Source organism: Squalius cephalus (genome assembly GCF_949319135.1).
Source record: "Squalius cephalus genome assembly, chromosome: 19".
Classification (NCBI taxonomy): Eukaryota; Metazoa; Chordata; class Actinopteri; order Cypriniformes; family Leuciscidae; genus Squalius; species Squalius cephalus.
Window position 1 is genome coordinate 30,506,972 of NC_137140.1, and position 144,179 is coordinate 30,651,150.

Sequence of the window (144,179 nt, forward strand, 5' to 3'; positions counted from 1 at the left end):
AAATTATTTTTTTCATTTTTTTTGGATCGCTTTCATAGGCTATCGAGTGAATACAAGATATAAATCCCTTTCATTTCCTATTTCCTTTTATTATAAAAATCATACTAATTTTAACTGGAACGCCACCCCTCTGAAATTCACTCGCCGGACTCTGTACCCCTGCACAGGGGGCGTAGTGAGGGGGTCCCCCTTGGTTGAAATCATTGGTGCTGTTTGGCCCCCCTCGGGGCTGAGGACAGCTCAATAGAAAGATGTGTTGTCTATTTATTGTCTCTGTATTATTCTGAGGCTCCCAGTGATTCTCTTTCATTACATCCAATTCAGACAGCAAGCACAACTCAGCTAAAACAATTTATTTTGCCGTGGCGTTGTAGATTCAGTAGTGGCACGGCTGAGCAATGCAGGAACCACAGTCCGAGTATTTTAGTGCAGCATTTCATCCTAATGTAGACGTTTGTGAATAATTATATGATATTTCCTTTAAAGGTATACACCATGTAACTTTTGGCTTTCTAGTAGTTAAAAAAAAAAAACTGTGTGCATTTTGCGGAAGAACATTGTTTTGGTTTTGCTTCGGCTCTGCGTGACTGTGTTTATGAATATGATTACACATATGGCAACTTATCTGTTCTATAAAATACCTTACTCGCCTGTTGAGTAATAAAAACAACATCTTTACAACATTTCAAATCCCTCAGTTCTCGCCATCTCCGAAGAGCCATTGATTCTCATTTTATTACGAGGTCTGTCACATTTGTTTTTTTGCCAGCAGACTCTCCCGTGTTCTGACTGAAAATTAGTTTAAAGGAGAACTCCGGTCAATTTTAACATTGAGCTCATTTTTTTGTAAATTTGGAGTGCTGTCAGTACAGAGAACAACGACAAAAATCGGTGTTGCCTACACCGTGTTATCCTCTTTTTAAAATTTGCACCCTGTTGACTTCAATGGGGCAAGTTTTAAACCTGCTTTTAGCCTCTTAACATCCTTGATGTGTCATTACAAGTGCCCAGCCATGTGAGTGATTCCTTTAGAGTGAACACTGTGAATCTGACTGCAGTAGATGTGCAAGATATGAATAAAAGTGATGTTAATTCAGCCAGCGCACATACCTGTATTTTCTTCCTGTTTTCGGTCGAAGTCCAAAGTAGTCGATTGTCGAGTTCACGTTACCTATGATCACACGCGTGAACTCGACACTCGACAATCAAGGATGTTAAGAGGCTAAAAGCAGGTTTAAAACTTGCCCCTTTGAAGTCAACAGGGTGCAATTTTTAAAAAGAGGATAACACGGTGTAGGCAACACCGGTTTTTGTCGTTGTTCTCTGTACTGACAGCACTCCAAATTTACAAAAAAATGAGCTCAATGTTAATATTGAGTTCTCCTTTAAAGTGAACAAGAACCGGCTTGTAATTTATGTACAAATTAGTACACTACTAAACTACTTGTAATAATTTTTTACTTGATTCTGATAAGCCTGTGACATACACAAAAGATCACAAAATTTATATGACTTTATATGCACTCGCTTTATTCATCAGAGAGCGGTGAAATCCAAAGAAAGCTACTGTCAATGCCCTTTTGCTCTTTTTGATGGTACTGCAGTGTCTTTGACATAACTATGTATCAGTTTCACTCAATTCACATCACTGTCTTGTGAGAGTCATCAATATGCTCATCAGTGGTTGGCCACTTCAGAGAAAATAAATAAATAAATAAATAAAATATAAATAAGAGAGTATAAAACAGTTGAAAGCACTGCGGTATCCAGCCTGCAGTGTTTACCAGCCTGATGACTCAAACCAACTCTGAGTCTCTGACATTTCTGTTTGTTCATGAAAATAAATGTGTGTTTATGTTAGGGGAAGTTAATGGTGCCCCTGCAGTGTCCAGTAATAAGCATAAAGGTAGAGTAAATGTAATTGGACAAATGTAGTAATAAGTGTAAGTATCTCTGCGTGTGTGTGAAAGTGTTTATATTTTCATATGAACTCTGCATTAGCGCTCCCCTACTTCATCAGTCATGGTCATGTATTTCCTGTGGTCTCAATTTCTCATGCACATCTGCATAGCTGTGCTGGCCACATGGTAGCTCTGTTTTTAATGGTTTATTTGTTATTGTATTTATTGTTGATAAGGCCCAATAATGTGTCATTAGTCAGAGAGAGTGAATTTATGACATTTGAAAAAACTTTGGCCCACTACTGCCCCCAACTGGAGACATTACATACAATTACTGTACCCAACCACAGACTAAACTTCTTACTCTTGAACATCAGCAGTGATGAGATGAACTGGAACAAGAAACTGAGAGTCTGTTAAAGCTCTGAGATCTACTGTTGGCTATTTAGAAAAATCTAGATCACTACATGATGCTGAATGACAGTGAATCCGTGTCAAACAGCAGCCGTGCCCCATGTGGGGATTTATTTCACTGCATACAAAGAGATATTCATTAGTTAAAAAATGTCTGATTTCAAATATATAACAGTTTTGAGCCTAATCAAGCAAATTCGTTCCTCATAAAAATTACTTGAAGCCAAGACACAAGTAATCTCCAGAGCTGTGCAGGTCTCCCAGCATTCCTCGCAGGATGAAAATAAACATTATGTTTACAGTATCTCTGTAAAATACTTCTAAAAGGGTTTGTCTTTCCCTTTTATCGCAGCTATATGTTCATAAACAACAGAAGTGCATACACACATTCTGTTTAAATTACATTAATGAGGACTTGGCACTACAACAAAGCAGTGTTACGGCACACAGAGACTGTGTTAATTGAGCCCATCACTGCTCTCAGACCAACCTCCATTACATTTCTTTCTTTTTAGACGCATTTAAAGAACACAATCCTCACTGACGTCTTCCTGTCTTTGTGCCTTTTGTAAATGTACCCTATTATCACTGAGTCCTAACCTGGCTTCCAGCAATGAGTAATTTGTCAGTCCTAACTAAGTGTGATACTGCCGCACAACATGACAATCTCAGACAGTTGGGGGGGGGGGATTTGCTTTAAACGTTATTTATATATATATCATCATTTACTGTCATCAACCCTGTCATTCCAAACCCAAAAGAATTTCATTCATCTTCGAAACACAAATGAAGATCTTTTTGATGAAATCTGAGAGCTGTCTGTTCCTCCATCGACAGCTACGCAACTACCCCTTTGACACCACAAAAAGTTAATAAAGAGATCGTAAAACTAATCCATATGAATTGAGCAGTTTAGTCTAAATTGTCCGAAGAGACACAATCGCTTAATATGATGAACATATTTCATTTTGGCTTTTATTCACATATAAACATTCATCAACTCACACATTAGTTGTGGTAAACAGAAGCTCAAGCATGCTCGCTTGACATACGAGAACCTATGAGGTTCATTCTCGTGTTACGCAGGAAGTTTGAGCTTCCTCAAGAACCAATGAGGTTCATTCTCATGTTACACAGTAGGTTTGAGCTTCCTCAAGAACCAATGAGGTTATTTCTCGTGTTATGCAGCACTTTTTAGCTTCCGCAAGAACCAATGAGGTTCTTCTCGTGTTATGAATCACATTTGAGCTCGTCGTAAATTTTTCCTAAACCTAACTAAGTCCTATCTCATCTGACCCAAGTCTACCGGGGACGTCTCCAATCGACACTCTCCCTGGGCCGTCTCCAATCGACGATCCCTAACGTCTCCAATCGACGCTTAATAAATACCTGGGCCGTCTCCAATCGATGATCCCTAATGTCTCCAATCGACGCTTCAATATATAATCTATTTCTCTAAACTAACTCACCTGCTGCGCAGCAGAAATTGACAGACAGACTTCAGCAAATGTCCTTTGAGTTCTTTATTTACGGCCGGGAGAGTACTCAAGCAATTCTCAGAGAATCTCACCCAAGCAGAAGAATACATCAGGTTTTATAGGACAAAGACTGACACATCAAAATAAAATCAGCGTGACTAACATGTCACCTTCTATCAATATGATTGGATTGGTTTAATTGGTAAAGCAAGCCCCTCCCTTCTTTACCCTCTGCTATTGGCATAAGCAAAATCATCAAAAAAAAAAACATTGTAAAGGGTTAACAATCAGTTGATTACTCAATATATATCATGCCATAATACAGGCAAAGTCCAGAACGGTTTGGTGACATTGTGTTCAACCTTTATCAAAAGGTTAGTAAGACCTACAAGAAGAAGTAAAATTATGTTTGTTGTTAGACCTAGAAGAGGAAGTCAGGTAAAAGTTTGTCATAATGTTAGACCCAAAGGAGAAGTTAGGTTAAAAGTTTAACAGGGGTTGAAGTCAGGTTAGAAGTTTAACACAGGTTAGCTCTAAAAAAATCTTATTTATTAAAAATCCACCACAAGCTTCAGCAAGAACCAATGAGGTTAATTCTCGTGTTACGCAGCATGTTTGAGCTTCCTCAAGAACCAATGAGGTTCATTCTCGTGTTACGAATCACATTTGAGCTTCTGCAAGAACCAATGAGGTTATTTCTCGTGTTATGCAGCACTTTTTAGCTTCTGCAAGAACCAATGAGTTCATTCTCGTGTTACGAATCACATTTGAGCTTCTGCAAGAACCAATGAGTTAATTTTCGTGTTACGAATCACATTTGAGCTTCTGCAAGAACCAATGAGTTCATTTTCGTGTTACGAATCACATTTGAGCTTCTGCAAGAACCAATGAGTTCATTCTTGTGTTACGAATCACATTTGAGCTTCTGCAAGAACCAATGAGTTCATTCTCATGTTATGCATTAAGATTGTGCTTCCGCAAGACTCAATGAGGTTTGTTGAGGTTCTGTTTATATGTGAATAAAAGCCTGAATTCAGTCTGTTCAAGACGGATCTACCACTTTGGCTCGGGTCAATATATGTCAGTCTGTCACAACTTTCAACTCTCTCTGTCAAATGCACTGGTAAAATGATCTCTTAAGTTTGTCTTTGCAGCATTGAAACAAATCCAGCTTTTCTCCATCGATTCGTTTTATGTGGGGTGATGGACTAATATGAACCGGAGGAGAGAGCAGGTAATGACACTCCCGCTGAGTGCCTGGACATGGTCCACCCCGCCCCCATCTCCTACCTCACTTTTGCCTCTCTCCTGGTGTTGATTTACTTATTATGGGCTCTTTCTCCTTCATTCCACTGTCATTGAACCCTGATTAGATCAAGCTCGGATCGCTTTGGACAGTTAGCATCGATGAGTCCATCTATCACGCGACTTCCATTAGCTGTGGATCGCTACCGCCACCTATTGCCAGCGGTTCTAACGCCCGTGGCCCTCATATCCTTGACCTCTTCCCTCTCGCTTTATATCTCTGTCGGTCGTTTGGCAGCGTATCTTCCTAACCCCCCCCCCCCCCCCACACACACACACACACACAATCTGTGGCAAGCGAAGTCAAAACCGCAGCTCCAGGGGAGTAAAGCCTCTTCTTCTCTCTCTACCTTTCTTTTTTCTGCTGTCTTTCATCGGCGATGACTGAGTGGCAGCCAATCATGGGCTCAATCCTGCTGCCACAATCTCCCTGACACTCAGAGAGAGAGAGAGAGAGAGAGAGAGAGAGAGAGAGAGAGAGAGAGAGAGAGGGAGAGAAAAGCAGATGAAAGGAAAAATAATACACCGACAGACAAAAAAGGATGTAAAAAGACAAGTAGAAATCAAAAAGCATTGGGAAAATTTAAGACAAAGGGACTAGAATAAGAAAAGAGAGAACAGTCAGACAGCTCTCTCTCTCTCACACAGTAAGCTTCAGGACAATGTTCAGTCTTACAGCAAAAACTAAGAGGGAAGGTGACAAGCATGGAGCTTATGCTAAGGAGATATAGAAGTTGCCTGAAAACACAGCAGAAAACAATGGAGTATAGACAACGAAGGTAAAACTCTCTCTCTCTCTCTCTCTCTCTCTCTCTCTCTCTCTCTCTCTCTCGCTCTCTCTCTCTCTCTCTCTCTCTCTCTCTCTCTCTCTCTCTCTCTCTCTCTCTCTCTCTCTCTCTCTGTGTGTGTGTGTGTCTCTCTCATCCGTCCCTCCCTCCTTCTCCCTCTCCGGCTCTGTTGCTCTTGTGCTCTCTCAGTCCCCCACTCTAGCTCAGACGGATGAGGAGAGTCCGGAAAGAGAGCAGTCATGTACGTAATTTTCTCTCTCGCTCGCTGAATCTAAAGGTTATCATTAAGACAGATGTGCCCTGCAGAGTGGTTGCTGTGGAGATCATTTTACACTGGAGGAACTATTTGATTAAAGAGAGACGGATTTAAAGCAACTGAGAAAGACGTGGCAAACGCAAAAAGAGAGTGTGAGTAGACGGTTGATTAGTTTCTTTTGCAGGTGGTTTCAAATAATGTGCGTAGGATCTAAAGAGATAGTTTGGTTGCTTTTGAAATGTCTCAATGCCATATTTACAGTCAAGGACTTTACGGTGTTTATTGAGGCTTATTGAGTTCATATTGAAGAAAAATTCCTGGCTAGAAACTGTTAAAACTGTTTTTGTGCGGTGTTGTTGAATTGCATCTCTAGACACTGCTTTGCTTCTACTTTCAAAAGATGTTTAATATTCTTGTTTGCCAATACGGAGGCAAAATTATGTCATTTTAGATCAAAAGGCTTTTTTCATTATTGCTTATACGATCATTTTTGTTCTTTTTAAATAAAACTGTATTTTTACACACAGGTAAGATTGTTATAGGTGCATCAAAAGATAAAACATACAGCAAAAGATGTGTCTAAAAAAACTTCATACGGGCTGGCTGCACTGCTCTGCTCTGCTCTGCAGTCATTTTATTTGACAATTGCTCTGTTATGAATCCTGCAATTACACAAATGCTTTTGCTTGATTCTGATAAGCAGATTATTGCTTTGACCCGTGTGTCATCTGGCAGCTATTTTACAGGCAGCCTCATTTTGAAGATAAACGATGTGCGTGAATGTGAATGTGTGTGTGTGTGTGTGCGTGTGTGTGTGTGTGTGTGTGTGTGTGTGTGTGTGTGTGTGTGCAAGAGAGAGAGTGAGAGATGTGCTAAAATATTTCATAAATATGTATTGCATTGGACACAGCAAGAGTCTACCCCACTGCTCATGCCTAATCACTCACTGACTGTTTCTTTCACACACACACACACACACACACACACACACACACACACACACACACACACACATTAGCGTATGCTGCTGTTAAATACAGCCGATCAACTGGATCTCAGTATTGGAGGTCATTAGTGAGTGGTCATTATTGTCCAACACAAATTTACGTCTAAAGTGCTTGTTGCATTTCTGCATTCTAAATTAGCCACACTAATAGCATCTCTTTCAATGCAAAACGATTCACTTGGAAAAGCACACAAAAGCCCGTGAATAGAAGATCTGTCACTGACAGCACACACATTTAGGAGACAAATGTCTAGGGAGAAATTTACAGGCTTAAGATTACTCCTTTTATCTGTTTATAAAGATTCTTCTTTCTGGAAAGATAAACTTTATTATAAGATCCATCTAATATCTCGGTATTTTCTCCATGAGATTAAACTGAATACAAATCCAGACCTCCTGCTTCTCAGATTTTTTTCCCCTCTGAGAAAAACTTCCTAATAGTCTCTCATGGAAGAGATTTCAACAATGTCTCAAACTTTGCTCAGATTTGCGAGATTTCAAAGTCAGGAATTTAGAAATGAACTTGTGAAATTCTGAGCTATTAACAATAATTGTATAGCTTCACTCTATCACATCAAGAACTTTAGAGGTGATTCATATATAAAACATTTTAAGGGATCATTTTATGGATTTAGTTAAATAAATGTGTTTTAATGCTTTTTTATTGAAATTTATGAATTAAGCAGCTCGTAAGACACATTATCGCTAGAATTACCTGTTAAACATTAAAGTATTATGAAATTATTTAAGACATTTCTCCTTACATAGAACCTTGTTGGCATAAAGTGTTCTTTAAAATTGAGTCAAGAACCCATGGATCCACATAAGAACCTTTTTCTCTAAGAGTGTATATTTTGACTGGATGCCAAAGGTGATACATAAAGTATTTTCACTTTCTAAATAAAATCTGCCCTGAAATTAACATAAAATTGATATTTTGCTAAAAAAGCCAATCAGAATCCACTTCCTGGATTATGCCTTAAGTACAAAATCATTAGCATTTATTTTTACCCCTTTAGACTGAAGACATATGATATACACAAGGAAACAGAACGAGACACAGATACAGAACTTTCAGTGTTATCTGAGAGAGAGTTAGCTCCACCAAGTGGCTCAAAATTCTGTGCTAAGCAGCAATGAAGATCAGTCTTCATCATGTTGATCTTGAATCTTTTTAAGCCGTCATGACTTTACTTTCACAAACAAACATTTAAAACCCTAAAAACCCTGCTGCCACAAGCCCCAGCCCTACATTTAAAGTGATGGAAGGGCTCAACCATATAAAATGTTTAAACAAAACAAACTTAGCCTCCATCTTTATCTGACCATGGCAGAGAGATTGATGCCCTGCATGTGTTCTGGACAGACCAGGGGCCTCATTTATAAACGTTGCGTACGCACAAAACAGGCTCTGAAAGAGGCGTACTTACGCCGCTTACGCATACGTTGTGATTTATAAAAATAAACTTGACGGGAAAATTGCACCGGTTCGCAAACTCTGACCCATGCGTACGAACATTTTGGAGACGGAGCAGTTTGGCGACACCGATGGTGAGCTGGAGTTAAATGTATTTTTGGTCACTATTAGACAGAACATTTTAAGAAAATTATACATATAGGCCTACAGAAAGATAATACAAATATACTTTCACTTACCAAGCCTATCACATGAAGCAAACATCCATCCATTTTTGAAATGTCCGCGCCAGCGAGCGCGTTGGGCCGTTTAGTGAAACTGACGCATATTTATCTAACGGCAGATGCAGGAAAACCGTAAATCTTCATTATGAGTCCTAATCATAAATACACAGTGCATGTCCAAAATAACAGTTTAATTAAATAAAATAATGATTTAAACTATGTTTTACTTATGACATAAACATTTAGATTAAATATGCCATTCTTATTAATGGAGTTAAACACTTAAATTACATCGTTACTGAGAAGTTACCAAAAAAAATTATATTCAATAAATATAAATATTTGTAGTGGATGCGATGCTTTTGAACACTTTTCCTGTGGAATGTTGTGTTTTAATGTTTGAACTACAGAGATAATTGCTTATCATGATAGCAGATTGTCTGAGAAAATATTTCCGTGCAAATAATGCACAACAAGGCTGTTGTGTTTGCATTAAAAATATAAATCAATTAAAAATACAATTTGGCTATAGTAGAAAAGATTGAGAAAAACTTTCTCTGAAATGTATTTTACACTATTTGTTTTATAAAAACAGTTTTATAAATGAGACCCTAGGAGGCTGATTCGATTGTGAGATATCAGACAGGCCTCGGGCAATATTTCAATCTTTAAGCGATTAGTTCATCCTGCACACAGAAGTTCTCCCGTCAAACTTATGAGCTGCATGAAGTCTCTATCATTTAAAGCTTGAGATGTCAAAATCTCAAGGTCAAGAAATAAAAAGAAGCACCAAAAAACTTTCCCCAAGCAATAATAAGCACGACAAATGCACAGACACAAGCTGCCGTATCCCACATATGGCTCCAGACATCCATCAGAACACAGTCAGGTGTGGACAGAAATAACCCAGTTTCCCTAAATGATCCGTGTCTGATATGGTCTTAGGGGGAATATTCTAGGGAGAGAAAGAGGAGAGAGGGGAGGGGTGTTTGGAGGCAGATAGCATGAGTGAACGAAGCCGTGTTGAACTCTGACAGATGTATTCCCCAAGGACAACGCTGCCCCAGACTGCTTTTATAAACCTCGGGAGAAATATAGCAGTACCTTGCAGACAGGACAACGGCAATTACATAGACTATGGGTCTGTGTTTGTGGTAGAGGTCTGATCCTGCAGATTTAGTGGTGTATCACTGTCAGTCAGACCTGCAAATTACAAAACGTGAACTTTGTTGTACGCCTGCATTATACCGCGCTGCACGGGCACAAAATGTTTTGCATGTCACACAGATCAACTGGGTCATCCGTGTGCAGTTTTCAGAAGGACAACGCGCCATCCTCTCTGCCAATTAATTCATAATTATATAGCATTACCTCATTATGCCTCGACTAGCATATCCACACACGCCTAAATTCACATATACACACTAATTAGACACTCTTAATAGGACAAGTGAGAAGATTCTTCCTCCTCGCTCGACTCCCTCGCGCATCCTTCGTTCCTCCCCTTATATAGTATCACGGATCCTCCCATACAGCCGCATATAAACAAGTTTTCACTGCACTAATCAAAGTGAGATAATTAAGTGACAGTCCTAAACATCTGGCAAGAGATTTTTTTTTCTTTGTTGTATGCTAACAGGCAAAAATAATAATATAAAAAGATTCTCTGGCCTAATGCTTAATAGGCATGCTGTATCAAAGATTAATATCCAGAATGCTATTAAACCTCAAGGACAGCCTTGAATGATAATTAGAAAATGCAATCATGAGAATCACCACGCATAAATTGGTGCACAGAATTGCGGGCATTTTTTTTTTCCCCAGAACGTTCTTGACATTGCAGAGGAAGGGCTAAACTAACATGATTTTTTTTTTTTTTTTTTTTTTTTTTTTTTTTACATTTTCTGGCACCCTGTCCTGCAGTCATCATAGAAACACACAATTTCCTGTCTGGGCCTTTTTACAAGTGTTAACATCTCCCCGGCAGAGCTGGATATAAACAGCACTTCTCACTCCATTATTATGTTGTGTAAACTTCCAAAAACCTTGTACAGCGTGTGATTTGATAACTCAGCTCGCCATGCCTAATGAAAACAAAACCAGCCCGAGGAGGTTAACGTCAATTATTAAACAACACTCGTGAGCAATGAGAACCACAAGTCATTTGTGCAGTAAACACGTGTGGATAAGAATTTGTTATGGCTTAATTCTCATTTCTCAGATTTTTTAGTAATCACATGTTGTAATCTCAACATCTTAAACTGCTTAATCTTGCCAGCATACCAAAGTCTCCAATAAAAAGTCCCATCAAATTCTTCCAACACATAAGTATCTGTTACTAACTCTATACTCTTACTGTATGCGAAATTTTTTTTTTTTCTATTTATTTATTTTAATGTATTTTTAGGACAATCATCTGATAGAAAAAACAAAGATACTTGAATGAGACATGAGTGAGAACTCTGTTCAATCTCCTGAGCTATAAAAGGGCTACCTCTGACAGGGTGAATGTCAATTCTTAAACAGCGCTCATGAATTTGGACCCGCAATACATTTCAGCAGACTTCAGGAAAATACATGCAATAAAGTACATAAAATAAATGTATAAATAGTAGAGGTGGGCATAGATTAATTTTTTTAATCTAGATTAATCTAGATTAATTTTGAAATTAATCTAGATTAATCTAGATTAAAATGGCTCATTTGAATTCTGCCGAAGGCATTCAGAATATGTGTGCTACCCAAATAATGACTATAAAAGTAAGTCTTTGAGAACGGGTTTCTCAAGCCAGGTGGCGCATTAGACCAGGGGCTCATCTCCTGTTTCCAAAATGCATCACAAACTGCTTGAGAAAGCTGTTCTACTCACTGTAAAGGTTACTACTGTACTGTTACCGTCCGTAGGCAACATTAGGTAGGCCTATGTTATTATCAACTACTATAGGCTATCAATTAGGGATGGGCGATATGGCCTAAAATCCATATTGTGATATACATTGCAGCCTCTTGCGATAACGATATATATTATAATAAAACCATTTCAGAACAGGTTACACAGACCCTGCTAAATTACTGCTAAATGTTTTTGTTTTTTTGAAAGGGTGTATGTAGTTTTGAGAACATATATTGTGCAAAACTGTAAGTATACAACATAATTTTGCAGATAAATAAAATTTAAGTACACTAGCTGCAGAGACTTAAGTAGGTCTAATGTTTATTATGGCTTGGAGCTTATGAAACCCCAAATTTAAAATTAGAATATTGTCTAACCGATGTCTTTTCAGTTAAAAAGAAACAACAACGATTCTTAAATAAAAAGAGATTATGTGCTACACCACTCACTAAGATATATTGGGAATAATACGCGCGCGCTGGTATTCAGTGATATGTTTCGTTTTGAATTTGAGGTGGTAGAACGGATTAGTCGTGTGTTAACTTACCGAACTGTTACACCACACAGTCTACGTCGGACGGCTTAAATCCGAACCAAGTCCAAATAATGGATGTTGCACGGATCTTTTACACCAGCTTTCACTTTCAGCCGTGTTTACTTAAGATGACGACGAATATGATGCGTTCCAGCCGGGTGTTCCTCGCGGCCGCGGGTAGATTGCGTCATCATAGCTTGTGTAGCTTGAGCCAGCTCCCAACCCAATTTGGAGAATAGATTAACGGCGATATTTTTTTTATCGCGCGATAAGAGTCTCGCGTTAACGCAGCGCGTTAACGCCGATAACGGCCCACCACTAATAAATAGTAATAAATGCCTTCTGGTTCTCAGAAGTCTGCAATAGACTAAACTGATTGTGCTGCTATCCACATTCATTTTGTAGCTATACTCTCTTACTGAATGCAAACAATTTGTGCTATTTTTATTTTCTCTAAGCAATTTTAGGAAAAAAGAGAGAAATTGAGAAAATAGAGATGAAATTGATAGATAAATGACACATCACTGAGAACTGAATTAAATCTATCAGTGCTATGAGGAGGGGAGCGCCAATAAGCAGACGTCATTAGGTCTTGAAAGAGCGTTGCAATAAACATGCATGAATCAGAACTCATTTTTATTTCTCTTTTGTCCACGCTCACCCTTGAGCTAAGACCGCGGATGGAAAGCATGTCATAGAAACCGTTAAATCAATCAAGTCGGTTGTGGACCATGACACTGACAGATGGATATTTATCTGTCCGTCAAGGTCACGCCAGAGACTTGAGCAGGTTTTTCTATGCCAGCTGCTGATTACAAGCTTCTCTACGACCCTTACTCCAAAATCAAATGTGGGCGGCACTTTCCCTACATAGACACAAGACCGTCTCAGTTTGTGCCAAAGTGTGATTCACATACCGGATGTGAAAGGCTCCGAAAAATCATGTTTAATTCATAAAGACCTCTGCAGACCTTCCTAATGTCAAAAGTTCTGCCCTACTAGCTAACCTTGAGCTGCATTGAAACATATGTCTGAATGGAAGATTGTGCCACAAAAGGCCTCCTCTGCTGGGGCTGACAAAATTCATTACTCGCATTAGCGAAGCCAGTGATTCCACAAATTACAAGTAGTCTGCACACTTTCAAACGCTGCCTAGTGAATAATTCCTAACTTCATCCATATCTCATTAAGTAAATTATTGGATTCGTATTCACAAGACAATGTTCATTTACATGCATAACTTCAGTCACATCAAATAGAACCAGAGCCCTAATTTGCTCTTAGACAAAGAAAGGAATGGCTTTGTTCGCTGAGATGGCCCCGTTGACACCGTGTGTGTTTTATTTCTCTTTCTTTTTCTCCCCCCTTTGCCTAGCCTCCCCTTCTTTTCTTTTCTTTGATTCAGATCGTTAAACAAAAACGCCACAACATTATGAATCTGCTCCTCGTTTGCTTGCGATACCCCTGGAGACGTTTGCCGTAATGAATGCCTGTCAGGCTAACCTGGCTCCTTGGCCTTTTCCTGCAGACTCCTGGAAAATGGGCTTTCGTCAAATGAGGGAAGAAAGATTTATTAGGATTAACTTCCAAAAGCCAATAAATTATGCATACATCCTCCAAATTACCTATCAGAACTAGTCCTAGAGGAGAGAGCGCTTCTGTGAGCCGCTGCCTTTGCTTCTTTTACGCTAGTTTGTGATATAGAAGTGGAAGTCCTCAGCATTCTTCAGCAGTTCGAGTTTGCTATTGACTTGCTGCGTTTTGGTGGTAACCGCAAATCTATACCGAGTGAGGAAAGTAAATGTTTAGAGATGTTCAAGCTCAAGAAGTTCATCAATTAGAGACCACCAAGTGACTGCTGTGTGCTAAAATCACTTAATCTTTTGTGACCAATCAATATTAATGATTCGTTTTCTAGTTAGCCAACATGATTTTTAGTCAGCTAACATACATTTACAGAGTGTTGTTGTAATATGTGGCACTCGACCCAGAGGTAATTTTGCAAATGAAATGCTTTTTTAAAGATCTTTTCTCTCCATCGCAGGCCCCAAGAAGACATAATTGAAGAGAATTAAGGATAAGATGCCCCATTTCGTCGGTCCCACTATTCAGCAGTATCTTCAACACAGAGCTCTGTTTCTTAATTGATTCCTTGTCAAGGACTCTCCAGGAGTGATCGGATACAATGATAATCAATCAAGTTACTTTCCTCCTGTTGTCCTGCTTGCTGGGCTGGAGCAGTGCACTGATCCGGCCGGTGCCTGGAATTAGCACGTTGGATCGGGATGGACGGACTCTACACCGCACTAAACGAGGATGGATGTGGAATAGTTTCTTTCTCTTAGAGGAGTGGACAGGAACTGGAAAACAGTATGTCGGAAAGGTAAGAGCTGTTACTCTTAGGGTTGAAAGAGCTGCAAATGTTGGGTACAGGTATTTTTACCCCTTATGAAAAAGTACTTTGGTATTACCATGATGATAATACATGGGTTGTCTTTCAAATGCCTTACAATGCAATTTAAATGGAATATAATCAAACCGTACCACTAATTTAGCATGTTTTTTACCATCTTTATCATGGTACTTTTTTGAAGCGCCATTTTAGGCTGTTAGCACAACAAAACCGTATAAAGTGTATTTTATGAGTGTACTTATAAAGTGACTACATTTCAAGCCGTGTGTGTGTTTCCTTTAGTAGTTTGAACAGTAGAGCATTGTGCTAACAACACCAAGGTCCTGGAATCGATTCTTAGGGAATGCATTAACTTATAAAATGTGTACATTTGATGCAGTGGATTACCAGATGCAAAAATGGGAATCGAACCTGTGACTGTGGGGTTGCTAGCATCATGGGAATTACAGTATAAAACATGAGCAGTTTCAGTCAGTCTGACCATTAACACACAACACAAACAAGCACAAAGTGTCAGTTATGAACATGACTCACGAACATCAAATTAACTCATACCTAGCGGATGATGCTTTCAGCATGATAGCTAATGATGTATTAGAAGAAAATCAATGTAGGCTATTACGATGAATCGATGTGTGGGATACAAAGAGCCATAATAACCCTCTTTATATCATTGACCACATCCTGACGTTCCAAAACAGAAATTATTGTGTGGGATTAACTCAATGGCTTACAATATAACCGTGAACTGATAATAACAGCTGATGTCCTGGCTTTCAGCATGCACGAAAGATGCATTTTAGCGAAGATCAACTCGGGACATGAAACAGTTGAGAGTCAAACCTAGACGTGCCAGTTGTTGAAAGGTGGGCCTACCAGTGCAGCATGATTCGGTTAAAATCAAATGCAACTCGTATGGCGTCAGATCAGAGTGCAACGCTTGTCAAGCCACCGGCATCAGACAGCAGAGACAGCAGCAGTTACAACCCCGGTTCATGCGATGAGGGGGTCGGCGCAGCCTGTTGACGGACAATTTTACGTCAAAGACTTCAGCTTTCATCATCGCATTCACTGTCTACAAGTAAATGGGGTGCTTTGGTTGGAGAGATGAGCGGTAACACAGACAGATCAACATCTCTTCCTCTTATGGTGCAGGGTTGTTTTTGTTGAGAATACTGCAAGAAAAGAAACACGCGAGCGCACGGAAAAAGAAAGGCGAGCAAGCAAGAGTGGGTGAGGAGAAAACAATAAATCAATCAAAAACGAGAATGAGATTCCGCCCTCATAGAGTTTCATTTTACGTGACAAGGCAACAAAACAGCGCTGACTGGGAAGAGTCCATCGGATGAGGAAGTGTCAGACTCAGCAGTGTCCTGGCCTCTTTCCCGGAGCTTTGATGCTTCTCTCTTTTCTCTAGCTCTTTCTCCTTCTATCTCTCCCTCTTTTCCTGGCTGCTGCGTTTCTCTGGCTTGACAGCAATCACATGCTTTTGGCCCGCATCTCATCTACCGTCCACTCTCGTTCCCAATTAAAGTGCCAGAAAGACACAGGGCTCCCATAAATACTGTAGGAGGGCGAGGGAGAACGAAACACCCACATGCTGGTTCGGGGAGACCACTGTGGAGCGACTTGATCATCCATTCCATCCATTTCCCCCCATTTCTTACTAGTGTGTGTGTGGGTGACGTATTAGATCTTGTGTAGTCCAATAGATGGGTACTTTGAGCCCCAGCGAGAAGCCATCAAAGCCATTGATGGTTCTCCTCATAAAGATAATTCAGCAACCTTTTACGGAGCCTTGTGGGATACCATATTTATGTCTATCCAACCAAGGCCTCCACTGGCCCCCCGACACGACAACAACCTATAAGAGGATTTATTTTCCAGTGTGGACCAAGAAATAATCCATAAAATGGGAAGAATATTTCCAATAAAACATCAGTCCTCTCATCGCTTGCTTCAGAGGTCTTGTAGTCTATAGCCATTTGATGCGTTCCACAAGAAACATCTACATATGGTACCACTAAACAGAACAAGCTACAGTTAGTTCAAAAGTAGTTCTAAAAGAAGTTAGCTACATGACAAGATACAAACAAAAACTATAGTTAACTAAATTAAAACACTATGTTTTTAGCAGTTATATACAGTAAGCTGTGGAGTTTTCAAGTTTAATTGGGGGTGTTTCACTTGAGCAGTATTTATATTCAATTCACATTTATTTGTATAGCGCTTTTCACAATACGCATCATTTCAAAGCAGCTTTACAGATTATTTACATTAGTCCACATTACAATTTAGAGTGATCTGTTATCAGAGGTAACTGTTTAAGTTATGTATTTCAGAAATGTACATATACAAAATCACAGTTAGCGAAAAAGGTATTAATTTAAACCATGTAATAATTTAATGCAGAAACAATAAACTCATTGAAGTAATGAATACTGTTTTGTTCACAAATGATTATTTTATGATTATTATGAAAAATTTAGCATTGGTGCATGTTGATTCAGAGTTTGCGTCATCTGAAGTCTTCGCAGGAGTTGGCACCGTCTCTTCATAGGTGTTGGGGATCTGCAATCTTCATAATAGGCTGGATCCAAACTGGAGCTGACACACTCTCTAGTTACCTCAGGATGGGCATCCTGAGATAAAACAGAGAAGCAAACAGAAAATAATTAGTCTAGCTGCTGTTCATAACATTAAGCAAGACAAATGTGCATTTGATCTGATATAACTGTATAAGGCAAGGAGATGCATTATATGAATGCTAGGCTAAAGAGATGCGTCTTTAATCTAGATTTAAACTGGGAGAGTGAGCCTGATCCCCGAAATCATTGCTGTATGCCATATACTGTAAATAAACATTTACAAATAAAAAACACATATAAAACCCAAAAAAATATACAAACAGAAATAATGAGCCATATATTATTTTACCTATACACACACACACACAACCTTAAAAGTCACTGAATAATTCGCACACAACCAACACTGCAACTAGGATGAATATTAAAGTGAGAGATTCAATATTAGCACTAATGCTCCACAGAGCAAGTATACTATAATTTATAATTCAGTTAGTCCATGATATGTGAAAACAGCTACTGCCTTGAATTAATACGAAGCCGCATCAGGCAGAAATGCAAAATAAACAGGATTAAAGAGGCAGTTTTCTAAATGTAATTTTGTGATGACTTGAGCTTAAAACTACAGAGAAATCTTTCACATTTTAACAGCACATACCAATATGTGTATAAAAGAGAAAACTCACAAACCAGAAACATCCTTCTGGCCATCCACTGGTCATTATGACCGCCCAGGCTCCGTGGCCCTGTTGTGCAGAAAAGAAGCTCAGAAGTGCTGAAGCCCGCCATGCATTTTGCTGCTTTTGTGTCATGAGTTTGATGTGGGGGCAGCGGCTCACATGGCGTGCCATCAGCGCTATTGATGTGAACAAAATCCTATTAACCTTCTCCAAGCCCCATAATGCATTGTGCAAATAAACCGTTTTCCCGGTGAGCTCTCTTCTTCTGTCTACCTAACCCTTTTGATCCTCTTCACGTAAATACTCGGCGCTTTAATAAAACAAAGAAAGAAAAAAAATAGAACGCCACGATTTTGATCATTTTTGCAAGCATTAATATCAAGAAGGCAGTGATGGCGCACATTTGAATGTTTAAATATTTAGCACAGGTTCATTAGGACTTGTCAGGATTATAAACTCATCTGAGCGTGGAAAACCACATCATGAAGCGATAGAGGGGAAACTCAACCGCGTGTTAATCTGACAGATGTAGCACTATTGCAAGTAATTATGTGATGTATTACAGCAATTCTAAATATTACATGTTGTAACATAATTACATGATAACATAATTCTGACATATATATATATATATATATATATATATATATATATATATATATATATATATAAATCTCTTCTAACCTTAATCGACATTCCTTCCGAAAATGCATAACATATAAACACAACACTTTTATGTTAGATGCGATTAATCACGATTAACCGATTTGACAGCACAATTTTTAATATATTCATTTACTCTACTTCTACTGCATTTTTACATGTGTTGTTTTTATAGAAGTTTTTCTTATTTTCAGATATGCACTTGTGACCTGTCACTCCTTAACTAAAATGTTACAACTGTATCATTATCCAGCACCATATTTTTTATTTTATTTTTTTATAATAATAATAATAATAATAATAATTAGAAATCCACTCACTGTACTTCTACTGCAATTGTAGTTTTTGCTCAATTCCTTATTTTTATTTTATTGTTCTTGTTGTTATTTTTTATTTAACTTGACTTGTTACTCTAACTAAAATATTACAAATGTACCAATATATGTGTAACACCATATAGTATTAGTTTAAATACTATTAGTAGTAGTAGTAGTAGTAAAAATAATGAATTAATTATTCATATAAATACATAAATTGTTTTCAGTTATTTACATGTTGATGGCTTTTGCACTAGAGTAATCCCGGTCTCATTATACGTCCACCAAGGACCGTTTTGTTGATTTTGCGTACTTCAAATGAAAACTCTGAACACTCAAGGGTCGTCTAAAAAATGTGAACAATGAAAAAAATACAAAAATCTGCTATGAAGCACACTGAACGGACTGGACAAAACCTGATACAGATCTTGCGGACCCCCCCCCCCCCCACACACACACACACACACTTTCTGTCACAGCAAAGTCAGGCCTCACAGGAACCTCCAGCTATCTAAGTAGTTGCAGTGCGTGTCCTTATCCACTCAAATGAACCAGCAGAGTCCACAGCCAGCAGAGGAGATTAGAAGAGAGAGATAGAGAGAGAGAGAGAGAGAGAGAGAGAGAGAGAGAGAGAGAGAGAGAGAGAGAGAGAGAGAGAGAGACTGCTTCGCTGAGTTTGGGTTCATGCGCTTTTCAACTCCTCAGAGAGTCTGCATGCGATGAAATCTGTTGTAAACCTCCGCGAGTGACAGAAAAAAAAGTGTAAAATCTACAGAGCAAACCGCATGGCCTTATGATTAACGCCTAACATTGAAACCACAAAAGGGGCGAGACGAGGCAGCGAGAAGGAGATTGCATTGCAGTGTTTGTGTTGAGTTAGTCAACTTGAATGTGACTCGGTCCTACTCTGAGTGAGCTCAAGATATACACAAAGAAAGAAAAGGGGGGGGGGGGGGGGTACATAATTATTCTATATCCGTTCTGGGCCCAGGCTCTCATTTTCACAATCTCCTCTCTGCAGTACTAAGCAAGTGTTCACCACCGACCTGACAAGAATTGTCAATGATTTCTCCCGTGCTCGACTGACAATCCCTCTGTGTGTGTGCAGGGGATTTAATTCCTAAAGCTGCTCCGAGTCAAAGGCTAATTTTGTGCTACGCGAATTAGCACAGGCAAATGAAAGCAAGGCCGGGATAAATCCACGCTGCCTTTACTTCATATTCAACTGTCAGCTCATTATAATCAAGAACATCCTTCAAAAAATAATGGAAAAAGCACACGTTCGCTTGGAATGCTGGCACGCTCCATGTGTTTCTCCATGTTGTCTCTTTGGGGACACGGTCGGATTTTTGACTGGCAGAGATTATTTAGGCAAACTCACGCCGGAGACATATTCCTGCCAATAAACAAAGGGTATCTGTTCAGGATTGCCGGTGCCATAGAGAGCTCAGTGTTGTGCCAAAAAGTGCCCCCAGAGCAAATGAGCAAGTGATCAGTATTCAGTGCCATGTGGCACTCTCCCTGTAGTGCATTTGAAATGAACAGAGGGATTGTGGTTAGGGTTGAATCAGGATCTATGAGGCCGAATCAAATCGCTCATATTTTTCACGAGTCACTGTGAAAGGCCGCCACATGGCCGACAGACACCTTATTCTGAAATGTATTTTAATTTGTTCCCAGCAGCCCAGAGGTGCTTTGCCTCTTTCTCTTTTTTTTAGCTGTTTTTTCTTTTTTTTCTTTTTTTTGAGCTGGCAGTAATTAGGACACCCCTAGTCTTCCAGTGTGCAGCCAAATGGAAAACATTGGCTACACTGTGGAAACGAAACATCTGGTGAATTGCGATATAGACCTGTTGGAAAATAAATAAATAAATTGGGTTTACAATCAATTAGGCAAGTTACTAAGGTGCCTGCAGCAATTCTAATCGTACATGTGCCAAGTGTTCATGATATGCAATGATTTTTGTCCAAAGCAGCTAAATAACACACAGAGCAAACATAAACTTGTACTTTTAGGCTAAACGAAATGTTTGTGTGAATCACCATGCAAATTTAACTCTAAACTCCAAAAATATTATATTCCAGTGCAAATATCTAAATATTCTTAAAGCAGGATACATTAACCTACTTGAGAAGCAAAATACATGAGATATTTTTGACTTGTTTTCTGAAAATAAATAAATAAATAAATAAGGTGTATTAGCATAAAACAAAAATGTATGGCAGTGGGGTACGAAAATGAATCTTGTTTTGTCCTGAAATTAAAAATTGTAAAGCATAAACTCACTTAATTCTGATACTCAACCCAACACCTCATTTCATAAGTCGGTTTGCTTCTCAAGTAAGAAATCTTTTTTTGTGTGTAATTTACTGTTTGTTGATCTCAACCCACTGCCCTCATGGGTCCATTTAGCATTTTACAGGTCTGCCTGAATTTGTTTGCACTGAGCAAGAAGAAACACGCATAGCCCTAGTGGCAACTTTTCCGAGTTTTCAAATGCGTTATATTTAGAATGAAGCGTTTTGTGTTAACAACTTAAAAAGCACTGAGACTTGTAAATTACTGCAAACATCGTCAATGTTTATTCAGGCTCTTCATTCTCTGCGTAGAATATTTCCTGTTCTCTGACTGCTGAAATAATATGCAAAGGCTAAAGACTCACCAGCAGCACTGTATAGAACAAGACAGGTAGTTATGAGACGCATTACGCCTTTGCTAAAGCGGGGCCAATAACATCTTTCACACATCGCCTTTATTCCTGCAGGGATTTTCAGGCTCGACCACAGTCCACCTCAAATTAATGACCTAATGAAGCCTGTTGTTGTCGTTGAAGCGTGTGTTTACCTCAGAGATTAATGCAATGTTTTATGTGCACCCTTTAAAGCGCGAGTAGACGCTCGCCTGACAAATACCAATTAGCCCTGAGAAGCTGGGGTTTGTATTGGCTTTATGCGGTTGTCTGCTTTCATTGCATGTCTTTGTCTCAGATGTCTTTTTATGGATTTCAAACTCACGTCTGTGTGGGCCATGGCAGCGCTGGAGGATTTCTTCACAATAAAGGACATAGAGAGACTAATTATGGTGCTGTCAAGGGATTTTATACATAGCGGAGATGAAAATGGAATCTACATCTTCATATCGGCTTCCTCTGGTTACAACTAGCATGAAAGTCCTTTTCCAGAAAATATTCTTTGGAGGTACAACGTGCTTTGTTCTGAAATTAATGAAAGAGAATTAAAAGATGATTCACAAATACAATGTATGATACATGTCAGAGGTGTAGCATACATTGACATAAAGGCTTTCAGACGTTCATTTAAAACCATCAAGGTTGCACAAGGGTATATTTCAGACTGTAGCTGATGTGATCTGTCATGCCTTTCTGTCTGGTTTAAATTTTAACTCTGCCCTAAACCGTGGCAAATGTTTGAGCATTGAGAGGACGCGCTCATGTCTGAAACCTTGTAGTTCAGTATCAACATTTACGAACAATGATTAGAAGTTCAATATCTCATTTAAGACTTGTGAGTTCTTGGAAACTGTTATGTAATTCATCACTTTATACCTAAAATAAAATGATTTTGAATCCCATGGTGAAAAAAGTTAATCATTTTGATCATTTGTAGATCATCATAGCTGGTACATTAAAGGTACAGTGTAACTTTCTAGCCATTAAAAAACAAATTGCCTGCATTTTGCGGAAGAACATTGTTTTGGTTGTGCTTCGGATCTGCGTGACTGCGGATGAATATGGTTATCCTACTGCTCATAAAAAAAATCACTACTAGGTTCAAGATATATAACCAGTTTAGATGGAAAGGAAAGCTGACCCGCTGAAGACGTTACTGTAACTATATCTTTACTGTAGCTCTACCCTTCACAATATATAATGCTTTACAATGAACATGTTAGAGAGCTACATATAGCAATTTATCTGTTCAATAATAATACATTAAAGGGGTCCTTGATTATGATTTCACTTTTTTAACTTTAGTTAGTGTGTAATGTTGCTGTTTGAGCATAAACAACATCTGCAAAGTAATGATGTTCAAAGTTCAAAGCAAAGGGAGATATTTTCTTTTACAGAAATCGCTTTTTAAGGACTACAACAAACGGCTGGTAGGGACTACAACGAGCTTCTTCCCGGATTGGTGACATCACAAACCCTAACATTTACATAAACCCTGCCCCCGGGAACACACAACAAAGGGGGTGAGGCCATGTTAGGCTGCTTTAGAGAAGAGGAAGAGGAGTTGTCGCTGTTTTTTACTCTGAAAAAGTTGGTCCTAAGGCTGACGAACGTAGAGATGTTAAAATGTTAACACTGTTCTTGAACATTATAATCTCTGTGTTTGCCTGTGCGCTGCACATTTTACGGAGAACAGCTTCCAGAAGAGAGTGCAATGCAGGCTATATGCACAAAAGCTTCTCCTGAAAGACATAGCCATTCCCATTTTGTCAGGACAATCTGTTGTTTATGGATCACAACTTGTAAGTATATCTTATAATGTGTAGTTGTGTTTTCTATTAACAGTTCCAATTATAATCATTATGTAGTTGCAATGATAGCTTCTATGTGATTGAAGGGCAAAGCTTTGCCTCCGCTAGTCTGCTAACTAACATTGCAGTGTTGATGTGTTTACTGTAGCTTTTGTAAGCTCACTGGTTTTGTAAGCTTCTGTAAGGTTCACTGCCTCTTAGGAACATTATCCATGATTAATCCATGAACAAATTTTACGACAAATATTATTAAATGTTGGATAACATTGTATCTACAAAAAACAACAACATACCACTCTGAAATGTCCTCTGAAATCTGGGCTTGCACAGTCCGTGCTTGAAATCCGTTCAGCACAATCCTCTAGTTCGATAACATTGTCAGGGTCTGAATCGGGCTCGAAATGTTTTGAAATTGACACCATTGTTAATATTTACATCTGAGTAGAGCTTGCGGTTTTGACGGGCCGTAACATTTCCCGAACACGCGCTGAGGGCTGCCAATCACAACACAGTGGGCCAGCTAACCAATCACAACACATTTCGTATTTCGAAAGGAGGGGTTTTATTGAAAGGAAGAGCTGTAATACAATGCGCTTTTGGAACAATCAAGCATGAAAACATATTTTAATACACCCCAAAAACAAAATCAAGACTTCGTAAAAGGGCATAATAGAACCCCTTTAATCACCTGTTGAGTAAGAAAAATATATCCTTGTCACTTTTACAACATTTCAAATCCATTAGTTCTCGCTATCTCCAAAAAGCCAAGCAATGCTGATTCTTGTTTATTCTGTCACATTCTATTTTTGCTAGCAGATTCCTCTGTTTAGCTTCTCTTTTTTTAATGATTGATTTAGCTGCTCCGTGTCAACCTTTCTATCTCATTGTGACAACTAACCTTTGACACTCCCACACCATCAAAGTAGCCGGAGCAACTTTTCTCTTTTTATGGATATGAGAAATGCACGGGCGAGTGTGCATGCAATTTCCTATGAAAACAAACATTCTTCATATTTGACATTTCCATCAGAAAAAAAAAATAAATGCATCTTAAGATGTCATTTCTTCCTAAAAATTGGTTCAACTACCATCACACTTGGGTGTAGAGTCACTGGCTGTAAATATGTTGAAAATAATTAGATCTTATCTCAAGTTATTTATATCTGCTTTGGCTTTTCTGCATGCTGTGTCCCTCACTCGCTCTGTCACTCAGGAGAATGTGGACCCGTGAGATAGAGCGCACAAACATTTCATTAACCACATGCTAATGATCGCATGCTAATGTTTGCATAGATTACTGGCTTAGAGCTGAAAGCAGAGACGTTCTCCCCCTTCGCTTACTGTGCCTGACAAATTCTGGATTTATTTATTTGGACTTTTCTGTCGTTCTTGTCGGTGACTGTGAACATTGAGGTTTGTCATTATGTCGCAGAAGGTTGATTACAACACCGGCTTCAGGGAAATCAAGTCCAGGACACTTGAGAAAAAGCATGCAAATGTTATATTCTTAAACATTTAATATTGCATTGTTGTCTGTCTGTCTGTCTGTCTGTATTGATGGATTTCTTTTCCAGAGCTGGACTTAACAGCTCACTCAACCAAAGTGCACTACTATTTATATATATGTAAAAAAAAACCTTTTATGCCCCTACACTGAGAAAAAAAAGAAAAAAAAAAAGAAAAAAGAAAGAAATACAGACGTCTGATGTGTGCATATATCCACTGACCCACAAAACCCCTGCAGCGACGAAGTCTGCAGTGTCTGGTAGTCACAAATGAATGACAGCACACTGTGTTTACAAGATGGGGAAATTAGAAAGCATACGGTACTACATCTGCACTCATCTAACATACCAAGGCAGCATTTTATTTTAATTTCACTCTTAAAAATAAAGGTTCATCCACTAAACCTTCCCGTTGCACAAAAGGTTGTAGTGGGAAAAAGGTTATCCAAAGAAAGGATCTTGGGGGAACCACATATATTGTTCTTCTAAAAACACATTTTTGGTTCTTCTTGGCACCTTTAAGAGTGCAGGCTGATAAATAAGCTTACAAATATAATTGTTTGTCAAATGTTCAATTGGGCTAATGATCTGAGTTATTGGTAACTGTTTAAACGATTTTGAACATTGTATTGTCAATCATAATTATCATAATGTTAAATTGTCAATATTACAGTTTTGGCATCATTTAGAAGATTAAATATTCTGTATAAACTGCTTTTGCATTAAAAGGCAAAAGTTTAGGGTCAGTAATATTTGTTAATCTTTTTGAAAGACGTATCTTATTATCTCCAAAAAACTGTATAAAATACAGTAAAATAGTAATGTATCATATATTTTTACAATTTAAAAGAACTGTTAGGAATAAATGTATTACTTCAGTCTTCATTGTCACATGATCCCTCGGAAATCACACTAAAATGCTGATTTGGTGCTCAAGAAAAAAAAAGAAAATGTTTTTTTTTTTTTTTTTTTTTTTTTCAGGAATATTTGATTAAGCACATTATTTATTTAAGATAGAAACCTTTTGTAACAATGTAAAAGTATGTACTGTCTCGTTTGATCAATTTAATGCATCCTTTCTTAATCAAATATGGTTTGATTCTGAACCTCAAAGGCCAGAGCTCAAGCAAAGGATATGAACTATAAGATATACTATGGTGAAGGTTTTCCTCATGAATATTAATCATTTGCATGACTGGGCAGTCTAGAAAGGTTACCAAGCAACGTCAGCATGGACAAATTAATATTCATGAGATTTGCCATCACCATGTCATAACAACCACTGATTGGACTGCAAATGTAATGTCCATTGAAGCATTTCAGTAGATTCTGTATTTTAAAAAGAGAATATTTCATATTTGGTCATTTATTTCTCTCCAAACAAACCTGCATATTGTCCTGAATTTAAAATTCAGAGTAAAATGGGAACGTGTCTTAAATTGTACACATTATTTGACTATAATTTAACAACAAGCATTGACATTACTTTCTCTCAACTTTCTAACGCTGGAGCCATATGTCTTTTCTAACCACTAGGGAGAAAAAAAAAAAAAAAAAAAAAAAACATAATCCATTGTGCATACATTGTGCATATTCTAATATAGTAGGCTACATTTGTCAGGTTTCAAGTACAAGTTTGATTCAAGGTTGAATAACTTTTTTTTTTTTTAAGTCTTAAACAAGCTACAACAGTGTGTGAAAAATGTGTTGTATCTACCATATGGGTCTACACATTGACGCTGTCACATGTTGCCAAAACTGTTGTTTTATACATATTTCAATGCAAGATATTTAGTTTTTCTTCTTCATGCACTGATATTTGAAGTGTCATCAACAATTACTGTAATTTAAACTGTGTGGTTATGCTGTAAATATGGATAACTGATACTCTCCATAATGCCTGACGTCAACAGATGACTTTTGTGAGGGAGCGGTGTATGTTTCTCTTCTCTCACTGTGTCAGCGGTGACAGCATAATCCCAGGAGAATCCGAACGATCAATAGAGTGTGAGCCAACTCTGAGACTGGAGTTTACAAAAGTAATCAAACTTGTGTTACGTGTGTCACCTCTAGACAGTCAATTCTGACATACTGTAAGCAAAAGTAAAAAATTTCTAACCTCTCCAAGTAAAAATTTTCTAGTGACTGGTCACATCTAAATTTTTAAATTGGCCCAAGTGCAATTCTTGTTGCAATAGTCTGTTAACATTGGCTCAATGAGAAATAATACGTCAGACTAATTAAAAAATTTAGATGTTATCAGTCACTAGAAATTTTTGACTTGGGGATGTAATTTTTTTTTACAGTGCTGTAAACAGTACAGATACACTTGCATAAGATGAACAGATGTTTGGAATAAAAACCAAGGGCGTTTCTAATCCAGAAATCAGTATATCATCTAAAATTACAGTTTTACCAATGAAGTGAAATGTGGACTATTATAGTTTTGTATGGTTCTTGTTCTGTTAAACTGTCTTCATTAAACATCACAACCATTTTCAGTACCAAATCAGCATATTAGAATGATTTCTGAAAGATCATGTGACACTGAAGACTGAAGTAATGACTGCTGAAAGTTCAGCTTTTCCATCACAGGAATAAAGAACATTTTTTTACATATAAACACTACCGTTCAAAAGTTTGGGGTCAGTAAGATTTTTAATGTTTTTAAAAGAAGTATCTTCTGCTCACCAAGGCTGCATTTATTTGATTAAAAATACAAACAAAAACAGTAATATTGTGAAATATTAGTCCAATTTAAAACAACTGTTTTCTATGTGAATATATAGTAAAGTGTAATTTATTCCTGTGATCAAAGCTGAATTTTCATCATCATTACTCTAGTCTTCAGTGTCACATGATCCTTCAGAAATCATTCTAATATGATGATTTGATGCTCAAGAAACATTCATTATTATCAATGCTGAAAACAGTTGTGTACAAATTCTTTTCAAAATTCTTTGATGAATAGAAAGTTCAAAAGAACAGCATTTATCTGAAATCTAAAGCTTTTGTAACATTAAACACTACTGTTCAAAAGTTTGGGGTCAGTAAGAGTTTTAATTTTATTTTGGGGGGACAGAAATAAAATAAATCAATACTTTTATTCATCAAGGATGAGTTAAACTGATCAAAAGTTACAGTAAAGACATTTATAATGTTAGAAAATATTCTATTTTAAATAAATGCTGTTCTTTTGAACTTTCTATTCATCAAATAATTTTGAAAAAAAAAATGTACACAACTGTTTTCAACATTGATAATAATAATGAATGTTTCTTGAGCATCAAATCATCATATTAGAATGATTTCTGAAGGATCATGTGACACTGAAGACTGGAGTAATGATGATGAAAATTCAGCTTTGATCACAGAAATAAATTACAGTTTAAAATATACTAAAATAGAAAACAGTCATTTTAAATTGTCATAATATTTCACAATATTACTGTGTTTTCTTTTAATTGTTTTTTTTTTATCAAATAAATGCAGCCTTGGTGAGCAGAAGATGCTTATTTTAAAAACATTAAAAATCTTACTGACCCCAAACTTTTGAACGGTAGTGTATATATATATGGTATACATATTATTACAATTTAAAATAACTTTTTATATATTTCACAATGTTACAATTTTTATTGTATTTTGATCAAATAAATGCAGCCTTGGGGAACATTAAACTCTTCTTTCAAAAGCATTTAAAAAAAATAAAAATCTCAATCTAAAGGGTTCATTTACCAGGCCAAAAACTGGAAAATGGGGATGAAAATATGATGACCAAAAATTATGAAATAAAATGACCCTCTCTGTTTCATGTTTTAGAATGAAAAAAAAATAAAATAAATAAATGCTCAGTAGGTATACAAATAAAAATGTATAACCAATAACCAATAACCAATCAGAAAACCACTGGGGATGCAAGAAAACTCCAAACATTTTAATGAAAAAGCTAAATTCCAAACACTCACTATATTCCAAAACTTTTGAAGTCATGTGATTTGATAATTGGAACCAAATTACATTTAGGTATTAACTCACTGAAAATCTTGACATCTTCAATTTGCGAATGAATCGTCCTATTGAGTCACATCTCCTCATTGAATCAGTTGATTGTCCACAAACTTGAAAGATCTCTGGTAGAGAAAAACATCAATGGAATTCAGCAAAAACTATCGTATGACTTCTGAAGACTTGGAACATATAGTGCACAAGTGAAATGGACCACAGTTATGGTGCTTTATTGGTACTTATAGGTAAATGAATGAAAGACCAACATGTTCCTTCTCTTGAGGTCCAGAAGAAAAAAAAAAAAAAAGGAAGAGCTTAAGGGTTTGTAGTGACATGTGTCACGGTGTGGTGCAGAAGACGAAGAGGAGTCAAAAGTTCCAATACAAACTTTTACTCACAATATAACTCAAACAGGTTCATATGAGACGGGACCAGGGTGGAGCAGACGGTGCAGGCGGCCATGGCGGAGACGACGGAGGGAGGAGCCATGGTGGAGGCAGGGCTGACTACTCCAGGGGGCTGACTGACGGAGGCGGCACAGTTGGAAGTGGAGAGCCGGAGAGCTAGGGCGATGCTGAGGATCTCGAGGGACATTGTGATGCTGACGGCTCTGGCGACAGAGGCGCAGGCGGGGATCCAGAAGGCCGCGGTGGAGCCGGAGCGACAGAGGACCAAGGTGGAGCTGGAGGGAGTGAGGAGCGCAATGGAGCCAGAGGGATGAAGGGACGAGGCGAAGCCAGAGGAGTGTAGTCCTGAGGCGAGAGCAGGCCGACGAACGAAGGAGCCGGAGTCCGGCGGAGGGACGAGGGAGCCCGGTGGAGCTGGAGGACTGATGGGCCATGGTGGAGATGAGATTAGATGAGCTGATGGATCGACGGGCCGAGGTAGAGTCCTGGTCATGAAGGTTGGAGGCGGAGACCGGGGATCCACCGACCAGGCAGGAGCTGCAGGCTGGCAGACCCATGGCGACCCCACCTCCCCGAAGGTGGTTAGAGGAGCTGAGGGGCTGACAGGCAGTGGTGGAAGAAGGGTTGAGAGATGGCAGATGGGAGAGGGAGGCTGGGTGGGAATTCAGGAACCGATTCTGGCTCAGGGACAGACTCAGGTTGAGGCTTGGGAACAGGCTCAAGCTCAGGCTCGGGAACAGATCCAGATTCTACAGGAACAGATTCCGGCTTGGGAACATGGACAGTCCTTGGGGAAGGAACAGGTCTAAGAACAGAAAGGGGAACAGGAACAGGTATCGGCGTGGCAGAGGCCATCCAGGCTGAGGGCTCAGGCGGTGAGGCGGTGGCCATCTTGGCTGAGGGCTCAGGCTGGGCAGGCATGACGTGAAGGAGCCTTGGGTCTGGCTGTGTTCCGGATCAGTGCACGACGCTCTCCAGAAACCAGATGACGGTCTCCCTCCAGTCCATTCTGGTGGTGTCTGGGAAGTCAATGGGGTGGTTAAACATGGCCCTGATCCGGAACAAGATACTCAGGCTTCCGTCGTCGAGGGCACTGGTGACAGCAAGGTGCCAAAAGTCCTTTGTAAAAGAAAAAAAGTTTTTGCTCTCCTGAGCCATGATGATAATTTTTACACTATTATCCATTTTGGGCGGTCCGATCTTCTGTCACGATGTGGTGCAGGAAGAAGAAGACGAAGAGGAGTCAAAAGTTCCAATACAAACTTTTACTCACAATATAACTCAAACAGGTACAAATGAGACAGTCAGAAGGTACACACACACTTAATACAACAGAGATCAGACAAAGATTGACTGAATAGAATGGAACTAAATACAAACACAGATGAACACTGATTAACAAGACACAGGTGATACAGATGATGATGATGATGACTAAACAAGTGACAAAACTGACGAGGTAACAGGTGTGACAGATTAACTAATGAGGGTTACTGTGGGAACAAAGGATTGGCGGGAAAACAGAACAAAGAAAGACATGTGACTAAGGAAAACAAGACTGAGGCCCTGTTCACACGTACATGGTTATTTTGAAAAACTGAGACATTTCCCTTCGGTTGTGCCCCTCGTTTACACGCAAACGGAGAATTCGCCTCTGAAAACGATTCTTTCTAAAAACTGCGGCCAGAGTGGAGATTTTGGAAAACTCTGTTTGCACGTTTGCATGTAAACTGAGAAAAACTGAGTTTAAGGCAGTCGACGTCACAGTAATTGACCGAACTTGCACTGCATCAAAGGTGCGACCTATATTTTCGGGATTCTGATTGGCTAACATGGGCTTGAGCTTCTCGTTACACTGCCACCTACAGGTTTGGCATGCTCTTGACGGCATATACACGGGTTTGTGTAAACGAACACTTTTCTGAAAACGGAGAGGGTGAAATGTCCGTTTATGAAAATAACCGGCCACGTGTAAACATAGCCTCAGACAGAAACACAACTGTGACAACATGAGGCTGAGTATCTTTGTAAAATGGGTGCATATGGTTGCATTTTACTTTGTGACTTCACCAGACTTAATGTAATGAACTTTTAACATTTTGAACTGCTATGGGAGGATTTAGCATGAACTAACGGTTACACTTTATTTTAACGTGTCCTTGTTACAGTGTAATTATACAATTAAGTAATACCAATTAGCTATCTGTACGGGTTAGAATTAAGGTTACAGTTCAGTTTAGGGTTAGTTGCTTGCAATTGGTTTTAGTAAAGTAAGTATATGTAACGTGTATCAAGGACACTGTAAAATAAAGTGTTACCGAAATAACTAATGAATGCTTTATTGCAATTGCTGTTTGCAGTAAACATGAAGCAAAATCACATTCACAAAGATTTTCCCCTTACAATTGTTTATGCCAGGACATAAAACTACTAAAGAAAAGATAGCCATTTCTCTAAGCAGCTTTCTGGTGTACTGTTAATGCAATTGTGTTTGTAATGGATACCTAATTCAGTTTCAGGACAGAGAGGAACACTTGTTTCACAATGACGCAACCTCCAAATTGAGGTTTTAATTGTTGCGTGTCAGATTATCTACATCCTGATAATAGTGGTTAGAAAAGACTGTAAAATTGTTTCCAATTATAGTGTACATTTAGCTGTAAGTGGACATATTATGAAATTATAGGGTGCAATGCTTAGAATGCCACTCTTATAATGGAAGATGTTTTTTGGTTCTTCTTTGATTGCTGTTTACAAAAACAAAGGACTGTTTTTGCAGCCTCTTCCGGGTTTTGATTGATCATTTATTAAATATGAAACATTTTATGGCACCTATGCTGATTGGATATTTTGTCCAGGACTGTATGGCTAGCCTCTTCAGGTAAAATCCTAATCAGGAAAAGAGGAACTGCAATCAAATGGAGAGGGCTGCCGGGCTTCCTCTTGTTGCTAAGAGACAGGTGTAAAATGAAAGTTCTGCTCTGAAGGAGCGTTTTGTGTAATTGTGACCGTTCTGAACAAAAACAGGTCATATCTTTCCTCCACAGTGTGAAGGTACAGGAGTCTATTGACAGTTTTCTGAGATATCTGCCATATGCCGTCAAACACAGAGCTTTCTATGCTGTAAGTTCTGCGCTCCTGCAGATAATGACTAGATCGCCATTCGTCGCTCTGTGTTTGCTATTGAAAAGGAAAAGAAGAATTCTGAAACTATTACTGATACTGAAGTGAATGAATATTTAAGTCAAAATTTCGGAGCTTTACCCACAAAGAAAATTAAACCGACCGAGGCCTTTAAGAAAATTCCCATTCACATATTCATGACTCATTTAAAAACATTGCTCAAGAAACACATTTTGACTTCGACCAGAAAGGGCTTAAACTGCATTTAGAAAAACGTTTAATTTCTGTTTCCATTTGCACAAGGTTTAGGACCACCGCCTGAACATTTTGCCTTGACAGACTGAGTATATTTGCAAAGAATTTGCCAGTCGCACACTAAGGAAACAGTTAATTCGGGAACTGTTAATTCCAACAAAACTCTCTTTGCTCTTTTAAGCTTCACTCAGACATGGACACGGAAGATGGACATGTGAAGTACATCCTTACCGGAGACGGGGCCGGAACTGTTTTCGAGATTGATGAGAACTCGGGTGATATCCATGCCACCAGGAGGCTTGACAGGGAAGAGAAAGCATCTTACACCCTAAGCGCAAAAGCCGTCAACAAAACCTCTGGACAGGATCTCGAGAGGGCCTCGGAATTCATCATCAAAATCCATGACATCAATGACAACGAGCCAAAGTTTGCCAAGGACACCTACGTGGCCAGTGTATCAGAGATGTCGAATGTTGGTGAGTTGCTGCCTCAAGTTTTAAAGGGTTAGTTCATCCAAAATGATATAATTCATAATTTGGCTTCAGAAGGACTTTATTAACCCCCTGGAGCCATGTAGATTACTTTTATGATGGATGGATGTGCTTTTTTGGCCATCAAAAAATCATGTACTATTCACTCCCATAACAAAGCTTGAAGAGCCAGGATATTTTTCTTTTATTGTGTTTAGCTGAAAGAAGACAGTCAGGCTTGAGGGTGAGTAAATTATGGGATAACATTATTTTTTAATGGGGGGTAGCCAATAAGATCTATTGACAGATCTTAAAATATCCCATCTGAATTCATTCAATTATCAGTGATTTTAAACCCATTAAGAGCAGCAGAGAGAATCAAAGTAAATGAACGGGATGCTGCAAGCTGAAATCAATTACTCTTCACGAAGCAACAAATTAACCCGCAGGTTTATCTTGAATGAATCAAAACTCATTTGCAGTTCCGACAAAAACAAGGCAGCCGTTTTTGATTAAAGATTTTGTGCTATGATAAGATAATCATTGTGGATCTTAATCATTGTGACCCAGCAAATGAATCAAAGATTAATCACTAGGAAATGAGGAAATTATGCTTGAAGTGGTCTTGGTGTACCTATTTGTGTTTGTCAATTCATAAAGCACTGTTTGAGAACGCTTGACACAATGTCTGTGTAAAAGGTTACCAAACAGGTATTAAATCTTTTTGCATTTTTGACACATTATTAACATAATTCAAGGAGAGTGGGGTAAAGTGTGTCAGTGGGTGAGATGTATTGCCCTCTAGAGCACAATCTTCATCATGCCACCATCTATTTAGGGTGCTTTCACACTGACAGTTTAGTTCGAAATGGGTCACGGTTTGCATGAAAAATTTGCAATGTGAAAGCTGTCATGCGGACCCGGGAGCGCACCGGGATACTGAAGCCGAGACTAAGGCTGTGTCCGAAATCTATTTAAGGGGACAGACATTTTTTGTGGACTCATTCAATCCCACAATGCATCACAATAATACTATTACGCAATAACGAGTGTACAACCAATGTATGCTCAATGGCTATAGAACACCAAATTAATTCCAAGGTCTGACCAGAAGATGGCATCTGCAGCTGAATCATCCATCCATCAATTTCCCTAACTGTTGGTCCGATGTGGCTACAATGTAATATAATGCAAGTATAAATTCCTTTTTAATTGATTATTAAGTTAAAGCAGCAGAAAGCCAGCTTCAGGCGATATATTGACATGTGCCTATCACCCGTTTTCTATCATGTGCCGTGCATGTTTGAGATGGCGTAAGATAGACGCAAATGCACCAGGGTTCGACTGAATCAAGTTGAATGTGAAACAAGACCAACACTGCCGGGGGCACCGGGAACAGTCGCGCTTGGACTCGAACCACAGCAAACATGCCACAAACATGTGAAAGCCCCCTTAGAAATGGCCCATCATATAAAGATGCCTGTTATTGATGCCTGTGGTTTCAATCAATCAATCAATCAATCAAACAAACAAACAATCAATCAAAATCAATCAATCAATCAATCAATCAATCAATCAATCAATCAATCAATCAATCAATCAATCAATCAATCAATCCCCAGGATTCAACTAACCCCTTGACATGACACTGTTTTCCCAACTTTCTTTGAGAGGTCATCCTTCTGTGGCAAACAATTCGGAATATTGGTTATCATATTATTTATTCACATTTTGTTAAAGACAACTTAAGAAAAGGTGTTACAGCTTACCCCACTCTCCCCTACAGCAGACAAATGGAAGACTATAAAATGAGCTTGATTCAAACTCACATCACCTGAACACCAAAGTTTCCAGGTTTAGTTAGTTGGTTAGCACAAGCTAGTTAGCCCTTGCTGGTAGATGCCATAACTACACAATCTGGACAAATAAAACATATTTCTTCAGTGACCATAGCCGTGTAGTCTGATGAAATTTTAATGAAAAAGTTGGCGAGCTACATATTGTCACAAATCACACAAAAAAAATCATATTATAGAAGATGCTTCACCAGTGCCCAATATTTTTTGAAGCATGAAATTGACTAATATTTTTCCCTGTCTGCTGCCTTTTAAGTCACAGCTCAGGATAGTCACTAGTGAAGGGTTTGGAACTGTATTCATTCTTGAAGTGCCATCGGCCAATCAACACTATTGTCACATCCTTGTTGTGACATTTTCAATGCAACATGAAATGAAATGTGTTATTAAAGTGTATAGGTATTCAAATTTCTGTTAAGTTCTGAATGTCTCATCGGAGAGTATCTTAATGCAGCCATGTTTGCTGAAAGATGGATCCCTGAGGCGTGAAACACTATCAGTCCTCCTTTCAGACAAATGCAAGACCCACTCCAGGGACTCTCAGTTGGATTCTTGCATTACAGTGCCTGATCTCCTTTATGTCTCTGCTGTCGAGAGTCTCAAAGCACCTGTGTTTTACAAGCTGAGAACATGCAATGTTGTTTTATTCAGATCCTTCAGAACATGATACATGTCAGATTTGCTGTCACTACTGATATTTATTTCCCTCACAAATTTAAAACCTTGTCACGTTACAGCAGTTCAACTGTGGGCAGAGTTATTTATTCAACACAAATCTGGTTACAACAGTCTTGTAAATGGACCACAGTCTTTTCCCCCAAGGCTTTTGCACTTGAAACCGAAGCTCAACCTTTATTTTTTCCGCTTCTCTTTCTGGCAGGCTCGTTCTCCCTTTCATTTCTATATTTCTCCGTGGGGTTGAAAGTTACATCATCCCCGGCACCCCGTAACGTAAATGAGACACCGTGCTCGTTTGACACTTCGCTGGAGCTCTTCCTTTCTCCCGCCTGTGTACGAATTCACGAGCGGCTCTGCTTGCCAAACCATGAGGTCACGGTGGCACTCGCGTTTAAGCCGAACAAACCGCCCATGTGTTGCGAACGTGCTTGCCGTTAATCAGATCTGGCCATCCATGAAGTCTGAGACTCTGTTTCCCTCCGTGTTATCGGAATGGGATTGGAGGGCGACAGATGTTTCCGCATTCATTAGTATTCTCCGAGCCGTTCAGAGAGCGAATGGCACTCGGCGGAGGTCTTGTTGATGCCAGGGACGCCGCTGATCCATGGCAGAAACAACATGTGCATTCGGTCCACCTTCAGAGGTGAGACTGAGAAGCCGCGAAGTCACCTCTAAAGTCTATTCAGAAGAAAGAACTGTAAGATGTTAGTAGTACACAAATGAGAAAGGCAAAACCTCATAGGAAACTACTCACAGGAAGCCGTGACTGTAATGGAAAGCGCGGCTGTTGGCAACTACGAATGAGGAGTGATTTTGCCCTTCATGTGGCAGGACAAAAGTTGTTGTCGCTAGTTATATCTGAGTCCAGGCCAAGATCAGATTTTATTGTGGGTAATGATGTACTACACTCGTGAAAACATTACAAGACTTTCAGTAGGCCTCGGCAATATAGCTACAAAGAAAGAGAGACAAATCGTGATATTTTTGAGCCTTTTGAAGGTCTGCTTGATCTGAAATGGCCAGAGAGTCAATGAATTTTGTTCCACTAAATGAATACAATCATTTTCATGTATAAGTATCAATATAACATCACAGCAATATTTATCTGCATATGTTATAATAAAGAAGTCAAATTTAAAGTGTATATATATATATATATATATATATATATATATATATATATATATATATATATATGTGTATATATTCACTAGCACAATAATTTCCCATATTACATAAAATAGATAAATTTGCAATATTCTCATATATTATTATAAGAAATAAATACTGTGTATTATAAAAAATTAACTTTGAATTGATTCACAGAAATAAATCAAACTTACCAAAGTCTAATACCATTTTTTTTTACTACTGAAGTTTAAATCAGAGAAGCTACTCATACCTCTCTGTTTTAATACTTTTAATAGTGGTGAATAGTAAAAGATTGCAAAATTACTCGTGATATCTTGTGAATTGCCTACAAAATCATTGTGAAAATGTAATATACTGCCCTAATAGCACACTAGCCAAATTTAAGCAGCCAAATGGGTTTGAAATGTTTTTTTTTTTTGTTTTTTTTTTCATTACTATACACCATGGCCATGGTCAAATTTTTGAAGAGCTTTTCATATCAGAGAAAAATTTTTCCCCCTCCCACATCTGTCCAAAGCCATATCAAGCTGAAACCGAACCCCCTAAAATCATGTTACTTCTAGATTAATTGGTGTAATTATAATGTTTCTTTGAGCAGATTATTGGTCTGACGTTTCCCAGCAACATACAGCAGATTCCATCAGAGCGGAAAATGAATGGGATGACCCAGTGAGAGCGGGTGAAAGAAAAACTACAATTAAAGATATGTCCATCTCACTGTGCAGCTGGAGTAATTATGAGACTAGGATTTAGATAAGAAATACACTGAGATAAAGAAGATGAAAGAACGAGTGATCATGCATTCGCCTTGATCATTGCTTGCGCTGGGTCTCTCCATATAGGATATTAGCGAGTTTTACAACTTGGAATTTGTCGTTCATGGTGCACCTTTAGGATGCACTGCTTTGATCATGGTTGAGGTTTTAATACTGGATGTGGGGATCATGTTTTACACTCATGTTAGGGCTCTTTGGAACTGAAATACCTTGCTCTATAATTCTCTTCTACCCTCTCTCTCAAGGTGCATTTGTAATGAGAGTTACAGCCACAGATGCAGATGATGAAGCATATGGAAACAGTGCCAAGCTGGTTTACAGCATACTGCAGGGCCAGCCATATTTCTCAGTTGAACCTGAAACGGGTAAGTTGAGCAAAGATGAGAGAACAAGTATCATTTGAAATGATTAAAAGATGGGGTACAATACTAATAAGGTGATACAGCATTTGCCAACATAGTTTCTTACATGTTGTCGGTGAATCGCATAAAGCCTGTCAAGAAACTGCCCAGGCCATATTTCACCCTAAATCAGCATGTTTCTACAACAAAGTAATTATATTTTGCATTAAGAAAACTAACACAACATTTAGAACATTGAGATTTCTTTTTTTTTTTCTTTTTTTTTTTTTTGGCATTTTATGTTTGAGAACATTCACATTTTACCACCCAAATTACCATTACTGCAATCTGTCTTGAAATTTTTCTATTCTCATTACTTCCAATTATGACTATAATTATACATTATTTTGCTGTATTAAAGTAAAAAATACTATTATATTTTTTTTTTTTCTCAAAAACAATTATAGTTTTCTATCTGCTTTACTGAATTTGGTACAAGTTAAGTGTTGCTTTAAAAAACACACACACACACATATATTCTGTTCTCATGTTCTAATAACCTTATCACAACATAATTTGAAGATTGACATCCTACTCAATTAAAACTCGCTCTTTAAAATACCCCAAGGCTGGGAATTCATTTCCATGGTTATGTTTATTCCCCCCTCGTCCAACCTTCTTTTTTAGCGTGACATTAGCATATAAATAATGAAGTCAGAGAAGCTCATTAGATAGCACCTAAAACTTGTGTCCATCCATTCTGTTAGGCATCATAAAGACGGCACTTCCAAACATGATTCGAGAGAACCGGGAGCACTATCAGGTGGTGATTCAGGCCAAGGACATGGCTGGACAGATGGGTGGTCTCTCCGGGACCACTACAGTCAACATCACCCTTATGGATGTCAACAACAGTCCTCCTCGATTCCCACACAGTAAGAACACAAAATATCCATCCATCCATCCATCCATCCATCCATCCATCCATCCATCCATCCATCCATCCATCCATCCATCCATCCATCCATCCATCCATCCATCCATCCATCCATCCATCCATCCATCCATCCATCCATCCATCCATCCATCCATCCATCCTCTAAACATTTAAATAAAAGAGTTTAATGTACTAAGTGGCAATAATCTAAAACAAAATGAAAAGCTTTCTGCTCAATCCACAAGAGATCAACTGCAAATAACGCAAAACCATAGCAAAAACAGACCACTTTTTGGTCACATGAAACTAAATTATGACTCATTTTCATGCAAATTACCTTGAATTTATTATTATATGGAATTTGATGAAATCTACTGAACAAAAGGCATAGAACAAGCCCAGCAGGTTTATATCAAATGAACAAGAGTTTGATTGCCAGTCAACAAATTAATAATTGATGCAGTCTAGATTATCAGAGCGTTTATGAGCAGAATTGTGGTTGGACTTGCAAATAGACTTCAACAAAAATCAGCATATGCAATGAACTGTTCATGTTTCGCATTCCTCCGCAAGTGATATTTCATAAGAACCGCAAGCATGTACGTTGTGGTTCAGTTGAATTATCATGGAAATGCTTTGGGCCCATTTCTCCTACTGACCAGGATGAGTCACACTGTGAACCCAGAACAAAATCTCCACAGAGAGAGGCTTTTAGAGTGAGAGAGAGAAGGGTGGATGGGGGTAGAGAAAGAAGGATAGAAACTAGAAGACAGAGAGATGTAAAGAGAGAGAGAGAGAGAGAGCACAGCGGGAGCTTAATTTGGGGTGATAATCCCTCTCTCTTCGCCACAGTCTCAAATCCAATACAAGAGCCACATCAGAAACAGTTTCCACAAACTGGGTTTTAAAAGAACCTTCTCCAATGGCTCATCGGAGCCGAAATTCTATTAAAGAATAACCACTGAGAGGCAGCTCTGCTTTTCCCCCCGAGAGAAGGATAAACAAATAGACAAATGCACGCTGGAGCACCCCGCTCGAGAACAAAGAGTTCGTACAAACACCTGACTGTTTACTCAATTGATTTATTTTGCTCTCCTTTTCCAGGTTCCTACCATCTCTCCACTCCAGAGTCGGCCGAAATCGGATCATCGGTGGGCCGGATCAAAGCGTACGACGCAGATGTGGGGGAGAACGCCGAGATGTGGTTCACCATCCTGGATGGTGACGGGCAAGATGTGTTCAATATCATCACAGACAGCACCAGCCAGGAAGGAGTGATAATAGTAAAGAAGGTAAACAGGCCCTATATCTAAAGTTTTAAACATGACACTGTAAGTCGCCAGTTAGAAATAAAATCCGCACCATGCCACGGTCTTTCCCTCATTCTCATCTTCTCATTCTTTCATACGTGTGCACACGTCCATACAAAGCAAAGTGCTTAGAAAGTAATCCCCTAAATCGAAGCCTTCGTGTCCTATCAACTTTACAAAGGTGCTTAATTCTATTCACAGCCCAAAAAAGTCCCTTTTTTCCTTTTGTGTGGCACAGGGATCTATTTGCCTGCTGAAATCTGCCTATAGCTTATTTCCACTCTTTGTCAGGTCAGGCTTTGACGAGGCTCAGGCAATTATGCAAATCTTATTGCTTAAACTAGAATAAAAGATAGCTACGGAAGAAGACCTGAATGGGCGAAAGGTAAAAGATCGCACCTTGAGTCTTTAATCGTTTCATAATTAAAGGCTGCATTAAAGCATGATACCCTGCCTTTATAAAAAAAAGACATTCAACGTTAAAGAAAGGGGATAGTGATAAGCACACTTCAATGAACGCTTCCAAAAACGAGCTTTAGATTTGGAAAAGTTTAGGACATTGCTAGAGAATGTCGTAAATCTGTGACCGAATAGACCTGAGCTGAAACAGATCAGAGAAGTATAAGCCTTCCTTTATTCAGACAGGTCATGAAGACTGGCCTAACATCTTATCTTTTTTCTTGTAACCTTTCTCCCATTCAGCAACTAGATTACGAGAGTAAGAGGTTATACTCACTACGGGTACAGGTGACCAACACGCATATAGATCGACGCTTTGAGCACCTGGGGCCTTTCAGCGACACGGCGATGGTCCGAATCACAGTCACGGATGTGGACGAACCTCCGCTCTTCAGTCGGGCTCTGTACATTTTTGAGGTGGACGAAGACACCCCGGCCGGCAGCTCACTTGGCACGGTGTCAGCTCGGGACCCTGATACAATCAATCACTTGGTCAAGTAAGTAACTTTTGTTTTTTACAAACATAATAAAGCCTTAAGGCCTGTTCACACCGGGACGAATTTCGCGCGCGATATTCGCCGACGTTTAACGCCTCGTGACTAAACAAAGGGCGCCAATGTGAGTGTGCACACCGACGCGAAAAACGCCACGCGTAAAAGAGTCATTTTTTTAAAAACGCCTCGGGTTCGTTTTTTTGGTTTGACGCGCCGCGTCAAAAACTATCCGACCAATGAGATTGGCGCTTTTGTTCACGTGTCTGGAGCTTCTGAAGTTACAGTAAAACACAACTTGGGGGCGCTCAAACACAAAACGGTCTTGCCGATCACACATACGTAATGCGAAGAAGATATACACCAAGTAGCGTCTACACTGCCGGGAAGAAATAAGACGAGGAAGATGCAAGGCAAGATGAATGTAGAGCTGCTGGTCTCGTTGGTGTCGGAACATAAAGAACTATATGACAAACACGACAGCGATTACAAAAATCTTGATAAAAGAGAACTGTTATGGAGTGGTTTCTGTTTTACATTAAGCGCCATCTAATGTCAGGGAATGAATTTGCATGTTCACTCGGCTCATCGTCAGCGGAAATCGCTTGGGTGTGAACACAAAAAACGCGTTGAAAAACGCTGGCGAATAACGCGCGCCGATATTCGTCCCGGTGTGTAGGGCCCTTTACCCAACTAAAAAAAAAAAAAAAATTATAAATGTATTAAAGGGGTCACAACCATTCTCACTGGCCCTTAGAAAAACATGATTTTAATGCTACTACTCTTTTCAAATTTCTGGGGTTCTCATAAGTCATAGTTGGGTAAATGTATATACCTAATACCTATAGTGGTGAATGGAAACTATAACAAATACATTTTGTTTTACCAATTGCTCCAAAAAACAAATCATGATAGCATTTCTATGATTTTCGAAAGGAGGAAATTGATTACGGTGGTCAGAGGGGAGAAAGATCAAATTTGCAGTCACTCCCTCAGCCGTTGTGTTAGAAACACTCACACAGCAGCATTAAATAGTTTTCTGTAATTTAATGCCAAGGTCATTCAATACAAAGTATATAGTGTTATACATGTACATACATGTTTTTAAAAACTGAAAATATAAAAATACTTGGCTAGATTACAATGTTAATAACTGTGGAAATGTATCATTACAGTCTGTGAAAAGGGTCCATTACCACAATTTTCACCCAATAGGCATCATTAACTTCCGAACGAAGACGATCATGTTGCCGCATTCTGCTTGACGTCTAGTGATGCACCCAAAGGAACATTCTTGGCTGAAACCAAAAATAGTGGTCACATGTTGGCTTATTATTTCATACATTATGCAACATAACTGGACTTAACAAATAAAAATAATATTACATAATATTTAATATAATTACCATGTATTTAATATTAGACTAACTACAAAAAACTCAAATATTATTTTTATTTGACATTATTAATAAGAATTAATATTTAATATAAATATGATGTAAATACAAATTAGCTAAATATATTTTAGAATACCAGACTCATTTTGACTACACAAATGTTAAACACTAAACATTATTATTTTTATTTCAAATATTATAGTAATCAATATTGCTTCATACATTTTGAGTTTCTGAAATGTGCTTCTTTAAAAAAAAACAAAAAAACTCTCTTACATTAAAAGATTAAGGAAAACTCGATTCTGCAAGATATGACCCCCTTTAATGTTTTGGTGTTTGTGAATCTGATGCTCACTAGCTTTGTGATGCACTTGCTTTCTGTCGCACTCATTATATTAGTTTCATTACCATCCAAAGGCTTATTTAGCTAATAAGGAGGCTTCTGTCAACAGATAATCTTAGCCAGTGTAACAGGCAATTTAATGGTCCAGTAGATATTTGAACAGAGGGACTCTTTGTAATTAAATGCCTTTGAATATGAAGCTAACAAAGAAGTGGCTCTTTTCACCTTAGACACAAATAAAAGGTGCAAAATTAAAACAAAACCTAACATCCAATCCTTGGGGGGAAAAAGCAAAATGCCACCAATAAAAGTGCTTCCCAAAGCATCTGAACATGAAGTCCATTATGGCATATAAAAAGCAAGCATAACATATCTTCACCTTCCACATTTTAGTTGTTGATCAGATTTTTTTGTGCTCGGTTAAATCCAATCCATCAACATGTTCCCAAGCGTGCGCGTGTGTATGTGTGTAAAGGTGAAGAAAAAGCAAATTATTCATGGGGCCTCAGTTGGTGATTTCCCTCCGGAAGTTCGGCAAGATGAATACAGGCGCTGTTTTATCTCTCCTCCCCTCCCTTTCTGAATTCAGACTTTTATAAGTCACAAAGTTGATTTGAAAGAGTGTGTCTTGTCTTTCGTCTCCTGTCCACATGCGCACTCTATGAGCGATTGTCTGAAAAGCCTGTCCTTCTGGCTTACTCATGCAAGTCACACTCAGTTGCATATTTAAATGTCAGCAGAATATGTAAGCTGACATTGATAAATGGGTTTAATAGGGAAGATTTCCTTTTCTTATTTCATGAAAACAAAAGGCAGGGGATCAACAGAGTGATTAGCATTCAGGCTCTTTCAAACGAGCCACTTCGAAATTCAAAACACGCAATATGCGGTTAAGGATAATTGATAGTTGCTAGTTGCAAGGTTTTCGTCACAGCTGCCTTTTCATCGCATAACGCATAACTGATTACTTAAAAATTAGCAGTTACTGGCATGGGGTAACACTATTCTGCTGGGATAAACAGCATTGCTGGTCTTCAGGTTTTGAATGCTACTGTGCTGGCGTTGCAACAAGATGTAATCAATGTAAATCTAAAATAATTCAGAATATAATTTCATAAGTATTCAATACCTTTAATATAATACACACTAAATAAATTCATGAATAAACACCTATTAAAAAATTGATTTTAGGTGAAAAATATCAAATCCAAAATTACTAATTATGTATGCAATATAATACTTAAATATTCACTGACATAGTTAACTGTTTTTGAAATTACATAAGTAGTTCAATAAAAATCATCTGTGTGTAGTCAGGTTTTTTTTTTAATTGTCTGTGGTATAAATACACATCTTTCTGTAAGGTGTAACATTGAGTCATTGAGTCATTGTGGCATAACTTACTCCATTACAACACTCTAAGAAAATAGTAATTGAAAAGCACAAGGCATGGGATGATTACAATAGATTTTCAATGTCCCCTGGAGTACAGTTACAATCAATAATTAAGAAATGGAAAGAGAGTGGCACAGCTGTATCTATCTAGAGGAGGATGTCCTCAAACAATGAGAGATTGTGCAAGAAGGAAATACTGAAAAAATACTGAAAAAAACAAGTGTCACTACCTCAGATTGGAAAGACAATCGACTACTGTTCTTTACCAGTCAGAGATTTATAGGAGAGTGGCAAAAAGAAAGCCACTGCTAAAAAGTTGTCATGTGACATCTAAGCTATACAGAAGGCATGTGGGAGAATTTGAAGCCAGCTGGAATAAGGATCTCTGATCTGATGAGACTAAAATTGAGCTTTTTGGCCATTAAAATAAACGCCACGTCTGGCGTAAGCTAGACACTGAGCATCAGCAGAAACTCATCATCCCCACTGTGAATCATGGTGGTGGCAGCATCATGCTGAGGGGCATATCGCTTCTCTGCGGCAGGTCCTGGAAGGCTTGTGAGTGTAAAATTAATACAGCAAAACGCAAGAAGTCCTGGAGGAAAACCTGATGGGGTCTGCAAAACACCTGCAGGAGAAGATTTGTTTTCCAGCAAGACAATGACCCGAAGCATAAAGTCAAAGGGACAAAAAAAAAAAAAAACAAGTTTTAGTGGCCTGGAGTGGCCCAAGCATTTATGGGTGGACTTCCACTCATGATCTCCATGCAACCTGACTGAGATTGAGCAGTTTTGAAAAGAAGAATGCGGAAAAACTACAGTGGTTGGGTGTGCAAAGTTGAAGGATGTTTACTAAAAAACTGACTTGAAAACATAAATACTTGCACAAATTTGGGTTGTGCATCATTCAGAATTGCAAATCAATTTCTGAATTTGAACTTAATTTGAATTCAACAGGTATAAAAATAAGTATACTTATTTTTTAATTCAATTACTTAATGGATTTCTTTGAGTTGCAGTTGAATAAACTCCACTTCCTGCCATTCCAATTCAAGTTCAACCTCCTGTGTGTCACGGAGTCAACAGGCTTGTTCGACTTCATGCAGCTCTGCGCAGACCGATCGGCGGCTGACTTGAAGCAGTGCATGCCGGTTAGAAATTTTGTCCGACTTGATGCAGCGGCGACGCCACGTGACTGTGACGTGTGCCATCAAAGTACCACAAGAGCGTTTTGAGAGTAGCCGGAGAACTCAGCCAGCGCAGCTTCTCAAGAGCGGCTGCACGAGGGCTGATGACGACACAGCTGTTCCATGATTGGCCGGATTCACCGCATGACAACGATCACGTGTGTTTAGTGTTAGTTCCTCTAAAGCTCACAAATCAGTTTTTTATAACAGTTAACACTCTTTTCATGTAGTTGTGATGTTATATTGTGTCATGTTTATCAAATTAAAACTGATTAAAAAACGTAGACTCCACTTCATTGAAAGTAGCTTATGTTGACCTTTATTCTCGTTCAAACAGACGCTGTATGAAGCAGTACATAAAGTATTGAATGAAAATGTCTCTGAAACATCTGTGCATTATTAGGCAAATATTGCATTTATTTCACTTCAGCTGTGGTAAAGTATGCAAACACCACGTGAGCGGTCACTACGGGAACCAGAAAGTGTCCGACTTCACGTCTCCATTTGCAGCTCCTCCCCGCCTGCACGCGGCTACTCTCGCCGATCGGTTACATCCAGCCGCAGCCGATGTCGAACACACCTATTATCTACAGCACCAGACCTCTACACTCCGCCCACTCGTTCCCTGTCTCCTGAATACTAATCACCATCACCTGTCACCACCACCTGCCTGCACTCAGTACCACTAATCACCAGAACTATTTAGTCACCATACCCACAGCACTACATTGTCTGGTCTCATCATTCCACACTGAAAGACTTACCTGACTCATCCTTTGACTATACTTACCACTTTGATGTTGTTCTGCTACCAATGCTCTGATCCAGTCCGCCTTCATCTGTCTTCTGTCCGGATCTTCATCATCTAGATAAGAGACTCAGTCAACCCAGCCAAAAGATCTCTACTTTAGTCTTCAACCACTCACCTGCTGAAATATATCTTGTGTCAAATAAATCCTGTTTACAAACTTTACTTGTTTGCATTCTTCTGTCCTGACACTGTGGGTGTGGCTGATTCAATTGAAATTCATGAACTAAAAAGAAGCCAAATGCATTTTGCGCTGCTTAACTTTGTATAACTTTGGCATGAAAGACTAATTTTCTGTTGAACACTGTCAAAAAGGCAAATTACTGTAGATCCTATGTGATTCAAAGCTGTAAAACAACAGCACTTTCTGTAAAATGGTTATTTTATTGGTTACTTTAGACATTCTGTTGACTATATGTAACGTTGCACCTGCATGTCAACTAACTTTCATTAGTGTTTGTTGAGTATTAGTAGACTGTTAGGATTAGTTGAATAAGGGGCTAGGGTAAGTAAAATAGCTTGATGTGTACTTGCCTGTTGGGGGACCATCACAATAAAGTGTTTGCAGTTATTAAGCAGACAGTCTTTTAATACTCTACTTATACTCCAATGAGAGTTAGTTGACATATATGTGCAATATTACTTGATTAATGTTTAAAGGCAACCATCAAATAAATTGTTGACCAAAAAACTTCCAAGATGGTGAATACTTTTTAAAAAAAAATGCTGTAAGCCAATCTGGACCAGCATGGGAATTCAATATCTGGGTTTTTTTCAGCAGGGTAGTTTGTAGCCGTGGTCTTAAAAAGCAGAGATACAATGTATAGTTTGTTGTGCTCGGCGTGTAACTAACATCAATACCTTTGACTAGCGCAAATTTGTTCTCTAATAGAGATGTCAAATCAAATACGTCCTGCCGTTTGAAGGAAAATTAAACCAGTCTTGGCTGATTTATTTTGGCTGCCTGCACAGGCACTGTTCTGGGCCCTTGATTATGGGTGTGTGATGTACCCGTATTCACTTCCTGGGGCCATGTTTACAGCACTTTAAAACACTGAGGATGTTCCGTCCCTGTGCCTGGGCATAATCAGAGGTCCATTGTCTTGCATTCATTACCGTCATTCGTGTTTCAGATACACCATTGATCGCCACACAGACCTGGAGAGGCTGTTTAACATTGATTCCAACAATGGGACCATCAGCACACTGCAGGCTCTGGACAGAGAAACTTCCAAATGGCACAACATCTCGGTCCTGGCGACAGAACTCAGTAAGTTTGCTGGATTACTGATATTAAATGGGATAATGCTGCAAGGTTTACTTTCAACAATGCGGAGAGACATCGCCTTTCAATTTCAAACTGTGAAATAGTTATGAGGTGAAATTCATTTTAAGTGTTTTTGTTTGTTCAAACCTGTGAAAAAGAATGTGTTACAACGTTATCTCAGGTGGACTGAAACCTCAAGAGCCTCAAGACATTTTCTGAAATGGCTAAAACCACAGCACTGCAATAAATGACTGATGACAAAAATCAAACTGTCAACTTGAGTTGTGGTTTAATACATGCTTTCTCCATTCTCTTTAGAAGAATATATGCCTAGGGTAAAAGGCTGAAAGACAAATACAGAGAAACAAAATTAGACCTCTTGAATGCAAACTGAATATCTTCCAGAATTGCTGAAACGCATTAATCATTGGCGTCTAGGTACTGCCCTGCAAACCAGAGTGCCGGTGTTTATCAAAGTGCGAGACGTGAATGACAATGCGCCTGAATTCGCCATGTTCTACGAGACCTTTGTCTGTGAGAATGTCAGAGCCGGTCAGGTATGCTGCTTTTTCATCTTTATTTATTGTATTTTACTGGACGCCTCTGCTTGCTTTGTTTCTTCCACTGTTCTATAGAGCTTTAACAAAACATCCTAATCATAAATGTAGTGCTATTCTACACAGTTCTATTTTAAGTTAGAATGAAGTGAATAATCTTGGCTTATTATGTTTCCAGCTCATCCAGACCATAAGTGCGGTGGACACTGATGAACCTCTTGTCGGGCACAAGTTTGTTTTCAGTCTAAGCACCATCAATCCAAACTTCACCATCTTCGACAATGAAGGTAATTCAATGGAAGCCTATTTTTGCATCAGAGAAAAAAAAAAAAAAAAAACATGTGAATGCATGATGTTTCAAAATAAAATAAAGATACAGTGTAAAATAGAACTGTTAAGCTCTCTCTCTCACACACACACACACATTTTTATATACAGTGAGGAAAATAAGTATTTGAACACCCTGCTATTTTGCAAGTTCTCCCACTTGGAAATCATGGAGGGGTCTGAAATTGTCATCGTAGGTGCATGTCCACTGTGAGAGACATAATCTAAAAAAAAAAATCCACAAATCACAATATATGATTTTTTAACTATTTATTTGTATGATACAGCTGCAAATAAGTATTTGAACACCTGTCTATCACATTAATTTAATCAAAAGTGATGGTAAAGACGTTTAAAATGTTGCAAAAGATTTATGTTTCAAACAAATGTGATTCAATTATCAATACAAGTTGAAATTATTTGCAAAAAATATATATTGTTTAAACTCCAGAAAATTAAAACTTGTAAGTAAACTGTTGGAAATGAACTCACATAAGCAAAACACAAAGCCACAATTAGGAGAAATAGTCACAATAAAGTTGCAATTGTGAGATATGAAGTCACACATTTGAAATAAAAGTTAGAATAAGTTAGCATAGTTACTTTTTTATTTATTTTTTACTCTTGAGATAAAAAGCAATGTGAAATTCCATTTGTTGCCACTAGAGGCACAGGCATGACACACTTTACCTTTAAATTAGATAAAACTCTGCATTGTTAATATGTTTGTGCTTGATCTCAGTCTCAGAATAAGGTATAAAACACTATGATGCTGGTTCAGTTGGTCGCAGACCTGCATTGGTCACTTATGCAAAATCTAAATGGTGTTTTAGTGTATTTACTATTAATCATGATGTCAATGATCCAACAAATTAATGGCTAGCTAAAAATACAAGTCAATATTAAAGCTTTGCAAACAACACCGTCCATCACACAGAACCTCGGTTACTCTCTCTTAATCTTGACATCATTGCCTTGTAGACAACACAGCGCGGATACTGACCCGCCGGGGCGGTTTCAACAGAAGAGAGATGAACTCATACCTGCTGCCTGTCGTCATCTCAGACAACGATTACCCCATCCAGAGCAGTACCAGCACGCTGACGGTCCGTGTCTGCGCCTGCGACAGCCGTGGGAATGTGCAGACGTGCAGCACTGAAGCCCTGCTGCTATCAGCCGGACTCAGCACCGGAGCCCTGGTGGCCATCTTACTCTGCATTTTAATACTACTCAGTAAGTGCTGAACTGTTTAGCTATTTAAAAACATTCATTCGGCCCTGCATGGCACCTCCCTGAACAGGGTGCCCCTGGGCAGATGCCCAATTGCCCATATGGTTAATCCGGCCCTGTTTTAAAGGTACACCAGGCAATGTTTTCGTGTTAATTAATCATCTTCGTAAATCGCTATATGGTTAAATGACTCATTACAGGGCGAATGAAGACTCTCTCGCCCGCACCTACTGCCTGTAGGAAGAATATCCCGCTTGCAAGTTCGGTGTATCCTACCCTCGTCCTTCAGTCTCACAAAGTCTCAGACATCGCGAGAAGCAGGATCAGTTTACGGCAAGAATCCCCAGCACAGAGGCAGGCTAACGAAACCCGGCTAGCGATTGTTGCAAACGTGTGTATAATTGCTACACACGATATAACTTCAGACAAATATTAGCCTCCGATATATATTTATTTTATGCTCATGCCCACTCTCCCAAAAAAACAAAACACGAAAGCAGTAGTTCGCCTCGTTCATATCGTTCGTTCCCGGTAAAAATACTAGTATGCATGACAACACAATAAAAAAAAATAAAAAAAACTCACCATCAGTTGGAAAGAAAATATTACTTTACTTACCTCGGTAGACATAACTGGTTTTGAAATAGCCGGTTCCAGATCTGCTCAGCTGGGTTGCTCGTGGCGAGGGGGGAGGGACAACAGTTTGTTTTTACGACAGTGTGTTTGAAAGCATTTACTACCAGACACTAGGGGGAGCTTCGTAGAGAAAAAAAACACTCAGGCTTGCCTGGTGTCCCTTTAAGCCACCCTGTCCCTGTTTACTTGCATCATTTTTGTTTTACTCTAATGTGTGATATGACACCTCATCATATACAGTGCACTTTCTCAAAAGCATTTCATAGACTATATCAATATCTCTCATCTATTGCCAAAATATGCACTGATGTAATACCATATAACAAATCCACCAAAAAGTGCAATCAAAATGGCTCAAACAGAGATGAGAGAAATGTGTTGAAGCTGCTTCTGTTGTTATGTCTTACCACTTCAGGTCATAAGATGCTACTGTGATTGAGTCCTACATCTCTGGGTTGCACTCAGAACAGGGTTTGTTTACTCAGAAGGAACTTTAGTCACCTTCTGATGAGGAGGAGACTGTACTTTGGCACAGAGTGGCAACACATTATGTTCTACACGTTCTCGTGGATCTGCAAACCTCTATCAGAACTGGCCGGTTTATCAGTCTTTGTTTACAAGTCTTGGAGCCAGACTTACTAAACAGGGCAAATTAGCGTGAGAGCGCAATCCCATAAAACTGCAAATCGGAGTGTAAAGTTCTTTGCGTGATCTACTGACGACGTGCAAATCAAAGAACACAGACAGAGCTGGATAATTTCCATAATGACCAACGCAATCTACCAAGAGCAGCGCAAATTAGCTCCTGGTTTAAGACATGCTCCTTTGAGGTGGTAAATAATTGTGTAAATACCAGTAAATTGACCAATGCAAACCTAAGTAAGTAAAAGTATATTATCTTGTATGATTCATTTAAATACTCTCATCCCAGTAATTTTGCATCTGAAAGGGAAACTCCTACAAATGCATATAAGGTCAGCCGCAAAAAAATAACCCGGTCCACGCCTTTCCAGCACTAATTTTTCACGCCGTGTCTTTAGTAAAAAAAAATGAAATAACATTCCACTGGCGCAAGCTGTTAGTAAATCTGGCATCTAGTTCCCAAATGGTATTTTAAAATCCAAAAAAAAAAAAAAAAAAATTAATTGGACACAACAGTCAGAATTTATTACAACATTTTACAACAAGGATAGATAGATAGATAGATAGATAGATAGATAGATAGATAGATAGATAGATAGATAGATAGATAGATTTCTCTAGACCAACACTGCTTGTTCAATGCAGTAAATGTTCTTATATTTAATTACCATCTCAAAACTACACTAAAGATAAAACATATCTGCCCTGAGGACATGGACCAAAAATAAACACTTAACATCTCAGCGATGCGTCTGGCAAGCAGAACATAATGTATCCTGACCTCTAGTCCTGCTCTTCTGATGATGCAGCACAGTGTGGGCCATGCAGCATCCTTCTTGTGATGTTTATTTTTCATTTATTCATTTGTATTTAGAATTTTCTCCAAATATTTCCTCCAGACAATAAAAAAGTAGGGCACCCCATTAAGACATTACTGTAGGTGCTCTCCCTCTCTTTCTTTGCTTTTCTCAGAAAGTGCAGCGGTGTGGAAAAATAGCTTTCATTATTAAATGTATGCAATTGACAAAAAGGCCTTTGTGTTCTTCTGAGGCTTAAGTAGGTCGCATGCTACTACTTGACGTCCTAAAACACCACTTGTGCAAGGTAATGCGGTATGAAAGCGCAGCCGGTTCTGAACAGCATGTTGCTGTATTGTTTCTGTAGAGAAAAGGAAAAAAAATGTTGTGCTTAAGTTAAAACATCCATCAATAAGTAATTGTTGAAACTGCTGGTGAGTGCATCTCTCAAGTCTCCAATCTAACCTGAGGCAATCCGTCATCGTTCAGCATTTTCCTCTATCTGCCTCTGTTTGAATGGGATAAATGAAATATTTTAAAGGACTTCAGGTAGACTTAACTATGTATTATTCATGCTGGCCAAAGTGGTTTACAAATTTAAGATGTACCATCTATTTTGAAATAAAACAGCAATGCTGTAAGTAAACGTTCAAAAAGCTGTTACTCCAACGTCAACGTTTCCCAGTACTTCAACTGTGTTGTGTGCCGGTCAAGTGTTTTAACGTTGTGCTCAAAGTTCTAACACTTTTAACTTTGACAATGTGTGTCTCTGACCTATTGAATACATGACATACAGTATGCAATGATGGGCCAAACTTCATGAAGATAGCTCAAATGCTTCATAATTTATTTTTTATTACTTTTAAGTCATAGTGCATGAGTTTTTAAACCAGTATTCACCACAGCATCCAAAGTCCTGTTTTTCTATCTTTCGTTTTTGGCAGTGTATCAAAGCTGGTTTGGGGAAGCCATGGTCCCACTTTATATTAAGTGCCTTTACTATGCACTAACATTTATATTAATAATGTTGTACAATGCACCTATGTTGTTTTTACATATTTTTTACATTGCACTTATATATATATATATATATATATATATATATATATATATATATATAAAACACTACTACTACTGTACAAGCTACTCATAACTCATAAGTAGTTGAAAGTAGTAAACTTTACTGTTACATTTACATTACACAAGTCACGTTTTAACAAAGAAACATTTTAACATCCATGTTTAAACATCAATACCCATATTCAAATGTTACTAATGTTACTGATTTAAGAAACCTAATTGTAAAGTGTTTCCATAAAAAGTAAACCAAAATATTCCAGGTGCATCAATCCAACACGAGCGGTGCATGTATATAATTCATGCTGACTTTAAAGGTACAGTAAGTACAGTAAAACTGCATGTTGAATTCAAAAGAATAAAAAATATGGTGCAAGAAAGCGTGACTAACATTATAAGTGAAAATTAAGAACATGACCCCTTTAAACCCCCCCTAAAATGATATGTATACGTTTTATACAACACAGACAATTGTGCGCCGTGTGTTCAACCACTTCTGCCATCTCATATTCTGTTGTTCCCCTGCACAGGCACCATCTAGTCCACCACTGATCCTCTCTGGGCAAACTTAATATGGATACTTTTCCCGTTATCCTTCTCCATTTTCAGTATCTTCCCCTAAACCTGTTTGCTGGCGCTGAGTGGACAGGTTACTGAGGACAGAGCTGTTCCAGAACAAACTATTGCATCTTTCTGCTATTCACTTTCTCTTTTGTTCTCAGGCTCTTGCTCTCCACTTGCCCCTCATTTTACATTCTCTCCTTTTCTGATGAGCTGGCTAATGCAAACCCAAGAATATACACTTTAAGAGGAAGTAGCCTGTTTACGCGGCCAGAGCAAGAAATATCCGCATCCATCCCACACTCTTTCACCAGCGTTTCCCTTCCAGATCACAGAATGAGCCCCGCACACACCACAGGCCCCCAGGCTGGGCAGAACACAGCATGTTGCCCCCCGCCGTTCCTTCTTCATAATTAACACCTGAGTGGGAGGCAGGGGCGAGCTCTCCGATTACCTGCTGGGAGGAGAGAAAAGCCACTGAACAGGAAAAACAAGCTGCAAACTACAGCACCTGTTCCCTTTTTAGGACCATAATTCCGTCTTCTCATCTCTATATCTCAACATATGAACATTTTCTGAAGATTTCACCAAACAGTTGTAGCACCTTTGCATGCGGCATTTCAGCACAAACACTTGTGCATAAAACAGTCGTCTGATTTTTTTGCCCAATTTATATAAAAAAAAAACATCACATATTTTTTTTCCTTGGGGAAAAAAGGAAAGTAAATCAAATATTCTATGTGAATTAATTATTTTGAAAAAAAAAAAAAAAAAAAAAAACCTACCAAAATCCCAGTCAAAGAAATATTGAACTGTAATTTAACATGCTATGAATCTAATTTCAATTGAATTTGTTTTACTAAATTATGTTTGATTATGTTTCACCTAATTTGTGCAATATAATTGATTGGATTATTAAATAATAACTCCATGAATTATTAAATAATAATAAAAATACCAACAATATCCTAGGGGTCTTTTTGTATACAAAAAAAATAAAAAAATAAATACAATTATGATTATTATTAGTTGTAGTTATTTAATTTGTATAATTACTTTTTCTTGTTTTTTTTATTCAAATATCATTGTTATATATTTTATTATAATACATTGTTATGTATTGCGGTGCGTCTCTCTCTTCTGTATTCATGAGTACCTTAAGCGCATGACACCTTTTGAAACACACTCCTCTGTATTCAGCTAAGCTCTGTCTGTAGTGCTGTGCGCTGCTCACTGGGTTCTTATCGGGCTGCTCTGCTTTAGCCATCCAAGAACAGCCTGTGATTCTTCGGCAGTCCTTTCTTCTCGCTGCAGTGATTGAGATTATGCACGCTTTCTCTATCTGTTTCTCTGAGCAGCCACAAACTAGCTCGTCTGCTTTTTTTAGCTGACTCAGTGCATCTGTTTTCGGTGACTGTGACACTTTCATTGTCCTGGGCATCGATTGTCTGGGATCTCGCTGATTGAATCAACTAAACTTAATCATAAGGTCTCACTCTTTGGTGTACTGTGTATCTTGCGTGTTGCATTAGATATTGTACCCCGTATTGGTTTACAATGCCACAGCAAAATAAATTGGTTTTGCTTGTATGTTTTTTTGTTGTGAGCATGCAGTTCCAACTGAATGATGGACAAACTGCTTTGAAACTGTTAGTTATTTCAAGTAGCTTATCTAGCTCAAGTACAAGCAACTAACTAAAAGTATCTTCTTTTTTTAATTTAACCAAAAACATTTATTTCTCATCCTGAACTGCAGAGTAAAAAAAAAAAAAAAAAAAAAAAAAAAACATATCTTTTGAAGCTGTAAATACCTATTTCACCCATTAAAAGTGTCATGTTTATTAAGTGTTAAGTGCCATTTCTGTTCATTTGTTTGCAATTAATTGGCAATTTCTGAGTGAATACTGTTTCAAAGCCATTTTTTTAAGTACTTTATTATCCATACAAATGCTCACTAGAATGATAATGTCCTTCACCCTGACAACTTTTAAAGACCGCCTGTTGTGAAAATCAAGTTTTTATTGTTGTTTATGTGTCTGTGTGGTGTTTTTAATAGGCTTTATAACAAACCATGTGCAAATTCATAAGTCAAAACCGTTGCTGAGTATTCTCTCTTTAAAACTGCAGTGAACCAAAGACTCAAACGTCTCAAAAACACGGTTTGAAATCGCAGTTTATCTCTACATCACAAATATGTTGTAGCCAATTCTGTCACGAGGGGGGCGGCGCTTTAGCATATCATTAACTATTAACTGTGACACAGGGAGTCTCAAGAGAAACAAGGTTACACCGTTATATTTTTCTGCTGAAATGAAAAATCGGGTACATTTAGCAATATAGCGAGTGAATTATGTATATGATGTATATTACAATGTTATGATGAACTATATGCCTTTCTCCACTTACGTAAGTTGTTCAAAGCATTTCTAAGGATTTGGGTTTTTAGAAGACAGCTGTCTGGTTTGTATAGCATTTGCAACACATTATTAGCTGTTTAATAATGAAGTCAAGCAAAAGGCTTATATTAATTACCGTTATGTGTCTGACATTATAGAGAGCGATAAATGCATTACAATTCCTATACATCAAGCCTGTATAATTCGCTCTTCCACTTCTTCATCTGAATCAGTTTCTGGTTCAAACATTATATGGCTGAATTAAACCAATATTTTCACGTGCCATTGTGCAGCATTTACTACAGTAAAGTTGACAGAGTGGATCAGGTATTCTAAGCTGGTGTGAGTGAGTGGAGGCGGGGCTCATTTGCAAATTCATGGTTCTGATTTGCTAAATGAAGCAAGGGGGTAGAGTTACATTCAAGCTATTTTAAGTCATGGAAAAACCTTTAAATATGTCATTTTGGTGACCAAAGATGAGTTTTAAGGGATAACATTATTGAGTACAGGGGGACTTAAACAATGAGCTACTGTAGCACACTTTTAGAAAAGAAAAAAAAAAAAAAAAAAAAAACATTTTTGGGTTCTATATAGCTATTTTAATTATTCATGTTTAACGGGTTATTTAGATTTTTTTGAGCTGCTTAATTCATACAATTTTATTACAAATTAAAACTGAAGGAATTCCATAAAATGATCCCATGATGGAAACCCTGTATGAAGCGCCTGACAGAACATAGAAGCTTTTCTTTTAAGAGAGTATTGAAATTATCTATAATTTAAACATATGTCATATAAAACTGCATTTGCATTTTTCCTATAATACATAGTTTATACATTTAAATGAAATAAAAACGATAAAATGTGTTATGTTAAGACAAGTGATCCTGCCAAACCTGTAGGAAGCACTGCTCTAGTGTCAGGTGTCTCGGTGACATTCAGAAAGCTTGACTATCACAGAGCTTTGTTCAGCTTGATTTGCACCATGCTGATGATATCATTCTGTTCGTCTGCCTCTGTCTCCATAGTGATTGTGGTATTGTTTGCGGCCCTGCGGCGACAAAAGAAAAAGGAGCCCCTGATCATCTCAAAAGAAGACGTCAGGGACAACGTGGTCAGCTACAACGACGAGGGCGGCGGAGAGGAGGACACCCAAGCCTTTGACATCGGAACTCTGCGCAACCCCGAGGTCATCGATACCAACAAGCTCCGCCGGGACATAATGCCCGAAATGCTGTTCCCCTTCCGCCGCACGTCTCCCATCAAAGACAACACGGATGTGAGAGACTTTATCAACGGACGGCTGCAAGAAAACGACTCGGACCCCACAGCGCCCCCTTATGACTCCTTGGCTACCTACGCCTACGAAGGCAACGGCTCTTTGGCGGAGTCTCTGAGTTCCCTGGAATCGGCCGCCACTGAAGGCGACCAGGAGTTTGAGTATCTGAGTCACTGGGGTCCACAGTTCAAAAAACTGGCGGATATGTATATAGGGCAGGAGTCCCAGAGAGAGACTTAAAGCGGATATGCAACACAGCACACTTAAATATATCTCAGAGCACTAAATTAACACACACACACTGAATCTCCCTCTGTTCTCTGCTGTGTTACGCATATAGACGAATCAACGAAGACTTGAAGATTGCGCTCAACTACTTGGAACTCTTCTTCACATAGACATTCTCTCTTCTCTTTAACCTCTTCGTCTACTTTAACTTTGTCTTCTACTTCTGGTGTGTCTCTCTCTCTATCTCTCTCTCTCTCAACCTCTCTCTCTTTCTTTCTTCCTCCCTCAAAAGAATCAGTAAAGATGCCTTTTAAGATTAGGGATTTGTTGTAATCAATGGTGTGGACAATGTGTTTTATAACCAAGGTGAGTGATAGTAGCTTTCTACACTATCGATGTTTACGGCTAAAAAAAAACACAAAAATAAAACATAAAAAAAGCTTAGCTTTTATTGCAGACCAAGTCTAAAATAGGTGCAGTATGTGTATAATATGTTTTACAAGTATGATCTTTATGTAAACTACTTGATATCTCTGTTTATGAGGCAGTTTTCCTGTGGAAGGTTTATATGGGTTCTGTCATACTGTGGATTCATTTCAAAACATAGAGTTAGAGCTGTACAATGAATTGTGTACTTGTAGAATATCGGTCATTCTGTTCATGTTGTTTGAATGCTGTCGCATTGTTTTATACAGTATTTATATTTTTATACTTATTTTAATAATAAAGTTTTTAAAATCTTTTCTCTCCATGGTTTGCTCTTAATTTAAAGCTGCATTGAATTAAACAACTTGTAATATATATTGTTGGACAAATATTTGCGAGTGTGCACACACACACTATTAGTGAGGCCATTGCGTAGACTTCTATTGATTTCATATCAGGTTAATGATACAGTATTTTCTATTGCCTAAACCGACCCCTACTTCTATACAAAAAATGTTTTGGATGATTTATAATTCTTTTTAACTAGTGACCAATACAATTCCTATCTATCTATCTATCTATCTATCTATCTATCTATCTATCTATCTATCTATCTATCTATCTATCTATCTATCATCTATCTATCTATCTATCTATCTATCTATCTATCTATCTATCTATCTATCTATCTATCTATCTATCTATCTATCTATCATGCAACAACATACATTTAATTAAAGTTACCTAAAATACGTACAATAGCTGCTATTTTTTAAATAAAACAGTTACGCTCGGGTCATCTAATCTGCATTCGAAGTTGAAGCATCAAATGGAATGTCTAAAACATACACTTTTTGTGTATGGACAGCTTTAACCATGTATAATTCTGTACAAATCTTCAAATAATCAGAACTGGAACTTTCAGCCACGGGTGACAAGTATGCGTACAACAACAACAACTTACATACAAATACCTATGAATACTAATGCAATCATGTAGGCTACATACAGAAAAGTTACCTCTCTTGAATCAGCCCCTTAAATAAAACCTAACAGCACAGTGAATCCTAAATAACACAGTTCATCTCTCAAAACTGAAGTCATTAACTAATTAACCAATACAAGGGCTGTCATTCGAACTCAGCTAATGATAGTTTAAAGTTATAAAGGCATATTTCAAATGTACTGCAGTGTCAATATGGCCTGCTGCATTTAATTAAGAGTTTGATGGATTACGACACACACTAATTATCAAAACTGTAGCTGCAGTCTGTGGCTTTATGGTCTAAATTAAGTGTTTCTTCAAACCAAGTTTTTTTTTTTTTCTTTGTGTGTTTTTTTTTTTTTTTTCATTCAGGATATGAGCATGATACATAGATTATATAAATATATATAAAAATGAAATAAAAAATTGTGATGTTGTTATTCTGATATTAGTTTGTCCACAGGCAGAACCGCAGCATGTCTGTTCTCATTCGAGTGTAAAGGCCTTTGGTTGCGGTCATGGCCAAGCTGAAGTAGAGTATAATTGGCATTTTATTTCATTAACTCTAGACCGCTATTACACGGGTAAGGTTAACGGAGAAATAAGCATCTATTAGGACTGGCGCTGCCCTCTTTTCCATCCTGACCTTGAATAGCTCAATAATAATAATCGCTCTTTTGACAATTTAACTATTACAGTCTTTTCTTAATGCCACAGCATTTCTCATTTTCCGCCTTCCCTCGTAGGAACTGTAAAATTTGTGACCTTCACTCTCAATGATAGGCAGCAGCTCCCAGTGTATATAGAAATTGGTACTGAAAAGAAAAAAAAATTAAAAGACTCCATCTGCACACAGTCACTGTCTATTATAGGGAAAGGAGATGCAAAGCACTCATCTGTATCTATACGCAGCTCCCAGGTCCACAGTATTTCTGTAGGTAACTTCACAACAAAACAAATCTGAAGAAAAAAACCCAACACACACACAAAAATAACTCATTAAAAGACAAAAGACATGCTATTCCACATGTCGCACGTGACAAAGTAATTGCGAAGACTAGGAGAACGTTAAACTGCTGAGAGAGGCAGAAGTAGGAATGAAGACATTTTGCTTGTGCCTGCACAAGTTACCGAGTCATACGTTTGGTGGAACCTTTTATCTTTCCATGCTAAAACATTGTTCACCTCCCCCAATCCCCTCTTGGTGGAACTACACTCTCAACCCTCACTTCAAATACAAGGGAAATTGCTTAAAAGGCAGAAAAGTGTGTTAGGAAATGCATTACTTCAAGTTTGTAGCTTGATATTATTTAAATGAAGAACAGTTTCTGTTTTTGCCGTCGCATTAGAAGCCCCTGAAGCACTGTAGCGTATGAAGGTTGATCTCGGATCAGCTACAAATAATCATGTTCACGAGGGTATTAAAGTCAAAGGGTTAATCTAGATTAGTACATGTAAGGGTGGTGATTGCAATGGTTAAGACTAACACTGCCAAACAAATGTAGCTTTGTGTGTTCAGCCTCAAGTAGGGGTGACCCAGAAACATCACAGTCCTGCCATGCCACTGCGCCCTTGAGCAAGGCACTTAACCCTACAACACTCCACAGAGACAGTCCCTCAAATTAGTGTTCTGTAAGACACCATGGATGAAATTTGTCTGCTAAACAGCAAGCAACCTCAATATTCCCAAAATGCACATCCAATTTTGTGCCTTTTCATTTGATATGTAATTAAAAGTAGGCGTAATTGAATATCATGTTTAGATTTATAGTTACTAGGTAAATAAACAACATGCAGTTAGCAGTTGCTTTTCTCCAAAGTGAATTACAGTAGACTAATTACACGGACAGACCCCTGAAGCGTCCGGAGGTTAGATGCCTTGATCAAGGGCACAATGGTAATTGCTCATGGACCAATCCCTGATAGGTTCAAAAGAGCAATTTCCCTTTAACCGCAACACAAAAACATTCCCATTCTAAAGGTCGTTACATATAAAATAACCAAACCGTGACATAAATAATACTAATTTAAATAATAAAAACAAAAATACGTTTTTATAATTATTGAATTATTGGTTATGCATTTTCATTTTTGATTATTTAATTACAAATATAAATAAACACACATTTACTATTTTCTACATATTGAATGGCACATAGTGCACTATACACGGGATAGAGACAGTGTAAATATGCTTTCCATTGGGTTGAATAAAGTCTGGTTTCACGTGTCATTTGAACTGCCACAGTTTCGGTCCAGAGACAAGATAGCACAGAGCGGATCATATGCATACAACTTTTAGTTCAGGGCTGTGCACACTTATGCAGTTAAGTTATTTTGAGGATTTTTATTGGAAATATGTCACTGTTTTTAGTGGCATTACATAGGTTGAACATTTATATTAAACGTGTAAAAGATCTGACACGATTTATCCTTGTTTCTTTACACTACAAAAAAACAGCTTTTTTAACAGGGGTGTGTAGCATTTTATATCCAATGCAGAATGCATAAATAGTAACTTTTGGTCCTTTGGTCACTGTTGCATTTTTATATTAAATGATGGACCCTTTAAAATATCCATGGACGGAGGTGTGGTTCAGCTGAGATTTCTTTTGTGCAGGTGTGCAGAAGCATATTTTTACTACTGTGAAACACAGGCCATCTCACATATATAGATTTCACAGTGAGGCAGAAGAGGGGATAATCATTTTCCTCCAACACTCACTCCACAACTCAATCTGAGCCAACAATGTAAATCTACCCTCACTCTACTTACAGTAATGCATCAAAAGTGTGGATATCACTAAATGAGATCCACTTTTCATTTGATCAATAGCTCCTGACCTGCAATTTGTGAAGATATTTTCTCTGCAAAGCTACCATGCAGACTTCCATTTTAGCTCAGAAGGGTTCTTGTTTCTGCAGTCTCTAAAAAACATAATCTCCCAGCAGTCATAGCTGAACGTCGAGCGTTACAGCAAATGCAAAATCTTGCCATTTCACAGAAGGAGCCACTTATCTATTGTATAGAATATCATCTCTCTCCCACATATTCTCCCACGTACAGCATGCAGATCAATCAGAGAAACGCCTGAAGGATAAACATAATGAAATATACTGTCTCATTGTAATAGATCAAATTTAAATCTTACTTTGCGTTGTGTTTCTTTTCTTTCGTAAGTACACATATGCACTTATTATAAATAAATATCATGTTTATTTCAGTTTACATAAAATAAAGATGGTTACAGTTACAACATACTGTATATTCATTACGATTTCGCATGGATGGATTGGTGGATGTAAATTTACCTTAAGTAAAAAGTCGGTCTCCCCATCCCCAGTATCCCTCTTTGAGATCTCTAACTCATTAATGCAATCATTGAGCCTTATCTAACTATTAACCCCATTTCACATCTCTGAATTGAATGTATCGGTGTGGTTCTTAACCAATGAAAAGGGAAGAAGGCTTAAAAAAAACATTCCCACTAATGGAGGCCATTTAATCAAATCGAATGATGCCATTGTAATCTGACAATGTAATATTAATTCAAATATCAATGCAGATTTAATTCGCCAGCCAAATAATTCTCCATTTTAATACTGTGAAAAGTAGACCATTTATAACGAGGAAGTAATTGGATACTGCAGCAGCCATATATCCGAATTAAAAATCACAGCATGCGTGACCCTCTCGCGCGACATCTGAATATGACCAATGAGTCACAGAAGGACTGTCGCACCTGGAGGGTTTGTTAGTGCGTCCGGCTGTGCTGTTGAACTGTATTTTGCACTGTTAAAAGGGCACATGGCGACCTGATACAACTATATCTGTAAATTAAACCTGAGGTCAAGGTGAACCGAGACCAGTCGAGCTGTCACTGCAGATTACCCCTTCCTGATGATCTAAGAAGGGTCTGAAGCTATCGGGCAACCCGCTGCCAGAAATGTGTCGTTAAAATCTGAAATGACCAAGCCAGATCCTCTCCTCCTCCTCATGCCCTTATCTTTCAAAAGAGGTGCGGGCATTTTCCGCAGCGCTCGGAGGTAATGTGCTTATAATGGATGTAAGAATGTTACTCTCCGCTCACGTAGACCGTGTCTATTTCTCATGAAGCCCTAATCATCAAACAGTCTACTGCCTGAATACGAACGGAGACCATTTTAACATAATGACAACAGGGAAAGTTCTGCCATAGTAAATTTTCAATCTAATTGAGATCATTTGTCTTCGATAACGTTTCAAATGAGCCTTAATGATATTGAGCAGCAGACAGTGTCACATTAAAAGCCTCTAAAACACATGTGGAGCCGTCATTAATTTTTCAATCAAAAGAGAAAAATGCCAGGCACAACGCTTCCATTAGGTTGCTACAGCACGGAAATGTTTGTCAAAGTCACGACTTTTTGAATTCGACGCATATTCACCACCAACGGGGTGAAGCTTGACGCGAGGCTTGACTTCTTGTTGTGGTGGAAACAGTTTAATCACAGCATTTAGACTGAGTAGGGGACTGGGCGTCATACAGAGAGCTATTTGGAGAGACCAATGACCCATGGACTGCAATGAACTGTAGGAAAACGCCTCCAGTCCAGAGGGACACCGCATGGTTGCTGCAGCAACGTGGCATGAAAGATGCTCACACACATCAATCATTCCGATGAAAGAGAGCGATCAGAGAGATGACGCTAACACGCTCGTATATTGTCATTTTTTTTCACGTGGCATCGTAAACTAGATGCACATCATAAAGAATAACACATGAAAGTCGTTTCATTTATGTCTTGCTGGCGGTCTGAGAGTTAACTGCTGGCAGAGCGTCAACCGTCTTCAATAAGCTGTCAATTACAGCACGGATCCCAAACTCGGTAAGCTGATGGGAGGATTAGATTTGATGTAGGTTTCTTATTACCGGAGGCCATTTTAGAGTTCTACTGTAACTTGTTAAGTCAGCAAGGACAGAAATATGTGAACACCTTCCCTCCGCTCTTACCTGATTCAGTAGCGTCAGCCTTCTTATCAAAGTCATGTCAATGAACGCGCGTGAAACAGCAGGTGTGTGACGGTGACCCAGCAGGCTAAAAAGAGATCGATTGTCATGTATCTCTTTGATATTGTGTGCGTCTTAAAACAGTTGCATCAGCGTTTAACATTCGCAGCTGGTATTTCTTCTCGAGGCTTCAGGCTCTGAGACTCAGCTCTGCTATTTTGTTCTTTTCTTTTGGACTTTGCAGCATTAAATGCGATTATTCTGCTGAATGTGACTATTTTACTATTTTAAAGAGACCCAACTTCTCACAGAACTTTCAATGATTTTCCTAACAGCTAAAATTACAGTTTTGGTTAGCACTTAATTGAAAACAATTTATTTTACAGTGTCATTGTTACATATGTTAAATGCAGTTACTATAGTAATAACTATAATTTATGCATAATTACATGCAACTAACCCTAAACCAAACCAAACCCTAATCCTAACCCTATATTAAGTACATGCAGTTACTTAGGGCGTTTTCACACCTGAAAGTCCGCACCAAGGTCCGAACCAAAGGCCATGTTTTGATACATTGTATACATTCGGTTAGTTTTGGTTTGGTTTCACATATGCGAGCACACTAAAGAACTTTACATGACGTACTTGCGTCCTGTCGTCATCATCAATGTGGGCTGCATATTGACATTGATTGGTTTGTAAACGGACGTGCGTCTGACGTCAGCGTGTTGTCAATTCGGCGGCTAACTTTGACAAGAATGAATGAACAGGCGTATATTGTTGCCACTATGCTTATACTTGTAATATGGCATTACTCCCTGCAGCACCAACTATACTCGAGGCTAGTTCAGGGGGGGCCCATGGGAAATCAGAAAATTCAACTGGAAATAAATACTTGTTTAGAAAATATTAAGCACGATTTCAAAATTTTTTGCAATGCCCAGTGCCCTAATATAGATGGTATTAAATGTGGCACTGCATTTATTGGAATAAAAAACAAAAAAAGACTCTATCCTCTTTTTATTCTCAACTTTTCATAAACTTAAAGGGACACTTCACCTCTGGAAAGATGAATGTGTATTTAAATTGGGTCATTTATGTAGTAGAAATGTGAAATTATTTTTGAATTTGAAGCCTTCTAGACTGAGAAAAGCCAGAAAATGTATTTTTGGCTCATGTGGATGAAAGACAACAACTCCCAGAATGCACTTGCTTCGCTGCTCTACTAGGCCACTCTCAAGCCACGCCTACCGGTTAGAGAGCAGTTGTAAACAACAAAGCTAAGCTACTAACGTTAGTCTCCGTGAGTCTGCCCGGGTTTTTGAGATCGCACAAAATGTCCGGGATTCGGCTTTTGCGTTCTACAGTCGCGCACAGGACGAGACTAGGGCCGCGGGAGAACGAGGCGAGGCCGGTGGCGTGATTACTGATGACCGACACCTGTGAGACAGTTACACTGGTCTTGTATCTCTCACGGAGGAGCGGGTATTTTCTTAGCAATGATAAAACGCACATCAACCGATCACGCCACCGGCCTCGCGTCGTTCTCCCGCGGCCCTAGCCTCGTCCTGCTCGCCACAGTAAACGTGATGAATGCCGACTGTAGAATGCAAAAGCCGGTGGCGTGATTACTGATGAGCGCCTGTGAGATGCACCGGTTTAATGGGCTATCTCTCACGGAGGAGCGGGTATTTTCTTAGCAAGGATAAAACGCACATGAACCGATCACTTGTTTAGCGTTCATGTAAACACTACATTTAAATTCACCAATCGGAATGAATTCAGTTAGACTGAAACAAAAGGTGTGCATGTAAACAATGAATGGTGAAATCAAACGCACTGGCACTGATCTGTGATAGGTCTGTTAGCGCATTAGGTCCAACCCCTATATGGGCGGGTTTGAAAGGGTGGGAACTAGTGCTTGTAGTCTCAACAGAAATCTGTTTTGTGAAAAAAATGACGATTTTTGCATCATTGTGGGAGGAAGTGTAAGAGGTAAATACGGATTTCTCCCATCTCAGGGGAAAATGAGAGAGTGTTGCACGACCATTCAATAGTATGACTGGGTTTCTAACAATGCAAAGCTTAATGCAAATGGGTGGAGTGTTCCTTTAATAATTACATGCATAATTACATGCAACTAACCCTCAAACAAACAATAATCCTACCCTAACCCTATAGTAAGTATATGTTGTTATTAATATTACTCAGTATTTAAATATATAACTACACTGCAACAGTAACTCTTTAAAATAAAGTATAACCCAATTTTGTCTTTTTTTTTTTAAACACACCCTCATGATGCTCTTAACCTGTAGGACAGCAAATACTATTTGTTTTTTTACGAAAGTCGCTCCTTTCCATGGAATTACAATAGGGTATATGTCGAACGTCGCATGACGAAACCGGAAACCTGGTCTCATCGCATCCGCTTGTCATAGAAAGTGTTAACAGCCGTATGAACTGACGCCGATATCTATGGAATTTTAAGGTAATCAGCTAACCTACCTATCTCACTTTGTTATTGGCGTTTTATTCTTGTAACGTGGTATGTTGTTATGGGAAGAAGGAGGCGGGAACCGGCGAACATTTAAAGATTTTTAATAATAAAAATAAAACAAATACAAAATGAAAGTAAAAGCCAGCAGCCCCTCACGGACGACTGCTGGCGACACAAACAAAAACAAAACATCAACTAAAACACAGGCCTGTCCTCTCTCGCTCTTCACTGTCGTCGCTCCTCCTTTATGCCTCCGCTCCTCCGTGAGAGATGCGAGACCGGTGCGTCTCACAGGTGTGGCTCATCATAATCACGACACCGGCCTCGCGCCGTCCTCCCACGGCCCTCGACCTCGTCCTGCTCGCCACAATTCTATTTAAATATCTAAACGTTAGTGTGAAGATTTTTTTTTTTTTTACTTTTAAATATCGATCTTCACATGCGAGGGACATTGGTTATGATCATCTTTGCTCGCTCATTTTAAGTTATCTTGAGTAAAACAGTAAAAAAATGCAAGAAGCACATACAAAAGACCTGAACCGGAAGCGATGCGTTCTGTTTTCCGGTTTCGTAATGCGACGTTCGACATATACCCTATAGGACTGGAGCTGTCAAGAATCAAAAAGGACATAAAAAAGCATTATACAAGTATATAAAATTGGTGTAAATGCATTATATTCACTGAAAATCTTGACATTTATTGACACATCTTGGCATAAAAAAAGAACATATAACTAGAAGTAAAGGCAAAATTCAAATAATAATAATTTTGAGGGAACCTTACCTGGACTACAAAGAAAATGTATTAATTAATTAAAAAAGGATTGCATTTATTTTAACATTTTCAGTGACATTAAGTGATGCAAAATGACTAAAAGTGTTCAAAATAGAGAAGAATAATGCCATTATTTTACATTACACTAAACATGAGTATAACTAACCAACAGAATTACTCTAAAATGACTGCAACCATGTCTACTTCACCTCATTCATTTCACTGTGGCACAATGTTGCTTCTAGACAACAAACACATGTAAGCTATTCCTCATAACATACAAAGCATTTTTTTTTTTTTTTTGACTCAAAATGTTTTAAAAGTTTACTCACCGACAAATGCAAATCATATTTCCAGAAAGAAGTTCTCCATAGTAAAGATGTGCGTCCTTCACATGGTACACTATACCAGAAAAAAGATAAAAAATAAAGTAGCCTACAGTGACCAAGAAAAAATAAAATAAAAAAAATACTTCTTTATTCTTTGGAGAATTTGCTAAGAATGATTTGTGCACACTGATAGGATGTATTATTTACACAGACAATTCACTAAAGGAATTCAGGTAAACACCTGGAAATCAGGTCAGAGGCCAACCGTGATCTAGCATACTTTACTGGGGCAGTACTGCATCACTTCACCACTGCTGGATATTCCTGCTTATCATGCTCTTCTCCATCGTTTGATGAATTGATATAGCCATGATCACTATAGAAATTCCATCTTTTTTAGACTCAATTAATTGTATTGCCTGCTTTATTGCTTGGTCAAAATAAATGAAAATAACACAACAACAACAACAAAAAAAAAATATATATATATTTTATTTAAATGCTAGTAAATTTAGGCATCACAACCTTTTAATGTACAGTGCAAATAATAGATGCGACTATTTCCCTATAGCTAGAGAGACCCAACTTTTCACAGATGCTTTTCATAATAGCTCACTCAAAAGGACAATTTTATCATTTGTTACTCACCATTGTGTCATTCCTAACCCATAATCCAGTCTCCATGGAAAACAAAAGAATAAATTCTTAAGAAGGTACTCTTTTACAAATCATTTTACGAAGGTCGCTCCTTTACAAGCAAGGGACTGGAGTTGTCAAGAATCAAAAATGACAAAAAGCACCATAAATGTATGATAAAATTGGGCCAAATAGCTTGTGCAAATAGTTTAATGCAAAAGTTCCACGGATGTTAAATCTTCTTCACGGAATCCTCGCTGCCAATAAATAACCTTTATTTTTAAGAGTGTATGCAACATTGATCAAATGTTCCATACAAAAATACGGTTGTTGAATGGGTTTAGTGAAATATTAATAACGTATATTACCACTTTTATTCGACGTATACTCTAGATGCACAATGACTTGGGAGGCAAAGGGCAGATTATTGATCAATAATGAACGTCTTATTTGATGTGCCACGACAGGTTAAAAAGGGTCACTTCATAAGACATGAGAGAGGAAAACAAGAGAGAAGACAGCGAGGAAAATATTAAAGGACTCTGAAGTTTTACAGGGTCGTGCCACAGGCAGTAAACAGGTACTCTAGAGCGAGCTCAAGGGGGCATGATGAGTGGAACACAGCCCAGATGTACAATTAATCATTTGAGTCATGTGGCCCAATGTCCCACAGGATGTACTCATCGCTTTTTAAAATCCATCTTAAAAAGCAGCCCAGCTCTCCTGAGACTTCCAGGGTAATAGTCAGGTAGGGGCTCTAGAGCTGTTTGGCTATGACGATAGCAGCCTAACAAGCTGTGCGGGGCACTGGAGGTTATGGGATTCTGAACCAATTTGGGATAAGAGCTTGATGGATTTGCAGACACTCAGAAAGGTCTAATGGTTATATATTTATAAATAACAGCAATATATTTTTTTCATCTCTGTACTTAGCGGTTTTGTTGTGGGTACCACTAAGAGTTGTCGGCTCATAAGTGATACGTTCTAAAGCCTTGTAAAATAAAACTATACGTGATACATCTTCTTAAAGACATACTGTTGTGGAAGAGGCACGATCTAACTATATCATATCATGGGCATTATTGAATGCCACTCTTTAAATGTAATTTACTCCATAAAAGTCCATAAATCTAATTTACAGAGAACTTGCCAATTACTCCGCGAAAGAAGGCACTTACAGGGAGTCGGCGAAAATGCATTCTGATAAAGCACTCAGCATCTCCATAAAACCGCTTGCCAACGAGAAAAAGCCCTGATACTTTACCTGACTGAGCTCATAAAAAGATTTTATATTTGGCACTTTGGTAGATTTGCGAGGCCTCGTGGACCTTGACTCGAGCTACTAGCGAGGACTTCCTGACCTACTGTGTGGAAGAAAACTACACATATCTAAAAAAAAAAAAAACACACACGCTCTTTCAAGCTCTTGAAAAGAGCACAACACAACCCCCAACCTTGGCCTCGCGCAGTTACTGCTAGTCTTGCTCACACACACCACTTATAATGTCATCGCAAGCTTCATTACACAAACATCGGCAAAGAATGAGCCACATAAGCATCAAAACAGCATTTTAAGCGACAGCCATGACCTCATTCGGCATTGCAGAATGACTCTGAAGCGTTTAAAACGGAGGTGCACGCCTCACTATATTGTAATGCCCATTTCAGACAAAATTCAGAAGAGAAGCGTTAATGGTTACACAATTTTTTGCATATTTTGGCTCCATCTGGGTGATTTTCTTGGGGGGAAACTGTAATTGCCATTCTTGAATGCACGTTGCCCGCCTCTTTTGAGCGGCAGTAATACGCATCCATCATATCTCCCGTGATTATGGGAGCTGCAGATGCCAGTCATGTCATTTCCATCTTAATGCTGATGGCACAGTCTTCTCGTGCCGTCGATGTGTAATTTGGGAGGTTTAGGAAGGAGAAGACAAGCAGGAGAGAAGTGGTGAGGGCTGATTTAGATAATTGCTGTTTCAGTTGCCAAACTGAAGGCTTATATTAGTGTCCTACCCAAACGCAAGGGTACGAACAGCAGAAGGTAAATAGCTTTGAGATTACCAGCTTGTTTTTATTTTGACACAGCTCTACAGGTTTGAATGAATGACAGATTGTGCTCTGAGGCGATAGCTACATAAATTAAACAACAAGGTTTAAGCATAAACGCAATCTTCCAGAGGTGTCTTGTGAATAAAACAAGCATTTTAGATCGTACACTTGATGTATATATATATATATATATATATATATATATATATAAGAATCATAGTGAACATGATAGTAAGTGCTTTTAGACTAGCAAACATGCCAACGAACTGTTAACAGAAGTAAAGTCCAGTTTGTATATGGTGTGTATCATGATATCTATACCTTTTTCATTGAGAACACACAAATCGTGTTGTTTAATTCCATGGCACCATCTAGTGGTCAATGGTCCGTTTGTCCTGTCTTTCACATAGGTCTTTTTTGTAGTTAGTTACAAAGTAAAAGTGCTGAATTATTAGGCAGTTTGAAACTTCAGCCAGTTAATAAAGGTATGTTATATATATATATATATATATATATATATATATATATATATATATATATATATATAAAATGTGTGTGTGTGTGTGTGTGATATTTCACATTTGAAAAGTATCTTTTTAGGGGACAACTATCGCATTGGAATACTACACCTGCATTTTAACACGCAACAGATTCGGGCATCCTTGACTTCTTATGCTGAGTTCAGCAGTTACTTGGTGCCATCTTGAGGTGAAATTCTGAATGGTGTGCAAACAATGCCACACTTTACCAAGGTCACCTGAACATCTGCCGCCACGTGAGAATGCCATGAGCATGATGAAATATCTATGAAACATAGTTACTGCATCTTGGCCTGTAGTATGACTCCTCTGTTGTTCACAGTCATTTTGGAAAGTCAATCATCTAAATAAAAAAAGAAGAAGAAAAAAATTGATTTAGTTAATAAAAAAAAATTGCCATTTCAGAAACTGCACCTGCATTAAGATTATGTAAAACACACTTCTGTTATATATTACTTAAGTGTAGGTGATAATAGAAGTTTTCAGATGAACCTCTGTCTCTGAATTCACATGTTTGTGTTTCAAGCCACAGAAGAGAGGTCTTATGTGACTTGTGTTCCTCATTTTTGTAAAGAATGGAATCCTGTGATGGCACTATTAAAATAGGGGAAAATATATAAAGATGGATGACCTAGAAGACAACAAAACACCAGCAAAAACATCATATTAAAAATTTGACATTTAAACAAAATAAATCTGTCAAAACCCTTGCAAATGATTTTGAGGTTGTGGTAATACGCTTTTATATTTAAATGTCATTTAAAATGCCTGTTAAAAAAAAAAAAAAAAAAACCTCTATTAACTTACCTGCAGAACCCACTGATGCATTAGAGATAAATTAATGCTCTTAAATAATGTAGTTCGATTAATAGGTTTAAATAATTTAGTTTGATGTACCAGAGTCATCATTCACCACGTCCCAATGTCCAACACCCTTTTTTGCAGCCCGGGATGTTGGTTGTCTTTAAAGACCCCCCAACATGTGCAACTACCAATACTCCGTATAATGTTCCATAAAGGGTTTTATTGGCATTGATGGTTCCATGAAGAACCTTTAGCATCTATGGAACATTTCCATTGCACAAAATATTATTTTTTATTTAGATTATCCTTCACATTAAGAAAAAAAGGAAAAAAAAAAAACATTTCACTAAAAGGTTCTTTGGGGAACCAAGTTCTTCCATGGGATTGCTGCAAAAATCCCTTTTTGGGACCCTTACTTTTAAGAGTGTAAAATTCATTTGTTTTGGTTACAGACCAACCAGTAATTAATAACATCACTCACATAATTTGCCAATGCAATTCACCAATTAAACAGATGTATGTATTATTAAATGCACACTAAACAAATGCATATATTTATATTTGACAGGAAGCAACTTGCACAGACACTCAGAAATATAAATGGCTACTGGCAAAAAATAATACATTAAAAAAGATCAATTAAATCCTTATAAAGCAGCCACTTAGACCTACTGATGACTTTCTGGAACCGTAGCCTTGATGAGAATGAATTTGGGTTTCTCCTTGACCTAGAAAGCGGGTCTCTCATTTCATGAAGTGCCTCAATAGATTTGTGCCCAACCATTCATGAATATTGCTCTGCAATCTTTCAACTTGAAAGGTTCAGAGGGCCATGGCCATGGGTTATGACAGTCTTTTATCTTGACGGATCGAGGTTGAGGAGAAATTATGGTTTCTGCAAGGTGCCAAAAGCTGGTTCTTCTGCCGTAACTAGACAAGGTTTTATGCTTTGCCTTCTCAGAAGAATTGGGGGAATTTAAATGAATAAATCTGTAATTATTATGCGTCTCTTTGGGAAGGTTAAAATGGATTACTCTTAATTATTCATTTGTCATTCAGCTGACACTTTCATCCAAAGCAACTTGTAGTAGCCTTATTACAGGGACAAATCCCCCTGGAGTATCCTGGGGTTAAGTGTCTCGCTCAAGGGCACATTGGATTGGCTCCTGCTGTTTGAACCTACAACCATGAACTTACAACACCTTCAGGATATTCCACCACTGGATATGTGTTTATTCACAACATGGAGGAAATAAAGACCTACACAATACAGAGAAAAAACAAACACACACACAATCTCATTAAAGTATTAGTAGAGTATTAGTAGACTGTTAAGGGTATAGGGTACGTAGAATAAGTTGCAAAGTTACTTATAATCAGTAGAATGTCTGTTGGGGGAGCATTGGAATAAAGTGTTAGCAGATATTAAGCAGACAGTAAACTAATACTTAGTTGGTAGTTGCAATGTTACTTATAGTCAACAGAATGTCTAATCAAAACCATCAAAATAAAAGTGTTACCAAGAATCCTGAAACGCTGTAATATGGTTTCCACAAAAAAATATTAAGCAGCACAACTATTTTTTTACATTGATAATGTTACATGGGCACAAAATCAGTAATGGCTGCTGAAAATGTGTCATAGGAATAAATTACATTATAAAATATTAAAATAATAAAGTTATTTTAAATTATTTTATAAAATGTATTTTTACTGTTACTTGTTGAGCATTAGAGATTTCTTTAAAAAAAACATTTTGACCCCAAAACTTTGTACGGTAGTGTTTGTTTTGAATGCTTGGTCTGAATGGTCATTGTATGTCACTTCATTTGAGGTCATGCTGTAAATCCCGATTAATGCTTCCTTCACATGCTATACCGGATTTATCATAAATATGAGTTTCCTAGTTAAGAATTGGACACGATCGCCCTCTCAAGTCGTATTTACCACTGTACTGAAAAAAAAGTTACTACCTTACATTTTTAAGTACAATCAACTTGGATGTTTAAGTCATTTCAACTTAAATTACATTAAACTGACTACATAAAAAAAAAATATATGAAAATTGCTTAACTTAAGGGGATGAGTTAAAGCAAATAAAATATATGTCATAACTTATTGATCATATATTTTTTGTGGGAAGCCCAGGGATAATTTTGATACCCAATTTCCCCAGATGGGCGTGCCATAAACTTTAAACATGGCGGATGGGAGAACAATTGCTGCTATGACTATATTTTATTAGTTTTTTCCTACAACAGCTACATCGCCTTGTCTTGTCACTAAAGTACATTTAAAGTAAATTTACATATATGAATAATCATTTGAAGCATGTTTTATGTTATATACGCAGCGAAAATAGCCTGTACTTGACCGGAATTATAGAATTGATCTAGATAGCATGGCTAATGTTTATATGGTTGTCAATGAATGGGACGCTAAATATAATTTTGGATTTAATAAGATTTTCCAAATGAATATGCAAGAATAAACCTGGTGTCCTCCATGATTCCAGTTCTGTCCAACAACAGAACACTTGAATGTGATGAGCTTGTAATCACGACTTCAAAACACACACACACACACACACTGTTACTGCTATTTTGCCACACAAAGGCAAAGTGACTATATATCCATATCCATATAGGTATCTTAGAGACTATGACAGATAGGTTTGGCTCAAACTATGCTCAAAGTATGAAAATTTTAAATAAATAAACAAACATTTTCTCAGTTTCAGTGTTGGTGTAGTTATTGTGTTTTGTCTTTGCAGTACAGTATTGCTATCTTCTATCACAACAGAATAAGTTTATTTCATACATTAAAACAAATAAAAAAAAATCCTAGAATGTGTCATGGATAGGGAATTTTTTAATAATAATAAAAAAAACAAAAAATTATGTATGAAATAAACTTCTTCTGAAGAATTTGGATGATCCTCTTAGTGCACACAGCACTTGTTGCATTTGATTTGGAAGAACTTTTCCCAACAATGTTCATGTAATGCGTTTAAAGAAACTGATAATAGTTTGTGCTATAGTGTTCTGTATAAGCTCCAGTAAACTCCACTGTATATTTCAGAAAACAATGCAGCAAGAAATTGAAGTTCAGACAGACATGTACATTGTAATAATACGTAAGTAAATTGAGCCCTCCGGGATTAGACAGGAAAATCATGTGAAGGGCAATCAGAACGCTGTGACAGAACGCTCTTTAAAAGACTAATCCTTGTTCTGGAAAAAGCCCTATCACTGAATTCCCTGCAAGACTGTTGAAACTACAGGGTGTGTTTGAACCCCCCTGTCATTTCAAAGGAAATAGAAGAGCACCTTCTTCCAGGAGCCTCAAAGCTTCCTAGCTTGAAGAAAATCTCTAGGGGGGCATCAGGGTCACAACAACACAAGAGGATTTATATTCTATATTTGTGCGTCTATACTTTCTTTAGGATAACGTCATTCCACCTGACCCCAATGCCCTAAAAGTCACCTGAGATACTTGACAAGGTCACAACTTTTAACCAGACGTTCTTTCATTGTATAGGTAAATGTGTTTTCCTCCAAATAAATACAATGCTGCTGAATATAAATATAAAAATTTGCACTCAGGTTCCTACATTTGACCTTACATGGTAGGTAAACACACACACACACACACACACAAAAAAAAAAAAACAGTTTGGCCCTGAAAATGACTGTTTAATCCCATATAATCCCATATAAATTTGAAGTCTCTAATCTTCATATCTCTATAATGAGCAAAAAGCATAGGCTACAACTAGCAGTTCATGAAGTGAATCAGATGTTGATTCAACGACTCTTACCGAGTTCAGTCAGAATTCGTCAGATTGAGTCCAAGAGTTAGGCTAGTTTGAGAGTCTCTTCAAAAGATTCATTAAGAGATCGAGTAAGAGTCATCTGATAATGAACTGGACTTCTAAACGGAATTTACGTTGTGCAGTACATTATGATTCACCGAAAGAACCGACTCATAGGAGTCATTTGCTCGTAAAATGGACTTGTGCAGTTTGTTTTTGATTCACTAAAAAGAACCCGCTCATTTAAGTCATTTTCTCAGAAATTTGATCACACTATTGACACCGCAGTTGTTATTGTTTGTTTTAGCGTGCAGCCAGCAAAAACTCAATAGAAATGTTCTCTTAACATTATTTTGTCGCTTCGTGTCCATCACATTCAGTATGACACTGCAGAATCAAGTGGTGCAGGAAACACTGAGCATGCGCGGAGACCATTACCTTTTGCCACAACCCTGGTAAAATAAGAACTAAAGGACAAATGCACTGAAAAAAAAAAAAAAAAAAAAAAAAAAAAAAAAAAATTTGTAGAAACACTTTTCACTCAGAAATTGCTATTAAAATAATACTTAAATTATTACCCAGCCAGCATATTTTTGAAAAAAGTTTCTAGCCATTGCCCGCATTTTTGATAATTTTCACAAAAGTTTCATGGCCCCCAGAATATTTTGTTGTGAATATCTGAACAAATATATCAAAAGAACATACCCTCTGCTTTTAAACAACAACAACAACAACAAAATATTTTATTCTAGCTGAATGCATTTTTTTAAATCAACATTTTAAAGTGGGTAAGTTTCATAAAAGCACCATTTTGAGCAAAAAGCTGAGAAAATCACATTTTTGTCAAAGACTATGTCCGGATCGGATTCAGAACAATGATCAAAACATAGATGGAGTAGATTGAGTCCATCAACACCCCCAAAGCTTCACAGACAGTCCTATAACTCATCCTGGGTCGACATTTCATTCTGTAACGTTAGGCAGTTTTGATTTGTATGCTGTTGATGAATCAGGGCTGGACTGGGACAAAAAAATCGGCCCGGGCATTTTGGCCCAGACTGGCCCACTATATGATCATAAACACCACCCATCTTTGCACACCCTTAATTATATGCATACCACCTCCTATTCCTTAAAACCACTAACGCCATGTAATGAGTGAGTATAGGAACGAGTGAGAGTTAACAGATGAAATAAGTAAAAAATTGAGATTTATTAATACAGTTGAACTATACTCCACAGCGGTGAATCCTAAAACAAGCTATAAGCTGCATTGGCATAGCAATACCAGTGTTTCTCACAGGATTTATGGTAAAACTGTGGTGGGTGGACCTCAGTCCCTCTAGGGGGGTTCGGGGGCATGCCCCCCTGTGAGAAAATTTTGTGCATTTTAATGTTAAATTCATCAATCTGGTGCACTTTGAGAGTTCAAAATGAAAAGCTCCAACCCATATTCAGTGTGCAAATTAAACAAAGAAAAATTCAAACCTCTTTTAGTTACAGTGTCTATTTACATTACACCTACTACATAATACTAGTTATAATATTAATCCAATGACAGTAATAGCCATATTTTGTAAAACAAATGCACTAAAAAATAAAGGAAACGTTCATAATTAGTTTTGTACCAATTTATATACTTGAAAGAGATAAGCACATGATCTTTTATGTTGATGCAAACTGCATCAAGCTTTTATTTTGGCGGAAAACATGGTTTACAAACGCTTCTCATTAAATTTCTAGTGAATTGCGGTAATCGTCAACTATGCAGATGTGGAAATAATCTGTAACTGGGTTATGGGTTCCTACACTCATGACATAGCCTAAGTGTTTTGAAAGTAGTTCTGCTTACCGCAGGCTTTACACTTTCTCATCTCTCTCCTGATCCTCCTCACTATCATCATCTGCCACAGGAGCTGATGAAGGTCAGAAAACATATATTTTGACACATAAAGTGTCTGCTTTAAGGGCCTGGTTCTATTTTTTCACGCTATTTCTCTGTACATTCCTTGCGTTTCTTCTCCATCTCGCTGACTATTTTGACAGATACACACTAGCCGTTTCTCAATACCAAGTACGCAAAGTTCGGACTTGAGTCCTTGGTAGTTCGGACTTGACAAGTTCGACTCAGGAGAACGAACTCCCGAGGACGGGAGGACGCAAGACCGATAATTCTGCAAATGGAACAGCGGCGTACTTGATAGCGTCACTCAGCTCGCTCTGGCTACTCCGGTTATCTCTTTATGTATATCTAGGCTACCAACAAAACAAAATATGTTATAAACCACCACTCTGCCTCTTTTCATTTTCATTTAAAAAAAAATCTTAAACATAATGGCCACATAAATGTGGTTCAGGCAACGCAATTGATTATCTTATCTGCATATATTTATAACAACACGAAATATAAAACACAACCCTGACTCTTTTTGTTTTCATTTAAAAAAATATGATACATAAAAAACATTATAATATTGATCATTAAAACTAACATTTAGCAAAAAGAGACAGGGTTGTGTCATTTTATTTTATTATATATGTACATACAGTGAAGAGAATGTAGGCAACATGTATAATAAAATATTTTATATGTTTTAAATATATAAAATAAAATGACATAACCTTTTTTGTTAAATGTCAGTTTTAATGATCAATAATAGCCATTATAAAAGTATAAGTAGCCTAAAAGGTATAAGAAGCTATACAATAATAAAGCAAACGATTCAGTCAAACATAAGTCCGCTCTCTAGGCTACAACGTTAAAGTTAAATAGACTAAAGCTATGAAACTTCACTTTGCCCTCAGCTAAAACGTTTTGCCAGGGAACAAATTATAGATTAAATGAGACAAATAAAATAAATAAATAAATCGCCAGTTAGATATACACAAGACGATTTATATCTCATGTTAAACCACTAGACTAGAGACATCCGAGCCAGCGGCAAAAGTCAGAAGGACTAGCCGAGGAAGCCAAGCTAAAAACTAGCCAAATTTTTAAATAGGCGTTATCTTTATAAATAAACCAAAGATTTGAGCTTTAAACAACTACATTCTCGCCTGAAAAACTCTTAAAACTACATTTCGTGACACAATAACAGCAGTAGTTTTAAATTACGCGGGGTTTCTCCTCTGCTATTGACGCTTGCTGGTTGGTGTAAGATGCATTCTGGGATACCTGGCTGTCTCAAGTCCGCACAAGTCACCTCTCGATGCATCCTCGGTAAAAGGGGCGGATCAAGAACACATCCGGGGATTTGAACTGGACTTGGCTAGATGTGAACTTTGAATTGGAACAGTACTTGGGCAGCGACTGATGACGTTTCACAAGTCCACAAGAACACAAGTACAGACAAGAACGCATATTGAGAAACGGCCACTGACACTGCTGCACGCTCGCTCACTCGGTTAAAGTTGTGATTGGGCCAGCGCAGTGTCAATCAAGAAAAGAACAAATGGGCCGCTGATCTACGTGTTTCATGGGCTGGTCTGTCAGAAAAAAAAAAAACTAACACTGACTTTTTTTGACCAATGCATTACACCGGCACAAACCCAGCACCGCCAATTAAGCAAAACAAAACAAAACGAATGGGCCGCCGATGTACAAATTTTATGGGCCGTTAAAAAAAATAAAAAATAAAAAATTATGTATGAGATGTATCGGCCCAAAAAGCACGTCGGCCCACCGGGAAAATGCCTGGTATGCCCGATGGCCAGTCCAGCCCTTACATGCTATCGCTTGTTTCTGCTTCTTCTTCACCTGTGATTTGATCAGGAGATTCTGTACTCTTTCAGAAGATGCATGATACCATGGAAACCAAGAAAATACTGTCAATGGCGGGGAAAGAGTTAATTACAAAGAAACGGCAAGTAAAATTGAATGACTGAAACAGTATTTTATTTATTTATATTTGTAATTATTTTACAGTGTGCTGCTCAAAAAAAAAACAAAAAAAACCCAACCTTTTTTTCTTGATTGGCAGATTTTTTTTTTATTATTTTGTGGAAAAATATTCTACATTACATTATTATCAGTGAACTTACCCCTTTTTTCAATTCCAAAGTGCCACTGTGAAGAAACAAAAAAATCATTTTACACAGAAAGCAAGTTTCAGCCTCCAGTGTTCTGGGCGCATCCACTTTACCCAAGATCATCTCTGCTTTCGGCATCCAAATGGCCTTGTTCCATGTTCAATAAAGCAGCAGGAACACAGCAGCAAGCTTACACAATGCAACATGGCCTTTTACTGCCCCCCTCAGGGTATCCATTTAAGAGACTGCATGGGAGAATGTCTGATAAACTGTTGTATGAACCACCTTATCTCTTCCAGCCAAGACCACAGAGCAGATAATATTACAACAGAGACGGTCCCTTCACCAAAAGCAGCCAAACGCTAAAATGCAAACACACACACATCCCAAAACATCACACTGAAGGTGTTATTGGTCTCTCCAGAATCCCTCATTTACACACACTCAGTTCTGCATTGTTTTCCTCCACACCAATTTGACACATTGCATTTGGAGAGTTGGATGTGAGACAACAGGACGATTGTTTGAGCTTTGCCCCAGGGTGGGCTTTTGGACTGGGCTTTTGTTGCTTTCTTACGTGCCACTGTCAATCAATTGTGTTCATGCAGGTTTCAGTGCAGCATAAGGATCTGTGATAGAGGCTACAGAGTGACATTTCTACCCCAAAGCTACAGTATGACTCATCTATGTGCAACAAAGAGTCTAAAATTAATCTGTAATCATATTCACATTAATGGACCCAACAGTGAGTCAAACAACTGAAGGGTTAACAGTCATTCAGACTATAATTGAGTTCACAATCAGTTGATGATCTTTCTCTCTATATCCATTGTTCGTATATTTTTAGCAGTGGTTCTCAACTTGTGGATTGCAGGTCTGTTCTGATAGGGTTAAAGAGAGCAGGAAAAGAAACGGCAAATAATTAAAAAAGTAATAACCATATAGTAGTACATGACAGGCTTATCATTAAATAGAAGTATTAGATTTTAATTAGAAGTATTAGATTAGAGTCTGTGCATCCAATCAAACTCTAATGGCTGGTAAATTACACCTCTGCCGTTGGTTATGCATTTATGATTTTTTTTTTTATATTTTTTTACCTATTCAGTCCATGCCATGTTAATCATTCTGCCAGCATGTTTTTATTTAAAACTTAAAAGCGTCGAGATTTCAGGTCCAAAAGCCAAAACGTTCAACGAGACCTAAAGCATCTTGCCTTTCAAACACAGAAAAGATGCTATGTTGTCATCGTTCAATTAAGTGTGGTTGTATGTAGTAAAAAATAAATAAACTAACTAAATAGAAAGAGACACATTTTACACACTACTTAGATAACAATGCTTCTGGGAAACGTGCCATCTATATATTAATTTTACATGCAGCTTCAGGAATATCTCTCTCTCTCTCTCTCTCTCTCTCTCTCTCTCTCTCTCTCTCTCTCTCTCTCTCTCTCTCTCTCTCTCTCTCTCTCTCTCTCTCAAAATAAATAAAATCAAAATAAACTTGTTGTAGTTATGTTTTACCTTTGTAGGGCAGAATTGCTATTGCAACTAAAGAGGTACATTTCTTTGATAAAAAGAACCCCAAATGTGTCGTTCCCTAGTGAAGAACATGTTTTACAAATGCACAAGTACTTCCGAGGTAAGGATAAACAAAAACCGTGCACTACTAACTCATGAACAGCAGATGGCAGTATATGGCAAGTTACAAGTCAATGCCTTCTACATAAAACATGTGAGAGACATACTAGAAGATGTATTAGGACACTATTTATATTTCAAAGCAGCACATTCTATAATGTTTTATTCATGAAATACTGTAAATGTCAGAAGAGGGGCTCTTAGTCTTTTCCAGCAACTCCCTTCTGTTTCTTTTCTTTTTTTTTTTGACATGTGACATTTAGATTTCTGAGATTTGTTTGTCTTTCTATGCATATTTTAGTTCAACCTTGTTCAAATATATATTTGTTATGTCAAACCTGTTAAAGCCCCATAAGTTCACTAGTCACTCTTCTAAGCTGTGCATTAATATATAATCCACAGCATCTTTCGCTAATAATGGTGTCAAGTGTAAAAATAGTGTCAAGTTTGACGAAATCAAACCAAAAGACTTGATCTTTGGGGAACCTTACCCTTTAAGAGATGTTCTAAGGGTGAAACCTAGATCGATATCATGAAAATTCCCATGTTTCCCGAGTCATATTCTCAATCTAAAACAAAAAAAAAAAACACCTGATATTTGAGCTGTTTTACCTCACTGCACATGTGTAAGGATGCATGCATTTTAAAGATAGAACCGAGAATGCAAATTATGTTTAGAAAGTTGAAGAATGGCTTGAGGGATGACATTTACAACACTCTCCCCTTTTAACCAGTTGATAAAATCAGTTCCATATTGCAGTTATTGTAGAAAGCAGCTCTGCAGTCTCTTCGTGTACTTCCTGTCATTGTGACCGAGTTCAGTTCATTAGACATAATAGCTCAGAACTGAAACCAACCGATACTATATGGCGCTTTCTTTAAAATGTAAAAACGTAAATGCAATGAACTAAAAAAGCAGAAATATACTGCAAGTATAAGTAATGTTGATTAAAGTGGTGCATTACAGGTTAGATTATATGAGAGTTTTCAAGGGCTGTTAAAACTGTGCATTTAAATAATAAAATACCAGAAGAAAAGAGGAAGGTCAGCTAAACAAAAAGGAATTTCACTGGTAAGTGACTAAAAAGCCAAAACTTATACTACTAACACGGACTGAAGATACTGAGCATAACACAAATAACACCTTCACACATAAACTAATGATTGATCCTACACCATAGTGTGTATGGCGTGCGTGTGTAGCCTATATACATATTGGCCTGTTTCTTATCCTGGGCAGGGAAACAAGGAGCCACATAGACTAGCCTCTGTCAATACAGACAACACAAATCATATCCATAACCTGCACCTGAGTCTCCATGACAGAACCTGCACTGAATTATTTATAACAAGCCCTTTCAAAAAGAGCACATATTATTGAGCTTTGCATTGATATATCGGTTGCCAAACAAATCCTGTCAGTCCAAATAAATGGCTCTTTTCCCCGCCCCATCTTGCTACCTGCAAATCCTGGTGCCGATTCTCAAATGCAAGCATTCCATATCAAGTTCTATTGAAGGTATGACATGTTTCTCAAGTTCTCCCGTGGCTGAGTGTCATGTTTTACATTAAAGTACCATGCATATTTAATGATAAACTCTGCACCGCAGCGGGGCCTTAATATTGACTCTGTGCTATTTTTAGCAGGCCTCTCAGACAGAGAATTATTTTGAGGGGACCTATATAACCTTAATATCAGCAAAGACAGTTTGTACATGGCCTACGGATGTTTGCGTTTGAAGGTGCCTGTGAAGACTCAGACATGTCATGAAGGTTTTTTTTTTTTTTTTTTTTTTGTGGAAAAATGGCAAGCTGTTTCTTTTGGTCAAAGGTAAGTTAACCAAATTTCACTTCTCATTAATAGGTTACTGTCATTTTAGTTGTGCGTTTATTTTGTTGTTGAGAGGAAAGCGCGCAGCACATTACATATTCATCTAACCGTCGCTCTCAGCAGCGTGGATGGCGTCTGAATGCTCTTAACAGTATGTCGCTGTTAAAGTATTTCCAACTTCTTTTAACTTCTAAGCGATGAACAAAAAATAACTTTGCCATGAGTATATCTGGGCCTTGAATCACAAAATCCTCAGTCTCTTACGTCACGTGAGAGCACGAGCAAAACGTTGCTGGCTGCAGTTCACTTAACGGCCACTGGTGTCTCTAATTCAAGGGTTTCTGAATTCTACATTCTACATATTAATGCCAATATTACAAACATTGTAATAGGCTATTTATGGGATGTGGATTGCTAACATGGCTTCATTACAGTAAGAAATACGGTAGTGACTAACAAACATAGAAATGGAGAATTAATTCTTTTTTTTTTTTTTTACATAAAATGTTAGTTGTCATTTCACAAGGTCGAAATACACATCTGATGTGTATAAGAATTGCTAGGTTACTTCAATTGTATATTATAAACAGTTATAATAATAATAGAGGTATTGTATAAATGTTGAGATGCAAGCTCAACACCATTGTGGCAACTGGCAATTCCTCCAAAATTCAACAAACTGCTACAGAACACAAATTGTTCCTTTTGACAACTTTAATTAAAAGCTTGCTTGCTTTTCTGCTTTTTTTTTAGCTTGCTTTTTTTTTGCATGCCCAATGGAATCAGCTAAGTAAAAATAATTTCAAAATGTATTCACAACATATTCATCACTTTTGCTTAATGTCACCCAAGTTGATCTAAACATAATTGGTTCCATATGGACTAATAAAGTAGGATAATTATTCAATCCTTGGGTTCATAAATCTTCTTCTGACTCAAACTCAACTAGGACTCCTTGCAATTCTCTCAAATTCTCTCAAAAACTTGAGGGAAATTGAAAGCACTGACAAGCAATAGGAATTTCCTGTTGTCACCTAGCTTTATACAGGTTGACCAAGAAGTATTGGCTTGGGTGGGTTTTAAGCCCAGTGGATTGAGAGAGAGAGAGAGAGAGAGAGAGAGAGAGAGAGAGAGAGAGAGAGAGAGAGAGAGAGAGAGAGAGAGAGAGAGAGAGAGAGAGAGAGAGAGAGAGAGAGAGAGAGAGAGAGAGAGAGAGAGAGAGAGAGAGAGAGAGAGAGAGAGAGATAGAGAGAGAATCTTTGTGGGCTGTTTTGAAATGAGCATTTTTAAGCGTAACCTGTTGCCCACACTTTCTAAAACCTTGAGAAAATCTCCCTTTCAATGTCAGTCTGTGCAGAATATTGATTTTCCTCATGATTTGCAGCTAAAAACAGTTCAGTAATATCTGTGAAATAGAAAAGCCATGAGAAAAAGTTGATCAAATGGCCTGAAAATGAGAGCCGTGGATGCATTGGTCACACCATTTGAAAATAAACATCATCTCAGCATGTCTAAAGCTGATGACCTGCATGGCAAGTAGCAAGGTGACCAGGTTTTTATAGGTCCAGACACAGTGCATTCCATGTTTCATACTGTAGCTTTTACCAAGACCATCAACAATGTAATATTCATTGGATGTGGCATGGATTAATTACAGTTTGAAGTACAGTTTAATGACTAACAAACATAGAAATGCAGTATTAATTATTATTATTATTTGTTTTTGTTTTGTTGCTATTTTCCCCCCACAAAACCTGTGGAATTAAACATTTTACTACGCAAGGACACATTCAATTATTAAAAAGTGACAGTAAAGACGTCCACATTGTTAACATGTATCATGGTTTCCACAAATATATTAAGCAGCTCAACTGTCAACTCGAGCAGCAAATCATATTAGCATATTAGAATGAATTCTGAAGGATCATGTGACACTAGAGACTGGAGTAATGATGCTGAAAACTTAGCTTTGTCATTACAGGAATTTATTATTTCAAATAGAAAGCAGATATTTTAAATTGTAACAATATTTCATGATATTACTGTTTTACTGTATTTTGATTCAATAAATGTAGCCTTGGTAAACATAAGAGACTTCTTTCAGAAACATTAAAATATGTTACTGCAAACTTTTAAACAGAAATAAGTGAGTATCAAATGAGAATCATGAGCAAGAAATTCATTTAAATAATTACATTTTTCAAAAATATTACTACAAGGAGAATTTGGGGGCAGAAGGTCAAATTAAGCAAAGCAGGCCAACATAATGCAAAAACCTTAATGTTCCAAAATATTTTAAATACAAAATAAAAAAAATAAAATAAAAACTTGACTTTGTTGTAAAATATTATCTGGACCCCGTACAGATTAAAGTGTCCCCCAAAAAAATAGCTGAATACATTTTCATCAATTACTCACCCTCACTCTATCCTTGAATGCTTGAATCCTCATTTCGTTCCAAACCCGTAAGACTTTTGTTCATCTTCGAAACACAAATTAAGCCATGTTTAATGAAGTCTGAGAGCTTCTCTAGACAGCTCCACAACTACCACTTTGACACTTTAAAAAATGCATTAAGAGATCATAAAACTAAACCATATAAATCGAGCGGGTTTAGTCAAAAAATTTTGAAGAGACTTCATTGCTTTATATGATGAACAGATTTATTTTGGTCTTTTATTCACAAATAAACAGATGCTCAACCAAACCTGCGAGAACAAACCTCACTGGTTCTTCCAGAAGCTCAAACGTGCTGCGTAACACGAGAATGAACCTCATTGGTTCTTCCAGAAGCTCAAACGTGCTGCGTAACACGAGAATGAACTTCATTGGTTCTTCCAGAAGCTCAAACGTGCTGCGTAACACGAGAATGAACCTCATTGGTTCTCGTATGTCAAGCGAAAAGCTTCTGTTTACCACAACTGATGAGTGCATTGATGAATGTTTATACGTGAATAAAAGCCTAAATGAAATCGATTTATCAAAAGCGATCGAGTCTCTTCATAAAATTTGGACTAAATTTATGATCCATTCAATTCATATGGATTAGATTTATGATCAATTTATGAACTTTTTGTTGCATCAAAGTGGTACAGGTAGTTCAACGCATTCTCATCCTAGGGCGTCATATGCTGACGCTTTTGACATTTCGTCTACACCGAACGCACATGGCACCCTTTAGCGTCAATATGACACGCACAGAGCTTTGTTCGGTTATGGGTAGGTTTAGATCTGGGGTAGGGTTAGGGTTAGACCGCTAGGAGGCGCCTTCTGGCCCATATCTATCTGCGTCTCATATTGACGTTAAAGGGTGCCATGTGCGTTCGATGTAGACGAAATGTCAAAAGTGTCAGTATATGACGCCTTGGGATGAGAATGGGCTGGGTAGTTGCATAGCTATAGAGGGAAAGAAATCTCTCAGATTTCATCAAAAATATCTTCATTTGAGTTTCAAAGATGAACAAAAGTTACGGGTTTGGGATGACGTGAGGATAATTGGTGACAGAATTTTCATTTTTGGGTGAACTATCCCTTTAACCTGTTTACCGTCAGCATTAGTGTTAGTTAACCCAGTTGCAGGAACATCACCGATACACAACTGAGAAGTGAGCATGATATGGATTAATATATTGCACAACCTCAGTGTGTTATTGACACATGCTGTATTGGTTAGAGAGTTGTCAGCTTCTCTGTCTATGCCACCGGGAGTTTCCATTGGAGCCTTTATGTAAAATAGCTGAAGGGTAATGGCCTCAAATCTCTTCCCAAAACACACACAACAGCTGGTAACACTAAGCGCTCTGGTACAGTATAAATAACAGATGTTGTGTGTTCCAGGTAATGCTTAGAGGAAATTGGAACAATTTGTTAGGTGTTTTACACACACCACTGGAAGGGCACTCTGCTTTTACCCTCAAGACAGAAGATGATGAATTAATTATTTGTTATATTGAATGGAATGTCTACACAACCCTAGCCTAGAAATCTAGACGCACCCTAGCGGCAGCAAAATGTATTTTGCAGCCAGGGTAGTCTAGCAACTCTCCATTGACTTTCGAGCTGCAAAAACCTAAATTGGGTCAGGCCAATCACATCGTGTATAGAGTAGGCGGGGCGGGCTTAACATAATGACGACAGAGTTGCGACGGTTGCTGCTACTTGAAAACAAAGAATGGCTGCTGCTGCTGGAGAACAGTCTTTCGAATCGGCTTTGTCCGCGACTCTGGAGGACTTGGAGTTAAGTTTTTCTTTGAGAAAAGAGCAAAGAATGGCACTTAAAGTCCGCGTGAACCGGAAGTTGCAAACGACTTTTCTCCAGTGTTGTGACGTATTTCCCAGTGAAAAGGAATATTGAACAGAGGCCAGGGTTTTACTCTAGCGCTCGTCCTCTCCATCTCTCGCTCATAGCAGACTAACGGTTTGAGGGGAGTGGTTAAGCGTTTCCCAACCCAAGCCGTCAAACCTACATCATCAGAGAAGGAACGCCATTCCAGACCGGAAGTAACTTTTCAGACTTTGATTAAAGATTACGACGGCAAACAAATTTTTTTCTGTGTATTAACTTCATTTTCATTTTCATTCATTTTTCACCACAAGACTAGTAATATGCGCTAACAAAGTAAATAGGGTCAGTTTTGATTTCAGTTGGACTTTAAGTCATTCTTAAAAAAAGGAAGATGTGTTCGTAGTTTTGCCAGCCAGATATGGCAAAAGTTAAATCTATCAACTAGCTCCGCTGTTGGGAAAACGCTCTGGTTGGTTGAAGCGCTGTCCTATTGCGTGTAGAGTGAATTTGAAAGACAGCCGTTTATCCCGCCCCTCGGATTGAGCCGTGTCTATGGTGAGTTGCCAGACCTAACATCTTGATGTAGGTCTGGCTTGCCAGGCTAATACAACCCACAACGAAGCTGACAATAACTGTAAAACAGTCACACACAAGTAGATGTAAGACATGAAGGTTTTTTTAAAAGAACAGTTCACCCAAAAACGAACATCCTGTCTTCGTTTACTCACCTTCGTGTAGTTCCAAACCGGTATGACTTTATATAGACAATTTGATATTATGATCCTTTCATGTCCTTTTTGATGGTTAAAATATTGTCTTTTCTACATTCAAGTTGTACAAAAGTAAGTCAAAACGGTTTAGAACGACATTGAGAGTGAGTAAATTATGACAGAATTTTCAATATTGAGCAAACTGTCCTTTTAACAAAATTGTAATGTTGAGATGTTGAGCGTTTAAATCATCCCTGGGGCAATTTCCATCAACCAATAGCTATTAGTAACTGTTCGATACTCCCAAAGAGCCCACAAATCTGTAATATGCAATGGCATGGTTGATTGTGTATAGTTTGTGTGTCCGCTTATGTGTTTACAGTATGATCTATACAGTATGCCCTCGGGTACCTCTAAATGTGAGGGCAGCACAAGTTCAGTGAGCACATCTATTAGCAGTATGGTATATGTGCCTTCACTGATGCCAGTGACCCTTTATTCAACCTCTCCCTATAAACTCAGCTGTGCTGGGCCCTTTCTCAACTGCCAACTTTAGCAATGGGGTTTGCAGTTGTTTTAGGAAATATCATATTAAATACAGTATATATAACATGTGTATATATATATATATATATATATATATATATATATATATATATATATATATATATATATATATATATATACATATATATACAGAACACTTTAAGAACACTTTAAGGTTCTATATAGAACCTTTGCTTTATAGGGAATTCCAGATCAGACACACTCAGGGAGTTTGTTCTTAAAGGGATGGTTCAGAGTAAAATCAACCTAGGGTCCTTTGCACCATGACCTCGAGCCAAACACGTAAAAGTCCTGGCAGAAAGCGATGCATAAGGATGTAGTGTAACGACGCCCAGTTCCAGGAATGCACTAACATTTTGTTGGTAGTACCAGTTTGCAACAATTATTAGTTAACACTAAGTTGTTAACACTTCGGAAAAACATAATAATTCGTTGTTACACTACATCCTTATGCATCGCTTTCTGCCAGGACTTTTACGTGCAAACCACTGAAGTGACGTCGACGTCTGGGTTAGCAGTAGCATGAGCCGTCAGGCAAGTGTTATTTAAATAAACTCCTGATGTACTTACAAACTTTCCAATGCCTCATTTTATGAGTACAGAACCTATTTGTACTACTGTATAAGTTTGGTATCATTCTGGGCATTATAGTGGGGTAATTTACGAGATACATCATAGGATCCATTAGCGCCTGCACTAAGCCATCCGGCTGATTTCTCTAAATAAGTTCTAACTTTAATCATGTTCAACCAAGAGAAAAAGGCTTCTGGGGGGGGGGGGGGGGGGTGTTTGGCTCGAGGTCATGGTGCAAAGGACCCTAGGTTGATTTTACTCCGAACCATCCTTTTAAATACAAGTGTATGGGTGTCAGCATATAATGATCACAAAAATAGAGATGAAAACAAAACAAAGAATGCTTGAGTGTTAACCATGCCATATTGAAGATCAGTAATCAGGACTGCAGAGATGGCAACTTCTTAATTACAGGCTGATTCATTAGTCAGTGTCATTCTGAGGGAAAAGTTAGGCTTTACCCACAATACCACATCCTCTCGTTAGCTTTATTGGTTTATTCTCTGTTAATAAGATTTCTTAGGGTCCGCACACATAACAGTGCATAAATTGTATCAGCCATAAATTATAATGCCTGGTCTTGTTAATGCACATTGAATGAAACCCGAATTCAAAAATAAAGGCTGTACTGAATACTTGCCAGAATTACTGAATTAAAAATGTGAGGCATCAATTTTAAACAGTAGTTTGTGCAAAAGATACAAAAGACTTACCTCTTACAAGTATGGCAGTGTGAATTCTGTAACCTGTTAAAATAAATATGGAACAAAGCTGAGGTTTAAAGCTCAAGGTAAATGCTGCTATTCTGAGCAGGACTAAACAGCCCTTCTGTTCACCTCCAGCAGGTGGAGGTCAAAATCAGCCATAAATTTAGAGTGAGATCATCTTCTATTGTTTTTATTTTATTTGTATTGCTAAGTGCTCTTCACGTCAAGACCCACATTTAACATTGGACATGAAGTGGCAACCCAACAAGTGCTAAAAATGTTAATAATATAAAAAGCAAACCACAAATGTCATTTAATCAAATACTGAAATGTATTGTTGCATGACCAGAATATGCAACACTGACTGATTGAATTTACAGACTTTATCATTGACAACAAACGACAGAAATAAATCAACTATGCACAATTATATGGTTAGTCCAACCTGATCTCACGGGAAAACGTACGACCTCACTCGTACGAATTAGATTTTTGCAAAATCGTACATATTTTACGAATTGCCCAATTCGTTTGAATTCATACGAATGACCTACCCCTGACCCCGCCCCTAAACCTACCCATCACGTGGGTTTAGACAAATCATACAAATTCGTACGAGTGAGGTCGTACGAATTCGCCAACTTTTTATCATTCGTACGAATTCGTACGAATTGGTCGTGAGATAGTGTTGGTTAGTCACATGTAACACATTAATGACTTGTTTCCTTGCTTTCCATTACCATGTCCAACCCGATCTCGAATTTTACAAGGTGGCTAATTCGTACATATTTTACGAGTTGCCAAATTGGTATGAATTCGTACGAATGACCTACCCCTGACCCCGAACCCCAAACATACCCGTCAGGTGGTTTGAGACAAATCGTACAGAAAAACGTAAAAACATATGAGATGGGAGGAAAACATTTTCAAGAGCACACACAAGCATTGACACCATTTTTCCTCCCATCTCATATTTTTTTCCCCCACAATTTCCGTTTAGTGGCTCTGTAAAAATAGATGTTAGAGGGAAAACGTTTTGCCACTTTTTTTCATATTTTTGCATTTATGCGTCAAAACATTTGCTGGTCTATGAACATAACAAAGACACAAGATACAGAGGGTCTTTGAAGCCATTTTTTTTCCAGAAGTAATTAACAATTATAATAGATTACATCAATACATATCTAGTCAGCTTCCACATGTGAGACTTAAACACACAAACAAAGACAGAGTGGATGCATCCCGCACCCGCTAACATTGTTATCTACATTCAAACAGGCCAAAGCTGATGGGAAACAAGTTTGTCCTCTCCTGTCCTTCAAAGCAACCCTAATAATACCATGCAATAAATTCACAACACATTCCCCACATCAAGGCTGGCATTATTCACACTTAAGATAATATGTTTTTGTTTTGTTTGTTTTTTTCAGAAGGGGCAACACATTGATGGACAGACAAGGCAATTACAATAATGAAAGACTGTTTGGAGGAATCAACAGAAGCATTAAAGTGGGTACAAATCTCTGCCTCAGTTCTTCTCATTTAATGGCAGCAGGATGTGAACACTGAACGTGCTCTTTCAAATAAAACTGTTACACATTTATTTATGTTTTAGCAGAGCTGTCATATTTTAATATTTAAGGCCATGTGACAAAGACATTGAGAATTAGATGTAGTTAATACGTTAGTATGTCTATATAATCAGTTCCCATTAAACATATTTAATATTTAGCAATGTGATCAAGGTTCACATACGAGAAGCTAGGCAAACAAGTGCTTCTTATTTAGATACAAACAAATACTAGTATACTTAACATTTTAGTGACGTTGGCACAATACTTTGTTTTATGATCTTAATCAGCCACTTTGAAAAAATATTAGGCTGTTATTTTCTACAATTATTACTTATAATCCAAAACATGTTACACGTCCAGTGTTTTCTTATTCTAAATGAGATATATTAAATGTTATATTAGACATAATTTACACATTTTAGTAATTACTGCTGAATGAGGTTACAGTCTATTGTGAAATTTAAACGTAGGTGTGAATAAATATAATTAAGCAAAATTGTAAGATGGCATCAATAGTAAATACCATGAGATAATGACAGTTAAACCATTTTTGATGTCTTGCATGCATAAATAAATAATAAATAAATAAATATAACACACAGAAGCTAAATGTGCCAATGTTTTTTTTTTTTTTTTTCATGCCTGCTTTCGAAGCAATTCTGTCCACTCTGACCCCAACGTCCAATCCCCCACCCATCTTTCTAGAGGTTTCTATGGTAACTGTCATAACATTCCACACTTTTATAAGCACATGACATATCAGCTACGCCAAATGGCCTGGTGTGCTGGTATGGGGCATTCAATTATCCATATTCTCCAACTGTGTGTGAGACAGACAAAGACAGACAGAGAGAAGGGACATACAGCTTGATGTTGCACAACTGTGACATCTTGCAGGTGCTCGATCAATACATTTCCATTTGGCATCTGACTCACAACAGAACTACCCTTCCTCGAGCTACACGTGTACAGTAAACAATGTCTATGTTATAAAAAAATATATATATTTATTGGGCCCCTATTATGGATTTTTGAAAATTATACCTTTCATGTAGTGTGTAACATAGCTCTAAGGGAATGAAAACATCCTGCAAAGTTTTAAATCTGAAAGTGCACCGTATATAAAGTTATTGTCTTTCAAAAGTAAGAGTCGACTCTGAGTCAATGAAATGAATCCTTTTTTCAAACGAGTCATAAGCCGTTTCGTTGTCAAGACGAAACATTAGTAGGTATTGGCCGCCCACTTATTGAGCGTGCAGACACCAGGGAACACTTGAACCTCAAACCTGCAGCTGATTCCTGTGGATACTGAATAGCATCATGTCAAGAAGACGCTGTGCTCTACACTCAAAAAAATAACTCTTTGAATGAACATAAAAAAAAAAAATCATGGAAATGATTTCCACATGATTAACTTGCTTTATTTCAGCATTATGCAATTCTGTTATTCCAATTTAATGTACTTACGTTGAGTCAACTTAATTTATTAAGGTTGATTCAACTTATTTGCTTACAGCTTAATTTAATAGTGTCAGCCCAACTAATTTACTTAATTTGCACTCAACTTATGTGTTTGTTATTTTCATTCATCCAATAATATTTCATTTATTTTAGTGACACATAATTAAATTGATAGACTATAGCTAGCTATTTGCTAGCAGCAGCACATATTAGCATCTTAAATGCGAAGATTTACATGCTCCTTCAATCAAAGCAATTAAAAGTAACCAAATCAGTCCACAGCCAAACAAAATGCTCCACACTTCTCCACAATGGTAACCCACTGTAATTTAAATGGTTCTAATAATTCCAATGTAATTGAACATTAAACATAATTACACACTATCAAGTCTTCCCCTTTTTATCATTTTCTCAAAAAAACATAAAATAACACTTAATTTTAACATTTATTCTCTCTTAATTCAACCATATGCAAAGCATGCTGGGAACTAACAAGCACTGCCCAGTTTCAGTTAATGCAACACAAATCATTCATGTAATCCAACACAAACGGATTAAGTAAACTTAAATTTTACATATTAAGCAGATTGAACACAATCAAATTAAGTTAGGGCAAAATGGCAGTTGGCGTCATACTATACTGCCACCCTCTGGATGTAAGAATTTTTTTACTTAACATAAATGGTTTGTGTTTAGACAACACGTTAGGATTTTGTACTGTTAAGTTGAGACATAATTACGTGGACCTTAATAGAAAAAAAAACATTTCAAGTCAACAAACACAATTATTATAAGTAAACTAAATATAAATATATTATGTTAAGTGCACAACCTTCCTAGTTCATTTTTTTTGAGTGTACAATGTGAAGGTAAAGCCATTTTTTTTCACTGCCCAAGGACAAGCATGTGAAGAATCTGAGGTTAAAATTAATCTTTACCATGATACCACAGCAGTATAACTTAATCCTAAACTTTTGCTGTGTTCCCTTTATTTTACTGACGACTGCTTCTCAAATCTCGGAGTTCAATGTAGAAAGCGCAAACTGTTTTTACTCTTGAAAGATGGTGTTCAAAATACTTAGTTTTGAGTTTTATATTGTGTAGATCTCCTGCTAACTGGTTAACTCACACTGTTACTGTTTTACTGAAATGCATCTTCTAATCAGTTGTGGGCCACTATAACTGTGTCTATTAATGCAGATTATCTGTCATTCTCACTACTTTGAGGAAATATTTGTTTGACCAACGTTTATGTTACATCAGATCATTCACACTAGAGCTCGGCTAATGTATACATTGCATACATGCACTGTTATTGATAGTTTCGACGTGTTCACAGAAAAATATTCAATATAGCCTCAGGACCATAGACTGTAAAAATATGGTCTAGTGGATTTTTCCCTAAACCTAACTATCTGGGGCATCTCCAAATCGACACCCAATCGATCTTAATATCTGCATGGCGTCTCCAAATCGACACCAATAACTTTATCTGGGGTGTCTACAAATCGACACCCAATTCCTTTATCTGGGGCGTCTACAAATCGACACCAATACCTTTATCTGGGGTGTCTACAAATCGACACCCAATTCCTTTATCTGGGGCGTCTACTAATCGACACCAATACCTTTATCTGGGGTGTCTACAAATCGACACCCAATTCCTTTATCTGGGGCGTCTACTAATCGACACCAATACCTTTATCTGGGGTGTCTACAAATCGACACCCAATACCTTTAAACTCTAGCTCTTGCGTCTTCAGTCGACAACTGGCCGAGTTTCTAACTAACTTGCTTCCCTAAACTAGCTTCCTGCGCAGGAATAAATTGACAAACAGACCTGCAGATGTCCTTTAAATGCTTTAATCATGGCCAGGAGATCTTCCCGAGCAGTTCTCAGGGAATCTCTCCCAAGAAGCAAGGCCGGAGGATCTCAAACAAATTCCATTGAGAATCCCACCAAAAAATACATATACAACAGTTTTTATAGTATAGAGGTATGACATAAATGTCAGGCTGCATTACATAATTTCCCCATTATTTGATTGGTTCTTCATATGCAAACCCCTCTTTTAGGTAAAGCAAACTTTGTTTTAATGATTACTTAATTTGTTAATCACAAGATTCTAACAGACTGTAGTTTCACTTCCCCTTTCTGTATTTATACACACATACAGTCAGTCACAAGTTTTTTCCCCAAAGAGTTTTGACACATTAAAAGCATATGAATGTTGTTCCTGTAAGAAAAACAAATGTTAGTTGATTAATTATAGTTATTACATGGCTTGGCTGAATTCCAATGTAGAATGCGGTCTGTTATTTCTTGATAACAGACCGCTGCGAAGTATAACAGACCGTTGCCATGAAAAACAGCGCGTTGCTATGGACGCGGAACGGACTATTTTCTTTGGCGGAAGCAATACAATCGTTTTTAAATCAATAAACTCCTTTTTAAATCAATAATTCGTGGCAAATTATTTATTTATTTTGTAGGTAGCCATGTAATAAGCGGGATAATGTATAGAGAGGCGGTCGTTATAGCGAATAACAACCCCTTCAGGCTGATTCAAGACCCCTCCGCTTCGCGTCGGGGTCCTGTTCAGCCTGTCGGGGTTGTTATTCGCTATAACGACCGCCTCTCTATACATTATCCCTTACTTGATCAATTAAAATCCATTCACAATGGACAAAGCGTCTGTGACGTCACCCATAAACTTTCTGAAGAACGGTTTTGAAGCCGTTTATGGGGGGTATGGGTGGCGCCATCTTGGAAAATCTTAGGAAATCCTAACCCCGCCCACCTTCTGGCCAATCCATATATGGGTAAAGGACACGAGTCCGGTTATTCCGCAAATGGAACAGCGCTCGTCACTCAGCTCGCTCTGCTACTCTGGTTATCTCTGTATATTTTAGGCAACAATAAAACAAAATATGTTATAAAACAAAACACTAACTCATAACTGCATATAACGTTAGCCTATATATAACAAAACGAAATATAAAACTAACCCTGCCTCTTTTCGTTTAAATATAATATAAAACTATTAAACATTTTAATATGGTCCAGGCAATATGTGCATTTGTACTAAACAACAGATGTTGCAGTAAACAACATTACAGATCATCTTCGTTGTATTAAAATTTAAAATGACAAAACTCAACCCAGTCTCTTTTTGTTAAATTTCAGTTTTATCAATATTAGCCATTATAAAAGTATAAGTAAAAGGTATAAGTAACTAAGCTATACAAATTAAGCAAACAATTCAGTCAAACATACAAAGTCAGCGCTCTTGTCTAACCATACAACGGAAAAGTTAAATAGCTTATAAAGTTATGAAACTTCACTTAGCCCTCAGCCAAAACGATTGGCCAGGGAACAAATTATAGATTCACGAGACCAAAAATTGCCCGTTAGATATACACAAGACGAATTATATCTCATGTTTAACCACTACAGAGACGCCAGAGTCAGCGGCAAACGTCAGAAGGACTAGCCGAGGAAAGGCTGTTCCAGGCGGGGTACATGAGTGCCGAGCGCCCGGTGATCGTCTGGATCTCACAACCTTCATAAATCTTTATAAATAAACCACAGATTTGAGCTTTAAACAACTACATTCTCGCCTGAAAAACTCTTAAAACTACATTTCATGATACAAAAACAGTAGTATTATATTTCAACTGTACATTAAAAAATGGCGCTTCTTATGTTGTCATTCTCCTTGGCGCAGCCTATGCTCGTTATCAGCTGTCAATCAAGCTGTCAATCAAAGTTAACCACGCCCTTATTTGTCATACATTTTATATCTATCGGAAAATACAATAAAAGTCCATTGGACCAACCTGTAAAAACATTAATTTATGCTGTGAAAACTGACATTTTAACATGGTGGTCTATGGACATTTGCTCCCTTTTGGGACCTGCCCCTAGCGGATTTTCGATGTATTGCAGTTTTTCATACTTCCGGGTAGGCTTCATTTTTCAGATTAAAATGTTGCCGCTTGCTCAGGACACGCAGAGCTGACGTTGTTATGGCAATGGCCGTTTTTGTTTTCAATGCGCGCGCTGTATGCGGTAAACCAATCACAACAGACTGAGCTGGCCAATCAGAGCAGAGTAGCTCGCGGAAAGGAGGGATTTAGAGAGATTGATTCATCTGACGAGTTGTTTGAGAATTATTGAAAATGTGGTGATGTGCAAATGTATATTATGAGGAAATTAAACAGTTTTTTTTACCTTTGGTGCATGTAAACCTGTTGTAGGAGACTCCAAAACAACATTAGGAAACTTTAAAATAGCATAATAGGGGCACTTTAATGTATTATTGTTTATATATATATATATATATATATATATATATTTTTTTTAAACAGTCATGTTATAAAATAAAATGTTTTATACATAATGTAAAATAATAGTAGTGCTGTCAAATTGATTAATGGTGATTAATAACATCGAACATAAAAGTTTGTGTGTTATATTTACAAACTTTTGTTAGATGCGATTAATCACGATTAATTTGTTTGATAGCACTAAATATGATATAATATAAGCACAAGCCTGTATAACATTTCAGAGGGACTAAATATAGTTGATCATTACATCAATTCTACACCAAGTGCGTGACTTCTCAAGTCATTATCTATATATCAGCACCTTCTTAATCAGTTGAAGAATCTGTGTGCCTATTTGCCTGCGTTTCCCCTGCGGCTCCAGGAGCTGAAACACGTCAATAAGATAATCAGATAACATTCACTCCTGAGACTCTGAGAGTCCTAATGTACTTGAGACCTATTCTCCTGGCACAAAAACAAAACAAAAAAACAACGATATTTGTATCAGTCATCTGTCATGTTTGTCCAGTGTATTAAGGTAAGAAAAAGCAGTGTGGCTGAATAACATGCTGGCTTACCTCTTTGTATGCTGTATTTATTTCTGTGGAAAATGTTGTATTGTCGTCCTGGTGAACTTAAAAAATCGAGGCTGGTACTGTCTCAGGCGATGGAGGGCCCAGTTATCAGATCCTCAGGAGTACAGCAAAGTTCTTCACTACCAGTCATCTATAGGCCACATTCACACAGCAGCAGAATATGGTAGTCAGACCTGTATTCGAGTCCTTGATAATATGATTACGTTCACACACAGTTCAGTTATTTACAGGAGTGACAACCTCATTCTATAACTGAACGTACACCTGTAAATTAGGACTCACAACCGCATTTTCGAAAAAAAACTTGGTTGTTGACAGAACAACTTTCACATCATACACTGCTAGAGAGCTGCTCTGTGCTGCATAAATGTGTCTGACGGAGATATGAGGGTTTTAGATCCAGTCACTGTCCTCCACTGGAGCTGCTCTCATCAGTGTTGTGTTACGTGCAACTCAAATACTCTCTCCACCCAGATATAAAGGCTGCTGTCGGTAAATGAAGATTTGATGGATAAATTATCTGCTCGTTTGGAATCTTGTCGTGTTATAAGTCTTTGATTTTTGATATGTCACTATGTAAGATAACACGGTCTTGACTCCCATTGCATGTTCATACCACGGCATTTGAGACGCTACTGTAAGGTGCTGTGTGAACAGGACTCACACCTGTTAGTAAATGTGGTTGTCAATCCCAAAAACTCACAGTGTGAAAGAAGCCATAGTGACTTTGATTCAGGGTGCAGCAGTGAGCATCTAAAGACACTGATATTCAAGAATTAGAGTGTCTGCTAACCCAAACCTATTACATTTCATTTCATCGTCCCACACAGTTTTAATCATGTTGCTTGTGACTTAGGATTTTAATATGGTACCCAACATAAGCAAAATAATCACATACTGGAGACATGAACTGAAGCAGGGAGCCAAAATATGAAGGTCAGAGAATCAATCCCATATCACCCTGTGTTATATAAATAAAAGTACTATCCTATCATTGTGCAAGGTACCAGATTCAGGTGCAGGCATTGATTGAAAAGGCAGGGAAGGGCATCTGTAATTGTGGAGAGAAACACAAACTCCCTGGGCTACGCTGGGCACTGCAACTGGGCTTGAAAGAGATTAATTAGCTCTGTCTACAATGACCAGACTACACCAGGTTATCCGCTGGCTATCAATTACCCTGCAACGTAATAAAAAAATAGGGACTGATATTGTATGGCAGCAGGTGAGTTTAAACAATTTCAAGATTATTTCAGAAAAGCATCTTTTTTTTCCTTTAACAGAGATATAGCATGTGTCACATAGATCAAATGTGACAGTACTTGACAGTTTTTACTTTCAAGGAGGGGGTACAATTACAATAGAAAACAGTTATTTATATATAATATTTCACAATATCACTGTTTTTTACTGCATTTTATATCTTTCGTGAGTATATACATATAAGCATAGTGAGCATATATAAGTGCAATAAACTACACAAGCACTTAAAGGGGGGGTGAAATGCTCATTTTCACTCAATCTCCTGTTAATCTTGAGTACCTATAGAGTAATATTGCATCCTTCATATCTCCAAAAAGTATTTTGTTTTATTATATTAATAACAGAAAGATAGACTGTACCGAGTCTTTCCGGAAAAAAACGAGCAGCTGGAGGCGGGCCCTGTGGGCGAAGCTTAGCTGTGCTAACGCGCCGAGCTAGTGACAACACACAGAGACATTTATTCAGTTCAACAGTTTTACTCACCGTCCGGTTCCAACGCACGACCGCGAATCTTTATCATTGCGACTGCTCGATCCTAAGCATTAGACGATCTGCAAATCCGTAGATCTGGGCTTTGTTTATAAAACAATCATCGTCGAAATGCAGGGAACAACAGTCTTACACAACTCCGTTTATGCTCAGGAAAACAAACTCCATCCACGGGTTCCTTAATGCTGGGTTCTTTGGGAATCTGTGCAGGGTTGTCTTGCCCTGGCAACCAAAAACACACTTCTTTGGTGACATTGACTTCCCAAAAGCCGGGCAGGGCGCTTTGATGGCGAACTGCTTTCACTCTCTTGCTCTGGTCTAAGAGTGCGCGCGCGGCCACAATCTTACCGGAGAAGTGCCCTTAGGACCCATATAAGGAAATTCCGTTACATCTGACGTCACACATACCCATACTCGAAAAAAACTTTCCGAAACTTGTGACAAACCGGAAGGAGTATTTTTGGAACAAAAATACTCCTTCAAACGTACAACTTAGTTTTTGAAACTTTGTTCAGGTTTGTATATAATTATAATACTGCCTTCAAAGAGAATTTTAAAGTCCCCCTGTGGTGAAAATACTGTTTTTTAATGTTGTTTATATGTCTATGTGGTGTTTTAATTATGCTTTAAGATAAACCATGTGCAAATTCATCAGTCAACACCATTGCTGAGTATTTTAACTTTAAAACTGCAGTGAACCAAAGACGGCCCGTTTCCTACCGTCACAAACATGCAGCAAATCCCATCGACGTGTGGGCGGGGCTTTTCTCCACTCACTTTCTATGATGTTCAAAGCATTTCTAAGGATGCTTTTAGTAGGCAGCTGTCTGATACTGAATTGGAACATGGTTTGTGTAACATTAGCAAACCATTATTAGCTGTGTAGTGGCAAAAACAATGTTGGGTTTTTCCTGTAACCCCGTTATTGTTTCCAACCACCTGGAGAATGCGAGTACAGGGTCAGACTCACAGCCCGAATCCAAGAAAATCCAAGAGTGTTGTCATTGAATGTTTGTCGGTATTTATTGCAAATAAATATAAAGTACAAAACAAAAATGAAAACTGGTTTAAATGTCTTTAAACATTCCTTTGTAGCGCTTGGAGTTCAGCTTTCTCATACAGGCCAAGCTCCAGTAACCCAGACCCAGGCCGAGGTCGGCACGCCTTCTCCTTCTGTCATGCGCTACATGCTCCAACTTATAGGATAGCGCCCTCTCTGGCTGTAGAAGGTGTACTACTCAAATGCAATAGAAAAGACAATTATAAGTAAATTATGAAACCAAAAATAAACTCAAATGCAGCTCCTACAAGCTGTTTGATAACATGTCAAGCCAAAGGCTAATCATACACAATTGTGTCCGACGTTTTAGAGTGCGATACATAAAACGCATTACCATTCTGGATACATCGACTTGTAGAGGAGCTTGTATAATTTGCTCTTCCTCTTCTTCTGAATCAGTTTCTGGTTCATACTGGTATATGGTTGAAACCAGTATTTCCACTTGCCAGGCCTTGTGTAGTTTTTGCTATAGTTGATCGAGTGAATCAGTAGTCCAAGCTGGTGTGATTGAATGGAGGCAGGGATTAATTTGCATATTCATGGATCCATATATACTAAATGAAGCGAAGGTGTAGAGTTACATACAAGTTATTGACGAAAATGACATGACAAAATTATTTACACAGGAAAAACTTTTAAAAATGTAACTTGGTTTATCAAAGATGAGTTTTAAGGGATACAATTATTGACTTTAAAGCTTTTAATGGACTTGTAGAGTAATGGACTAATTTTGCTAATGGCTTGGTGTAACAAAATGGTGTGGCTTTACAACGGCACAGGAGACTCGAAGGAACAATCTTTAATTACTCAGAATGTACAGGTGAATAATCAAGGAGCTCGTTAACATGCACACCAGTACATAAATCACATTACTGAAATAACCTGTTGTCCGTGTTTACATTCAAACCAATAACCCAACAATGCAAGTAAACTGTGTTTACAAGACTTCATTAATAAATCAGGTTATTTCCCAGTAGTGTCGTCAAAATGCATATTTTGGGTATAACACTAACATGTCGGTTATGATGTTAATTAAAGGATTAAAAACCAAAGAAGAGTATTGCAACAGGTCAGAAGGAAACTTACACCTCATATATTATCCTCTCATTCAGTTATAGATGTGGTATTTTGACTGTAGCACCTCTGCTGCACGAGATTTCAAGAAAAGAGTGTGATCAAGAAAGAATCAGAGTTTATATTTCCTCCTCCCTTACTGCAAAATGTTCAGTCTGTATGGATGCGGATTAATCCACAGTAATGTAGCGTTCTTGTTACATATCAAACATGCACACTTCAATAAGCCAGAAAGAAGGTTAACACGTTTACATGATCTTGTGCATTGTCGGCTTATTAAGCATAATCTGGTTAAGAACACACATCTAAACTCACTCAAGGATTTGATGTTAACATTGACTAGACTGAACAATGAACAAACTGAACTCAGAGCTTAAATAACACATGGAGGGCAATCAACTGAACAGAAACAGGTGTGTGGATTTAATTAATGACCAATGAAACTAACTAGGGAAAACAGGCAGGCAAAACAGGAATAGAACAGTGAAAACTAAACCAAAACTGAACATACATGTTAAACTTGGTTAAAAAACCTTTTACCTTGAGGTTGTGAATCAAACAGCAAATAGCAAATACATATACATATACATACATATATATATACACATATACATACACACACATATATATATATATATATATATATATATATATATATATATATATATATATATATATATATATATACATATAAACACTCACCTAAAGGATTATTAGGAACACCATACTAATACTGTGTTTGACCCACTTTCGGCCTTCAGAACTGCCTTAATTCTACGTGGCATTGATTCAACAAGGTGCTGAAAGCATTCTTTAGAAATGTTGGCCCATATTGATAGGATAACATCTTGCAGTTGATGGAGATTTGTGGGATGCACATCCAGGGCACGAAGCTCCTGTTCCACCACATCCCAAAGATGCTCTATTGGGTTAAGATCTGGTGACTGTGGGGGCCATTTTAGTACAGTGAACTCATTGTCATGTTCAAGAAACCAATTTGAAATGATTCGAGCTTTGTGACATGGTGCATTATCCTGCTGGAAGTAGCCATCAGAGGATGGGTACATGTTGGTCATAAAGGGATGGACATGGTCAGAAACAATGATCAGGTAGGCCGTGGCATTTAAACGATGCCCAATTGGCACTAAGGGGCCTAAAGTGTGCCAAGAAAACATCCCCCACACCATTACACCACCACCAGCAGCCTGCACAGTGGTAACAAGGCATGATGGATCCATGTTCTTATTCTGTTTACGCCAAATTCTGACTCTACCATCTGAATGTCTCAACAGAAATCGAGACTCATCAGACCAGGCAACATTTTTCCAGTCTTCAACTGTCCAATTTTGGTGAGCTCGTGCAAATTGTAGCCTCTTTTTCCTATTTGTAGTGGAGATGAGTGGTACCCGGTGGGGTCTTCTGCTGTTGTAGCCCATCCGCCTCAAGGTTGTGTGTGTTGTGGCTTCACAAATGCTTTGCTGCATACCTCGGTTGTAACGAGTGGTTATTTCAGTCAAAGTTGCTCTTCTATCAGCTTGAATCAGTCGGCCAATTCTCCTCTGACCTCTAGCATCAACAAGGCATTTTCGCCCACAGGACTGCCGCATACTGGATGTTTTTCCCTTTTCACACCATTCTTTGTAAACCCTAGAAATGGTTGTGCGTGAAAATCCCAGTAACTGAGCAGATTGTGAAATACTCAGACCGGCCCGTCTGGCACCAACAACCATGCCACGCTCAAAATTGCTTAAATGACCTTTCTTTCCCATTCTGACATTCAGTTTGGAGTTCAGGAGATTGTCTTGACCAGGACCGCACCCCTAAATGCATTGAAGCAACTGCCATGTGATTGGTTGATTAGATAATTGCATTAATGAGAAATTGAACAGGTGTTCCTAATAATCCTTTAGGTGAGTGTATATATATATATATATATATATATATATATATATATATATATATATATATATATATATATATATATATATATATATATATATATATATATATAAAAAAAAACTATAACATCAACTTACATTAAACAATACTCCACGGGAACATATAAATGGGTAGTTGATGCACAACATGTGCAAGGACTTTTTTGTGGTGATCAACTTTAGGTCTGAATGTATAAGATAAATAACTAGTTTCCATTTTTTTAGGTTTATTATCACCTTTTTTATTTATTCACAGTTCATTTTAAATAGTCCAGCGGCACTGAAAAAACTGTGCGGCACTGCTGCACTTTTTTTTTTTTTTAAAGTACAAATATTCTAAGTAGTCCCTCATTTAATTTGAACTCATAAAATTTGCATGCATACTGATGATAAATGAATGCTTAATACTCTTTGAAATAGATTTGTCACATCACAAATGATATCAACTATCCACATGTGTTTATTTCAAACAGTTTGCCCTATACAAATAAACTGACATACGGGGAGAGTCATGTTGCAGAGTAGACAAAGACATACTATATATGCAAAATAAATGCAACCCAGAATGTCTAACATCTGAATAATTCAAAGTTGGTCTTCTTAAATTAGAACATGAATGAGCTACAACCATAAAAATCACCCTAAATTTTTACCCCGCAGGGAAACATTTTCCTGAAGAGGGATCTAACCTACTTTCCACCAGTTGCGTATTCGTCTTCTCCTTTTTTTTTGTTGTGTGTGTGTGGATGAACGGCTGATTTTCTCTCTTGCAGGGTGTGCGGTTTGATCCTCACAGACTGTCTCAGCTGAAGTCACAGAGGGAGAGTGCATGCCGGAACAGATTGTTGAAGTTTCGCTCCTGTCCTCTCATCTATCTCTGAAGCAGCTAACAAATCACTTAGTTCTTCAACAAGCTTTGGTCTCAGGGACAGCCTGTCGATCTGCATTTCCTACCTATCTCTTTATCTTACTCCCAGCCCAGCAGCGTTATAACTGCCCTCTTTCAAATGTGTTCAAACGCGGAAGAGCAGATCCCAGTAGAACGCTGTCACACAGTCATTCATTGTAAGGAAGTCTAGGGCTGTCAACAATGATTAATCATTTCTTTTTTTTTTTTTCTTTTTTTTTTTTTGATAAGCCATGTCCGTTTACATTAGAAATTAAATTGTACTAGCTTTATTTCAGTATAAATTCAGTGCTGTCATTGTGTATGTTTTTTAATGAAACAAAATGGACAATTCTTGTTTTTATGGAATATCACAGAATTTATTATAAATGATTTATCAATGCACATCGTTATGTTTTTAAAATTCATTTACCCTCATAATCTTTAATCAAAATAACTTCCCCTCCCTCTTGCAGTGACATCTCTTCTCTTCTCTGATGATGTGTTTGAGGGCGGGGCAACCTATCACTCACATGAGATCGACCAATAGTAAACCACAACCATCCAACGATCCAATAAATTCCCCATGGACATTTTTTTATTATTATAAATCTAGTCTATGATACATTTAAATTACTTTTCTCAAGTTTAATTCTGACTAATTCCATCAGTCTTTACAGAGCAGAATCAAACATTTGTAATGTCTAATTATGCAAATGACTAACAAATATCTAGTTCAGTCATGGAATTCTAGAGGGCGCAGGCTGATAGGTCCTTTACACTGCATGGCACAAGCTGATTGGCCTCTGTTGATCCTGCAGCCAATGAGATTGCTTGCTCAGCATTTAAATAGTCTGGTTCAGTGTGTGCTGTAAGTTGGTCCTGCAGTGCGCTATCAAAGTTCCTTTGAAATCCTCCACCTCCCCCAGCTCCACCTGCCTAGATTTGCTACAGGATTTATGTACTGTATGTCTATTTTTGCAGCAGCAGCAGCCTCTCTTACATACTCACAGCAGTGTGTTTGTGTATCTATTAGCAGTAGCAAGTCCATACTTGCTCTGCAGCAGCAGCAATAATCAACAACAGCACCAGTGTAGCAGATCTAGTCAAATAAATGATCATTGCCATTTTCAATAACATGCTAAAAATCACACCATTTATATCCCATTTATAACGCCTTTGATCTGCTCTACAGTCACAACCTGTGAAGTACAGGAATGACCATGACTACTACTACCGTTTCAAATGATGTATGGAGGCCAAGGAAACTATAGACAAGCTGTCCAATAGAATTGTGCTAGAGAAAACAACAATGCTGTAGGTTGTTATGATGTTTCACTTTAATTAAGGATGTGTACAGTCCAGTGAGGCTGTTTATCCTTGAATCAAGGTGGCACATTCAGATCTCCTGTCCATTGAAATTCATAGTTCTGTAATCCATTGTACGGTCATGTGGGTCCCTGATAAAATACAGCTGACTTAAATAAAGTGAGACACCAGATTCATATTGTGCTAACATTTTAAAGCTGGCTTTCATTATATATTAAATAACAATAACATATTTAATTTATTTATTTTCACTTTAGTAAGAGTCATTCAGTCAGGAATCAAACAACACATGTTGCATTGAATGTGATTCACAATAAAGAACTGGCTCACAAGAGTCATTCATTTGGCAGTCGGACTACACTGATGGCGATGTCTGTTTTGCACTGTAGATTCGGTAGTGGTGTTTCGGGCCTGGAACAGAAGTTGCAATAGTCTTTTCTTCCTTAGTCTTCATTGTGACTTTAAACAGTAGTTCAGTACACGTTTTAGTACAATATTCCGACCAAGTAGGCAAAAGAATAAATGTGCAAGGGCAGTTTCTGAAGCTAACATCATTTGTTCATTGTTTAGACTGGAAGTTGGTCAAATCGAAACAAAAAGACTATTTTAAATGTCATTGTTTCATGCATATCAGTTATAGCCTTCTGCATATTAATATTTGATCAGTCTAATATAAATAATCCTTTAGTTCAGATAAATCATTTTGCTGAAAATCCTTCATGCAGCCCATTCAAACACATTAGCTACAACTCAATTTAAATGTCTGTACTCAAATATTTAATTTGCTTGCCACTGCATGCCCAGGGTGGTTTTACACAAGTTACAAACCATTACAGTTTTGTCTGTGCAATGGACTATAAAATGACCGAAGATATTACTGTTTCTCCAACTGAATGACTATTGACTGCTGTGAATTGCTCTCCCTCACAAACATATTCACAAATATCAATTCTGTGATTCTGTGTGAAAAGTCTTAGTAAGAAATGGAAAGACAGGTGGGTGATTCACAACACTATAGTAAACTATAACAGTTTACTTTTTGATTTCTCTGTTAAAAGGTTAGACTTTCAATGGAGGGACTGAAATCTCTCAAATTTCATTAAAATATCTTCATTTGTGTTTCAAAGACGAATGAACGTCTTATGGGTTTGGAACGACATGATGGTGAGTACCTATGACAGAATTATAATTTTTGGGCGAACTACCCCTTCAAGCTCATGAGATATCACATGTTTAAATACAAAAGGTTTAACATACTGTTTGAATATTACACTTTTACCAAGGACTCAAAAAATACTTGACATATTGGGTGGCATAGCTGACCTAACACTAATATAATGCCTTAAATCCACACTATAATACTGTTTACATAAATACTGATTAAGTTATTATCAAAGAACGCAAAGTTTTAAAAGACTAAAATATGAAACAAGTTTATCATAATGTGCATTTCAGGAGACATGCAGACAGAGTAAAACAAGATGGAGCGGCATTTGCATTTATGTATGTTTGTGCTTATGTGTGTTAGTTAGGCCACTTGAGGCTGTCGTATGAGAAGTAATTAGGAAACACGGTTTTACCATCAGAGTTCTGTTGTGTGCTTGACCCTTTGCTCTTGATGAATGGTTCAAGTCTCCAACACGACACATGAGCAGAGGATCATCAGTGTTAGCTGCATTACATTCAGTGAGGTAATTAATCAAAACACATGGACCTAATCCTGCTTTAATTAGCAGTTTGGCCCAGCGTCAGTATTCATGCAAGGGCAGTGGAGGTTTGAGATTGGCCTACAGGGCAATAAAGAAGTTTGTTGATATCAATCATTGTGTTTTCAACTATATCTATCAGACAGCATTGATTTGACTTATTCAGCAAGGATGCATTAAATTGATCAAAAGTGACAGTAAAGACATTTATAATCTTACAAAAGATTTCCATATCAAATAAATTCTGTTCCTTTAAATTTTCAATTGTAAGGACCACCCATTGGCCTGACGATGGAATCCAACGGAGGTATAATCAAAGTCCCTTTAAGGCCATGTCCACACTAGTACGTTTTTGTTTGAAAACGTATATTTTTCTCTCCGGTTTGGCCTTCCGTCCACACTGAGACGGCGTTTTTATTAATGAAAATGAAGCTTTTTTGAAAACGCACTCCAAAGTGGATACATTTGAAAACGCCGTTTTCACGTTGTGGACTGTGAAACCGGTGGTATTTAAAAACGATGACGTAGATTTTGTCATATTGTACCAATAGATATTCATGTTTATACCAGTATTGTGCCTGTTATGTGCTATTCACTTTCACACTGTTGCTAAAAATATTCTACATTGCACACTCTTCATATCACAGTCCTGCAAAGATGACAGAATTTACTCACATTTGCTGTCCTGCGGCAATACATGAGAGCAGTCGCGTTTTACACCAAACATATGGTGACTGCGTGCGACCTGGACCGCATCAGTGAATGGTGAGATATTTTACTAAATAAAATGATCCTGTCTATGGCAAGCCGTTTTAGCTTAAATTGTACCCAGTGTTACTCATCGTAATTGCATTTTTATTAGTAAGAATTCAATTAGAGAGCTCTACAATTCAATTATTACTAGTAAGAATTACAATTACAGAGCTCTCTAATTCAATTATTACTAGTAAGAATTACAATTACAGAGCTCTCTAATTCAGTTCTTACTAGTAACAATTCCAATTAGAGAGCTCTACAAATGAATTTTTACTAGTCATATGTCTCCATTGACTTCCATTATTTTTTAATTACGGAGCTCTACAATTGAATTGTTACTAGTAAGAATTACAATTAGAGAGCTCTACAATTGAATTGTTACTAGTAAGAATGCAATTGCAGAGTTCTTTAATTCAATTCTTACTAGTAACAATTTAAATAGAGAGCTCTCTAATCCTATTATTACTAGTAACAATTGCAATTAGAGAGCTCTCTAATACAATTGTTACTAGTAAGAATGCAATTGCAGAGCTCTTTAATTCAATTACAGAGCTCTGCAATTATACATATCTTTAATTTGTTTTTTTTACTAGTAAAAATTCAATTAGAGAGCTCTGTAATTGCATTCTTACTAGTAAGAATTTAATTAGAGAGCTCTCTAATTGTAATTGTTACTTGTAATAATTGAATAAGAGAGCTCTCTAATTGTAATTCTTACTAGTAACAATTCAATTGTAGAGCTCTCTAATTGTAATTCTTACTAGTAGCAATTCAGTTGTAGAGCTCTCTAATTGTAATTCTTACTACAATTCAATTGTAGAGCTCTGTAATTAAAAATGAATGGAAGTCAATGGAGACATATGACTAGTAAAAATTCATTTGTAGAGCTCTCTAATTGGAATTGTTACTAGTAATAATTGAATTAGAGAGCTCTGTAATTGTAATTCTTACTAGTAATAATTGAATTGTAGAGCTCTCTAATTGAATTCTTACTAGTAAAAATGCAATTACGACGAGTAACGCTGGGTACAATTTAAGCTAAAACGGCTTGCCATACCTGTCAGAAGAATTGCGCGATAACTTCATTATTTATTTTTCCATCTGAATCATGTCAGTGATCTTTTGTGGGGTTTTACGCATGTGCAGTAAGGTGAATTTAGCGTTTTCAGGCATTTTTCAAAAGTTTATCATCCACACTGAAACGTCTGAATACGCTAGTGTGGACAGAGAGCGTTTATAAACGAAAACACCGTTTTCAAATGTATCTGGATTAATGTAGACGTAGCCTAAGACAAGTAATTTCACTCGGCGGCCATCTTTGAAATGCCTCTCGGGCATGCAAGAGTAGCTCCTATCTCTTTGAATGAGGAAACATCAAATTCTCCAAAACTGTTCGCCAAGCTTACGATTAAATTTCATATTTGAAATCGCCAATGAAATCTGTCAACAACTGACTCATAAATTGTGTTTCTAAATGCTCAAATCATGACAGAAAATAAAATTTTTCAGGCTGGATCAAGCTAATGCGCATGCGCAGTCGAGTGTTTCTACAGGAACTGGAGGTTCTAACGGCAGCTGCACTGACGCGATGACTTTACCAATCGGGGATTGGCTCTTAATTTAGAAGGTGGGACTTATTCCGCGATATTGTGCGTTGCTTTTCCCCATTCAAAACAATACGAGTGACACATCTTGTGTTATTCTATAATCTTGATATAATGCATCTAGGTCTTTTATTTGTGTTTCTGTTAAGTTAAATTAATTTATTAAAATTCTGTTTCAATTTTTTGATTTGATTCTTTTTGATTTTGAATTTGATTCTAACTCCTTACTTAATCTGATTTCAATTTTCAATTACTCTAAAATTTAGGCTGAGATTATTATACATTTTAGGGTGTGTTGGAACATGGTTTCTAACTGGTCCAAGCTGGTCATTAGCTGCTCTACGTTAGACAGAAGCTGGCCTAAGTTGGTTTTTAGCTGGCCTAAGCTGGTTTTTAGACAGTGCAAGCCGATAGACCATCTTGGACAAACAAACAAAAACAGTTACCATAGTCAAACCATCTTAAGGCAATCAAGCTGGTTTTAGGAACATTGTCTTTGGTCAACTGGATTTTAAAACAGGGAGTCTCTAAACAGGTTTCATACACTAATATCAATTTCATTATGAATATCAGCGTCTATCATCATTCCTTCTTTTTTGAGTGGAACATTTTTTGTTAAAGAAAACGCTATTCAGGATACCAGAGCTAAAAGGCACATATGATCTCATTTATCCTCATATCGTCTCTCCGCCTTAATCACAATAAAGCTTTAAAGCATTTCTACAAAGACATTTGTACTCAAAGAGCACATTGTATTACTGTAAAGTGTAATGTGAATGTTCCATTGTCTAAATGGACTGCACACATAGGCCTATAATATGTCCTTCATCTAATTATATTCCAATCAGCGTCAACAGGAGAGACTAAAGGACTTTAATTGTCCGGAATGCCATTTCAAGTCTGCGAGGAGCTAGACGAGAACATCCGTCACCAAATAAGCCCTAACACTGATCTCCATATCTGAATAACTATCTCTTGAATTTATCCAGCTGATCCGTCTCACCATAGAGAGATGTGCTGCCTTTTAAACATATTGATTTGTGGCTATTACGCTCTTGCTACAGGCTCGCTTTTCAGAGGGTGATCCATCTCTGAAGGTCAATTCTTCATGTCTGCATTATCACTCAAGTTTGCTCTATTCCGGTACCAAGTTGCGTATTCCTGGAAACTCTGGGAGACAGACAGAGCATATTAGGGGACAATGAGGAGGAAGCCCCCTAGAAGAAAAGGCCTTTTTCTCACAAAACACTAAATAACAACAAAAACACTTATCTATCTACCATCTATTTATCCACTCCTTTTACTGTTATTTTCAATTTATTTTTTACACAAACTGTTTTGCACTAAGGCCAAAAAGAAAACCTTGTACCTTACTTTAGAGTAGTCATATTTTGTGCAAACTGCAGCACGATGGGGGGAAAGTGTTTGAGAAGCACCATGACACCTGTTCTTAATGTTTTTCTTTTTTCTCTCTTTTTCTTTCTCTGTCCATATAGCACTTTTTTTCTTTCTCTGCCCTGGCATCTGGAAGAACAGAAGGACTCGATATGAAGAGGGAGCGGTTTTACTTCACACGACTGACCCAGGAAACTGCTGCCAAATTATTTACAATCAACGTCTGTTTAACATTCAGGAGTTGGAGTTATGGATCATCATGGATCTGAATGTCAATGTTCTAGAGATGGCAAAGCGAGGTGGGTATGAACAGAACATATTAAGGTGTAATCTATGAGAAAGTGTTGCAAAAATCAAATTAAATCATCAGTTATTAACTTTTTTTTTCTTGTTGAAATATCTACAAAACCTTAAAACAAGAAACATTGATTTGAGAAGCAACACTGCATAAGCTATTAAATATATTTTGTCTTACAAATGTTTTTTTTTTCACTTGTTTCTACATCGTTTATAAAAATAAAACAAAATATAAAGTTCTGGACAATCTATTTATGGAAATAAGTCAAAATATCATATGCAATGTAAACTTTTTTTGGATGCACTACTATTCATTTAAAATTTAAATATTACTTATTACTACTGTATTTTTTTATCAAATAAATGGTAACACTTTATTTTACAGTGTCCTTGTTACATATGTTGCATGTACTTACCATAGTAATAACAGTTAATTATGCATAATTACATGTAACTAGCCCTCAACCAAATCCAAATCCTACCCTAACCCTATAGTAAGTACATGTAGTTAATTCATATTACTCAGTACTTAAATGTATAATAACATTGTAACAATGACACCTTAAAATAAAGTGTAACCAAATAAATGTAGCCTTGGTAAACATAAGAAACTTATTTCAAAAACATCACCGGCACAAAACCTTTGAATGGTTTAATGGAAAATGACACAAAAATGCTATATATAATAAATGTTAAAGAACAACCTTTCAAAGTCTTGACACAAAAATAATCATTGTTTGTCATAATCATAATTAATTACTAAAGGAAGTGGCGGACTCATGACAATGAATGCAAAGAAAGATGGAGCCATACACATATTTCATATTTTAACAAGTAGTGCATCTCACATTTTTCTCCTGCTCGACTGACAGCACAGATAGTGACGGATACCGACCGGACACTGATGGAGATCTCATGAGCATCAATTAATGGCCATATGATGAATAGCAACATGGTACTCAACATGAACACGATGGGTGGAGAATGATGCAAAGACACTGTAACTTATGGGTGTGATAAATATGAACTGACATGCATGCCATAACTCCAGACTTGCTTCTGCAGACCTGTCCATTGGGGAAAAGTGGCGATTTATTAATCACATGTGCCCTTCTCACGATGTGACATTAGACATGCAGATGGTTTAATATTGATTAGATATGTGGAAAGTGATAGTTGATGCAGTAGATTAAAGAAAAGTAGAGCATAAAAACGATTTCTGTCTGTCCGAGGAAAACATGACAAACTGCATAATCGAACATCTTCTCTGCCTATCAGAGCATACACACAACACCAAGGCCAATTGTAGTCAAATTATGTGTATAGAAGCCTGGACACTTCTAAAGTGTTAGTCAAATTATTGTTTTAGTTCGAACTTTTAAAGTGCATGAAACGTACTATGTTTAAAGATAATATCCAGTCGTTCAAAAGGGACTGCAAAGCACTGTTCACCCACAAGAATCACAGCAGCTCATTACATCAAGTTCATCCACCTAGAAAACTTTTCCCACTTTAATAAATCAAGTACTTTCAATTCAAGTATGCTTCACATTCTGCTTTTAAACTTCTGGAATGCTAGCCCAGTTTACCTTCATTGTAAGTGCATTAGTGTAAATGTGACTTTTGAAAAATGAATTATGACCACTATCAACAGAGCTAAACTGGCACTGAACCCAAAAACACTCATATATACAAGTGACTTATGTTGCCTTTGATAATATGTTGCCATTGTACATGTTATCATAGTGCCATTGTCATTGATGGCTCTTCACAAAATAGATAGCTAGCTAGCTAGATAGCTAGCTAGATAGCTAGATAGCTAGCTAGCTAGCTAGATAGATAGATAGATAGCTAGCTAGCTAGCTAGATAGATAGATAGATAGATAGATAGATAGATAGATAGATAGATAGATAGATAGATAGATAGATAGATAGATAGATAGATAGATAGATAGATAGACTGTGCTGAGGGCTAGCTTTCTGCTGAATGTCTACTTCTGTACTACAAAAGCATATTTAAAGTTCAATAAGGTTCTAAACTGTTTTTATTTTTTACAACCTAATATATTTCCTAAAACTTGCACTGGCTTGTTTGCTGCCTTTTACAAAAGCGACTCAACCTATCAAATCTGGAAAGAAGTTTCATCAGTGAAGTTCTCCATGAAATAGTCATCTGATCCTAAAGTTCATATCAGGGACAGGCATATTTTAGGTAGACAGCCATCACATTCATCACAGGGATATCAAACACAGCTCACCTCTAAAATCTCCTTTACCGGCTCAGACTGAGAATTTAAGCATTGTCTGAAGTTTCTTGTCATAACCCTCCCCTTCATCCACCTCAAGTGCCTCATTTGATGTTCATCTTTGAGTTTCTCGGTTTATTTCACTGCCCCTGGATCCTGAAAACTCTCTTATCCCATCTTCCCTCATCATTCCCCCATCCCCCACCTCCAGTTTTGCGTAGAGCCATCAAGCTACTCTCTGGCGGCAGTAAGCACAGGTTTGTCTCAATGTTCTGAAATGGAAAGGTAGGTCACAGATGAATAGTGCCTGCACTCATTTCTGGGGCAAGCAACACCATCTATGGGAATAAAAAAATAAAATAAAAAAAAACTGACATTTCAGCACACTAGATATATGGAAGGGGTGGGGGTGATGTGTTAGTCACATCAAACTCTTCTAGCTTTATAACATGCTATTCTGAGATATCACACATGAAGAAAAAGAAACACATTATAATATCACAGTCTACATGCACCAAAATGATTTTTAATTACATTTATTCAGATATAAGTTACACCCTTTAGCAAATGAAATGGCATGCTGAAAATTAGTGGTAGTCTGTCCATCCGTCCATCCATGAAGATAAACCTTTAAACTTTGAAGACTTTTTAAACAATTTATAAGATCGAAAAAATATATATTATAATATCAAAAAAACTGCACACATCATCTTTATTTGGATTGATTTTGAATAAAAGGTGTCTAATGTTTACTGTTTCACATAAACAGCTCAAACCATATTCCGTAGAGAACACAATGGAAGGAAACGCACACTTTAAAACACAGCTGTCTTCCCATCAAGCTGTAAGTGATTTCCATTATTCTCTGTTCTGTGTTTGCTGTGAAGGCAACAAAACCTTTGATTATGTTCATTTCCTCACGCTCCCTTGGTTCCACAAGAGGAGGAGGACAGTAGTGCGATGAATGACACACCACTGAGAGTTTGACGCAACGTCTTATCTGTAGTCTGACACCTGATTGACTCTGAGGCGTTAGACTTTTATGTTCTATGATGGCTATTTAGAATTAATTTTCTCTGAGTGGAGGAGAGTGCACAGAAAACAAGGAAGGAAGTTCAATTGGCAAAGTGACAGAAAAATAATTCACCCAAGCCAAATCTGTTAGAGCAAAGAAAGGAAGATACTGAGAATAACAATTAAATTAAATCATTAATTAACTTGTTGGCAGTGTTTCACATCCTCAAAATGCATGTGGCAGGAGATAGCAATACATGAAGTGTGAAGCACCAAAAAATGGTTCAATTGAATGGACTTGTAAAATTACAAATTTCACATTTTCTCATTTCATCTGTAATTGCATATTATATGAAACAAAAGTGTACTTTGTATCATAGAGAACCATAATAAATCTAATGAAACCTCAATGTTTTTATTTTTATTTTTGTATTCATTTTATTTGAGAAACAGAAATATAAAATATTGTGGAATTGGTGGACACTACTGATAAAAACAAAAAATAAAAAAATATCTCAGTGTTAGTAAAAGTAGATATTCTTAATGATTTACTGCCAGCTGCACCCCAGGTTTGAAAGCCATGGCTTCGGGATTTTTGAGATGTGTCAAAGTTGCCAACAAGCACAACAGTCAGTTATAACAGCTGTCAATGTCAGTGTCACGTCAAAAAAAAAAAAAAAAAAAAACCTGTACCATATGTAGTGCAGTGCCTGCTTCTTTTTTTTTTTTTTTTTTTGTGGCAATTTCTAACATTTTCCTTCTATTCTGAGGTCTTGGAGCTGTATTGCTATTTAGCAACAATTATATATGTTACGTAAAATCAAATAAAAATTGCAAAATAGCCACATTTCTTTCCAAGATTATAGTATGGTGCTCATTGCAACTATACAATAATATAGTTCACTTTAACTGCATAAATATTTAAAAAAGAATGCTTTGCAGTATATAGTACATAGCCAGCTAGTATTCCATTCCGGTCAATATTTGTTTATTGTGCATATCTAAATGAGCGCTATCAACCCCAACATAATATGCATCTCAATTTCAAACTGCAACCACAAATACTCATCAGATGGTCTACGCTAACAGTGAGACCCATCAACCAAAAACATGTCAAGGAAAATATCTAAAAATGTCCAGCAAGTAAAATATCTTGAAATCCAGAGCGAGACAATCTCCTGAGAGTAAAGACAGCAGTTGGTGGGGACGTGCATGGTTTATATCGGCAGCTGGGAGCAGCTGGCTTGGTCTGATTTAACGCGACTAGTGCCAAAAGTAATTAAACTTTGTCATAGATAAAATGGTTGCCTGCAACATATGTCTAATATTCATCAGCATCAAAGCCATTTTTTACACACTGATTTCATATATGGCCGCTCAGCAGTCCCCAACCATTGGAAGGACATCACTCGAAGCCTAGAGTAAACTAGTGCAGGTTTTACAAAACTTTGCTTCAACGTACAGTAACTGTCAAAATAAATGCTGCAACATCAAATGTATTACTTTTTACGTTGGCTACATACTGTAATGAACCTTAAAAGTGCAGTATTGTACCGTACTTCTAATGTTTAAATATATATTTCTGTTCCCTTAAAAATGAATAGTAATAGTAATAGTTGACTTAATAGTAAGATACTTCATAACTTCAAGAGCTGCCCATTTATGTAATACAAGTAAACAAAACTCAAGAGAGTACTAATATTCAACAACTAAAATCAGTACTAGGGACTCTTAACAGATATTGGCAGATCATGTGTTACCTTGGTTTTTAAAAGATACAAACCAGTGTCATCGCTGCTACTAAATGCAAAAACCTTTGTGTTTAGCTTTAAAGAGAGTCCCAGAAAAAAACTAAAAAACAATTGCATAACATGGTCCTTGATTGTCAATGTATATAAGTCCCATTAATGACTTCAAAGCTGCACATAGGCTTTAGGTCTCACCGCAAGGCAAATGTCCCTTTGCTTTCATCTCAGTACAAAAAACAACATCACAGCAGAATGCAAAGACATCAGGATAAATACAATTATTATATGTCTAACAATGTGCCCACTTGTCAGTTGCTCATGTCTTGTAGGGGAAAAAAAGTATTTATTTAACAAGGCCATATTATGCTCTTTTAGAAAGTCTGGATTTTGTTTTGGGGGTTTTCTAGAATTGGTTTCAATGCTTGAATGTTCAAAATACACATTATTTTCACATATTTGACATTGTTGCAGCACCTCTCTTCCCAGTCTGTCAGTAACACTGTTTAGATCCTGTGTCGCTGAAGCCCCTCCTTCTGAAAAGTGCAATGTGCTCTGATTGGTCAGCTGGACCAGTGTGATTGGTCAACCGCTTTGTGCGTGTTTGGGAAATATCACGCTCCTTACCATAACCGCGAGTTTCAGCTTGTCTACTCAAACACCACTCAATCAAGGCCTCGCCTCTTTTTTACGTTTGCCTTGGGTGTGAAATATTCAAATGAGGAATATTGTGATATGTCCATTCCTGTAAGAAAACTCAAGACAAGGCTCAAACAGCAACATTACTCTTTACAGAAAGTTGGAAATGTAAAAAAAAGCGTTACATTATAAACAAAAGTTTATCTGGGTAGGGTAAATGCAAAGTTTTGCAAACTAGAAGTACAGAACTGCTGTTACTTGCTGGTTCAGCTGATATTTTCTCATCACGGCTCCCTGATGTTTCAGAGAATAGTAAAGTGTGTAGAGTGAGAAAGTATTTCACGTCAGAAAGAATGTGATCTATAGTCTTATAGATATCTATAGATTTATAGTTACACGTTACATGTACTTACTATAGTGATAACAGTAAGTGATGCACAATTACAAGTAACTAACCCTAAACCAAAACCTAACCCTAACTCTATAAAGTACATGTAGTTAATTAATAATTATTTGAGGAAGTGCAATGCAATTACGTCAGTTACACTATATTTTAAGGTGTCATTGTTACAGTGCATTTATATATTTAAGTACTGAGTAATATTAATTAACAACATGTACTTACAATAGGGTTAGGGTTTGGTTGAGGGTTAGTTACATGTAATTATGCATCATTTACTGTTATTGCTATGGTAAGTACATGTAACTTATGGAACAAGGACACTGTAAAATAAAGTGTTACCAATATATTTATTTTACAAATTAAAACATGACACAATAACATTATAATACTAATATTCAATGTGACTGCTGTAAATTAGAGTTGTTTATTGATGAATAATTGAATTACTTGCATGATATGCTGATTAATCAAAAAAAAATTACTAGCAGTTAATATTAATATTTGCTGAGAAAAGCCCCAAAATGAGACTAACTTAAGATATAATAATATTGTGGCAGATGCTTTGGAAAAAAAAAGTCAAAAAGTGGCTCATTTTCATATTACTGAATATCATAAGCCGTGATAGAAAATATTGGTAGAGATTTGTCAGTAGTCTCCTAACTTCAGTATGAAAATGTGCTTGCTGTCTACCAAAATATACACCCATGACTCATATATAGTCATATTTCTGGATGGGGGGAAAAAAAGAGAAAAGTATTAGACTCTTTATTTAGAAGCCTGCTGTCAATGCCATTATTAATGCCTGGATTTCATATTACACCAGTACACTGCGCCCTGTGATATCAATTAAATTCATATTATATCCGAGATTGTTATAACTACAAGGCCTTGAAGCATAAGAGATCAAGTGAAATTCAATAAAAAATTATTTGCCTTCTGCTTCAGAGAGATCTAATTTCATGCTAAAATGCTTGTGAAATAATGGTTAAACCTATTGAAATCTAGAGTATATATTGTGTTCTCAATGCGTAGAGTAGAATAAACACATTCTGAAAGGGGAACTTATGAATTCAACTTACATTGCACAACAAGTCTCCTTGAAACTCAAACAAGATGACAATGAACCCATATATTATGTCCTGAATTTAAAAGTCTGAACAATCATTCACGTCAAGTTAATTTCTGATAATACAATATAACACTTTATTTGACAGTGTCCTTGTTTCACATGTAGTTACTGTAATAATAACAATAAAGTATGCATAATTACATGTAACTAACCCTAAACCAAACCCTAGACCTATCACTATAGCACGTACATGCAGTTTAATAGTATTACTCAGTACTTGAATGTGTAATTACACTGAAACAAGGCCGCCTTAAAATAAAGTGTAACCCAATATAATCAAATTAATATATGTAATATATAAATTATGATGAAAAAAAACCATCATATGCTATCTCTTAGTCAGAAATGCCATATCTCTTAGCAGCATGTATCAGTTTTGACCTCCCAATGAATTTATATTTAGCCCATTGAGTAAATAATATGTAAATTCCCATGCATCACTAATGATCGCAATGTTCCAAAAGTCTGCAAAACTAAACTTGGACTTGATACGAGCCACCAGTATGTGGACAAGCAGACCCTTGCTACACATCCAGCCCTGCTATTTACACCACAAGATAATTATCCAGATTGCTAATGCCCGATTTGGAGCCGACAGAGACGCCCATCCATTTAGTTAACTTTGCCAGCAGATTCTTCATGGCAGAAGAAATCCATTCCAATATGTCTAGTTATACACTCTTATTATTTTCATCAGTCATCCTCTCACACAATCTTTGCCTTCAACCTTCCCTAGTCACATAACTTCATGTTGATTGTTTTCATTTCTGTAAACTATATTTGCCCAAGGATAATGAGAAGGAAAACTCAGCGTACAGGGAAAAACAACACAAAAGAGTTTGTGGATAATGAGACTCTTAATGAGAGGATGATGGAATGCCCAAAATGGTACTTGATGGAATATTAAAATTGTAATGTTTGGAGCTGTGAATGTTTCATATACAGTTAGAATTAAGGGAACAGCTGAATGCTGATCATATTGCTGCAGAGAAAATCTGCATGTTTAATAAGCACTTTTATAATTTACAAAAATCTCCTGTATACTACCGTTCAAAAGTTTGGGGTCGATAAGATGTTACAATGTTTTTGAAGAAAAGTTATTTATGCTCACCAAGGCTGCATTTATTTGATATAAAAATATAGCAAAAGCATTAATATTGTGAAATAATAGTATGATTTAAAATAACAGTTTTCTGCTTTAATTGTAATTTATTCCTGTGATGGCAAAACTGAATTTTCAGCATCTTTACTCCAGTCTTCAGTGTCACATGATCCATCAGAAATTATTCCAATATGCTGATTTGCTGCTCAAGAAACATTTCTTATTATTATCAATGCGGAAGACAGCTGTGCTCCTTAATATGTTTGTGGAAACTTTTTTCAAAAACAATTATTTTGAAATAGAATATATTTTGTAATATTACAAATGTATTTACCGTCACTTTGGATCAATGCATCCAAGTATTAATTTCTATATATAAAACAAATAACAATAATCTTACTGACCTTTGAGCAGAAGTGTGTTTAAAATAACCTACTGTTTGTAGAATGTCTTCTTATAACCATACAACTTTTCAGGTTTCTACATTATTCACATACTTGCCAAACTTTCTTTGCACCACTAAACAAACAAAGAGATCCAGAGAAGGAGGGAGGGAGAAAGAGAGCAGAAGAGAATTAAATGCTGCTTGAGTGATGGCAGATGACCAGAGGCAGAAAGACACATCAGTTATTCACAGTCTCTAATGATCTCATGTCTCTGCCGAGGACATTTTCCGAGAAAAAGCCACATTTAACAAACCAAGGCGGTCTCATATGGGAAACTACGCTTTCTTTCTTTTTTCCCTGTGTACCTCCAAAACATCACTCTGGTGACATTCAGTTAAAAGCCTTTGCAATCTTAGATATTATCCCGTTTGAGTGACGCAAACATGTGGCTTCAACCGCAATATATTGTAATATATTGTATAATCCCAACCACTGCAGAACATGTAGTGATGATCATTTCAAATCTAAGATATCTAATATTATCTAAGTATTCCAAGACTTCTGATACCATATGATACCTTTGCATTATCAACCCGCCTCTATGCCAAATCTCTTTCAAAAAGACACTGGAGTTGCAAAATGCTGCATTACCATGCAACCTAGAAGGTAGAGAAAGTTGCAGACCTTCAGTTGAGTTTTGTTTTCAGAAGTGGGTGTGTTAATTCTCAGAATTAATGATAACTTAATCAGTTCAAGTGAAGAAATCCCAAAAATAAAGTTTCTTGACACCTCAAAGCGAGTTCAGAATCCACCTACGCTACTTTGTTTTGAAGCAAACCTGACAAAGAAACCCCATAATTAGCTGATATTATGCTGAAAAAAAAGCACAATTTTACTCAGACAGCAGACTACTTTGACATATTATGCGTGGATGAATTAATTCTCTCAACAGATTACAGGTCAGAAGTGCGGAGGGATGAAAAGATGAGCTTCAAGCTGTCTTATTGTTAAACATGCATATATTAAAATATCAAAAGCATCTCTGCAATAACACCGTCAAAGTTTGCAATTGCAAGTAAGTCGTTTTCTCATAATCTGTTCAATGTACAAAGTAACTGTGCAGTCCAAATGCTGCTGCATTGTTTGCTCATTTCAAGCCAGATTGCAACTTTACAGAACAATCTAAAATGTAATAACCACACAATTTATTGTCATCCATCGTCCCTCTAAAGTCAGAGAAATGAGCGGCCCACACGACATGACACAATTTTGATTTCTAAAGATTGCTTGGTATTGGCAACAAAAAACATTTGTAACAGCAGATGCTTTTCTGGATAATTGGCTGTTTACGTGTCTGATTAAAAAAGCGAGATTGTTATTAGCAGACATCTACAGGCTGTAAACTCCTCTGTTATTTCACTGATCAGCCGAACATCTTAATTTGATACCATGACACAATGTTTCATTAATTTGTCCTAATGAGAGAGCAAAGCTAGCTAAGCGACGGGTGCAGCATGACATTTATCATTATTTATCATATGCGTATTCAACCAAGAACCCTCCACTTCTGCTGTGCTGTGAAAGACGACTTCTGCTGTGATTAGGGTGCCAACGTGAAGCCACCATTTGGGGCCAAATCGATGGTATCCAATCTAACTAGAGTGCAAGATTGATAATATCCTCCTATGTTTCCAATCACTATAGCATTGTTCGGTCATTTATTTATTTATTCACAAACAAACAAAGTTGTGTTGTTATTTAAGGCAGTATAAATCACTGAGAGTAAAGGACTGAAATTGTCCATGAGGTTGTCCACATGTTTTTGACTATCTTTTAAGATTCATATATTATCAAATTGATTTCTGCCATTTGATCAAAGAATATACAGCATTTTGGAGGGAAACAAACAAACTGATATCACAAAACATCACATAATTGATCCAGTCCATTGCTACAGGTACTTACTGTTGTTTGTGCTGTAGATTTCCCTCCAAATCAATGATGTCACTTCCTGGAGGATGATGTCATTTAGAACAGCCTGTTGATACTTAAAGGAATATTACCCAAAATGACAAGAAAGTAATTTACCCCAAAATACAAGAAAACAATACACCCTAAAGTAAAATAAGAGACAATAAAATGATATTCCCTAAAATAAAATAATAGGATACACCCTATTATAAAATAAAATAATACAATAAAATAATGGGAAGTAATATTATAGGAAAAACTATTTAAACTACTAAATTATCATGAATATATCCAAAATGTTAAGATATACAAATGTTTTCAGCACACGCAAGATCCATTTAACATTATAGAATGTTGTTGTTACGTGTGGCGGCAAACAAAATTTTATCACTGAATAAGAGACAAACATTTCCAATAGTCTTTGATGAGGTTTATTTTCTTGCGGTCTAAAAGGTCAGCAGTCGTACAGTCACACAGAAGAGTGTGACTGAGGGCATCCTTCCTCTTTTATAGTCTTGACTCCCAGAATGTTATCTTTCTAGGCCAATGATGGTATTTTCAACCATACATGGAACATTCTTAGACTTGTTCATCATATTTAACCATACATCCTTGAGTGGAGGCCCTCACGTATCAACACTCTTTACCATTCCAGTACAATTCCATATTAGAATAAGGTTTGTGTGTGCTCTTTTACTGTCATATGATGGTCACACACATCTTAAAAATAAAATTTCTTCCACACATGCAATACATAATAATTCACTATGTCCTTCTTTGCCCTGTCCCTCCTGTCCGTTACAGCTCTCCAGCGATAGAAAAGCATGAATATCACTTTAACACTGTATGATGAAATCCACATACAAGGGAATATTTCCATGTAAGTGTTTATTGCTCATGCTAGCAAGATAAATACATCACACACTTTCCTGACCAGGTGGGTCTTTCATTCCCTGAAGCTCTGCATGTGCTGTGCCATTCCAGAGATTAGCTCAGCGTCAGTGTGTGTGAAAGGACAGTGTGTGCTGGGTAAGAGGGGTAAACCCATGCTTAGAGGCCAAAACATTGTGGTCCTCAAGGGGTTGCTGGGATGGGCTGGATATATGTCCTATCAGCACTTTGCAAAACAGCAGATTACTCCAGTACAGCGTGCCTGTCACAGCAGGGAAATAAGAAAAAGCTCTGAGGCAAAAAACAGCAACATTCTATTTATAATAGGAAAAAAAATGAGACTGACTTAGATGCCATGGAGTAAACAGAAATTGATTGCAAGGGCCTATATATATATATATATATATATATAGATATCTTAAACTGAAGTATATTCAACTAGGCTGAATCTCACCAGCCATCTATCTGTCCATGGCGACATAGTATTTTATTGAATTTTGCTTCCAGTTTGGCTTGCAGACTCAAGTAATGAGAAGCTCACATGCAGTTCATTTGTCATTTATAGTGTCATGAACTGGAATTGTAACAAGTTCCCATATCTCAAATTTCTCTCTACATCATTAATTATGATTGACATTTATTCTACAAAGGTGGAGGTAACATAAGCTTCCAGGTTTTGTCTGTAGCCATCTAAAGTTTGGAAGAAACTGACTGGTTTAATTGTGAACTTTAAGAGTTTTCAATATAAAGGGTTATGCTTAAAATGATTGTGCGTGTGTGTGTGTGTGTGTGTGTGTGTGTGTGTGTGTGTGTGTGTACCCTATGCTGTGGGGAAAAAATGTAAGGATAGCAATACCAGAAATCTTTGACCTTGTGGGGACATTGTTGGTCCCCATGAGGAAAACAGCTTCTAAATCATACTTAATGACATTGTTTTGAAAATGTAAAAATGTGGAAAGTTTTCTATGATGAGTACACTGTTAAAAATTGCTGTAAAAATACAGTGAATTTCCAACAGTAAAATACTGTTATTTCAATAAACAGTTTAATCCTGTAAATTTACAGTCTATGTTCCATAAATTAATTACTTGTCGTAAATTTACAGCATTTATGTGTAAACCCATTTGTTTCTGGAAAAAACAGTCTTGGACTGTAAAAAATAGCACGTGGGGGCGGGGCATCTTCAACGCAGTCTATTTTCGAACAGAAAGCAGTCAAATAACAGAATTGTTTCGCAACACTCATCTAGACGGTCTTAAAGAAGGACATTGTTCAAGGTAAGTTTATTTCTTTACTGTTTTTCTGTTATGTTGCTCCCAACCTGTACAATCGCCTTTTTCACGAGGTATTTTTGATTGTGCTGTTACTGAGCGCGAATCGCGTTTTTTAGACAGAGCTCTCAACGGTTGAGGCATTTCGCCTGCTAATGAATGTTCTCTGAGCTCCGATTATCACGGCGAACTATTTGCTTGATTAAAGTTAAGTTACCATTTAGAAATTAGTTTGGCTTTCATTTGTAGTAACCCTGAACTCGATTTACATGAATTTCTGATTCAGTAATGTTACACGATGCGAATTTGACCAGATGCATTAATTATATTCGCATAATATCATGCACATAAGATGGAGAATAATTACAAAACTACACGAAATATCCAGATCCATTATAATAATTAAAAGTTAGTGGTCAATTTGTTTAACTTAGTTTCCATGCAAATAATGTAAAGCTGTTCAAATTCCCAAAGCAAAATATATATATATATATATATATATATATATATATATATATATATATATATATATATATATAGATTTAGTGGTGCGAGTAACTGTTACCAGTGTTTTTGTGAGATTCACATGTAACTTACATACTATTAAAAAGTCAAAGAGGTTATTTTTGAAAGAGGAGGCGGATATTCTCGACTTTTCGGCGCGAACGAAACACGTTTTGAAGACAGACAGTTCTCAACAGCTAAGAGGCATTTCACTATTCAATGTTCTCCGTGCTCGACGTCGAATTTCTTTGCTTTAAGATGACGAAATAATAATTATTTCTTCTTTTTTTCTAGGAATCATTTCTTTGCTTGGTTTAAGATGACGAAATAATAATTATTTCTTCTTTTTTTCTAGGAATCATTCACTTTATGTAAATGTTTTACTGAGACAGTACACAACCCTAATAAATCTTTGGTGAGTTTCACGCCATGTATACTTGCAAACTTTGTGCACAAGCATGCAGCACCATGTGCATTTATAAGGCACATGCGAATTCAGACATGTTTCCAATATAACTTTTAGTTGTGCTCTGCCTGGTTGCAATTTTTTTTTGTCTCTTTTCAAGTTAAGAGACAAATTAGTTGCATTACAGCTTATTTATATTTAATCCAATATTTAAATTAGTAAGTTTTCTTTTTTAATGTGTGTGTGGGGGTGTGTTTTTTTTATTACCCTTAGACGATTCATTGGGATAAACCCTGAAAGAGGTTCGAAGACCTGCAGAGGCAAGGTGGTTTCAAAGAAGACTGGAAAACTTGTCAGCAAGAAGTCTGCCACTGTCAATCCCAAAGTTGCTTCTCTCCCGAAGAACCTCTTCGATTTCAAATGGAACTTCGTCTAGGTAACTAAACTTAAATGCCCACTGACACTCACATTTGTGCAGCTTCCTAAAAGAATCAACACCTCTTAAAGGGATAGTTCACTTTGAAATTAAATTTTGGTATGTTTTAGCTTACCTGAAGGGCATCCAAGATGTAGGTGTCTTTTTTTCCGCAGTAGTTTCAATTTTGATATTTTTAGGTCAAACCGTTCTTGTCTGTTAGTCATTTCATGCAGGTATATGGATACTGACTCAAAGAGCTTGCACAAAGTCCAAAATAAAACAGTTCCCCATCGTCCAAATTAAACAATTCCCCATCGTAAGTACACATTGATGGCCTAAGACACGAAACGAGCGGTTTGTGTGAGAAAACGAAAAGTATTTATATCGTTTTTAGCTCTTATAACACAGCCGCGTCCAAATGATCTGAGGGCTCGGCGGGTATAGATATATACACTAGATGTCGCTTGGCTACGGTTTCGTTCCAATGAACTGCAGTAACCAAGGCGACATCTAGTGTATATATCTATACCCGCCGAGCCCTCAGATCATTTGGACGCGGCTGTGTTATAAGAGCTAAAAACGATATAAATACTGTTCGTTTTCTCACACAAACCGCTCGTTTCGTGTCTTAGGCCATCAATGTGTACTTACGATGGGGAATTGTTTAATTTGGACGATGGGGAACTGTTTTATTTTGGACTTTGTGCAAGCTCTTTGAGTCAGTATCCATATACCTGCATGAAATGACTAACAGACAAGAACGGTTTGACCTAAAAATATCAAAATTGAAACTACTGCGGAAAAAAAGACACCTACATCTTGGATGCCCTTCAGGTAAGCTAAAACATACCAAAATTTAATTTCAAAGTGAACTATCCCTTTAACTGCATTCATATTCAGTGGTAAGAAAATATCTGAATCCTTTGGAATTGGATGATTTTCTGCATTAATTTGTCATAAAATTTCTTCATCAGTCACATGTATAGACAAACAAAGTGTTTAAGCTAGCTACACAAACAATTATAATCTTTCATGACTTTACTAAACATCCCATTAGCCACTCTCAGTGCAGTGTAATAAAAATGTACATTTTGTAAGTGACTACATTGTTACCTCTATGAACCACAAATGTTGTTTTTGTTTCGTGATGGTTGTTCATGAGTACCTTGTTTGATCTGAGCAGTTAAACTGCCCAATGTTCTTCAGAAAAATCCACCATGTCTTGCACAGTCTTTGGTTTTCCAGCACATTCTGAACAATTAAACTCTTTACAATAGTGACTGCATGGTTTTAACACCCATCTTTTCACAATGAGAACTACTCATTAGTTAGAGGACTCCACTATTATATAGGGTGCCAGGGGGATGATTTTATTCCGAACATCAGTGGACAGTTTAACTGCTCAGAACAAACAAGCGAATCATGAACAACTATTACAAAAAAAACAAAAAACAAAAACATTTGTGGGTCATTAAGTAACAAGAAGTTCACTTACTGCAGCACTGTGAATGTTTAATGAGATGTGTTTAGTAAAGTATAGATAATCTCTAAGATTAGTTATGTACAATAACATGATCATTTTATGTCTCTTTTAAAAGTGTTCGTAGAATATGTCATCACTAGTTTTTGTCATGTGATTTATTTTACCACTAAGATTTTCTTGATTTTCTTTCCTCTCAGATCTGGATTTCCTCTCAGACCAGATGTGTCAAAAGCTGATGTGGGACGTTTTGGCAGGTTTTTTTTGCCTCTTCTTACGTTTTTTCACCAATTGGTTCTCTTGTCCTCTCAGATCGGGATTTCCTCTCAGACCAGATGGGTCAAAAGCTGATGTGGGACGTGTTGGCTGTTTTTTGCCTCTTCCTACGTTTTTTCACCCATTGGATCTCTTGTCCTCTCAGATCCGGACTTCCTCTCAGACCAGATCTTTCAAAAGCAGGTTTTGAGATGTTTTGGCAGATTTTTGCCTCTATCAAGGATTTTTCATCCATTGGTTCTCAATATTTTCCTCTCAGACTCAGAATTCCTCTCTTGCCTGGATGCTGATGTGACATGTTGAATGTAAGGTTTCTTTGTTTGCCTACTGGTTCCTCACATTGAATTTTACAATGTATTTTCTGTGACTTTTTAATGTATTGTTAAAACTTGTTAGCTGTTTTAAATAAATGGCAAACAATACTGTACCATAATCTATATTTTCTTCATTTTTTCCATTGAGTAAATATAGGGATGTTAATAGATATCGGACAATAGAGTAAATAGAAAACAGTATTTATATTCTAACTTTTTATACTATAGAATTATAGCTGGAACCATTACTGCCAGTACTTTGTGAAGCACAGCCATAAAATTAAAAACTGTAGAATTACGGTAAATGGCTGGAACCACAGCTGCCAGTACTTTACTGTGAAATTACAGCATTGTTGAAACCGTAAAATTACGGTAAAGGGCTGGAACCACAGCTGCCAGTATTTTACTGTAAAATTACAGCATTGTTGAAACCGTAAAATTACGGTAAAGAGCTGGAACCAGCTGCCAGTATTTTACTGTAAAATAACAGCATTGTTGAAACCGTAAAATTACGGTAAAGGGCTGGAACCACAGCTGCCAGTATTTTACTGTAAATTTACGGGTGAATTTTTTACAGTGTAGGTTTAGGCGTAGGGTTAGGGGATACATAATATACAGTTTGTACAGTATAATATTATGTCTCTGGAAAGTCCTCATAAAACATGGAAACCCAACGTGTGTGTGTGTGTGTGTGTGTGTGTGTGTGTGTGTGTGTGTGTGTGCATGTTAGGAAACTATAAAATTACAACATCAGACCCAAGACTATTAGTTCTCCATCTTCACTATTAAACCTAAACCAGCAAATCTCCTCAGGCGATGGGTGCTAGCAGAAGACAAATAAGCCAATAGTTAAGTACAGAAACTAAGTACTTGCCATGAAAAGGGTGAAAAGAAGATAAACACTGCAAGATCACAGAGGAGAGAAGGATGCATTTAGATGCAAGTCTTTCTTGGCAGTTTAGCAGTTTTTGTTGCCTCAATCTACTTTTGACACTCAGTGTCCTTCTGCCATCGCTGGCAGGCGGCCCAGGGACTGAACTGAGTCTTCTGTAATTAGTCAGAAGTGAGAAACCCAATTAGGATGGCAGGTAGCTGCTTCTTCTTATTAAGCCAACAGAAGAGAGATGCTATGTCATTTGCTCAAAGGATAAAGAGAGCTACAGCTAACAAATCCAAAGAGAGAAAGTGAGATTGTTTCATACTTTTTTTTTTTCTGGCCTTAGCCGAGTTAAATTTACTTAACATATTCCAGAGACAGTACGATCTCATAAAGAAGATTTGTTTTCCTTTAATATATATATATATATTTTTGTCTTTATTAATGTAGTATGAATAAATTAATAAAACAATCTGAAAAGACACATTTGACAGGAACAACAGCCTCCAGTTCACCTCATCCAGAGGCTTTTACCAGTCATGCCAACTAAAAATCAATACCAGCGCAGTTCATTTTAAAGCTCCAAGGGTTGAGGCCCTATTAGTGCGATTTTGACTAGTTAATAAGGACAGCTAATCTCATCAAACCTCTTCAAACATCAAACTGTCATTGTGTTGAATGACAGGACAAGAGGGAAATACACGGCCCACTGAACATGTCAAATCGTCATGTCTTCTCTGTTCAACTCATTACTACACCTAGTGTAAACTTATACGGCAGGACAACACAATCACATATTAACTGGGTCAGATCTGACAGCCCTGTCTGCACAAGAGCCTCTAAAAACAACATACAGCCTTGTTCCATCATCTTCGCCTGTTTTCGTTGACACTTCATTCCTCTCTTTTTTTCAAAGCACACTCCTTTTAGATTCTTTCTTTCCTTTTATTTCATTTTCTTTAAATTTTAAAGGGATAGTTGACACTTTGTGTAGTTCAAAACCTTTCTACATCCAGAAAAGGAGAATTTGTCATGTTCATGAGAGTTTCTTCAAAATGTTCAGTTTATTAATCAATCATTAGATTAGATTCAATCGAATCTTGTTAATGAATATGTTTTTGACTCAACTCACGGACTCATAGATTCAGTCACAGCAGTTAAGCAATCTCGCTGGTGGGGAAAATTATCAGTGAAGGATTTAAAGGGATTGTTCACACAAAAATGAAAATTATGTCATCATTTACTCACCAAGTTGTTCCAAACCTGTATGAAATTATTTATTCTGCTGAACTCAAAAGAAGATATTTTGAAGAATGTTTTTTTTCCCCATACTATGGAACTCAATGGGGCCCATCAACTGTTTGGTTACCCATATTCTTCAAAATATCTTCTCAAAAGGCCAATTATCATGTATAAAGCTTCAGCTTCAGCTTCAGTTCCATTAAAGAGGCATCCCTCTAACCCTCTTGAAACGAATTTAATAGAGTATGTGACACCTACCAGCTGTTATTGCTGAAATCTTGTTGAAATACTAAAGATGTCTGAGGGCAGTCAGCGATTGTGATTATGGATGAAAGAGAGGTGATGCGCTAAACGAACAATGTTTAACTAATAGAACGCTGAAGGGATGATGTAATTTTGTAAGCCAACCCAGATCACTGTGGTTCCCACAACAAAAAATAATTTTTCCATTGACCTTTGGATTATTGCAGAAAATAAGCTCTGTGGCCAGCAAAAGCTTATGATTTTTAGATTTTTGTCACCAGAAGTAAAAAGCTAAAGGTGGGTTATATACAAACTACATAACGGTTGCATGACTTCAACAAGACCACTTATTTAGCTACCGACAGCACTTTCAGTCTTTATATAAAATATACTGTACAATTGGTTAGAAAAAAAAAAAAGTGCAACATGAATATAAATACAATGAGACTATAAAAGCAGACTAGTGAGATGATGAGTTTACCTGTTCGTCGTGATGAAATTTAATGTCCCTGACATTAAAAGCCTCTATACCCATTTAGCCACTTGTTAGCAAGACGTAAAAGCTTAAAATCTTCACAAATGGGGTATTACCGATGTAATGTCATAGAATACATATGTTGAGTGTGGGTTAAACACAGACCATATTCCAGGCATTTAACCAAAAAACGATTCAAAAAGCCCATTGACTTCAGGATGATTGAAACGACTTAGCTCATTGTCCTGTATTGTTTGTTACGTGGTTGTGATACCTGAGTTTTCCTGTGCCATTTGGATTTAATTATTAAATGACTGTTTGCTCTGATAATCTCAGTCATCATGCACTTTATAACAGTCATCAGAGTTACAAAAATGTGCTAGTTTTTCAGTAAGCACTTATCTTTAACAATTTAGGTAGGCTATGTAAACTAAGTGTAGTAGTATGGGATTTTCCCTTCGCTTTGGTTACCCTTATATGGGAATGTGTAGATGGTATAATTAGGGCCTGTGTATATAAATGCATAGACAGGAGGCGGAGGAGGTTATGTGCGGTTTTGTGTGTTTTAAAGTGTCTATAGGATGTGTTCTTTCTATTTTGAAGTGGTTGCTGTAGACATTCCGGTGACGTATCCTGGGAGTTGCGTCAAACGCTCACTGAAAGCTTTTAGGTACGTAGGCTATCGCAATGTGTTATGTTGTTACTATTTTGCTTAGTCGAATTTAATGTTTGTTATTGTGTGTTTTTAATGGAACATTCGTGATTGCATGCTAACACCTTGATATGCGTGATTTTCATATGAGTTAGTGCTTGCTTTATATTCCTTGATTGGAGCATTTCTTTGATCAGATTTGTTTTGCAGTCCCCCATATCACGTGGTGGTTAACTGCAGGTTGCGCTGCTGTTTTTCTTAGCTTGGGTTATTTTTCCTATTTTGAAATTATATTATGATTGTCTTCATTTGGTTAATTTTTGAAGTTTGGTTTTATCAGTGTGACTTGGGCCGTAAGGGTCGAGTGGTGCGTCCATCTACCAGTTTGTAGTGCGTCCATCTAACAGTCACTCTCATTAGTAATCTGGGGGTTTGCCAGCAAGGTAGGACGTGTTATTCATGTATCAACTAACTCTGTCAATCATTAAATTTTGTTTCTTATGTGAATGATTTGATTATTTTGTATTTTTACCGGACCCACTAAATTTCTCATTTTTCTCTAGTTTGAGCCAAGGCTGAGTGCGCTGAGGAGGAGACTAGTCACCTGGGTGAAGCACATTGCTGTGAGTTTGGAGCACCAGGGTTTGAACACCTCTTCCTATTGTTTGCTGTGCACACATATGTGGTTGAGAGCACAATTTCTTCCAGCTAGTTTGCCACCCCTAAGGTAAGCTTTAGCTTTGCAGTTTCTTTCTTTTTGGTAAATTAACTATTTTTGTTATATATCTTTTGGTGGGGAAGGTACAGTTTTTTCTTTCATTTTTGAGGTTGGTTTGACTTGATTTGGCCTCTGCATTTCAGATGTCTGGAGAAATGTTCTTTTAATGTTGTGATTTTTTTTAATATTATTGTTATAATAAGCTTGCTAGTGATTTATATCATGATTAAGATGAATCTAGTTTATCTTTTTTTCTTTTTGCATAAAATTATTCACTTGATATATTGGACAACACATCTCTGTCTTTTCATTGCATCACCGTATTTCCTTGGGTGCAAATCCCAGGGTGGCATAGTCAGTGTTATCTGGGTTTAATTATACAGAAAATACCGCTCTGGTTACATAAGCTTACAACTGAAAATTGTCTAAAAACTGCTAGTGTGACACTGGTCAACTTGGGACCTGGTGATGCCATGGTGCAAGTCATTTATGAATTATAAAGCCACACATTGAGCTTAGAGACAAGAGAAAAATATCCCCAGAGACTCTGGAGAACAACATGAGTTCATCAAGACAGCCAAGGCTTACCTTGGAAAACCATAGCAGTTGAAATATCCTATTCGGAAGAAATAGGGGATTTTACAAAATGCTTTGGCACACCTTCAAACATTGAAAAACTAAAAGCAGCACGAGAGGTCTTTCAAAAAAAAAAACTATTGCTTTCATTTCTTCTCGATTTTTCAAGCGGTTCTGGCTGTGGATCTGAGAGACATAGAATGGGTTTAAACAAATGACAACAGGGGGAAAAAGGTGACTGGCAGCAGTAAACTGAAAGAAATGGGATGAAATTGTAAAATCAAAGGATGCAAAAATTACATCCAATCGATATAAAATTGGTTCAACAACCACAAAGTATGTCTGTTTTACACCATGTGCACTTTGCTCACTCTACTGTATTTCTCTCTCGTTGAGGTGTAATCTCTCATGTGTACTCCTCCAAATACCATGTGATCCAATGGCAATTTTTATGTTCGTTGCTCATTAGCACCTCAAACACATGTATTTCCCTCATGCCAACGCCTGGCTTGTTAGCAACCTCAAAATATGAACTATGAAGTTTCTTCATCAGCAAAATTCGATCTGCTTAATTTCTTCATACCATCTATCACACATTTCTCTACATTTCTGCTCATCTATTTATTCCTCTGTCACATTTTAATTTGATTGTCCCTTTTAGACATTCTGTTGACTATACTCTTATTTTAGTATTGGTAGAGCACCTTCTGCATCGACGGTCATCCGTACGTGCGGTTTCCTTAGTCTGCTTCCCGCCGAGGCCGCCTCCCTGCAGCTCCTCTCCTCGAGCCTTCACCGGCCCCAAGCAGGAGGAGGTCACAGGAGGGTGGCACCACCCGTCTCCACCCCCTAAGCTGGCCAAACGCCAGGCTAAGCAGCACTCCTGAGACGGACAGCTTGGAGTTAGGGCTCAGTTCTTCTCAGGAGCTGGTAGCAGGACCACTCCTTCCCCGGACGCGGCTTATGACTGTGCCCCCACACCGGGATGCTACGCCTCTCATGTCTGGGCCAGTCATTCCGCCTTGCTGCCCCATCGAGGGTACGTCTGTGGTTTGCGTGACCCTGCTGGAAAGGCTCTCTCCAAGCAAAGGTTGTCTCACTGGATAGTGGACGCCATTGCTCTGGCATACCAGCAGCAAGGTCGACCATGCCCCCTTGGTGTGAAGGCAAACTCCACCCGGAGTGTGGCATCCTCTTGGGTTCTAGTGCATGGTGTCTCGCTAACAGACATCTGCAGAGCTGCAGGCTGGGTGACACCCAACACATTCGCGCGATTCTACAATCTCCGAGTGGAGTCAGTGTCCTCTTGTGTACTCGCTTCAACTAGCCGGTACTAGGATCTGCTCAGGTGTCTTCGCTTGCTCGCCATTCCACTCCTCGGACTGGATACGTGCGATATTCTCCTCTGATGAGCTTCCCAGAGAAGCCCTGAGTTCCTTCAGGGCCGTTGACGTCAACGCCAGAGTTATTCCACCGGCAGCTTTCGTGTTGGCTAGGTGCCTCCATGTTCATGGTTCCCCCCTCGGTCGACCCCCAAATGTGTATTTCTACTCTAAGCCTCTCTGAGCATGTGTCTTTCCCTTGGCAAGCCACCTTGCCACCCCTGAGGTTGAAACATTTCACTCTGCGGGCTGGACACCCAGTGTTTCTCCATATGCAGCCCGCTCACGGGTCATATGTGTATTCTGTAAGTCCCCCCCCCCCCTTTGGGAAGGCACTATTTGCATATTTCCACTGAGATATGCTTCCCAGTGTACCTTGGTATTCCTGTGTTAAGTAGGAGTCCTTCGTCCGTGATAGTCTCAAGACAGGGAGCTCAAACTTACGCAGGGCACTGGAAGACAGCCGAGGTGGCGTGATTAGACTGGGAACCTCATTCGACGTCACAACGTAACTCGTAGTGACCACGAAAGGGAGCGTCTTTGTTACGTATGTAACCCTCGTTGCCAGTGTAGTTCCTTATATACCCACGAGGTGGGGCGGAGTTATGATATGCAAATTCCGCAGACCCATGGCATTTTCTTGCCATTGGCTCGTTTTGTATACTCGAAGGTGAGAGGCTTTCTAAGCGAAACCCCATTCGTCGTCACAACGTAATGTCTCCGTTCCCTACTCAGCGAACGAGGGTTACATACGTAACCGAGACGTTTCCCTTGTACCATTCCTGAAAGTGATTTTTACATAGGTAGCCTACATCTGAAATGGCAAGCAAGCATTTGTTGATAAAAGCCTCGATGAAGTGTCACAGATAATCAGAATCAAGAATCGCTGGAAATTGCTGGAAAAGGAGGAAAGGGTCAGTTATAATGGTTAAAAGGCAAAGTACAGCCTTTAAAAAAGGAAGATAAATGAAAAGAGAAGCTTTTATCATAGCATTTTCAGCTTCAAGGCAATCATCTTCAGAAAGCCCCCTGAGGGTCCCCACGGCTAGCTCCTGTCAACTGAGTCAGCTGAGGGCGGCCATGACAGAAAGAAGGAGTTGAAGAGGACGTTCTTTACAGCTGATGGGACAAAATGTTGCTTCAAATGTGAATCTCTTTTAAATAAAGAGAGGTATAGAATAAGAATTTGATAGATAAAATGTAGAGAGGATACCAACGTATTGAGAAAGTAAAAAGGTTCATTAGTTTATGAGGTCAAAGTCACCAAAGTACCCCAAAAAATAAGACAAATAATTTATATATATATATATATATATATATATATATATTTGCGTCGGGCGCAAGAGTCATTTATCCCGCCGGTATAATAGCAACAGCGCCCAAGACCTGCCCACAAAGTTACTTGCGTTTCACGCTTGATACTTGCGTTTCAGATCGTTAAAATAGGGCCCTATTTTAATAAATATATAAGGGTCGCGCTTATATATATACTGTATATATATATATATATATATATAGGGTCCTATTTTAACGATCTGAAACGCAAGTATCAATCGCGAAACGCAAGTAACTTTGTGGGCGGGTCTTGGGTGCTGTTGCTATTATACCGGCGGGATAAATGACTCTTGCGCCCGACGCAAATCTAAAATGGGTTGGTCTGAAGTAGCTTCATTATTCATAGGTGTGGTTTGGGCGTAACGTGAAATAAACCAATCAGAGCGACATCTCACATTCCCTTTAAGAGCAGGCGCGCTTGTTCCATGGCGGATTGCTATTATAATGGCGGATTTGCCAGGCACACGCCAGGAGCGGTTCACAGCCGAGGAGACCGACGTTCTCGTCAGGGACGTTGAGGATGGAGAAACACACCCAAATTAACTTTGGTTAAACAGGCGTATACAAATTTGGGTAGCCTAAATGTGTAAGCTAGATTTATGCCTATTTTTTCACATCTTCATGGACACAACAATGATTTCCCTCGTGTGTTAATATTTTTCATGTTTTTTTCATGTAATAATGTATGGTTTTCTAAAAATGAGAACTGCTGCGTCTGTTGTAGATGAGATAAGCAAAGTGCATGCACGTTGTGCACACGCTACATTGATTATGGCCAAGCATGCACCCTTAAAATAGCATATGAATAACATGTGCAACGCACTACTGACTTTAGACTAGGTTTTTCCTGGTCTGTGGTGGAATTGTTTTCTGGAACTGCAAAATAGCACCAGGGAACGTTTGCGCCAGAACATGCCTCCTCTTTGCGCTGAACCGCCCCCGGGAGCGCAAGTTAATTTCCTAATTTACCGACGTGCGTCTGTGAAGGGAAAAGTCCGCTGTGCGTGGGTGCAAAATAGGAATGATACATGCGTTGGTGTACAAAGTCAATTGCACTGGGTGCAAGATAGGGCCCATAATCTTAAAAGTGTGAAATGGACACATTAGCATGTTACAACCCAGGTGCATTGGCTCTACATTTCTGCATAAAATTGACTTATTCAAACATTTTACTTCTGTCAATCACCTGTTGTCATTTGTTTAAGCCCATGCTATGTCTGTCAGATCCACAGCTGGAACTGCTTGAAAAATCAGGAGGAAATAAAAGCAATAGTGTTTTTTGAAAGACCTCTCAAATTTTCTTTTGATTTTTGATGTCAAGTATTAAATACTTTTTTTTAAAGCCCCTGGTTGCAACCTAGGCTCATTTGAGAAAAATCAAATAAAAAAAAGTGATTCTACATTTTTGAAAAACTCATATACATACAAATCACTGCAGTTTCCAGTTGAAACGACTATTAGTGGTAGTAAAACCAACACATTTTAATCATTTTCAAGGACATTATGATTACAGGGGCACGTTATTTATAAAGACTTAGTTTAGTGTGGTTGCACAATACTATGTCATGACTTCAAAACACATTTACCATTTATAAATTAATACATTCTGATGTTTGCATCACAACCAGCTCCATTTGAATGGCTTTTCTTACACAGTGAACTTGCTCAGTAGCTCACCTAATAATAATAATAATAATAATAATCAAAATATATTGTTTATGATGCCTCTTCTGGACGTGTCAGAAAACGTACAATTCAGACATTTTTACAATTGAGGGTTTATATCTCAGAATTCTGACTTTAATCTAGTTATTGTGAGTTTGTGTCACGCAGTTCTGAGAAAAAATGTGATGTAAACTTGCAATTGCAAGAAAAAAACTTCAGAATCGCGAGATGAAAAGATAGATAAATTGTAAGATAAATTACCTTTTTTATTTTATTTTTCTGTGGCGTAAACAAGAGTCCATAATGCCATCTGAAAAGGAAAGTAGTTTCAAAGTTGCCACATTTTGAAAACAAAATGTGAAAAATACGTAGGCTACATTATATGTTGAATATACGGAATACGACTACCTTCAAGTTTTATTTGAATTCCAATAAAATAAAATAATATTTCATGTTGACAACAATATTAGACCATCTTTTTCCGTCAGAATGACAATGTATCAAATAACACTTAAACAATTTAAATAACCACAAAATCACCAGGAGAATATCTCACTATGTTTAAGAGCATTTGAATGTGTGTTCTCGAGTCTGACCGTCTCAAGGACAAAGAGACCGTAAGAACATCTCTCTGCATATGGCATTTGAGTGCCGCTGAGGAGGTGTCTAACACAGAACATGCCTGACTGCCCGACATTTACTATAGAGATGACAGACGACACCAGGGACTAGAGTCACGAAGAGTACACACATTAGGACAAAAGCAAGCCAGTGCTGAATAAAACAGAGAAAACTGCTTGCATTATTTTAAACAAGGTCAGAGTTTAGTCTGGCTTAAAACTATTTTCTATGGTTTCAAAGTGCCCTGTGAGTATATTTGACTTTGCATATGATTGGAACCATCCTTCCATAACAAAACATATTATGCTAATGTGTTATTCATCTTCAAATGTAGTTTGTGTATGCAGTGTAAATTATATAGCTGACAAAAAAATTAAAAACACCTGAAAAACAGCACAATAGTCTATTTACATTGGAAGAGACCTTTAAATTGTATATATATCCTTAAAGAAGAAAGTGTAGATCAAGAACTTTTTAAGTTGCACTAGTTATAAGAAAGTTCTTTTGGAGAACTTGAAACACTAACTTTCCTGTACCTCTGGAGAGCACAACTTTTCCACTTAATGTGGCAAAAATAAAAGACAATTATCAAAATGCGTGTAAAATCTTCCACTCTGGTGTGTCATGTTTTATGTTGCTCTCATCGGCATGAACATTTAGCCCTGCTAGGAGTTAAAGGCTTATGAAAGTTGAATACTGAAACTCCCAAAGTTGCTTATGCCGTTAGAAGTACGATGACACAAGCTCTCCGCTCAAATCTTGTTTTTTTTTTCTTCTTCTTCTTCAGGAGCATCCCTGAACTCGGCCACTATTTAAGCTCATTACATGTCTGAATCGGACAGAAATTTACTACCCCGAGAGTCCAATATTTCTAACCCAGAGATTTACAATTCACTTATCTCATTTTCTTCACTGGAGCTGGAACTTTTAGCTGTTTTCAACAGAGCCCAGTGGAATTCAATAAAGTCTCCATCACTTCCAGGAAGGACCTGCATATTGAACTATCGCTCTTAACCGAAAATGTCAGGCTGCTCAGTAAAGCAGGACTTAACAACACCATTTAAGGGCTATATTAAAAAAAAAAAATATATATATATATATATATCCATAGTACGAAATTCTGGCATGTTGACTTGGATATCAGCAAGTTTTCAATAGACTCTTAATCTTTCTCTCAGACTACATTTTATTCAGTAGACAAATCCAAGAACTGTCTGATCTACATTTTCTATTAAAAGTGACATTGTTTAAAACTCCAATTTGGGAAATATAAAACCCACATTTATACCTCTACTGGCTGCCAACTACATTTAACTCAAAACATATGCAAAACCATATATTCTTTATTTTCCATGAACAAAACCATTAAAGTCAAAGCTGATGGTTTGGGACTTTGTTTTAATACAATCCTTTTCAGAATAGTAAAATGCCTTGAGAATATTTGATGATTTGCATCCAATATGTTCATCTTATGAACTCAAGCCAAGGTTTCATCTGTGGTTTACACTCTTGTAGATTGTTAGAGATATGGTTTATGCACAAGATATCGACCACAGTCATGATGAATGACTATAATACTGCATTAAGTAGAAAGTGCCAAAACCTAAACAAAGACCCTCCCTGCTGAGTATGCGTTCAGAGAAGTACCATCAGTGAATTATGTGTGTGTGCAAGAGACTGTGGGAGGCCTGTAGTCTCGTGCTTATGACCGACTCAGTATACAGTACTCCAGAGCTGGAGTGACGTTACTTAAGTGTGATTTAGACTGTATTGAGCAACATTCCCTGAAGGAGATGCGTCAAAACTCTCACTGTAATCATGTGTTTGACAGTGCACTCAGTCCCTGACAAACACAGACGGATCAGATGGGCTTTAGTAGAGTCTGGTGGCACCAGAGGTTTGGTAATTGGAACAACACTGCTGTGTATTAGCAATCAGAACACAGTGGGACAAACCAGCTAAAATCTCCCACTGCTTAAAGCCGTCCCCATCTCAGCAACGGCCTGCCGAAGACAGGAACACCATGCGGTGCAGTCATTATTTACTCTGACCATTTCTTTATTGAGGTTCCTCTCATAGGATGAACTCTGGAGAGACAGCGAGAGAAGGACAGATAGAAAACGTGAGACATAAACATCTCAGCTGCATCAGTCTAGTTAGATGTATAAGTGGTTGATTTGATATTCTAAATGTATGCAATCTGTTCAGTGAAATAAAGTATGTAGCTATATTTGGAAGCATTTACTTGATGTGTCTTCACTATAGAGTAGCCTACACATTCTCCTAGCTGCTTCTGTCAACTCAGAAAATTAATGTCAAATACATAATTAGTAAGTTAATTTGGATAAAAGCATCTGCTTGATGAACAAATGTCTATTTAAATATGAATAACTGTGTATGCAACTTATTTTATCCAAAGGTTTTTGTTTTAAGTGTTTAATTTGTTAGCATAATGAGCTTTCTAAAATAGTGCCACATTCAAGTAATTTGAAACAATATGTTCAAATAATTTTTAAATGTTGACATTTGAAACAGTGGAAAAGGTTTAATTCATCCACTGTTTATTTTACTCTTTTCAATTTATTTTTAGACTTTTAAAAGGATAAGGTTCATTTAAGTAATTAGCTGACACATCCTTACTTTATACATTTTCTACAGTATCTTGTGTTAAATCAATTATGTACGTATTAAAGAAATTGAGTATAGCACGCAAACAAGAGTAAACAAACAAACAATAAATATGAATAGAAAGAACGATAATGAACTTAACATGGTTAATTGTGGCATAAACTATATATTTAAACATAAAAAAATACATATTTAACATGAAAAATGGTAACATTTTACAAGGTCACATTTGTTAACATTAGTTAATGTATGAACTAAGATTGATTAACAGTGAGCAATGTATTTCTTACAACATCCATTAATCTGTTAGTTAATAAAAATAGAGTTGTTCATTGTTTGTTCATTTTAGTTCACAATGATTTTGTTCACAACTTTTGATTTTAAAAATGCACACACACACACACACACACACACACACACACACACACACACACACACACACATGTATTCCTATCATTGTGAGGACATTCCATATAGACAATGATTTTTATACTGTAAAAATTGAATATTATATATCCCCTTACGCCCTACCCCTAATCCTAACAATCTCAGAAAACATTCTGTATTTTTACATTTAAAAAAAACGTATGATTTAAAGGGACACTATGCAAGTCTGAGTGTTTTTTCTCTACGAGCTCCCCCTAGTGTCTGGTAGTATAATGCTTTCAAACACTCTGTCGTAAAAACAAACTGTTGTCCCTCCCCCCTTGCCACGAGCAACCCAGCTGATCAGCTGTCAACCCAGCTGAGCAGAGGAACCGGCTATTTCAAAACCAGTTATGTCTACCGAGGCAAGTAAAGCAATACTTTCTTTCCAACTGATGGCGATTTTTTATTTATTGTGTTGTCATGCATACTAGTATTTTTTACCGGGAACGAACGATATGAACGAGGCGAACTACTGCTTTCGTGTTTGTTTGTTTGTTTGTTTTTGGGAGAGTGGGCATGAGCATAAAAAAAATATATATATCGGAGGCTAATATTTGTCTAAAGTTATATTAGCAAGGTCTATAAGTTCATCTGGTAGAATGATGGTTTACCTTTGCTTGTCTAAGAAAACATCAGAACGTTTTTTCTAGCTCGATCATGATATGTGCAACATGTTTATTGCCTATTATCAGACGCGTTGACTTAGTGACATAAAATAAAAGTGTAAGTTACACAAATAAAACCGACAGAGGAACGGCCAAACAACTACAGAAATCAAACGTGTTTGCTATGACAATGCCTAACATCAAAGTTATAGTATCTAGCATCAAAGTTATAGTATCTAGCGTACTAGTAAGCCCCTAACAGACAGCGATCATAATAAAAAAACTTTACAGACAATAGCAAACATCCTGAGGTCGCAATTACTTGAAATTTAAATATTAAACACAGTTTATTCCAAAGATACTTAACTTACATAGCCTGGCTAACGTCAGACCAAGTCTCATTTGAGACTTGGTCTGGGAACCACGTGTACATTTTCTCGTATTTGAGGCGTGGTTTACGAATGCCCAGAGCCGTTTATTGGGCGCTATGAATATCTATCAAATGCGCCTGTATGTAGCTCATAGCCAATCGCTTCAATTATACCAGATGACGTATGTAGAGTGACAGAAATTCGACGAGGAAAAAGACGATGGGTCAAAGATTTATTTGTACACGATGGCGTTTAGCGAATATTACCGTTTGTGCAAGATAAACATGAGGGTAGAAGGTAACGTCAAGTCTGATGCCATGTTGGATCCATAGATATAAACAAACTGCTTCGGTGTCGTCATCGTCTTGCTGCTCCCTCCCCGTTCTGTGATTGGTTCCCTTTTTCAGGGGAAAATTTGGTCCATGGTGTCCAGACTGCCTAGCAGCGTGAATAAAATCGCGCTGCGAGCAAGGCAGTATGGGGAAACCCAGGCTATAACTTACAAGTGCAACAGCAGGATCAGCATCCGTTTTGCAGGCTTCTGTTTCTCTCAGTTCTCACCATTCTGAAAAAGCCGGTCCGATATATTTACTCGAGTCTGACTTCTTGCTCGGTCAGTCTCCCGTTTCCTCTTTCGTTGGTCCTCCGACAAAGATTTCCTAGCTTTCTGCTTCTTTTTTACAGGCTCAGCCTCAGCCATAACTCAATCTATCGTTGCCCTTTGCTTATAGCTAGCCCGCCGGTGCTTGAATAGGGGCGTGTACGTGTGCAGTGCCGTCAAGCAATTCGTTACATCGCGAGACCTGATATCACGCGATACTTCCTGACACCGACCCGCGTCCCAAAGTTGCAAGTGAGTTTTTTCCGCTCTCAGGCACCAGGGGGGTGCGAAACCACCACCATTCAACCCGAAATAAGTAATATAACCATTCCACTGACTCCGAAGCTGTTCAGTTAAGGTTAAAAAGTTACCTAGAGCACCTTTAAGCTGTTTTTCTCATGGGGACCAACACATAAATAAAAAATGTCCCCACAAAAAAAATACTGTATTACTATCTTTGTGGGTATTACTATTTGGTCCTCACAACATAAGGAATACCAGGTACAAACACGCACACACACACACACACACACACACACACACACACACACACACACACACACTCAGCGGATCAAGGTCAACCCCCAAATGCACTCTCCCAAACTAACAGAAGAAGAAAAATCAGGACTGATCTCCAACAGAATACATGCAAATGACACACTTACAGATGCCTACTGCCTCTCAAGTACATGCCTCCAGAGATTCCCTGGAGAACTGAGAGCAACGAGGGAGTCCCTGCCCAGAAATCTGTCTCCCGCTCCAGGACGCCTATTGGCTGACTGGCAAAGGTTTTCTATGTCACTTTGATGGAAGCCCTGTGGTGCATGGCATCAACTCAGAGAATGCTGCAGAAAGGCACAGCTTCTCATTATCCCAAACAGATTACAGCACAGTTCACCTCAGGTTCTGCCCAAAATCACACTATTGGGCTTGGCATCCGGTGCCACAACACAACTTTGAATCCGCCGACCTTATGTTGATTTCCGACGCCTTCTTGAGAATCAAGTTTTACTCATTTAGCAGGAAGTCTCCTGAGGGCGAGATATGGAGAGGAGATGAAATTCCCCACGGACACATTCCGAGGATTTCGGAATTCAAAGATATAAAAAGAAGCTAGCAGAAAGCAAACAAATGTAAACAGCCATCTGTGACTGCGGTTAAGCAACACAATATGCATAACATGCTCCACAAATAAACAATCATCTTACATAAAGTTAACCCAGAATGAAATAGAGGTAGTTTAAATACATCAAATATCTGTATCTTTCAACCCTTATCATAGATATGAGGAAAAAAATGATCAGATTTTTTTTTTTTTTTTGGTTGTAACAAATAGGAATATACGTTTATCAATGATAAAATGTAATAACAAAATATAATAATTGCAACAATTATCAATAATTTGTATTAATTATTATTACAGTATATACATATTTATTTCACTACACTTAAATTTGTGTTTGTTTTTATGCTTATTGTAAAAACTAATTCAAAATATATGGGGGATATATGTTTATTAATAACAAAATATAACTGCAATTATTCATATTATTATAGATTATATTACGCTTAAATTTCATGTAAATTTAAAGCTTAATGTAAAAATAGGACAAATAGGAAAATTGCAAAAAGACAACAAAAAAATCTATGTATTAGACATATTTTTAGATATTAGAGTGCACATTTGGGTAATGGGGTTCTAAAAACTGAAGACTTCATATAACATAATAAAATAATTCAAACTTTTTTAACATAAAACAAACTATGGAAAGTGTTGCGTGATTTTTCCATTAATCTTTGCAGGCTTCATATTTAGTGATTTGTTTATTAGTAAGCTAAAAGCTCATCCATACAGCTTTCATCTGCTAAAATGTGAAATATTGATCCTATTTTTGGTCTTGTATCATTCATCAGTAGAAGAACTCAAGCATGTCTCATTCTGCCTGAGGAATTGTTTGTATGTGTGCTTGATTTGTGTTGCTTACACCCTGCTCCCTGTTTATCTCTCCTCAGCACCGGACTGTCTTCTCACAGAATGAGGGAAAGTATCTAATTAGACACACAGAGATGTATAAATGCTCCCCGTGTGATGCCAGAATGCTGCTGATGGATTTGGGGCCAAATCTGGCTCTCGTACAAGCCTTCATTAAAAAACAGCAGCATCACCTTCAATTTCTGTCTCTTTTCCCATAATACCACTAGTTACCATGGAGATGAGGTTGAATGCACCCTGCTCATGTCAAGTTTGTAACTCTCCAAAACATGGTGAAAACCATATTAGACCAACATAACCCAAGTAATTTGAATAAAAGCCACACAAACATCTACTAAATGTGG

At 37.6% G+C, this 144,179-nt stretch overlaps 1 protein-coding gene across 2 annotated transcripts; it reads left to right on the plus strand.

Moving 5' to 3' along the window:
• The first annotated feature begins 5,723 nt into the window (after positions 1 to 5,723).
• Positions 5,724 to 57,917, plus strand: cdh10b (cadherin 10, type 2b (T2-cadherin)). 2 transcript variants are annotated; one of them, XM_079851468.1, is made up of 12 exons: positions 5,724 to 5,877; positions 14,262 to 14,600; positions 32,858 to 33,152; positions 37,854 to 37,973; positions 38,717 to 38,884; positions 39,991 to 40,178; positions 40,899 to 41,152; positions 47,409 to 47,545; positions 47,981 to 48,099; positions 48,278 to 48,386; positions 49,408 to 49,659; positions 56,794 to 57,917. In XM_079851468.1, exons 2-12 carry the CDS (start codon positions 14,403 to 14,405, stop codon positions 57,282 to 57,284), a joined length of 2,331 nt encoding a protein of 776 aa, XP_079707594.1. In that variant the 5' UTR covers positions 5,724 to 5,877; positions 14,262 to 14,402; the 3' UTR covers positions 57,285 to 57,917. The 2 variants fall into 2 exon arrangements, with proteins under 2 accessions (XP_079707594.1, XP_079707593.1); XM_079851467.1 differs by lacking the exon at positions 5,724 to 5,877 and adding an exon at positions 6,093 to 6,294.
• The last annotated feature ends 86,262 nt before the right edge of the window (positions 57,918 to 144,179 follow it).

What these genes read in the sequence shown, in the direction of transcription:
- cdh10b (XM_079851468.1), top strand. Translation starts at nt 14,403, where the DNA reads ATGATAATCAATCAAGTTACTTTCCTCCTGTTGTCCTGCTTGCTGGGC. An exon ending in GGTCCTGGCGACAGAACTCA is followed by an intron (nt 47,546 to 47,980) that starts GTAAGTTTGCTG and finishes ATTGGCGTCTAG; the next exon opens with GTACTGCCCTGCAAACCAGA. An exon ending in AGAATGTCAGAGCCGGTCAG is followed by an intron (nt 48,100 to 48,277) that starts GTATGCTGCTTT and finishes TTATGTTTCCAG; the next exon opens with CTCATCCAGACCATAAGTGC.